This window comes from Akebia trifoliata, chromosome 3, assembly GCF_017979445.1.
Source record: "Akebia trifoliata isolate Shusen 1 chromosome 3, ASM1797944v1, whole genome shotgun sequence".
NCBI classification, from domain to species: domain Eukaryota; kingdom Viridiplantae; phylum Streptophyta; class Magnoliopsida; order Ranunculales; family Lardizabalaceae; genus Akebia; species Akebia trifoliata.
Window position 1 is genome coordinate 51,095,450 of NC_141377.1, and position 124,348 is coordinate 51,219,797.

Below are 124,348 nucleotides of genomic sequence, written 5' to 3' on the forward strand. Positions count from 1 at the left end.
TCTGTAATTGTGGTGTTGGATCAATGTTGTATTTTAAAAGCCTAATATATAAAGTGCCAGACAAAGCTAGTTAATTTCCAATAATCAAATAAAAAATTCTTAAATGTAAAACAACTACAAATGGTTTTTTTTTTTATTGTATCATAGACTGAATAGTTAATTTCTTTTGAATTCCTCATAATAGATAAAGACCTTGAATAAGATGTTTAGAGATATGGTGCTTCCAAATTTGGGGCACCTAGTGGTCCTGTGACGGCAATAGGCATTTTCATCAATCCTGGTTTCAGATGAGAGTACTAATTAGTGGGCCTAGAAGGTTGATCACTAGGTGTACAAAATTGGAACGGATCCGAGTCTCTTCAATTTTGCTAGAAGACATGACATTATTTATCATTATTATTATTATAAGCATATTGATCTAATTCCAAACAAGAACCAACAATACCAGAGTGGGGTAACTCACATCTGTCAGGATTTTAGAGTACGTTTTGGCATCATTACTGGGAGAATGTAATCGATCTCCGTAATTTCAGCTTTAAGAAATGGTCACTGAAAAGGAAGGTAAAAGGGAGGCAGGGTTACTTTGGAGTATGGATTTTCATTCCTTCCATTGATCAAATCGTGAACAAGTCTGGGATAGGACCAACCAAATTATACCAATTTTCTGAATTTGGCAAATCAAATAGTGAAGATAGAACGTAATTTCTTGAAGAATAGTGTTAAAGTGACCTTACGACTATTTTTTTTTTGCTAAGCTACCTCAAGACTATCTCATATCACACATCATGATGTGAAAGTGTGTAGGAATCATATATGCTTTTCACCCAAATAAGAGTCAAAAAGCATCTATGGTTGTTAAACACTTTTTAGGATGTGCAATATGAGATACAATCTTGAGGTCACTCCAACATGACTGGATATTGAATTATATACAACAATAAATAAAGTGAGTTTTTTGTTTTTTGTTTTTCAAACATGGTATCCTAGTTGGTAGAGGATCAGGAGCGGTCCATCAGGCAGTTCATAGAACAGGGCCAACCTAGATTTTTTAACTATACCTCACAGGACTAATCCATGATCACATGCACCAACCAACACATGTCATGTGGCATTTTAATCAAGAAATTGTCCTCAATTTCAAACTCACAACCTAGAAGAGTTTGCAAACTCTAGTTGTCGGTCTTACCACTAAGGCACACCCCTGGTGGGTTAAATATACTGAGTTATTTCACCTTAGCCCCCGCCCAAACACAATCCTGAATTCAAAGTGGATTAATAGAAATATCAAGTAACATATATACATTCAAAGTGCTCTCATAGATTTATTTGGTGAGTCAAAACGGATTAAGATTGGTCCAGCTGAGTTTTTCCTTAAATCGATCAACTCTAATTATTAAGAGCCAATTCTTTTGCTTCCCCTTTTTTCAGTTGTGAAAGAGTAAGCTTCCAGCCTTGATTAATATGGTAAACTTAAAAGAGTTTTTCTTTTTGAAAAAAAATCAATCAATGTTTGAAACTTCGAAGTTGATCAGTTTCAATGTCATAGAGACATTAAGGATTTTTAAGTGTCTATGATGGATATAAAATAAGATTTTGTGATTGTAGCATTAATTCAGGATTGTAACAAAAATAATTGTGGTGGAAATACATACAATTCGTTTTTTAGTTGATGTCACAATTGGTTTGCACATTTTTGGAAACTTTTGAATCGTCCAAGTTGCACGTTGCATTGAATTAGTAGGTGCCGTTCTGCTCTAGAACTTTTCTTTATTTCCCTCCTCTAAAAACATCGACTTACATGTATTGATTATTTTTTAATTTTGTTAACATGTGCCCCAAGGGCACACCTTAATGTGCAATATGGAAGTGGAGGGTATTTTAGTAAAAGGTAAATCTTGTAAGGGTATTTTCGGTACAAAATTAAATTTTCAATGTGTATTTATTGCACTTTAAATAGTGCCCTTAGGGTACACGTTATTAACATCAATTATGGGTTTTGTTAACCTGTCCCCCAAGGGAATACGTTTAAGTGCATTAAATACATTTTGAAAATTAAAATTCCTATACAAAATACCCTCAAAAGAAATGTTTATATCAGAAATACCCTCAACTACTTATTTTCAAGGTATATTTAATGAACTTAAACCTGTACATTAATCTTACTAGAAGACTTGAATTTGGACAAAATAGAATAGAATTTAGTTATTTGACCCTAAATCTTTGTGATAAACTTTTTCTTGTAGTTATTTTGATTTTGATCACAGAGCACTCTAAAACCAACTCTCCACTTTAATTGTGCAATTATAGTTCTCTGTGTAATATCTTCCTTAATCATCGCATATTTATGGATAATAAAACTAAGATAATGAAAATATGGTCATTTCAAGATATTTTCTATCCATTGAGTTTTACTAGAGATTCATATCTATTAGTGTCAATATATTCTGTCTTGTTTCTTATTGTCCTAACTTCTTGATCTCAAATTTGATCTCCAAAATTCTAGTTCTTGTATTGAGTCCCTCCTAAATTGTTCAACTAATACTACTCAAATCTACTTTACAAAAAAAATAAAATAATACTAAATGACCCCGTTCTTGAATATAAAATATAAACAGTTAAATCATCTATAACTAAATCAAACAAATACAGATTCATATCTATTCATTCGAACTCTCTGCGTGACAAGGAACAAATTTGTATATTTGAGATGAAGTTTTGTTGGTGTTTTGCATGAAAATCCTATAATGGTGTGTACTTTGTGTGATTATTTTAGCCTTTTGATGATGAGACAATGTTCCATAGCAATTAGAAAGCATACTAATTAAGAAAAATAATCAAAATTCAAATTCTTGACCCTTCCTCTATGACACTTGCCCCAATTGATCACACTAAAAAGTTGGTTAGGATTTTGTTCCCCAATCCCAATCAATTACTTTGAATCTTGTGTGTTGGAGAGTGCTTATGGAGCATATCTCATACCAATGATTAACAGTGATTCAAGCAGTTAATTTTGGGTGAGATATGGTGCTCTTAGTGGCTAGTTGTCTTGTCCTCCTAGTTGAACTATGGTCCCGACACCCCCATAACTTTTTTTATCTTTTATTTTGGAAAATTCAGAAAATTTTAGGGAATCATATAAATTCCCTAATAATCTTTTTATAAGGATTTACAAAACATAATTCTTGATTATCGAAGTGCTTGTGATTCAAAGTTCCAAACTATTCTGGTTCTATTAATTTTTTTTTTTGTTCTTTGTTTTTGTGGAGTATTTTTGTTCTTCAGATGGTTTCTCATTGCAAAAAATCAAGATGACAACCAATCAACCTGGCTTATAAATTTCTAATCCTGATTGTCTCAGTAATTCTTCCTGTGCTCTTTTAAAAATAGTAAAAATAAATACAGATAATTGTTATTTTGAATTTTATTGATAATAAAACTTCTCAATGTTTCCTAAATAGATAGTTCTGCATTTTTTAATGGAAAAAAAAATATCTTGGAAGGTATTCAAGATTTCAATATCCAAAATACTTCAAATTGTCGAATATAAGATTGAGAGAGATGTGAAAAAGAAAGCAGATAAAATGGTAAAGAGTGGTAAAAATGTGGGAAAATCTCAATAGACGATGTTCGTAAGAGAAAATCAATTTAGATGACTTGGTCACGTGCAAAGAAGACTTGTTACAACCCCGTCGGAAAGAACATCTAAGTCAAAGATTCTAAAAGAGCGAAAGGAATATTCAAAAGAAAGAGAACTAAGATCCAAATACAGGCATGGAATCCAAAAATTACAACAATAGTCTTCCATTTTTTTATTTTTTATTGCCTAGGAAACAACAGCTATACTGCTAGAATTAAAACACATTAAGCCTTCAAGGGAGCACTGTGAACACTTGTTCCTTCTCCATACTAGGGCTTCTCACAGTATATTGAAATTTCCATCCATGGCAAGCACCTGCGTGCACACCATTTTTATCAACTGCGAAAATGGCTCCAACAAAATCGGATATTTTCTTGCAATTCGAGAAATTGCATCCTTAGCTGCAATCTTGGGTTTCATTCCCAACCGCATGCTCTCAACGACTTGATAACTGAAACCCAAGAAACACTTAATAGAATAAAACTCTTAGAACTAGTTTGTGAAAGGGGACCAAAGAATAAAAGATTGGCTGCTGAAGTCAATTACGTTACCATGGAAGAAAGCGCATCATGATATCCCCATCGCCGGTTGCACCACAAGCACCAACTTCAGTATCAGCATATGCTGAAGATCCTACTATTGGTCCATCACCGACCCTGAAATTTGGTACAAGAAGTCGTTCAAAGAACTATGAAATATAAAATGATGTTTAGATACTATATAAAAATGTTTACATTGCCAATGCCTATACATAGATACCAATATGATTATTCGTGCAGAAAATGCGTATCCGATCATACATTTTGAGACAATGTTCTCAGTTTAGTGTTTATTAAGCTGAGTATAATTTCTTAGGTACACGTCGTATTGAAAGTAATTGAACTTTAATATGACATTTTATTAACTGTAAGATTAGTTATTACTATTCTTACATTTACTAATAAAATTGACAGAAACATTGTTATAAGTAAACAAGAACCAATGGTAAAATTAAGGAAAGAGAAAATTGTTTTAGTAGAGGTATCTGGTGCCTTTTTTGATGCCCTATTGTGTAAACATGGGTAAACTTCACATGTTGAAGTATTCGGGTTATTGGTGAAAAGTCTTTAAAGACTTAAGATTTTTTGAAGACTTCGTATGGGTAATTGGGATTTGGGAGGGTTTGTTGTATGCAATTTGGTTAGTCTCTTTGTAAGGGTATCATAGTCTCAGTATGAGTTAAATTTTTGTGCCACATATTTCAGTAGGCCTTCTGTGAGTTTTCAGAGTCAAATTCTTATCTCCCTATTCTATATTACCATTCCAAATATCATAACAATCTTTGAAGAAGGGATAATTCTCCATGACCTTGAATATTTAAAAGGGGCAGTGTGAAACTATTAGAAACCAAAAGCATATTCCTCAAAATCACGAGTAAGGGAAGGAGATCGAAGGGCTGCATCCAGATCCTTCAACCATTGGCTCGCCACTTGGGCGGGTTGTAGCTAAAGAACCACAGGAAAAGCTTTCCTTTTACAGATTTGATAAGCCAATAAGTTTGATCGGCCAAGAAAGAAAAAAAAAAAAAAATAAACACAATCACATTAAAAATTTAGGATCGTCTGGTTGGTGTGTGTGCGAACACACACACACACACACAAACTCAAAACAAGACAAACTAACTCTGTTGTCTCCCAAACCCAAGATTACATACCCCCAAAAAAAGGTTAAGATTAATTTGGGTGATTTTTTTAATGAAAGTGAGATAAATTTGGGTGCTCAATATATTTCGGTTATTAATGGTATCACCATTGAATAAGAGGCACACAAACCATTTACCTGCCAGGAATTTTAAAAGTGGCTCCATTAGTTGACGTACCCACTGCAATGTGTCCCATCTACACAAAACACAAACAGTTAATTATGAAAACGAGAATATACCCATAAACCACTGTAGTAATAATCGACTTACTTTATCAATTACAGCCATGGAGATCGTGTCATGATTCTGGTGACTTATATGTGATGAACTAGATGTAAGAGCGCTGAACATATTGCCTCTGGAACATGTCCCTTCCAGTAAGTCCACAACAGATGGAAGGTTTGTTGGAAGATAAGGTCCACAAGTATTTACAGGTAGAACATTCTTCCAAAAATTAGGTTGGCAGCAATTTTCTTTCCATTTAGTCCATTTCTCTGTAGACTCCGGTGAGCTAAGGTCTGTGGGTCCTGGAAGACCCATCGAAATAGCAAAGGATGAGGCCTTCTCTCCGACAAGCAAAGTGTGTTTAGTGTGTCGCATCACTAGTTTTGCAGCTCTGATGCCATCTTTCACGAATCTCATGGCAGCAACAGCTCCAACCTCCATTGTTGTCTACTCATGTCCTTAGTGAATTATAAGATTGACTTTCATTTACAATGGATGTGGAGTAACAAATATCATTGAAAATCATGGGACAAAAAAACAGCAAAAAGTACAAAATGTGAGAATGGGAATGGGAATGGTGGTTACCCCATCCATGACTAGAGCATCAATTGTGGTTTCTCCATTCTCATCTGGACTTCCACCAGGACCAACTGTTCATATGAAACCATATTAATATAATATAGATTAGTAAAAAGAAATTTATGAACATGGCTGATGTGGCCCATGAAACTAAATTATCAATTTTATTTATTTATTTATAATGATGGGTGTCTAGACCCATAGAGCTGACTAGCAGGGGCGAGGCAATTGGCCTCTTAGAGCACTGTATCATGCCCAAATCCCCCAGGTACATGCAATACTCCAACAAACCACACATACTAGGTAAGCCTGGGTAAATCCCTATGGGTGGCCAAATGAGGAGGCTTGAACTCAAGATCTCTCCCTTTCTGGAGGGAGACCTTGGCCGCTACGCCCAACACTCGTTGGTTACTAAATTATCAATGTAATATTGAAAAGTAGACTAAATCTTTGAACAAGAAGTCCAGAACTCTAATAAGTGATGGTGTTTGAACAATTTTTCAACTCCAAAGATACAATCAGGGCATCGACTAGTCACTACTCCTACATCGGAAAGTTGGATTAAAGTACAGCCCAAAGTCACCATTAACCTAAAATAGTGATGTCTATCAGAAACTGAATCGCTACAAGAATTGATATCATACAAAGAATAGTTTAGTTTGAAACGCTATATTTTCTGAGAGGTATTTTTTTCTTGAAGGAACATAACCCAAAGTTGAAACAAATACATTTACATCAAATAATTGTTGTCATCATCATTACAATACCTTATCCCAATTCCCAACTAACTAGTGTCAATGATGATGGAAGGTGATCTCATCAAAACCTTATCCAAACTATTAGACTGGCTTATTCAAGAAAAAAAAAGGTGGGTATCATAAATCCTATTTCTCCACTTAATCCTATCAACTATATCTAACACCATAGCACGAGTTAGAAACAACGATCTAGGATTCATGTCAAGGGTTATGGTAAACTTTTTTGATGGATGCCAACTCAAGTGAACCTCTTCCTTCAACCTATAACTAGACAGTAGCTGCATTGCATTAGAAACCAAAGAAATACACAACAAACAATCTTTCACTAATTAAAACAATAAAAGAAGCACTACCCGAGACTAAAACACAACTTAACACAACAGAATATCAATAAATAGAAATTGTATGATTTCAATTATGTATATTATTTTCTTTTTTTCAATCTTACAACATTTGGGTTTCAGATTCTCACCTGTACCATCACACCTTAGCTCCTCACAAGCAGAGCAACCCTCCACCACGGCATCAACGGCGGACACCCCTCCATCGACAGCCCTCCAAGCAGATCTAACCGCCTCTAAGAAGGGCCAAGTACTCACAACCAAAGGGTATTGCCCTGTGCTATGAGCTACATCTCCTATCACCTTAAAATGAAAAGATGCAGAGAGATCATTATTGAGATGAACCCAAATGAAATTGATGAGACTAAGAAATTCAAAAAGCAAAAAAACTGAGAATATTTGATAATAAAAAAAAAGATGAAAACTCAGAGTATACCTATATGAGAAATCAAGCATAACTTATAATGAAACCCACAAACTCAAAAATAAATAAATAAATAAATAAATAAATAAATAAATAAATAAATAAATAAAAATAAAAAACAGAAAGCCCAAAATCATAAATGATAATGAAACCCACAAACTTATATGAACTAATCCAATAGAAGTGATGATGAAATTGGTGAAACACAGAGAACCCAGATGAATAAATAGAACAAAAATGAAATATGGATTCTTTTGTTGTTCTTCTTACCATATAAAGTGAAGAAAATAGTAGAGTTGCAATGAAGAGAATTCTGAGAGCCATGGTGAGAGGAACAAGCGGGTTGCTCTTCTTCTGTTATTCTGAGGAAGCTATGCCTATGTTCCTCTTTCTTCAATATTCAATGATTTTGTTTTTCTCTAGTTTTATTAAATGAAAATGATATTACCACACCATTATATCATGAATACACACCACAAGTGAATTGATGCTACATTTAGGAAACTTCATTTTATATGGTGTGGTAACACCACAGCCCTTTATAAACAAGTGAAACCATTGCTCACATGGATTACCACATCAGAAATCCAACACCACAGCCCTGTTTCATTGAAAAACTCATATAAAAACAAATAAAAAAATTCATAAACCATTTTCTTTTGAGTTAGATCCACGATTTTGAAAATGGACGGTCATAGAACTTTCACATAACTCTCAAACTTAAAAATGAAATTTAACTATGAAAAATAGTCATATTTTTGAAATTTCTTTTTTAAAATTCATAAAATTTTGTCCTCTACAATCTTGAAGTGTCGGATCATCTTTTCAGATGCCAAGAGGTGACTAAAGGTGAAATAATTAGTTAGTAAGGTTAAGGGGACTCAATAAATAATTACTCGAACCATGATATGTTATAGAAGAGAGGATTCTTGTGGTTGTACTATGGCCAAGGATGTTACACACATATCATATTATTTGGGTCAATATAAATCGAAAGATATATTCCCACACCAACCCTTTTTGTTTTTTTTTAGGGACAATTATCAAAAAAATACAAAAAAAAAAAAATTATTTATCAAAATAAATCCAATTTTTAAAATTTTATAAAAAAGATACAAAACCGGTCTTTGAAAGACCGGTTTTTCTCTCTCTTCATTTATTTCTCTCATCCTTTCTCTCTCCTCTATCATTTAAAAAAGGGACAATTAACAAAAAAAAAATACAAAAAAAAAATTATTTATCAAAATAAATCCAATTTTTAAAATTTTATAAAAAAGATACAAAACCGGTCTTTGAAAGACCGGTTTTTTCTCTCTCTTCATTTATTTCTCTCATCCTTTCTCTCTCCTCTATCATTTAAAAAAAAACGAATTTTTTTAAAAAAAGATTTTCTCTCTCTTCATTCATTTCTCTCTTTCCTTTCTCTCTCCTATTATTTTATAAAAAAAATGAATTTTTTTTAAAAAGATTTTTCTCTCTCTTCATTCATTTCTCTCGCCCCTTTCTCTCTCCTATTATTTAAAAAAGAATTTCATTTTTAAATATATTTTTCTCTTTCTCTCATTCATTTATCTTGAGATAAAATAATAAAAACAAATTTTTGATTTACCTTAGTTGAAGAAGAAGATGAAGAAGAAGAAGATGATGAAAAAGTAAAAAAAAAAAAGTAATTCTTTTGGAGAGAAGAGAAGAGAAGGGTAAAAGAGATAAGTGAAGAGAGAGAAAAATATATTTAAAAAAATTTTCGTTTTTTTTTTAAATAATAGGAGAGAGAAAGGGGTGAGAGAAATGAATGAAGAGAGAGAAAAAAATTTTAAAAAAAATTCGTTTTTTTTTTTTTAATAAAAGGAGAGGGGAAAGGGGTGAGAGAAATGAATGAAGAGAGAGACAAAACCTTTTTTAAAAAAATTCGTTTTTTTTTAAATGATAGAGGAGAGAGAAAGGATGAGAGAAATAAATGAAGAGAGAGAAAAACCGGTCTTTCAAAGACCGGTTTTTAAAAAAACAATTTAATATTAAAGAGAGAGAAAGTCTTGAGGAAAATCGAGGAGAGAGAGAAAAAACCAGTCTTTAAAAGACCGGTTTTGTATCTTTTTTGAAAAATTTAAAAATTAGATTTATTTTGATAATAATTTTTTTTTGGTATTTTTTTGATAATTGTCCCTTTTTTTTATAATAGAGTAGTTAATGAAATTTAATATAATAACAGCAGGACCAATTAGTTGTGCTGGCTGCACACAAATCTTTTTTTTTTTAATTATTATTGTTTTGGGAGCGTGATTTTTGTAGAGGTGGATAGAGTGATCCCTACCCATCTCGAACGCATTCAAAATTGTAAATACCCGACCCTATAAGGACAGGGCTGGGCAAAATTGCCATTCCTATTAAGAGTCAAGGGACCTCTTTAACAAAATCCATATAAAAAAAAATTGGGAAAATGAAGAAAAAAATGACTAAAGAGTTTGATGGTAGTTTAGATTACATATGAGATAAAGGTCCATAAAAATAATGTACAATGTGCTTTGGATTCCATTAGCACTTTATCTTGTTTATGGATTTTGTTAACTACACTTTGAAAATTGGATTTTGTAGTGAAATTGCTCCTAATTTAAAAAAAAAAAAAAAAAAAAAAAAAAAAAAAAAAAAACCAAAATACCCTCATTCTAATTTCCAAAGTGTATGTATTGCACCTTTACGTGTGCCACCTTAACGTGTGCCCTTGTTTATTACTTTTTTTATTATTTTCAAAGTGTGCGGCCTACCTCGGCCTTTTGTTTTGGGATCGGCTAGTTCAACAACCACCTTAAAAAATCCTTTTATTTATTTTTTTTTTTTGTATTTTTATAACCTTTATTTTGGTTTACTGCTTGCACTCCAATACCTAACCTTTTAGGGTTTAAGTTTTACTTGTAGTTTTGCATTCTTTGCTCGTGCTTTACTTCCATCGTGTTTTGTGATTTATTTTTATTTCTATACTGTTTGGCTCCAACTTAATTAAGGCACTAATTTTCTAATATTTGTTTAGAATTTAAACCGAACTGTGTATTTCAAGAGGACATAACTTTGAAGACATTATTTCGAAATGAAAAAATATTTTTTTGAAAAAATTACTGAATTAACAATAATTTCTTTGGACATATTTGAGGAAGAACATAAGAAGAAAAAAAAAATAACCAAAAAGGAGGGCAACATTTTTTTAATTAATTTTGGAGTATAATCATCTAAAGGGAGTGTAAAGGGGAATTTTTAAGTGATGGAGCGCAATTGGTAATGAGCGGTGTGCAACTAGTTGGTTTGCTTGTTTTTCTTTCATTAAAGAGTTGCCTAAGTGGTAAAGGCGAGCATGTGAAGTGTGGGTTAGGCGCACGTCACGAGTTCGATTCCCCTCTTGGATTTTTCTCATGATTTGACTGAGAGACCATGGTAGTGGGTTGTTGTGGTAGTCCTCCCCGAGATTAGTCGTGGTGCGCGCAAGCTGACCCGGACACTCGGTTAGTAAAAAAAAAAAAAAAAAAGAGTTGGATGGTACTACGTTGGTCATTTCTATTCAGTGAATTAAACTGGCATGGCCGAATGCCTTGTTCTTATGAAATTTCAATTTTTTTGCTCATATCATATCCTTGAAGCATAATTTTTAAACACGATATATATTTTCTTTTGTCTCATCCGACGCTAATATCAACTAGTTTCATCCACGTGATCTCGGATCAAATGAGATAAATTGTTTGACTTGATCTATGTATATATATATTCAAATTATTAGAAACTTTTACATAAAATATGATAATATTTTATGACTTGATTTATTGATGAGAAGATAATATTCCTATTTATATAATCAATATTTAAAATTTTAAAATTAATTTTTTTAATAAAAAAATAATAAAACCCAATTAACTCGCCTGCGTTTAATTGATTCAACTAATTTTTTCAATACAACTCCAAGTCATATCAAATCTCTAAATAGTCAATGTGAATGACAACTCTAGAGGAAAATTCTACTCATTCATGAATAATATTGTGCCTAGGGTTGGCAATGAATCCAAAATATATCCGATGTCCGAACTGGTCTAAACCGATATGATCCAAAGAAAACATGAAAAATTAGATTTTCAAATCAAACTCTGATCTACCCTGATCTGTTCCGAAAAAATAATCAGATCCGAACATATATATATATATATATATATATATATATATATATATATATAACATTTTAGTCCTTTTGGTTTCCCTCTATATTTGTAGTTGGAAAGTAGATTTAAAAAAAAAAATTACATGATTTGATATTCTTTTAACATTGACCATTTGAAAATAAGACTTGTGTTCGGATCGGATCGATTTCGGATTAAGGATGAAATGAAATGGATCAAATTTAGTTCACATATTCATTAATCCATTTGAATTGGTACATAATTAAAAAATTTGAATCAATACTAAAGTGGTATTGATTTGGTACCGATCCGATCCATTGCCAGCCCTTACTATGATGACATGAATGATTCATGTCAATCTCGGACAATTTTTAAAATCATGTTGCAAAGGCACATAATAAATCTTCTCAAGAAAGAAAAAGAAATGCTAAGATGATCCACACGCTTTTGACGTGGTTCCCACATTTGTTGACTGATTATTAATATGAGGAAATCACTCTTTCGAGAGTGCAATGTATCACTATTATTGGTGGCATAACTTCAATGTATCAATTCAAAAGGGTTCATTTGTAATTAAAAATATTTATTAAACGGTCTTTAAAAATTACATAATAAAAATTATACTTTTGTATTTTGAAAAATTAAATGACTTCATTATATGGTGGTAGGCTGTAATAGTGTAATTAAAAATTTTCTTGATTTTTTTTATCAAAAAGATCATAATTATATTAAATTTAAATATAAAAATGAGGTCATATTTGATCACTCAAATTTTGGTGCCGAACCACTTCTTCTCGTCCTTCTCCCATTATAATAATAAAGATTATTATAAGTAAACAATTTTTTTGTCATCTCATGTTGCTCATTCCAAAGGGGTCTTAAAATTGGGTGTGCTAAAAAGTTCTTGACAAGTCTGACAAATTATTGTAACGCCATTGTTACTGTCATGAATTGAAGAGATCGAGATGCAATCAAGACACTCTAGAAGCAACTGTAACATAAAGCTTTTAAAAATATCTTCAAAATGGCATTTACTTCAAAATAAAGGCTTCAAGTCGCTTTTCTAAACCAATGTGTGTTCCACCCTTAAATCACTTTTCATTATTTTAAAATACTATTCAAAGACATTTAAAAAATAAAAAATAAAAATGAAGTGTTGCTATGGGCACTCCAATTTCTTACTTATTATATTCCAATTAAGAGGAAAAAGAGAATTGCTATTGACACCCCAACTTTAACTTATTGCACTCCCAATTTATTAAATTATTTATCACATCCCCAATAAAATTTAACTATTTCTCGTGCAACCAATTTAAATTTTCATTTTGATTGGTGAGAAACTTTTTAACTTTGATTGTAGACCATATTTGATATGTCAAGACCTGTATTTTTACTATTAATAAAAATATCGTATTTATGTCTTGACCTTATTATACTTGATTGCCCTTGTAGAATGAATTTCAAGAAAATAGAATTTCACTAAAAATATTTCATCTTTTCTTCCCCAATTCTTTATTTTTTCTTACGAGGTGATAATGCAATCTGGATTCTTAAATATTTTTTTTTTAAGAAATCGACAACCCAAGTTTTAGGCTTGTAAAATTGGAGAGGCTTGACATTAAGAATGTGCAAAATTAATGATAATTTGAATTCAGAAAGCAATTCTCAATGCTAAAAACACTTTTCAAATGCAAAATCCAAATGAGTACTTAGTCATTTGAATTATTTGAAATGACTAATCTACCCTTAAACTCTTTAACAAATGATAAGAAAAGGACAAGAGGGGGTACACTACATACCCTAAATAAAAAGGAAACCACAAAAAAAAAAAAAAAAAAAAAAAATTGCAAGTGGTATTAAAAAACTTATTTTATAATGTCTTATAAAATATGACAACTTTAGCTGGGGAATAGTTGACTTTAAAGACGACCTCATCTCATCTAGTACAAAACTTGCTTCTCTAAAACGTTTCTCACTGTGTCTGTGTAAATGTGTTTGTGTATCGATTCCATTTCTGTGCTGGTATCTTTGCTTAAGCAAGCTCTTATCATTTCCACAATAGAATTCATGACTCTATCTATACACATAGTAAGTTTTTTTTAGTTTCTTTGCTTTGATTATATCGCTTGTTATACAATAATTTTTTTTTTTTTTTGGGTAACAATAATTAAATAACCTAATTGGATCTTTGCAGGAGGATATCAAAAAAGAGGGAAAGTAATCTAAGGCATAAGCAACTATAAGCCCTTGTAAGTCATTTTGTTTTTCCTTTTTAGTTTCCCAAGCTTTAATCTGTCATGTATTTATTTCCTTGTTATTACTTATTACTTTAATGGTGTATTCCTGGAATAAGCTCAATTTGTTATTACCATAACAAGACCCATTTAAAAATTGGAATTCTATTCAGATCTAGACCCAACCCAACACTTATTTGAAGGATCCCAAATCCATTATGGATGTTGGTTCTCAGTCTCTTCCAACTCTCCAATACTAAAATAAGTACCCTCTATAACACATTGATAAATAACAAAAAAAAAATATTGATTTTGTGTGCATATTTGTTTTATAGGAAAATATATAAAATTAACTAATTATGATCATATCTAGGGCTGGCAATGATCCAAAATATACCCAATGACCGAACGGGTCAGAACCAATCCGATCTGAAAAACATGAAAAATCAGATTTTTCGTATTAGATTCGGATTGAAAAGTTGGTATCAGAGCCAACATGGATTTATTCTTGTTCGAAACCTTGATTAAATCTAAGTCAAATCCCCATCGATCTTGATTAAATCTAAGTTAAATAGATTTGTTTTTTAAATAAATTGATTTTAAAATTAATGAAAAATTATTTATTTCATGTTTTGAACAAATTACAATCCATTATTTATATAAAATTTGTATATGTAAAAAGGCCACAAAATAATCTTAATAATAAAAATAATAAATATAATAATAATAATTTCAACATGAAATCTTAGATTCGATACAATTTCGGATCGCTTTTGAATGTACCCCAATCTGCTCCGAAAAAAAAATCCGATTCGAACATATTTTAATACTCTTAATTTCAAAATGTTTTAGTCTTTTTGGTTTTCCTCTATATTTATAGTTGAGAAGTGGATTTTGTAAAATTTTATATGATTTATATTTTTAAAATTTTTTGAACTTTGATAATTTGAAAATAAGGCATTTGCTTGGATCGGATTGGATCGATTTCAGATTAAATATGAAATGAAACGAACGGATCAAGCTCAAAAAACAATATTTTATTTTTCACCGTTGAATTTTATTTTTAAATTTGAATGCTCTCTTGCCTTCCATTTTCAACACCTTGGATCAAACTCGAAAAATAATATTTTTTTAATATATATATTTTTTTGAATATGAGTATTTTCATGAAATCTGAAAGGCTGTGTTGTTAGATTATAAATGTTATAATTAATGTGGGCCTAACAACCCTTTCTAATATTTGAAATCTAAAAAAATAAATATGTGGGCAGTGGACAAAAGAGAGAATCCCTCTATTGCTGATGTCATTCACACCACATTTCATACGTTTGTTGGGCTATGAGCAAACATGTCAAGGGTGTGCACCAAAACCACGACATATTATCAGCACTCTTTATTTATATGTCTATGCTTTTTTAATCTTCGAAGAACCAAAGGACCACCTATCCATATCGACTGAAAAAACCCAAAAACATGATCGGCTACCAAATGGATATAGAGCACAAATTTTTATGAACTCCTAAAATAATAATTGAGAAAGTACAAATTTTCATCTTTGGATTTAAATTTTAAATTTTAGAGTTTAGTGGCTGTACATCTTTAAAGTCAAGATCTAGTTCAATTTTATTTTCGAATCCAATCTAAACCACTAAATCTAGGGGGTTGAGGTGGCAAAATCATGGCTCTACCCCTGTGTGCAAATTCTCTCTCTTTAGAATTGATTTTCCTCGAAGACAAACATACAATGATGGGTTAATCTTTTTATTTTTTTTATTTTAATGGTATAGATTTGAACTTCTATTTTAAAAGTCAATATTAATAAACTGGACTGAATGCCCCTATTTTAAAATTTTAAAAATATGTTATATGCGCAGGAAAAATGCTGGACGCAGTCATCAATGTTCTCATTGAAAAATTGGTCGAAAGTCTAAAAAATGAAGCTTCTCATGTGCTTGAGTTCCATAAGCAGTTTAAGGCCGTGAATCAAGAGCTTCAGTTGATGCAAAGCTACATCAAACGTGTGGAGAAAATGAGAAGGAAGGACCACAAGGAACCTCTTAAGACAGTTGTGGGACAATTTAGAGAGTTACTATATGATGCAGAGGACATTATATCAGATTGTGAGTTATTTTTCAATTCAGAAAGAAGAAAACGAGCTTCAAAATTCAAGCACTATTGCTCTCCTTCGTTCTGGAAATTCCGTTATCGAATGGGAAGGAAGCTGGGTGATATAAATCAAGAAATTCGAAATCATAGAGAGAGGATGGGTTTTTACCTTCCTACAAATTCAGTCCTTCTGAACGAGGAACATTTAGCGAATAATCTACCATTGAGATACCCAGACTTGGTGAATGATGCTGAAATAGTGGGTTTGGACTATGATGCCAATAAAATTAAGCATTGGGTCTTAAAAACACACGTGTCCTTGAACATCATTGGAATTGTTGGAATGGGTGGTATCGGCAAAACCACCCTTGCTCAAAAGATACACAATGATGGTGATGTAAAGAATTTCTTCGATCATGTCTTGCTAGTGACTGTTTCACAAATATTCAAATTTGAAGAGTCGATCAAGAATATGTTGAAAAAAATTATTGGGCATGGAGACTTGGCAAATATGGATCTATATGATCTATTGAAGGAACTACAACAGTTGCTAGAGGGAAAGAAATGTTTGGTTATCCTAGATGATGTATGGAGGCCAGATGAAGGCTCGTGGTGGAATAGTTTGAAGTCTATTTTGCCTCAAAGGACTAGTTGTGTCATTGTTACAACTAGGAATGAGGATGTAGCTCTTTCAATGGGAGCCACTCAGACACGCATACATCATCCTCAGCTTCTCTCTGATGTGGACAGTTGGTTATTATTCTCAAAAATAGCGTTTGAAAGGGAAGGAGGTTGGTGTCCGGATCCAAAGCTTGAGCACATTGGTCGAGAGATTGTGGATAGATGTGGAGGGCTCCCATTGGCTATCAAAGTTGTGGGAGGAATGATGATCAGTAAAGGAAGTTCGACCAGTGAGTGGGGGAAAATATCTAAGGATTTGAACGTAGAGTTGGATAAGAAAGGTGAACCCATCATTTCTGTGCTAGAATTAAGTTACGATGAGCTTCCATCACATTTGAAGCCATGTATGTTGTGTTTGGCCGTATTTCCAGAAGATCGTGAAATACATTCATTCCAAATTATTGCATGGTGGATTGGTGAGGGCTTTGTTCGAGGAAGGGAAAACTCAAGGTCTGCATATGAAGTTGGAAAAGAATATCTTGATGAATTAATTAGTCGTTGTTTATTACTGCATGGACAGGTGGAAAATCTTGGCTCAAATTTTTTTGAGTTTAAAGTACATGACTTGGTACGTGAAATGATCAGAAGGATCGCAATGGAAGAAATTTTTTTTTGCATCGGTGATGGGGGGGGAGGTCAGTCATCTAGTAGCCAAGCACGTCGAGTAGGCATGGTGTCGAATATGGATATGAATTTCTTTAGTGAAGAAATGAATTTCAAATCATTGCGGACAGTGACAGGGATTGATGTAAAAGAGAGTGAGGAGTTTGTTCAAAATATGGGATCAAAACTATGCCAATTAAAACGGTTGAGGGTTTTGAATATTTATTTCCAAGAGTCATCTGAAACCCCTGCAGTAGATTGGTTGAGTGGGATAGGTTGCATGGTGGATTGGTGAGGGCTTTGTTCGAGGAAGGGAAAACTCAAGGTCTGCATATGAAGTTGGAAAAGAATATCTTGATGAATTAATTAGTCGTTGTTTATTACTGCATGGACAGGTGGAAAATCTTGGCTCAAATTTTTTGAGTTTAAAGTACATGACTTGGTACGTGAACAGGTGGAAAATCTTGGCTCAAATTTTTTGAGTTTAAAGTACATGACTTGGTACGTGAAATGATCAGAAGGATCGCAATGGAAGAAATTTTTTTTGCATCGGTGATGGGGGGGGGAGGTCAGTCATCTAGTAGCCAAGCACGTCGAGTAGGCATGGTGTCGAATATGGATATGAATTTCTTTAGTGAAGAAATGAATTTCAAATCATTGCGGACAGTGACAGGGATTGATGTAAAAGAGAGTGAGGAGTTTGTTCAAAATATGGGATCAAAACTATGCCAATTAAAACGGTTGAGGGTTTTGAATATTTATTTCCAAGAGTCATCTGAAACCCCTGCAGTAGATTGGTTGAGTGGGATAGGATCATTGCAGCATCTTGTTAGTCTTGTTATAGAAAACTCCGGATTGGAGAGACTTCCAGATTCTATTGGAAACCTTCAAGGCCTCCAAATTTTATGTCTATCTAATTGTCCTAATTTAAAGAGATTGCCAAAAAATCTAGGATCTCTGGATAAACTCAGCATCTTGATGTTATTTGGTTGTCAGTCTATAGAATGCCTCCCAAGGGAGATCGAAAACCTTCAACAACTGTCTATGTACAGTTTTTCTTCGAATTCGATAGTCAGGGATGGGTTTCATTTTTCTAGTTTAAAGAAATTGATTCAACTCCGACAACTTATTCTGGACATTAATACAACAGATAAAATAGAAGAAGGGGAGCTAAAGGTGTTGTCAGAGCTCACACAATTGGTGTCTTTAGTAATTTTTTTTCATTCTCTTGCAGTGATGATCAGCTACTCTCAAAGATAGTGGATTATGAACTTCCGCCGCTTCACCAGCTTTCAGATCTTTATCTGTATCACTATCCAGGAAAAAGGGCACCCGTTTGGCTCAATCCGACTTCTCTCCCCAATTTACGTCATCTTCTTATTTTTGAAGGTAATATTGCTCACTTGAATCCAGACTTCTTTGGAAGGAATGAAGAAGAGGTATGGAAATTGGAGCTCTTAATTTTACAGGAGTTGTATAAACTGGAAGAGGAGTGGCCGAGAATGCAAAGAGCAATACCCTACTTAAAATTCCTAAGAGTTGTGGAGTGTCCAAAGTTGACATTGCTCCCTTACAAGGTGGACCAAGATGGTACTTGCACTTGGAGGAAGAAAGAAGAATAATATGTGATGTATTTCTTTCCTTGTTTGTTTTAATTTATATTAAGCTTCCAATTCTTCTATAAATTAAGTCTCCATTGTATTATTCTCTCTTTTTAGCTTTTTATTTGAGCCATGACAGAGACAGTTCGCTTCCCATTGAGTTTAATTTGATGATGCTGAATCCCTCTCACCTCATCCATTGTATTATTCTCTCTTTCTAGGTCAAGTGTGTAAGGAATTCAACCTTAAATTCCCAACCTTTTAGAAACAAAAAATAGAGAAAAAACACACGTCAAAAAAAGAAAGCAATCACACACGCAAGACAGTATTTGAGTGATTCCGCAATTTGCCTACGTCCACGCAAACATTATTCGGGTCGGGTCGAGTCGTCAACCGGATCAAACATAACTAGACTCCACAAAGCCCAACAAAATGCATGTCTAGCCTTTGATCAGTATGTTGAAGATTAAGATCATGCAGTGCAAAGCTATTGCGGTGTGTGTATTGAAAGCTTTATCATTGGTATGCATGTTCTTGCTTTCTGTCACCGTAGAACAGACTCTATACTCTTTTGTGCATTTTTTTGAGCTTCTTTGCTTGTTTCTTCCATGTTATAAAATGAGAGAATTTCTTCCATGTTATAAAATGAGAGAGGTTCTATTGAACAACAAATACTAGATCAGTATTGATTTTTTATTGCGGGGCTAAGACAGCTTTTTTTGTTCGTGGTGGGCTCTGCAAATCAAAGTTCTATTTCCAAATGAATCTTTAAGGTGAAATATTTGGATTTTTGGGTAGTGGAAGAGAGAAAATGCTGGAATAGTAACTGCATTTACTCTTGTGACTTCAGAATGGGGTCTTTGAGTAAATAAAAATTTGTTTATCCAATTAGTCATATTTATTGTCGTTGCAAAGTAACTCTCCTTTTATTTTCATAATTCAGTATGCTTCAAAATCTGCTGGAATGCTAACATCCAATACCTCGTGGGGAAGTTAGTATTTTCCACCATATTCACATTTTAATAATACTCCTATCCATTTTGTCTTTTAGTGAAAAAGTCAAGGGTATATTGGTCTTTTACACAATAAATGTTTACCGATTTCTTTGTGTATGTGTGTGTGCGCTTTTGGATTTAAATGTCGTGTTTGCAGTAAAGGCTTTGGATATATTTCGATTACCAATTTAAATACATATGAGTGTGGAAAAGGGTGTGAGAAAATACTAAGTGATGCAAGCATAAAATGCTTCCAAACCTTGAGAAATGATGAAAGAAAATGTTGAAGTCATCCCTGTTACAATTCAACACCAGCCCAAATTGGGAAAAGCCCACATTTATAGCCCAATCCCAATAGCTATTTAGAGTCCAATTTCTAGAATCTTCTTAGAGAAAACTCTAGATGTTTTTAGATAAGAGAAAAATAGAAGATTCTAGAATTGAAGATATTTTGGTAGAAAACTCTAGACTAATAGATATTTTTAGAAAGTTCTAGATGACAAAATTGTAACCACTAGATTAAAAATGTGTTGGCACAATCCTAGCCATTAGTTAAGGAGGTGCCACAAGTATAAATAGGGGTGAGTCCTCTCATTATGTAATCAAGTAGTAAGAAACAAGTTGTGAGAAATAACTTGTGAGTAAGAGGTCTTGAGAGGTTGTAAAAAGTGTGAGTGTTTGTAAAAGTGTATTCTTCTTAATAGAGTGTTATTTTCTTCTTCAACTTGTGAGTGATATTTTTTATTGAGGGTATAGTACAAGTAAATCGTTTACTTGTTTATATCCAACATTTGAGTATTTAGAGTCGAGTACTCTAGATTTTTCCTCAACAATCCCATTAAAAGCAATTCCTAAACTTAGAAGATGATCATGAAAAATTTAAGTACAAGAAATTTGGTCTGTAGCGGTAGATTAGCGACGAGAACGACCTCCGCTTCTGTTTTGGCTGTATGTATATGCTAGCGACGATTTTTTCCCCTGCCATAATACATCTAAATTTCCACTGCTAAAAACTGTGTTTTCTTCTGTTTTGATCTTCTTCTTCTTGTTGTTTTTCAAGTCTTTTGTTCAAATTTTGGAGGCTTTTGGCTAGAGTTTCATTCTTAAAGAGCTGTGAAAATAAGGTTTTGAGCAAAATAAAAAAATCAATAAAGCTTGAGCATTGGGACCCTTCATTCAGGGACATTTTCCAGTGTTTTTATTTATTAAGTTCTTACTAAATTTAATTCTAGCTCGTTCATGGCTGAGATGAGACGTCAAAACGAGTTTTAAAACCAGATGGCACGAAAAGGAAATCCAACTTCAAAATAAATAATCATTTTTTTTTATATGATTATTTCAGAGGGAAAGCAGGGGGACCTTATTGCCATTTGTAATTTTAAAGTGTTTAAAGGGTATATTGAAGGTCATTTTAAATTAAAATTTTGAAATAATTGACATAACTGGCTGTACTTAAAATGGCGTCTTTAGGATTCCTTGGATACTTAAAAGCATCCTCCCATTTCAGCCATCATTTGCATCTCCCATTGATTCCTTGAATGTTCAAAGCTCACAAATATCAACTTGATTAGTAATTTCTAACCATTGAGCTTGAACTAAAGGATTTTTATTTTATTTTATATAAATGGATGATAACTGATTGTTCCTGTAACATTGGATAATGGATATGGCCCATCTTCAATTTAATCAAAAATGAAATCTCGATGAAGAAGTGCAGTAGCAAGCTAACACTTGCTGCTAATATTCCTGAACAAACACAAGTGGTTTGATCTCAATTTTCAATTTACTTGATAAAAAAGCCAGCTTTTTTTTTTTTTTTTTTATCTAGATCATTGGTGTGGTTGATCATAAATAAATGGGTTGATCTCAATACTTGATTTGATGTACAGAGTCCAAATTTGATTAGAGGAACATGTCTCTATCCAATCCTTATTCATCAACTATTAAACTCCAAGATATGATATAAGGAATTTTTGGGGATGAAAGTAAGCCATTCTGTGTATGATAAAATTACTTCGTTTCAACATATAATATTTTGATCAAAAGTAGGTTATGAAATTAATGTAGTACATGATAATCAAAATTCTTATTCGTTCATTTTATTTATCTACCTATTCCAAGTCTTCTTCTTGCTTTGTGAAAGAGGAAGGGAACAATTCTCATAATTAGCTACAAGCACCTGTCCCAAATCCTATCTTTCCCCCGGCCACATCGTAGACCACCTCCAATGCCCGCTGCTGTGTATTTCCAAGGATAGTCAGGTCATCGGCATTGGTGTTTCCAGCGAAAACCAAGCAAATCTATGATGCACTTAATGCATACAATGCCCCAGACTTGTCTAGGTCTACATCAACACCACCATCAAAATACAACGTTATCTTTGGTGTTGTGAACGTGTTGAACCCAGAAAGGTCATAACATGTGTCCAAAAGTGAATCTGGTGGAGCAGATGGATACTTCGACATCGAATTTTGGAATGCTGACTTAAGTGCCGAATAAGCTGTTTGTGGCAAACGAGTGATTACGGTGCCAGAGTCTATGATGGTCCCCGAAGAGGTAAATGCTGATGGTGGGATTGCTAATTTTTGATCTGCCACACTTATACCTAATAGGTTGAGGAAATAGAAGGATGGTTCTCTCGCGTCTGTTATTAAAGATGTGTTGTTGAGACCTGTCTTGGTGGTGGCTCCAAATGCTAGGTAACCGGTGGAGCTTGCTGTTGGTGGGATACAATAAGAAAATATTTTTCCAAACTCTTGACTAGTCTGAGATACAAGTGATATTTTGTCGCGTCCAAGGCCGAGCAACCCTGCTGTTTTCCCAAATAATCCATGGTTGTTTTTACCGCAACCAAACTGGAAATTGGGGAATACATTGGAAGATGTAATAGTTAATGTTTCGCGTGCAAAGTATCCAACGGAATATGACTTGTCGCCATATCGAATTTGATAGACACAAGTGGTGGAGGAGCATCCAGGCTCACCACTACTGCCCGACCTAAGCTGGGAGCACTCCATAGAACTGCAAGAGATATTGGAATATGATGATGACTTGGAGGGGGTCAAATGTTGGCTCTTGTTGAGGATAGCAACTGACACATGGTTGGCATTGAATCCAAGTCAAGTCACTGCCAGTGTCAAATACCAATGAAAGGTCTAGCTTAGGCGTACCAAATCCGATGGTAACTATGAAGTTGCCAGTGTCAAAGGAGTTGGCTGGACTGACTGGGATTACTTGCTCTTCAGTGTTTTTTTCTTGTGTGGAGATCCTAAAACTTTGAAATAATCAATAAAATTTAACTATTTCTCGTGCAACCAATTTAAATTTTCATTTTGATTGGTGAGAAACTTTTTAACTTTGATTGTAGACCATATTTGATATGTCAAGACCTGTATTTTTTACTATTAATAAAAATATCGTATTTATGTCGTGACCTTATTATACTTGATTGCCCTTGTAGAATGAATTTCAAGAAAATAGAATTTCACTAAAAATATTTCATCTTTTCTTTCCCAATTCTTTATTTTTTCTTACGAGGTGATAATGCAATCTGGATTCTTAAATATTTTTTTTTTAAGAAATCGACAACCCAAGTTTTAGGCTTGTAAAATTGGAGAGGCTTGACATTAAGAATGTGCAAAATTAATGATAATTTGAATTCAGAAAGCAATTCTCAATGCTAAAAACACTTTTCAAATGCAAAATCCAAATGAGTACTTAGTCATTTGAATTATTTGAAATGACTAATCTACCCTTAAACTCTTTAACAAATGATAAGAAAAGGACAAGAGGGGGTACACTACATACCCTAAATAAAAAGGAAACAACCAAAAAAAAATTGCAAGTGGTATTAAAAACTTATTTTATAATGTCTTAAAAAATATGACAACTTTAGCTGGGGAGAATAGTTGACTTTAAAGACGACCTCATCTCATCTAATACAAAACTTGCTTCTCTAAAACTTTTCTGTCTGTGTAAATGTGTTTGTGTATCGATTGCATTTCTGTGTTGGTATCTTTGCATTTGAAAGCTCTTATCATTTCCACAATAGAATTCATGACTCTATCTATACACATAGTAAGTTTTTTTAAGTTTCTTTGCTTTGATTATATCGCTTATCATACAATAAATTTTTTTTCTTTTTTTGGGTAACAATAATTAAATAACCTAATTGGATCTTTGCAGGAGGATATCAAAAAGGAGGGAAAGTAATCTAAGGCATAAGCAACTATAAGCCCTTGTAAGTCATTTTGTTTTTCCTTTTTAGTTTCCCAAGCTTTAATCTGTCATGTATTTATTTGCTTGTTAATACTTATTACTTTAATGGTGTATTCCTGGAATAAGCTCAATTTGAGTTGATTTAGGCACTACCAGAACAAGACCCATTTAAAAATTGGAATTCTATTCAGATCTACACCCAACCCAACCCAACACTTATTTGAAGGATTCCAAACCCATTCTGGATGTTGGTTCTCAGTCTCTTCAACTCTCCAATACTAAAATAACTACCCTCTATAACACATTGATAAATAACAAAAAATTATTGATTTTGTCTACATATTTGTTTTATAGGAAAAATTAACTAATTATGATCATATCTAGGGCTGGCAATGATCTGAATATACCCAATGTCCGAATGGGTCAGAACCAATCCGATCCGAAAAAACATGAAAAATCAGATTTTCGTATCGGATTCGATTGAAATCTTAGATCCGATACAATTTCGGATGTACCCTAATTTGCTAAAAAAAAAAAATAAAATCGGATTGGAACATATTTTAATATTCTTAATTTCAAAATGTTTTAGTTTTTTTTGGTTTTCCTCTATATTTATAGTTGAGAAGTGGATTTTTTAGAATTTTATATGATTTATATTTTTAATTTTTTTTGAACATTGATAATTTGAAAATAAGGCATGTGTTTGGATCGGATTGATTTCAGATTAAGTATGAAATGAAACGGACGGATTCGATTCACATATTCATTAATCCGATCGGACTGGGTACACGTTTAAAAATTTTCGGGTCGGTATTGATCTGGTAGCAAACCGATCTATTGCCAACCCTACTCATATCCAATAGGAAGAAAATGGGCATTCACATCTTTAGTATTATTTTATCAAACAAATATGGTAGATGCTATACTTTCATTTATTTATGAATTTTGATAATATGACTAGGTTTTTGGCTAACGTCGTTTTCTCTCTCCTGTCCATAGTGAAAAAAGAAAACTTTCTAATCTAATCACCTTGTGACATTCAAAAATATGATCCGATGCAATGGAGTTGTAGAAGACAAAATTATGTGAACTCTAAAAATAAAAAAAATTTAATTGGTTATTTTTCTCTGTTGAATTTTATTTTTAAATTTGGTTGCTCTCTTGCCATCCATTTTCAACACCTTGGATCATGCTCAAAAAACAACATTTTTTAAATAATTTTTTTTGAATATGAATATTTTCATGAAATCTAAAAGGCTGTGTTGTTGGATTATAAATGTGATAGTCAATGTGGGCCCAACAACCCTTTCTAAGATTTGAAATCTAAAAAAATAATTATGTGGGCAGCGGGCAAGAGAGAGAATCCCTCTATTGCTGATGTCATTCACGCCACATGTCATACGTTTGTTGGGCTGTGAGCGAACGCGTTAAGGGCATGCACCAATACCGTGTCATATTATCAGCACTCTTTATTTTAATTTTATATGCTTTTTTAATCTTCGAAGAACCAAAGGACCACCTATCCATATCGACTGAATGTCCATGTAGCACCCAAAAACATGATTCGCTACCAAATGGATATAGAGCATACAATATAATGATGGATTAATCTTTTTTTTATTTTTTATGGTATAGATTTGAACTTCAATTTTAAAAGTCAATATTAGTAAACTGGACTAAATGCCCCTATTTTAACATTTTCAAAATATGTTATATGTGCAGGAAAAATGTTGGATGTGGTCATCAATGTTCTCATAGAAAACTTGGTCGAAAGTCTCGAAAATGAAGGTTCTTATGTGCTTGAGTTCCGTAAGCAGTTTAAGGCCGTGAATCAAGAGCTTCAGTTGATGCAAAGCTACATCAAACGTGTGGAGAAAATGAGAAGGAAGGACTACAAGGAACCTCTTAAGATAGTTGTGGGACAATTTAGAGAGTTACTATATGATGCAGAGGACATCATATCAGATTGTGAGTTATTTTTCAATTCAGAAAGAAGAAAACGAGCTTCAAAATTCAAGCACTATTGCTCTCCTTCATTCTGGAAATTCCGTTATCGAATGGGAAAGAAGCTGGGTGAGATAAATCAAGAAATTCGAAATCGTAGAGAGAGGATGGGTTTTTACCTTTCTACAAATTCTGTCCTTCTGAACGAGGAACATTTAGCGAATAATCGACCATTGAGATACCCAGAGTTGGTGAATGATGCCGAAATAGTGGGTTTGGACTATGATGCGAAGAAAATTAAGCATTGGGTCTTAAAAACACATGTGTCCTTAAACATCATTGGAATTGTTGGAATGGGTGGTATCGGCAAAACCACCCTTGCTCAAAAGATACACAATGATGGTGATGTAAAGAATTTCTTCGATCATGTCGTAATGGTGACTGTTTCACAAACATTCAAATTTGAAGAGTCGATCAAGAATATGTTGAAAAAAATTAGTGGGCCTAGAGACTTGGCAAATATGGATCTATATGATCTATTGAAGGAACTACAACAGTTGCTGGAGGGAAAGAAATGTTTGGTTATCCTGGATGATGTATGGAGGCCAGATGAAGGCTCATGGTGGAATAGTTTGAAGTCTATTTTGCCTCAAAGGACTAGTTGTGTCATTGTTACAACTAGGAATGAGGATGTAGTTCTTTCAATGGGAGCCACTAAGACATGCATACATCATTCTCAGCTTCTCTCTGATGTGGACAGTTGGTTATTATTCTCAAAAATAGCATTTGTAAGGGAGGGAGGGAGGTGTCCGGATCCAAAGCTTGAGCACATCGGTCGAGAGATTGTTAATAGATGTGGAGGGCTCCCATTGGCGATCAAAGTTGTGGGAGGAATGATGATCAGTAAAGGAAGTTCGACCAGTGAGTGGGGGGAAATATCTAAGAATTTAAAAGAAGAGTTGGATAAGAAGGGTGAACCCATCATTTCTGTGCTAGAATTAAGCTACGATGATCTTCCATCGCATTTGAAACCATGTATGTTGTGTTTGGCTGTATTTCCAGAAGATCGTTTAATGCTTTCATTCAATATTATTTCATGGTGGATTGGTGAGGGCTTTGTTCGAGAAAGGGAAAACTCAAGGTCTGCATATGAAGTTGGAAAAGGATATCTTGATGAATTAATTAGTCGTTGTTTATTACTTAATGAACATATTGAAAATCTTGCCAGAAATTATTGTGCGTTTAAAGTACATGACTTGGTACGTGAAATGATCAGAAGGATCGCAATGGAAGAAAAATTTATTTGCATCTGTGATGGGGGCGGAGGTCAGTCATATAGTATCCAAGAACGTCGAGTAGGCATGGCGTTGAATATGGATATGAATTTCTTTAGTGAAGAAATGAATTTCAAATCATTGCGGACAGTGACAGGGATTGATGTAAAAGAAAGTGAGGAATTTGTTCAAAATATGGGATCAAAACTATGCCAATTAAAACGGTTGAGGGTTTTGAATATTTATTTCCAAGAGTCATCTGAACCCCCTGCAGTGGATTGGTTGAGTGGGATAGGATCATTGCAGCATCTTGTTAGTCTTGTGATAAAAAACTCCGGATTGGAGAGACTTCCAGATTCTATTGGAAACCTTCAAAGCCTCCAAATTTTATGGCTATGTTTTTGTCCTAATTTAAAGAGATTGCCAAAAAATCTAGGATCTCTGGATAAACTGAGAACCTTGGAGTTATCTGATTGTTGTATAGAATGCCTCCCAAGGGAGATCGAAAACCTTCAACAACTGTCTGTGTTCGGTTTTCGTTTGAATTCAATAGTCAGGGATGGGTTTCATTTTTCTAGTTTAAAGAAATTGACTAAACTTGGACAACTTTTTCTGGACTTCGATACAACAGATAAAATAGAAGAAGGGGAGCTAAAGGTGTTGTCAGAGCTCACACAATTGGTGTGTTTAGTAATAACTTTTTCAATCTCTTGCAGTGATGATCAGCTACTCTCAAAGATAGTGGATTATGAACTTCCGCCGCTTCACCAGCTTTCAGATCTTTGTCTGTATAATTATCCAGGAAAAAGGGCACCTGTTTGGCTCAATCCGAATTCTCTCCCCAATTTAGGTCATCTTGTTATTTTTGAAGGTAATATTGCTCACTTGAATCCAGACTTCTTTGGAAGGAATGAAGAAGAGGTATGGAAATTGGAGTTCTTAATTTTAAAGGAGTTGTATGAACTGGAAGAGGAGTGGCCGAGAATGCAAAGAGCAATGCCCTACTTGAAATTCCTAAGAGTTGAGGAGTGTCCAAAGTTGACGTTGCTCCCTTACGAGGTGGACCAAGATGGTACTTGCACTTGGAGGAAGAAAGAAGAATAATATGTATGTGTTTGATTGTTGTGTGATGTATTTCTTTCCTTCTTTGTTTTAATTTATATTAAGTCTTCCAATTCTTCTGTATATTAATTTTCCATTGTATTATTTTCTCTCTTTTTAGCATTTTATTTGAGCCATGACAGAGACATTTTACTTCCCATTGAGTTTAATTTGTTGATGCTGAATCCCTCTCACCTCACCCATTCTACTTGGACTTCTCCATTTGATCAAGCATCAATATGATCAAACGATTTATTTTTAGATCAAGTGCATGTCTAGCCTTTGATCAGTGTGTATCGAAGGCTTTATCACTGGTATGCATGTTCTTGCTTTCTTTCACCGTAGAATAGACTTGGTAATCTTCTGGGCGTTTTTTGAGCTTCCATGCTTGTTTCTTCCTTGTTATAAAATGAGAGAGTTGCTACTGGCACCCAACTTTTACTTATTACATCCGAATTTCTTAAATTATTTATTAAGGTCCCATTTGGATACACTTTCCATCAAGCACTTCCTTGTTTGATTCTTCAAGGTTCCAACATAAAAGAAGTAATTCTACTTTGAAGGAAAAATTACTTTGGATGCCAACTTAGGGACAAATCAAGTACAATGTATAGTCATGTCCAGCATGAACAACAAATACTAGATCAGTATTGATTTTTTATTGTGGGGATAAGACAGTTTTTTTCCTTTGTGGTGAGCTCTGCAAATCAAAGTTCTAGTTCCAAATGAATCTTTAAGGTGAACTATTTGGATTTTTTTTTAGTGGAAGAGAGAAAATGCTGGAATAGTAACTGCATTTACTCGTGACTTCAGAATGGGGACTTTGAGTAAATAAAAATTTGATTATCCAATTAGTCATATTTATTGTGGTTGCAAAGTAACTCTCCTTTTATTTTCGTAATTCAGTATGTTTCAAAATCTGTTGGAATGCTAACATCCAATACTTCATGGGGACGTTAGCATTGTCAATCAATAAAGCTTGAGCATTGGGACCCTTCAGTCAGGGACATTTTCTAGTGTTTTTATTTATTAACTTCTTACTAAATTTAATTCTATCTCCTTCAGGGCCAAGACGAGACGTCTAAACGAGTTTTAAAACCATATGGCACGAAAAGGAAATCCAAATTCCAAATAAATAATCATTTATTATTATTATTATTCATGGACGAGATGAGACATCAAAACGAGTTTTAAAACCATATGGCATGAAGAGTAAATCCAAATTCCAAATAAATAATCATTTTTTTATATATGATTATTTCACAAGGAAAGCAGGGGACCTTGTTTCCATTTGTAATTTTAAAGTGTTTAAAGGGTATATTGAAGGTCATTGTTTGGAATTTGAATGTTAACGCTCACAAATATCAGCTTGATTAGTAATTTCTAATCATTGAACTTGAACTAAAGGATTTGTATTTTATTTTATATAAATGGATGATAACCGGTTGTTCCTGCAACATTGGATAATGGATATGGCCCCATCTTCAATTTAATCAAAAATGAAATCTCGATGAAGAAGTACGGTAGCGAGCTAACACTTGCTGCTAATATTCCTGAACAAACACAAGTGGTTTGATCTCAATATTCAACTTACTTGATCAAAAAGCCATATATATATATTTTTTTAATCTAGATCATTGGTGTGGTTGATCATAAATAAATGGGTTGATCTCAATACTTGATTTGATGTACAGAGTCCAAAATTGATTAGGGGAACATGTCTCTATCCAATCCCTATTCATCAACTATTAAACTCCAAGATATGATATAAGGCATTTTTGGGGATGAGAGTAAGTTATTCTATGTACGATAACATTACTTCATTTCGACATATAATATTTTGATCAAAATTGGTGGAAAAAACAGAGAACATCAAAAGTAGGATATGAAATTATTCTAGTCCATGATAATCCATTAATAATTATATGTGTGTTTGGATACATTATAATATGAATGCAAGAATAAGATTTACTAGTTCTCATTCCAAATACCAGTTTCTAGCCCAAATTCTTATTCATTCATTTTATTTATCTACCTATTCTAAGTCTTCTTCTTGCTTTGTGAAAGTCGAAGGGAACAATTCTCATAATTAGCTACAAGCACAAATAGGACCTTGAATTAACTTACGAAAGAGTACTAAAGATGTGGATGCCAATTTTCTTCCTATTGGATATAATCATAATTATTTTATGTTTAATTTTTATATATTTTCTCATACAACAAATATATATGTACAGGAAATCAATAGAAAAAAAAAATGGTATTTATCAATTTAAAGTAGTAGTTTTAGTATTGGAGAGTTGAAATAGGTCTTCAAATAATTGGGTCTTCAAATAGGTCTTGTTATGTAAGTGTGCATAAATTAACTTGGACTGAGCTTATTCCTTACAGGAATACATCACTTAAGTAATAATAAGGAAATAAATACATGACAAATTAAAACTTAGGAAACTAAAGGAAAAAAAAAATGACTTATAAGAGCTTGTTGTTGCTTACATTGATCTCATCTTCTTCTTTTATTTTATTTTATTTTACTTTTTATTTTATATATATGTGTGTATATATATATTCTCCTGCAAAAATATACTTAGGTTAGAGAGTGAATTCTATTGCGGAAAATATAAGAGCTTGCCTAATCAAAAAATACCAAAGCAGAAACGCAATAGGTATGCAAACACAGTAAGGAAAGTTTTAGGAGTAACAATTTTCTGACTCCCCCACGAGGCATACTCAAAATACTCTCCTGATGTGGCATATGTTAGAATCATAGATCTTTTGTGCAGTTGTGTATCCTGAGGCAAAAAGATCTATGGTTCTAGCACACGACACGTGGGGGAGTTAGGTTATCACGATTCAAGTTTTAGAGACGCAATTTGTTTTGTATGGGATGAGATGAAGGTCTTTAAAGTCTAACAAATTCCTTAGCTAAAGCTATCTGACAATATAAATTATAAATGAGTAGTGATAACCTCACTCCCCCCACTGAAAATTAATTGAATTGACCAAGTACTCATTTGGATTTGCTTCCGAGAAGTGTTTTACATGATTTTAGTGTTGAGAAGCGCTTTTCAAATTGTCTAGTTGTAATAAAAACTAGGGACTTGTTAAGTGTCACTTTAACGTGTGCCAAGAATGGGGAAGAAAAGAAGAAACGCTTTTTATTGAAATCTATTCGTTCAGTTTTATAAACAACCTTCCTGGGTATTCATTCTATAGGGACATTCGTTTAAATCATACCTGCACAATACTACTAAGATATTCAAATAATGATAAAATATTCAAAATTCTAATATAATTAACAATATGTTCCAAGAATTGATTTCCCAAGAAACACCACTCATAAAATGATAATTGCAGCCTTGGTAACATTTAGGGGTGCAACTTAATTTGGTTCAAATTGAGAACCGAACCAAACCTAGACCTTTGGGCTGATTTGATTCAGTTTGTACTGAGTAACGATTCAATTTCAGGTTAAAAAGAGGTAAAACCGATTGATTTGATTCGGTTCTTGGTTCAAATAGTATAAAGAACTGAGCAACTCGAGAATCGAATATATTATTATAAAATAAAACGATTTATTAGATTTGGGGAATTTCCCCCAAGACTCTCTCTCGCTTTCTCTCTTAAAATCCTTTTTCAAGGTGTTTAATTATGCGATTTCAATCTACAAAGAAGTTAGATTCAGACCAACTTCTCACAGATCCTCTCCGTTCATATTAATCAAGTTCATTCAAGAACAAAATTATTTTTTATTTATTGATTTTTTTTTTAATTAAAAAAAAAAAAAATCCTTCACGCAGGTTTATGGAAACCGCCCCGAACCCATTCAAAATTGTAAAAGCTCAATCCTATAGGAAGGGGGTGGGGTAAAATTGTCATTCCAATTAGGAGTCAAGGGATCCCTTTATATAAAAAAAATTGGAAAAATGAAGAGAATAATGACTAAAGAGTTTGATGGTAGTTTAGATTACATATGAGATAAAGGTTCATAAAAATAATATATAATGTGCTTTGGATTCTATTAGCAGTTTTATCTTGTTTATGGATTTTGTAAATTAGGGCACACGATAAAGTGCAATAACTACACTTTGGAAATTGGATTTTGTAGTGAAATTTGCCTTTAAAAAATTATTCTTTTACCAAAATATCCTCATTCTAATTTTCAAAGTGTATTTATTGCACTTTGACGTGTGCCCTTATTTATTATTATTATTTTTTATTATTTTCAAAGTGTTCGGCCTACCTCGGCCTTTTGTTTTGGGACCGACTAGTTGTACACCAACCTTAAAAAATCTTTTATTTTTATTGTTTTTTGTATTTTTATAACCTTTATTTTAGCCTACCGCCTGCACTCCAATACCTAACCTTTTAGGGTTTAAGCTTTATTTTAACTTGTAGTTTTGTATTTTTTGCTCGTGCTCTACTTTCATCGAGTTTTGTGATTTATTTTGTTTTTATACTTTTTGGTTCTAACTTAATTAAGGCACTGATTTTCTAATAGTTGTTTAGAATTTAAATTGACCCATATATTTCAAGAGGACATAACTTTGTAAATATGGTTTCGAAACGAAAAAATATATTTCTTTTTGAATTTTTTTTTGAATTAACAATAATTTCTTTGAGCATATTTGAGGAAGAACAGAAGAAGGAGAAAATAAAAAGGAGTGCAACATATTTTAATTATTTTTAGAGTGTAATCATCCAAAGGGGGGTGCAAAGGGGAATTTAAGTGATGGAGTGCAATCGGTAATGGGTAGTCGATCCTTTGAGTTTGTTTCGTTAAAGAGTTGGACGGTACTACTGTGGTCATTTCAATTCAGTGAATTAAACTGGCATGGCTGAATGCCCTCTTCTTATGAAATTTTGATTTTTTTGCTAAATTCATTGGCCTCAAAGCAAAATTTTAAAACTTAGTATATATTCTCTTTCGTCTCATCCGATGATAGTTTCATCCACGTGATCTCGGATCAAATGAGATAAATTGTTTGACTTGATTTATAATTTTTATATATATATATATATATATATATATATATATATTTATTCACATTATTAGAAATTTTTACATAAATATGATTGATGAGAAGATAATATTCCTATTTAGATAATCAATACTTAAAATTTTAAAATTAATTTTTTTATCAAAAATAATAAAACCCAGTTAACTCGCCCACGTTTAATTGATTTAACTGATTTTTTCAATAGAATTCCAAATCATATCAGATCTTGGAAGAGTCAATGTGAATGACGACTCTCGAGGAAAATTCTACTCATTCATGAACGATATTGTGCTTAGGACTGGCAATGATCCAAAATATATCCGATGTCCAAACTGGTCCAAACCGATATGATTCGAAAAAACATGAAAAATTGGATTTTCGAATCGAATTGGATCTAACCCGATCCATTCCAAAAAAATCCGAGTTGAATTATTCTTAATTTCATATATATATATATATATAGATAAAACGTTTTAGTCTTTTTGGTATCCCTCTATATTTGTAGTTGGAAAGTAGATTTAAAAAAAATATTATATAATTTGATATGTTTTAAACATTAATCATTTGAAAATGAGACATGTGTTCGGATCGGATTCAGTTCACATATTCATTAATTTGTTCGTATTGATACATAATTAAAAAATTTTGAATCGATACTAGAGTGGTACTGACCCAGTACCGAGCCAATCCGTTGTCAGCCCTAACTATGATGACATGGACAAGTCATGTTGATCTGAGACAAATTTTAAAATCATGTTTGAAAGGGCTCCTAATGGATCTTTTCAAGAAAGAACAAGAATTTGCCAAGAAGTTCCACACGCTTTTGGCCTGGTTCCCACATTTATTCTCAATTTGTTGACTATTAATGTGCAGAAACCAATGTTGTGAGAGTGGAATGAATCACTATTATTATTATTACCTTATAGAAGGTGGCATAACTTACATGTATCAATTCAAAAGGGCTTATTTGTAATTAAAAATATTGATTAAACGGTTTTTAAAGATTACTTAATAAAAATTATATTTTTGTAATTTGAAAAATTAAATGACGTGGTTATATGGTGGTAGGCTGCAATAGTGTAATTGAATTTTTATTTTAATACCAAAAAGACCTTAATTATATTAAATTTAAATATAAAAGTGAGGACATTTTTGACCACTCAAATTTTGATGCCGAACCACTTCTTCTCCTCCTTCTCCCATTATAATATTAAAGATTATTATAAATAAACAAAAATTTCCCAACAACTCTGACAATTTATTGTAATACCATTAAAAATATCTTCAAATTAGTATTTACTTCAAAATAAAGGCTCTAAGTCACTTTTCTAATCCGAATTTAAAAATTAAAAAAAAAAAAAAAAAAAAAAAAAAAGTGTTGCCATGGGCACTCTAACTATTACTTAATATATTCCAATTAAGAGAAAAAAGAGAATTGCTATTGACACCCCAACTTTAACTTATTACACCCCAATTTATTAGATTATTTATCACATCCCCATTAAAAATTAACTATTTCCATCTTGATTGGTGAGAAACTTTTTAACTTTGATTGTAGACCATATTTGATATGTCAAGATCCATATTTTTACTATTAATAAAAATATCATATTTATGTCGTGACCTTTGTTATACTTGATTGCCCTTGTAGAATGAATTCTAGAAAAATAGAGTTTCACTAAAAATATTTCGTCCTTTCTTCCCGAATTCTTTATTTTTTCCTACAAGGTGATAATGCGATATATATATATATATATATATATATATATTTTTTTTTTTTTGTAAGAAAAGACAACCCAAGTTTTTGGCTTGTAAAATTGGAGAGGCTTGACATTAAGAATGTGCAAAATGATATTTTGAATTCAGAAAGCAATTCTCAAAAAACACATTTCAAATGCAAAATCCAAATGAGTACTTAGTGATTTGAATTAATTTGAAATGACTAATCTACCCTTCAACTCTTTAACAAATGATAAGAAAAGGACAAGAGGGGGTACACTACACGCTTTGAAAATAATTTAAATGAAAAAAAAATTGCAAGTGGTATTAAAAACTTATTTTATAATGTCCTATAAAATATTACAACTTTAGCTGGGGAATAGTTGACTTTAAAGACGACCTTCATCTCATCTCATACAAAACTTGCTTCTCTAAACTTTTCTCACTGTGTAAATGTGTTTGTATCTTTGCTTAAGAAAGCTCTTATCATTTCCACAATAGAGTTGATGACTCTATACACATAGTAAGTTTTTTTAGTTTCTTTGCTTGATTATATCGCTTGTTATACAATGGTTGTTTAGTTTTTTTTTTTAATTGAATCTTTGCAGGAGAATATCAAAAAAGAGGGAAAGTGATCCAAGGCATAAGCAACTATAAGCCCTTGTAAGTCATTTTTTTATTTTTTATTTCCTTTTAGTTTCCCAAGCTTTAATCTGTCATGTATTTATTTCCTTGTTATTACTTATTACTTTAATGGTGTAATCCTGGAATAAGCTCAATTTGTTATTACCAGAACAAGACCCATTTAAAAGTTGGAATTCTATTCAGATCTAGACCCAACCCAACACTTATTTGAAGGATCCCAAACCCATTATGGATGTTGGTTCTGAGTCTTTTCAACTCTCCAATACTAAAATAAGTACCCTCTATAACACATTGATAAATAACAAAAAATTATTGATTTTGTGTACATATTTGTTTTATAGGAAAATATATAATAATTAACTAATTATGATCATATCTAGGGCTGGCAATGATCCGAAATATACCCAATGACCGAACGGGTCAGAACCAATCTGATCCGAAAAACATGAAAAATCAGATTTTCATATCGGATTCGGATTGAAATCTTAGATTTGATACAATTTCGGATGTCCCCCAATCTGCTCCAAAAAAAGTCTGATTCAAACATATTTAATATTCTTAATTTCAAAATGTTTTAGTCTTTTTATTTTCCTCTATATTTATAGTTGAGAAGTGGATTTTTTAAAATTTTATATGATTTATATTTTTAAAATTGTTTGAACATTGATAATTTGAAAATAAGGCATGTGCTTGGATCGGATTAGATCAATTTCAGATTAAGTATGAAATGAAACGAACAGATCAAGCTCAAAGAACAATATTTAATTTTTCACTGTTGAATATTATTTTTAAATTTGGGTACTTCTCTTGCCTTCCATTTTCAACACCTTGGATCAAGTTCGAAAAACAATATTTGTTTTTTGAATATGAATATTTTCATGAAATCTAAAAGGCTGTATTGTTAGATTATAAATGTGATAATCAATGTAGGCCCAACAATCCTTTTTAAAATTTGAAATTTAAAAAATGAAATATGCGGGCAGTGGGCAAAAGAGAGAATCCCTCTATTGCTGATGTCATTCGCGCCACATGTCATACATTTCTTGGGCTGTGAGCATATGCATCAAGGGCTTGTACCAAAACCGTGACATATTATTAGCACTCTTTATTTATATATCTATGCTTTTTTAATCTTCGAAGAATCAAAGGACCACCTATCCATATCGACTGAAAAAACCCAAAAACATGATCGACATAAAATTTATGAACTCCTAAAAAAATAATTGAGAAAATACAATTTTTCATCTTTGTATTTAAATTTTGGAGTTTAGTGGCTGTACATCTTTAAAGTCAAGATCTGGTTCAATTTTATTTTTCAAATCCAATCTAAACCACTAAATCTAGGGGGTTTGAGGTGGCAAAATCATGGCTCTACCCGTGTGCAAATTCACTCTCTCTTTAGAATTGATTTTCCTAGAAGACAAACATACAATGATGGATTAATCTTTTTTATTTTTATTTTTTTATGGTATAGATTTGAACTTCTATTTAAAAAGTCAATATTAATAAACTGGACTGAATGCCCCTATTTAAATTTTTTAAAAATATGTTATATGCGCAGGAAAAATGTTGGACGCAGTCATCAATGTTCTCATAGAAAAATTGGTCGAAAGTCTAAAAAATGAAGCTTCTCATATGCTTGAGTTCCATAAGCAGTTTAAGGCCGTGAATCAAGAGCTTCAGTTTATGCAAAGCTACATCAAACGTGTGGAGAAAATGAGAAGGAAGGACCACAAGGAACCTCTTAAGACAGTTGTGGGACAATTTAGAGAGTTACTATATGATGCAGAGGACATTATATCAGACTGTGAGTTATTTTTCAATTCAAAAAGAAGAAAACAAGCTTCAAAATTCAAGCACTATTGTTCTCCTTCATTCTGGAAATTCCGTTATCGAATGGGAAAGAAGCTGGGTGAGATAAATCAAGAAATTCGAAATCATAGAGAGAGGATGGGTTTTTACCTTCCTACAAATTCTGTCCTGAACGAGGAACATTTAGCAAATAATCAACCATTGAGATACCCAGAGTTGGTGAATGATACTGAAATTGTGGGTTTGGACTATGATGCGAAGAAAATTAAGCATTGGGTCTTAAAAACACATGCGTCCTTGAACATCATTGGAATTGTTGGAATGGGTGGTATCGGCAAAACCACTCTGGCTCAAAAGATACACAATGATGGTGATGTGAAGAATTACTTCGATCATGTCTTAATGGTGACTGTTTCACAAACATTCAAATTTGAAGATTCAATCCAGAATATGTTGAAAAGCATCAGTGAGCCTAGAGACTTGGCTAACATAGACCTATATGATAAATTGAAGGGACTACAACAGTTGCTGGATGGAAAGAAATGTTTGGTTATCCTGGATGATGTATGGAGGCCAGATGAAGGCTCATGGTGGAATAGTTTGAAGTCTATTTTGCCTCAAAGGACTAGTTGTGTCATTGTTACAACTAGGAATGAGGATGTAGTTCTTTCAATGGGAGCCACTAAGACATGCATACATCATTCTCAGCTTCTCTCTGATGTGGACAGTTGGTTATTATTCTCAAAAATAGCATTTGCAAGGGAGGGAGGGAGGTGTCCGGATCCAAAGCTTGAGCACATCGGTCGAGAGATTGTGGATAGGTGTGGAGGGCTCCCATTGGCGATCAAAGTTGTGGGAGGAATGATGATCAGTAAAGGAAGTTCGACCAGTGAGTGGGGGAAAATATCTAAGAACTTGAAAGAAGAGTTGGATAAGAAAGGTGAACCTATCATTTCTGTGCTAGAATTAAGTTACGATGAGCTTCCATTGCATTTGAAACCATGTATGTTGTGTTTAGCCGTATTTCCAGAAGATCATGAAATACTTTCATTCGAGATTATTGCATGGTGGATTGGTGAGGGCTTTATTCGAGGAAGGGAAAACTCAAGGTCTGCATATGAAGTTGGAAAAGAATATCTTGATGAATTAATTAGTCGTTGTTTATTACTGCATGAACATATGGAAGATCTTGGCTCCAATTTGTATGCGTTTAAAGTACATGACTTGGTACGTGAAATGATCAGAAGGATTGCAATGGAAGAAAATTTTATTTGCATCGGTGATGGGGGTGGAGGTCAGTCATATAGTATCCAAGCACGTCGAGTAGGCATGGTGTCGAATATGGATATGAATTTCTTTAGTGAAGAAATGAATTTCAAATCATTGCGGACAGTGACAGGGATTGATGTAAAAGAAAGTGAGGAATTTGTTCAAAATATGGGATCAAAACTATGCCAATTAAAACGGTTGAGGGTTTTGAATCTTTATTTCCAAGAGTCATCTGAACTCCCTGCAGTAGATTGGTTGAGTGGGATAGGATCATTGCAGCATCTTGTTAGTCTTGTGATAGAAGACTCCGGGTTGGAGAGACTTCCAGATTCTATTGGAAACCTTCAAAGCCTCCAAGTTTTATGGCTATCTGATTGTCCTAATTTAAAGAGATTACCAAAAAATCTAGGATCTCTGGATAAACTGAGCATCTTGATGTTATCTGGTTGTTGGTCTATAGAATGCCTCCCAAGGGAGATTGAAAACCTTCAACAACTGTGTATGTTCAGTTTTTCTTTGAATTCGATAGTCAGGGATGGGTTTCATTTTTCTAGTTTAAAGAAATTGACTCAACTCCGACAACTTTTTCTGGACTTCGATGCAACAGATAAAATAGAAGAAGGGGAGCTAAAGGTGTTGTCAGAGCTCACACAATTGGTGTGTTTAGCAATAGGTTTTTCATTCTCTTGCAGTGATGATCAGCTACTCTCAAAGATAGTGGATTATGAACTTCCGTCGCTTCAACAGCTTTCAGATCTTTATCTGTGTGGCTATCCAGGAGTAAGGGCACCTGTTTGGCTCAATCCGACTTCTCTCCCTAATTTACGTCATCTTGGCATTTCCGATGGTGGTATCACCCACATGAATCCAGACTTCTTTGGAAGGAATGAAGAAGAGGTATGGAAATTGGAGCTCTTAATTTTAAATGGGTTGTATGAACTGGAAGAGGAGTGGCCGAGAATGCAAAGAGCAATACCCTACTTAAAACTCCTAAGAGTTGAGGAGTGTCCGAAGTTGACGTTGCTCCCTTGCGAGGTGGACCAAGATGGTACTTGCACTTGGAAGAAGAAAGAAGAATAATATGTGATGTATTTCTTGCCTTCTTTATTTTAATTTACATTAAGTCTTCCAATTCTTCTGTAAATTAAGGCTCCATTGTATTATTCTCTCTTTTTAGCTTTTTATTTGAGCCATGACAGAGACTGTTTGCTTCCCATTGAGTTTAATTTGATGATGCTGAATCCCTCTCACCTCATCCATTGTATTATTCTCTCTTTCTAGGTCAAGTGCATGTCTAGCCTTTGATCAGTATGTTGAAGATAAAGATCATGCGGTGTGTGTATTGAAAGCTTTATCGTTGGTATGCATGTTCTTGCTTTCTTTAACCATAGAACAGACTCTGTACTCTTCTGTGCATTTTTTTTGAGCATCTTTGCTTGTTTTATTCCATGTTATAAAATGAGAGAGTTGCTATTGAACAACAAATACTAGATCAGTATTGATTTTTTATTGCGGGGCTAAGACAGCTTTTTTCCTTCGTGGTGGGCTCTGCAAATCAAAGTTCTATTTCCAAATGAATCTTTAAGGAAAAATATTTGGATTTTTAGGTAGTGGAAGAGAGAAAATGCTGGAATAGTAACTGCATTTACTCTTGTGACTACTTCAGAATGGGGTCTTTGAGTAAATAAAAATTTGTTTATCCAATTAGTCATATTTATTGTGGTTGCAAAGTAACTCTCCTTCTATTTTTATAATTCAGTATACTTCAAAATCTGCTGGAATGCTAACGTCTAATACCTCGCGAGGACGTTAGCATTCTCCACCATATTCACATTTTAATAATACTCCTAATCATTTTGTCTTTTAGTGAAAAAATCAAGGGTGTATTTTGACTTTTACACAATAAATGTTTACCAATTTCTTTTTGTATTTGTCTTGTTTGCAGTAAAGACTTTGGATATATTTCGATTTACCAATTTAAATACATATGAGTGTGCAGAAGGGTGAGAAAATACTAAGTGATGCAAGCATAAAATGCTTCCAAACCTTGGGAAATGATGAAAGAAAATGTTGGAGTCATCCCATTAAGAAGACCCCCTTTCGATTCCCCTATTATTTTGTTGCCTTCTAACATGAATGTGCTAAATGGTTTAAAAGCAATTCCTAAACTTAGAAGATGATCATGAAAATTTTAACTACAAGAAATTTGGTCTGTAGCGGCGGATTAGCGACGAGAATGACCTCCGCTTCTGTTTCGGCTGTAAGTATATGCTAGTGACGATTTTTTCCCCCCGCCATAATACATCTATATTTCCACCGCTAAAAACTGTGTTTTCTTCTCTTTTGATATTCTTGTTGTTGTTGTTTTTCAAGTTTTTTGTTCAAATTTTGGAGGCTTTTGGCTAGAGTTTCATGCTTAAAGAGCTGTGAAAATAAGATTTTGAACAAAATAAAAAAAAATCAATAAATCTTGAGCATTGGGACCCTTCATTCAGGGACATTTTCTAGTGTTTTTATTTATTAACTTCTTACTAAATTTAATTCTATCTCGTTCATGGCCGAGACGAGATGTCAAAATGAGACATTTTCTAGTGTTTTTATTTAAAATGGCGTCTTTAGGATTCCTTGGATACTTAAAGCATCCTCCCATTTCAGCCATCATTTGCATCTCCCATTGATTCCTTGAATGTTCAAAGCTCACAAACATCAACTTGATTAGTAATTTCTAACCATTGAGATTGAACTAAAGGATTTTTATTTTATTTTATATAAATCGATGATAACTGATTGTTCCTGTAACAGTGGATAATGGATATGGCCCATTTTTAATTTAATCAAAAATGAAATCTCGATGAAGAAGTGCGGTAGCAAGCTAACACTTGCTGCTAATATTCCTGAACAAACACAAGTGGTTTGATCTCAATTTTCAATTTACTTGATAAAAAAGCCAGCTTTTTTTTTTTTTTTCTTCTAGATCATTGGTGTGGTTGATCATAAATAAATGGGTTGATCTCAATACTTGATTTGATGTACAGAGTCCAAATTTGATTAGAGGAACATGTCTCTATCCAATCCTTATTCATCAACTATTAAACTCCAAGATATGATATAAGGAATTTTTGGGGATGAAAGTAAGCCATTCTATGTACGATAAACTTACTTCGTTTCAACATATAATATTTTAATCAAAAGTAGGTTATGAAATTATTCTAGTACATGATGATAATCAAAATTCTTATTCATTCATTTTATTTATCGTAGACCACCTACAATGACCACTGCTGTGTATTTCCAAGGATAGTCAAGTCATTGGCATTGGTGTTTCCAGTGAAAGCCAAGCAAATCTGTGATGCACTTAATGCATACAATGCCCCAGACTTGTTTAGGTCTACATCAACACCACCATCAAAATGCAACGTTATCTTTGGTGCTGTGAATGTGTTGAACCCAGAAAGGTCATAACATGTGTTAATTAATGCCGCCTTTGAGAGGCAAAATAGTCTGACATGATCTGAAAAATCGCCCAAGATCGAGATAACTTGGAAGCCAATGTGAATTGCTCATCAACATGATTCATCTGAGATCCATGACTCAGCCAATAGTTTGAAAATCTCAAACGAGTCAACAGATTTTGATATCTTTTATGTAAAAGTTTTAATATTTTAAATATTGACCATCTATTATCCTTCTTAAATGTTAAAATTATGGAAATTTCCTAAATAATTACCGGGATTATCTTATCCATAGTATTACATGTGTTGATAGGACTATCACATATATGAAAGTTCTGTCAACACTTAAAAGAATAATCTGTCAACACTTGTTACACTTTCGGCATTTATGATAAAACAATAATTATTCGGAAAAAATTAAAAAAAAAAAAAAAAAAATCAAAACGATTTTAAAGTAACAACTTGTATGGAAAAGGACAACTCGGACAAGTCAACTCAGTCTTGATGGTTGTTGAGACGAGATGAAAAACCGGCTTGGATGATTGAAGAATAACAAGGGCTGATCCATGGATCAAGTGGTCCATAAGGACGAGGCGGTTTACCATGTGTCGAGTGTGAAAAAGCCCATGGGCATAACTCATCCTCACAAAACTGGCGTGTAAGGTGAGGATTGCCCCAGGTTTATATATAGCCCAAGGTTATGATACCTAGATGATGTGGGACTATCGCTCACAGAATGTAGCTCATTTTTATAAAACATGAAATAGATTTGCATATATTGGCTTAAAAAAAGAAGGCTTAATGAGAATATATATAAATCTAAATGATGTATCAAGTTAGTATGGTGTATACCCAAAGTTGAAAAGTTTCTCAACAATCAAAATGGAAATTTAAATTGGTGGCATGAGAAATAGCTTTGCATCGCATGATCTTAATCTTCAACAAACTCATTTGATCAAAGTGATGATACTTCGACCGAATGTACGTACAAGTCCCACTTTAATGTGTGAGGTGAGACTTGAGAGGGATTCAACATCAAAATAAACTGAATGGGAAGCAAAATGTCTCTCTATCCAATCCCTAATTATCAGCCACTTGAATGTATGTCTATGAAATTAAGCAAATTATGACTCAAATAAAATGCTAAAAAGAGATAGATAGATAGCATATTTGCTCCTCTTTGTGGCTTGGAGGGAATATTAATCCAAAACTAAAGTTTCTTATCAATAATAACAATGGAGACTTTATTAAAGTGTTTGGAAGACTTTATCAAGTTCAAGTGCTATTGTTTTCCCTCATTTTGGAAATTCCGTTATAAAAGGCGAAAGAAGTAGGGTGAAATAAATCAGGAAATACAAATTCATAGCCCACTGAAATACCCGAAACTAATGTTTTATAATGAAATAGTAGGTGTGCATAATGATGTTTTCATAGAAAATCAAGAATTGGGTCTTAAAAATACATGGGCCCTTGAGCATCATTGGAATAGTTGGAATGGGTGGTATTGGAAAAACCACACCCTTGCCCAAAAGATACACAATTATGGTGAGGTGAAGAATTATTTTGATCCTGTCTTCATGGTAACTGTTTACAAACTTTCGAATTTGAAGAGTCAAGCAAGAATATGTTGAAAAATTGGAAAATAGTATCTTGATGAATTAATATTATTTCTTCACTATGAGCACTTTTGTGGAACAAAAATCTTTGTGTTTAAAAGTACATGATACAAATATGAAATATGATGAGAAGGATTGCAAAAGAAGAAAATTTTGTTTGGAAATTTTAACTGGTTCTGGGTCTAGAGTGCCTTCCCATGGAGTTTGGAAACCTTGGACAACTCTGTTTCTTCCCTTTTCTTGAGAATTGGATATAGTCAACAATGGGTTGAAGAAATTGACTCAACTCAGACTATAAGGGGAGTTGAAGGTGTTGTAAGATCTCAAACAATTGTAGTTCTCAATAATAAGATGTTCATTTTCTTCCAATTATGATCAACTACTCTCAAGGAAAGAAAAATCTATGCAAGCACAATATATGATGTTGTGAACTTTTGAAATTAAAATCTATGCAAGCACAATATATGATGTTGTGAACTTTTGAAATTAATCTGCATTTGGATATATTTTTCTGTTGTTTGCTTGTTAATTTGTTGTAATTTAAGATTTGCAATTCAATAAATTGTCTAAACAAACTTCCATTTGGGTTTCAGGCCATGGATGCACCATTTCAGTTGTATATTAGATGACTTTGACAATGATCACAACTAGTGACAGGACCCTTAAAAAATAGTACCACAACAATTGATCAAATATAAATTCTAGAACAAGATGTCGCAATAACAACTGATCAAATATAAATTCTGGAACAAACAGACTATAAAACCAGCTCTCTAATATAGTTGTTCAAGGTTTTTCATTTCTAGTTCTTATTACAAACACCAGTTTTCAAGCCCAAATTCTTGTTCATTCATTTTATTATCTACCTATCCTATATAGATAATCTTGTTTTGTGAAAAAGGAAGGGAACAATCTTCATGACTAACTACAACCTCCTGATCCAAATCCTATCCTTCCCGCAGCCACATCATAGACCACCTCCAATGCCCGCTGTTGTGCAACTCCAAGGATAGTCGTCGGGTCATTTGGATTGTTTCCAGCAAAACCCAAGCACATTTGTGATGCACTTATTACAAATAATGTTCCCGACCTGTCTAAGTCCACATCAACACGACCTTCAAAATGCAAGGTTATCTTTGGTATTGTGACCGTGTCGAACCCAGAAAGGTCATAACATGTGTCCAAAAATGAATATGGTTGAGCTGGTGGGTACTTTGACATCAAATTTCGAAATGCTGACCTGAGTTCTGAATAAGCTGTTTGTGGCAAATGAGTGATTACAACAACAGTGTCTAAGATGGTACCCGAAGAGGTAAATACCGATGGTGAGATTGCTAATTTTTTATCTGCCACACTTATCCCTAATAGGTTTAGGACATACAATGATGGACGGCGCAGGTTTGTCAATAGAGGCATGTATTTGAGACCAGTCTTGGTGGGGGCTCCAAAAGCTAGGTATCCAGTAGAGCTTGCTATTAGTGGGATACAATAAGAAAATATTTTTCCAAACATTTGACTAGTCTGAGATACAAGTGATATATTGTTGCGTCCGAGGCCGAGTAACCCCTCTATTTTTCCAGTTGGTCTGTGATTGTTTTGACCACAACCAAATATGAAATTGGGGAATACATTTGAAGATGTTAGCGTTATTGTTTCACGTGCAAAGAATCCAATTGAATAGAACTCGACGCTGTATTGGATGCCATAGATGCAGGTGGAGGTGGCGGAGCAACTCCCTTTTATTTGGGAGCACTCCTTAGAACTGCAAGAGATATTAGAATATGATGATGACTTGGAGGGGTCGAATATTGGGTCTTGTTGCGGATAGCAACTGACAACACATGGTTAGCATTGAATCCAAGTAAAGTCACTGCCAGTGTCAAATGCCAGCGAAAGATCTAGCTTGGGTGTACCAAATCCAATAGTAACTACGTAATTGTTAGTGTCCAAACGGACTGGAGCTTTGGAGCGGAGGAAGCGTACCCGAGTTTTGTCTTGGAGGAGGATTTGGATGGGATTGAGAGTTGTGTTGTTTCTGTGGCTCATTGGTGCACAAGGCCCGTCTATGTGAGCCATTCGTAGTGTTGCGAGTGATCGTCTTGGACCTGAAATGTCAAATAAAAGATTGTGTTAAATATGAATGAAGGTGGTGGCACAATGGGGCAAAGTTTGGTCATACCATAGTGTGAGCCACTGAAGGATCAAGCAAGTTCAGGCAGGACAGATAGCCTAGGGCCAAACCAAGGTCTTTTTCTAGACTCAAACTAGAAAAGATAATCCAAAATTATGTACAACTATTTGTTATTTAATATTCCAAAAATAAAATATCACATGGAACATTTTTCATTTTAAATATTTTTGAACATTACCTGTGGTGGAGTCTACCATTGAACAACACCCTTCCTTCATTATTTCGAAAACAATGGGAATAATCTTGGGGTGTGTTTGGTCTTTCTACCTTAGTAAGATTTCAAATCTACTAAGGGTCATAATTCATAATGCTTCAATTTCCCCCTCCTATATTCGCACTCACACCAGTTCCACGCTCGGCTAAATATTTTTGGAATATGCACTGGCTATCCATGTAAATAAGATGATTTCATCTCTAGTTTTGGTAATAATTCACACTTTCATTTATCCTTTTAATAAATTTTCTATTATTCAATTTAAGAAAAAAATCCTATTATTGAAAAAAGGTACATTAATCTATAAATCTAAAAATAAATAAAAAATAAAGAGACAATGTCTTGAGCATCAAGTGCATCATGGTTTTATATTACCTTTGGTGAAGGAATCAGAGCATACATTTGCTGATAATAAGGATTTGACTTCAATAACATGATGGTTCTTTGTTGTCCCTTTCCCTCGCACTCGTCCACTACCGTAGGCATAGGCATTGTTCAAACAGCAAGAGTGACACAAAAGGAGTGAAAAGAAGAGGAAATGGAGACAATGGAAGGAGGAGGAACCCATAATGGCCATATGGTTCTGCTCTGTCAAGTCACTCTAGTCCCCTTGGGCTTAAGTCCTGGAGAATTTACATAGTTACACTTACATAGAAAGAATTAATGGGGGGGAAGGTTGGACCAAGACTGAAAGCAACAATCTAAGAAGACTTGAGAAAGACTCAAGGCAACAACATCCAATTCGTCGTAGAAGATTTGGAACCAACTTGAAGCTAATCTAAGAGGACTTGAGAAAGACTCAGGGAAGCAACATCCAATTGTAGAAGATTTGGAACCAACTCATATGCTCATGAAGCTAATCTAAGAGGACTTGAGAAAGACTCAGGGAAACAACATCCAATTGTAGAAGATTTGAACCAACTCATATGCTCATGAAGCTTAAGATCTTAAACGTTCTTTGGGTTGGGATCTCATGTTCAAAAATAACACGTTAAGTGATTCATGGTTTGTTCCAATTCGATAAATAGAATTAGTTTTTTGAGTCTTTGTGGAGTCTGGGGCACTTTAACACCACATGATGAGGGCTCCACCCTATACTATATTAACACTGGTTGAGTTGGACTGATAAAGGCTTCGATAACAAATTCCAAACAGACGATCTCAAAAGAATATTTTCGTAAATGTTGAGATTTGAGACCCACCAAATGATTGAGAATACGAGGTGTTGTGCATGGTTTCAACCCTAGAGGCCTAGATAGGAATTCAATTGGGCCGAGCTAGCCTAGGCCAGGCCATGTTGGGCTTGCACAGCAACAGATTGGGTCTTAGGTTAGGTCAATTGACAAAAGCAAATCCCAACCCGGTTGTCCGCCCTATCAGCAGACTTTACATTGGGGTAATTTGTAGGCTTGTGGACCGAGTTATCTTACCTTAAAAAAAAAAAAATGTAAAAAAATATATGACATCACATTTATATTTAAATTTCAAATTAACTTGAATGCATCCATTTATGATTGCATTAATGGAGTAATAAGAAGTGTTTGAAACAAGGGAGGGATAGAGTTTCCCATTACACTTAATAAGATAGTTGATTTGTTTTATTAATTGTATTTGCAATATTCCATTCCATCGTGTCTAGCCTTGATTTTGCCGTTCCACTGATTTCCTAAGTAATTTACATGTAATACAACTACTTGATTAAACTAGTGATTAAGAACTCCTTGCAAAATTCTAGGTAAAAATTTCCTTTGTTAAAATTGGCAAACATGAATGGATACTTATTGACGATGGAATACCTATGAGTTGATTAGCTGGTGTTTCTAATTCATTTTGCACGGATAGCGTGGTACCTATTACCTTGTTAAAGATAAGGTGTATGCATTATGATAATATCCATGAGATACATTATATCAATGCTATTGGTATTTAGAAAAAAAAAAAAAAAGCTTTAGACAACACCCTGGTTTTTTATGCAGACATCATTTTTTTTTTCTTTTGTAAAAAGTGATCTAATTTTATTGGTAATGGTGTGTAATAAGTAAAAATTAGGAGGTCAGTAGTGCTAAAGTAATATATATAAGAAAACTGCATCTGTCGATGGTCGATACTAAGTATGTTTAATTGCATGGAAAGTGACTTTCCATGGAATTTGAAATCCATGGAAAAATTGTGATGGAAAATAGGTAGGGTTGGAAAATCAAATTCTATTGTTTGATTTTACTTGGATAAAATCATGGGAAAATTAAATGAGAAAAAAAAAAAAAAAGAGAGGAGGAGGAGAAAGAAAGTTGAGAGAAGGGGGAGAGGAAGAAGATAAGTGGCGGTGGCGATGGTGGCAGAGGTGATAGTGGTGGTGGCGATAGTGGCGGTGGCGACGGTGGTGGTGGCGATGGCGGTGGTGACGATAGTGGCGGTGGCGACGGTGATGGTGGTGGTGGCAATGACGACGGAGGTAAGTGAGGAAGAAGATAAGGAGAGAACATGGTGGTGGTGATGGTGGTGGCGGAGGTGAGGGATGGAGAAGAAGAAAGAGAGAGAGAGAGAGAGAGAGAGAGAGAGAGAGAGAGAGAGGAAAGCTGATCGAAGATGGTGATGACGACGACGACGGTGGTGGTGACGATGACGATGTTAGTGTAATGGTGGTGGTGGTGGTGGTGAAGAAGAAGAAGATATGAGTGAAAAAATTAGAGATGAAAAATATGAGTGGATTTTTTTTATTAAGATGAAAAATGAATTTTCATTTTCATGTGCAATGAAACATTTGAAAAATATCATTTTTCATGGAAATTGATTTTCCACCTTATTTTCCATATGCAATCAAACGTACCCTTAAAAGGTTTTTTACAAAGTCCTCCCTAACCTCTCCGTCACTTTTTCTCCTGGTCTATCCTTTCCTCCCCTTCTCTCTCAGACGAAGAAACCTAACTCTTCACCTCTCTTCTTTCTCACTTTCTCTCTCAATTTCGCAGACGAAGATGAAGAAGCTTTCCACTGAACGAAGCTCTACTCTCGAACGAAACACATTTCGATCGGAATACTCGAACGAAACCCTAACTCAAACATTAAAGTGATCCCTCTTCCTCTATCTGAAATATCGATCCCTCAAGCTTCCCCTCTCACGGTCTTCGATTTCTGATTTGTTTTAGGTATGAACTCTACAATCTCTCTCGCTATCTTTTTCTTAATCTGATAGGACTAAGATATTTCGATTTTCAGATACGTTCTCCATTGATTCATTGGTTTGTTTGGAAATTTACTGTAAATGTTTCGTTGATTGTGATATACCTGAAACAATTATTAGAACTTAGTACAATTTTTTGTTGATGATTAGGGTTCTATCTTTGATGATTTAGTTCTTTCCTCTCTGCATACTAGATGTTCGCGCATTTCACTGTACAATTTTTTTTGTTGCATTTGTGACATCTAACTGGGAATGTTTTTTATTTGCCTGAGGGGTGAACCCAAGCTTTTGACAGAAGATTGGGAGCGAGCTGTTGAAGATCTGAAGGCGGCTGCTCAAAAATCAACTCAGGTTTGTCAAAAATCAATGCTAAAGATGTACGAGCTCAGATGCTGACTCTCATAAGTCTCTCAGTTATTTTTTGTAGCATTTTTTTCTTCTAATGTTCTGATCTTTGTATTGGATTTTAAGGGTAATGGATATGTTTAGTTAGTTTACTAGAGAGGATCAGTAGATTTTATTGAGTGTGCTAGTAGTAAATTGTTTTCTTTGAAGTTTCCAATTGATGTCAAACTGGAACACCTTTACTAAGTGCATATTATACATATTTACCACGAGGGCTCAATAAGTATGTTATTGGTATGTATTTTCATAAGAATGCATGAAGATGATGTTGTGGAGAAGGTAATGGAAATGTTATAGTGATATCTTCCTTGGACAGGCTGGATGAAAAATAAGATAAGAGATAAAGTTTTATCAAGTTGCGAAATGATTTCATAGCCTTTATTCAATCTAAAAACAAGGATTTTTGACACCTAATTGCCCTTTCAGTTTTTTTTTTAATTGAAATCCCAATTTATGGGAAGTTCCATGAAGTTTGGCATTCTACCTTTCTTCTAGAACATTATATAGATTACTCAGAACTGACTCATGGTCTTGATTTTGTTGAAGAAGATCTGTGAATAAAAGGCTTGGTGGTTTTGAGCAGCTGCATCTTAAGAGATACAGAGAACTTAGCACGCAAGACAAAGTGACTTTGTGTGTGTGGACAGACTGATTATTTCAAGTCCTCAAATGTTTGGTTAACCCTATAACCTTAACTTAGGGTCTCCTAAGGGCAAAAGAAATAACTTCCTGATATTGCTATTGCAACATAAATCATAATAATATCTTTAAATCCCAATATAAACTAAATTACACAATTCCTTGCCTTCCCTTTCCCCTCAAATGATACTTACATTTAACTTTACAGCAAAATGCTAATTTTTTTTTAATCCTCACAGTTCTAGCATGTCTTCTTATTGGGCACTAGCTTTTAGATCACAATAAAAAAGAGAGAAAACCCAGCCCATTGCCCAGAGGGTGCAGATAATCATTCTATTATTTTAATGAGCGCATTAATTAGACATTAATATCATTCAACCCAATATTTTGTGTCATTTGTAGGTCTGAAATCTTAGTAAATTCTTTGGTTTGTGTCTTCAAACAGATAAACACTTGTAACGGGTTCTACTGCACTACTTTCAATCCAAACAATCCAAACAGTCCCAAGATGTGGACTGAGAACTGGACTGGCTGGTGGGTTTTCTTCTCTTTAATTAACATTAATCATTATTAGAACTGCTGAAGATGTAGCATTCACCGTTGCACGGTTCTTCCAATTGGGTGGTGTTTTACAGAAGTACTACAAGGTCAGTATTAGCGTAGTTATCACCTCAACTGCCATGATCAATATTATTAGGTACATTTGATCTTCATCAACAGTTATGATCTGATAACAGTACTTCTATAAGGAGCCATAGGCCCTCATACACACAACAATCATATTATACTAATCATTAATACACTCACATGAGATATCTGCATGAATAAAATCTTTTATGTTAATTTTATTTTGGTTGCATGGTTTCATCATTATCATGGAGGAACCAACTTCAGCCGCACCGCAGAAGGACCATATATCACAATGTCTTACGATTATGATGCACCACTTGATGAATATGGTGATCACATATAAAATCAACTAATTCTATAGTAAATTAAAACTGATCGAGAAATATAACGAAAAGAAAGAGCAAAGCATTAATTAAACATAAATTATGATGCAGTCAGGTACACTTTGAATCAAAGCCCAAATGGGGACATCTAAAGCAACTTCATGCCTCCATCAACTCAGTAGAGTCGATTCTCACCCAGAAGTCATTGACCGACAAGGAACTCGGAAATAGTGTTACAGTAACTCAGTTTGACGACCAAGTTGGTGGCGGCTCAGTATGTTTCTTGAGCAATACAAACACCTCGAGTGATGCCACCGTCGACTTGCAATCCAACGAAAAGTTCTTAGTCCCTGCTTGGTCTTTTAGCATTCTTCAAAATTGCAGCAAAGAAATCTTCAATTCAGCTAAGGTACATCAAAAAATATTGTTTCATAAATGTAGCAATCATTTTATTAATAAATCACCAATTATTAAATTTGGATTGAAACACCAATTTTTTCTTTTGAAATACTGACAATTTTTTTTTTTCTGAATTATTCTTTTATAGGTCAACTCTCAAACTTCTGTGAAGGTAAAAAAACCAAAACAGTGGTGAAAAACTTAATTGGGTATGGAGGACTGAGCCTATAAAAGACACCCTTAAGGGGGAAAGGGTACCTTCAACTCAACCCAACTTCTGGAACAAAAGGCAACTACTCCCAATGGATGAAGATCTCAAGATTGTGCAAAGATGCGTGAATGTCCCCAGCTCTAAGGTACTGATGATAGTTTTAATGTTATTAATACTTATAAAGGTAGCTAGCTTACTACTAAGATGGAAATAAATACATGCCATTTTTAAGAACATAAATTGGGCTCATATTCTTATAGTGGATTTTGTGATATTTCAATATGGAATTTTGGCATAAGGGTTCATGTTATTTTGACATAGGATGTCAACCTCAGAGTTCTCAAGTCCTTTCGTGACTATTGAGTGTCCAGTGCACTCATCTCAAAGTGCCATGTATCTTTGGCCTAGCATGGGTGCGAAAAAATGATAAGCTTTGTTTGTTTGATAAACAAATTTATGGGTCTTGCATTATTTTCAAGATTTTCAAAACTTCTTGGAATTCTTTTATCCTTTTTAATTTAATAAGGGAAGGTTTTCTGAACTGACAGTCTATACACTGTCCTGCTTATAAAATATCAAAAGTTATTTGAATTCTTTTACCCCTATGTTGGGAGAATGTTTTTAGAAGGAGATTCTTTAATCAATTTCTGTTCTAAAAAGGTTGCTTCAGACTCCTTTTTACCTAACAACTTCGGTACCGTATCTTTGGATGTATCAAATTGAAGGAGCCTGACTGGTAAAGTGGGGGATTTTCTGAGAATTGGGAGTTGCCACCTAGTTTAGGTCTAGGAATAAAAAATAACTCCAAAATGAATCCGGATCGGTCTACGGATAAGAGAAATGGGTAAGGGGTCAGATTACGGGTTTCGGAAGGTGTTAGGCACCGTACCCGTCCAATGGAGATGATCAGTCTCTACTGTGATCCAAAACTATCTTATGGTCAACGGGCAAAGACTAGAGTCAAGCTAAGGTCCAATCATCATCAATTTATGCCGAATTTGCTAAATGCATTTTACAGCCAAAATTCCTTCAAACATTACATGATTCCTTGAATTTTGCACAAAAGGGAATAAATGTGAAAAAGCCCTAATTTTATCCCATGTTCTAAAGTTCATGTGGCTATAAATTATGAATTAAAATTACCAAGCTTACCGTGTCCAACTTGCAGCCCTTCTCAATATCATCCTCACTCAAACATTCATTTTCCTAAATGAATTCAGCTTTGGTAGGGAATAACCAGGCCACTGATATTGCACCATGAAGCACCGAGTCATTTTCCTTTGAAAGGATATCACAAAATTCTTCAAAGAATTTAAATTTCCTTTTAAGGTACACTCCTTGATTGGATTAGAACTGTGTCACCGGATTCATTCCTACTCGGTGGAAGCAAAACTAGTGCGCAGTATTGTTTGTACTGGATTCATGGAACACAACAAATCCATACTAACTAATTTGTGAACCCAGCCTATTGAATGGATCTGAGCCTTAAGAATATCTCTGTCCCTTGGGCATAAATTTCCCAAATAAAATTTTAGAAATTATGAAGGATGTGAATCTTTTCAAGTTTACCCTCACTGTCAATCTTACTCTCCCATGATCTTGTTTGTATGTTGGTTGCCTCCACCATTAGTTTTATCCAACAACAACAATGATATTGTTATATTGGGACTATTTTTTTTTATTTCTTTTCCCTTTGTTGGACTCATTCTGCTTTGCTGAATTTTTTCATTGGGTTCAGTGAGCCAAATATTGAAAGATACAACGTATATAAGAGAAGTAAATTTTCTGTTTAACTCTTAGATATGCATAAGAATAAGCAAACTAAACTAACAAACCAAAGTGAACCAAGAAACGAATTATCTCCGCCTAGCCCTACAAACTAATGAACCAGGTAAAATAGGATTAGGATGATATTCCAAGGTCCCTTTAGGAGCCTTCCCCAATAAGGAAATCGGATGAGAGTGAGTTTGTAACAATGGTTCCAAGCTCTCTGAATTCTCCTCGATTGTTTGTAATGGAATAGGTGATTCATTCCTTAGGATTCTGTGTTGGACTTCAAAATTTTAGGGAATCCCATCTCTGCCATCTCGTGTAATTGCTCCTTATGGGAAGGTTTCATTGTTGAACCAGCCTCCCATTAATGTTCCCTTTTTTAGAAGTTTCAGTGTCTTCAAAGCCAATTGACTAGTTATTAATCTAGAAGAATCCTATAGTCACTAAACGGTGGATCTATCATCTATATGCTAAATATTTTAAAAATGCATATGAAATGGTAATTTTGGCTTCTCGCTCGTCCTATTTGGTAAAACATGCTGATATCCATTAACACTCCCACCTGCATTATATTATTTACATGCTAAATATGCTCATACTATATTCACTTATACATATGTCTCACACCAAAAAAATAAAAACCTAGAGATGAAAAGGATATCCTTGCACACAATAATGTACACTTTAATGCCATGTAACATCTCGAATTTATAAGAAATTATTAACTTTGGTTTAGTAGTAACTTGTCAGCAACAACTTTTTTATTTTTCTTATATATGACTTTGAATGATGAAAAACAGTTCATATAATCTCATTTGTTTCTTTTTGAAAGCAAATGATTGGTCTAGAAAATTTTCTCAAAGGAGGAGTTCAATGTAAGAGAATTCACCTCCATTTTTCCTGGCACATGACAATTTTTTTTAACCCACCATATAAAATATAAGAAAATATATACCTATGACTTTGGAAAAATGGGGTCCAAGTCCAACTAAAAATTAATTTCTCGACAAAATACTGAAACAGTGTGCAAATTCATTTTCTCTTTAGAATTGATCTTCCTGATGGATTTTCCTAGAAGACAAACATACCATGATGGATTAATCTTTATTTTTATATTTTTTATGTTATAGTTTTGAACTTCAATTTTAAAAGTCAATATTAATACACTGGTCTAAATGCCCTGCACAATAAATACTTAGTGCTTTTTTTTTCCTGTATTGTTAGTTAGAATAGCTCAAGGCAATAACACAATGTTAGGATTTTTAGTTGTTAATCCTCCCTCTCCCTTATTTTAATCTTTTAAAAAATTGCTATATGTGCAGGAAAAATGGTGGACGCAGTCATCAATGTTCTCATAGAAAAATTGGTCGAAAGTCTCAAAAATGAAGGTTCTCATGTGCTTGAGTTCCATAAGCAGTTTCATCAAACATGTGGCGAAAGTGAGAAGGAAGGACTACAAGGAACCTCTTAAGACGGTTGTGGGACAATTTAGAGAATTACTATATGATACAGAGGACATTATATCAGATTGTGAGTTATTTTTCAATTCAGAAAGAAGAAAACAAACTTCAAAGTTCAAGCGCTATTGCTCTCCTTCATTCTGGAAATTCTTTTATTGAATGGGAAAGAAGCTGGGTGTGATATATCAAGAAATTCGAAATCTTAGAGAGAGGATGGGTTTTTACCTTCCTACAAATTCAGTCTTTCTGAACGAGGAACATTTAGCGAATAATCGACCATTGAGATACCCAGTCTTGGTGAATGATGCTGAAATAGTGGGATTGGACTATGATGCGAAGAAAATTAAGCACTGGGTCTTAAAAACACATGTGTCCTTAAACATCATTGGAATTGTTGGTATGGGTGGTATCGGCAAAACCACCCTTGCTCAAAAGATACACAATGATGGTGATGTCAAGAATTACTTCGATCATGTCTTTATGGTGACTTATTCCGAAACATTCAAATTTGAAGAGTTGATCAAGAATATGTTTAAAAAAAGTAGTTCGCCTAGAGACTTGGCAAACATAGATCTATATGATCAATTGAAGGAACTACAAGAGCTGCTGGAGGAGAAGAAATATTTGGTTATCCTGGGTGATGCATGGAGACAAGATGAAGCTTCATGTTTGAATGGTTTGAGAGAGCTACATCCCCATTCCTAGGATCTCTTGAAAAATATTATCTGGTTGTTGGTCTATAGAATGCTGCCCCAGGGAGATCGAAAACCTTCAACAACTTTCTATGTTCAGTTTTGATATGAAATCGATAGTCAAGGATGGGTTTCGTATTTTTGGATTGAAGAAATTGATTCAATTGAAACAACTTCTGCTGGACATAGATTTAGAAGATAAAATAGAAGAAGGGGAGCTGAAGGTGTTGTTCGAGCTCCCACAATTAGTGTGTTTAGGAATAAATTTTTCATTCTCTTGCAATATGATGATCAGCTACTCTTAAAGATAGTAGGCTATGAAACCTCTTCAACAGCTTTCAGATCTTTATCTGTGTAACTATCCAGGAGAAAGGGCACTTGTTTGGCTCAATCCGACTTCTCTTCCTAATTTATGTCATCTTGGCATTTACGAAGGTGATATCACCCACTTGAATCCAGACTTGTTTGGAATGAATGAAGAAGAGGTATGAAAATCGGAGGTCTTAAGTTTAAAGGAGTTGTATTATCTGTTAGAGGAGTGACCAAGAACGCAAAGAGCAATACCCTACTTAAAACTCCTAAGAGTTGTGGAGTGTCCAAAGTTGAAGTCGATCCCTTACGAGTAGGGGTGCACATTGGATTGGGTAAATCCAAGAATCGAACCAATCCAAAGTCTTTTGGAATTGGATTGGTTTGGATTGAGAATGGTTTGGTTCGGGTGCGGATTGTAAAAAAAAAAATCAGATTGATTTGGTTCGATTTCGAATTAGGGGTATAATAGAATCGAATCAAACCGAAGTATTTATTATAATATATATATTTATTTAAAAATAAAATCCTTTCTTAGTTTTGTTCATCTATTCTCTATTTATCTCTTCTTCAAGTTTGAAGAAAACCTAGTCATCGTTCATCTTCTCACCTTACCACCTCGTCGGAAAATGAAGAGGTAATCCATCTCTCTCTCTCTCTCTCAATTGTGTTAGTATGTTACAAAGAGGTAACTTATTAAAGTCTTCAACTTCGTCTTCTCTATTTTTTTCTAACAAAAACTCATAAAAAATGTACATAAATCTCTCTCTCAACTTTCAAATAGATCTACTCATTTATGGAATTTTTTTTTTCCAAAGAGTTTGATTCCTTATTTTTTTTCGAGATCCTTTATGTCCTGTTTGTTAAATGAAATATACTCTACGAACCTAGATTTGGATTCGTTAATTTACCATTTATGGATTAGTTTCCTCACTAATCCATTCAAAATACCAATTTTAAAATTGTAATTTTTTTAGTCTCATTGAACTTCCTCTAATTTTCAATTTATACAGATTTCAGTCAAAATTTAATCATAAAATCATTTTCCTTTTAAAAATGGGCATTATTTATGATCTGATTTAAATGGTTCCTCTTTTGAAAGAAAAAATATTAGTATTTCTATCTTGAAAGTATAAGAACTGATCCGAACCAATCATATTTGGTTTGATTCCAATTTTGTCAAAATTCGAATCATGTGCACCCTTATTTGCGAGGTGAAGTGGACCAAGATTGTATTTGCTTTTGGAGGAAGAAAGAAGAATTTGTGTTTGTGTGATGTATTTCTTTCCTTCTCTATTTTAGTTTATATAAGTCTTCCAATTCTTCTGTAAATTATTCTCGAACACTTTAATTAACTCTCCATTGTATTTGTATTCTCTCATTTTAACATTTTATTTGAGCCATGATTTGCTTTTTTGCTATGGATTCAAATGGCTGATAATTAGGGATTTGATAGAGAAACATTTTACTTCCCATTGAGTTTAATTTGACGCTGAATCCCTCTCACATTACTCATTATACTTTGACTTGTCCATTCGATCACGTGTCAATATGATCAAACGATTTAATTCTAGATCAAGTGCATGTCTAGCCTTTGATCATTATGTTGAAGATTAAGATCATGCGGCACAAAGCTATTTCTCATGCAACCAATTTAAATTTCCATTTTGATTGTAGACCATTCTTGATATGTCATGACCCGTATTTTTTTGCTATTAATAAAAAATATTGTATTTATGTCGTGACCTTATTATACTTATTGCCCTTGCAGAATGAATTCTAGGAAAATAGAATTTCAATAAAAATATTTCGTCTTTTCTTCCCCATTTCTCTAATTTGTTTTCTTACAAGCATCTGGATTCTTAAGCTTTTTTTAAAAGAAAACGACTACCCAAGTTTTTGGCTTGTAAAATTGGAGAGGCTTGACATTAAGAATGTGCTTGGTGATAATTTGAATTCTCAATGCTAAAAACACTTTTAAAATGCAAATCCTAATGAGTACTTGTACAGGGCTCTAGAGAAATTGAGCAGAATATTTGGGTCAAATGGACAGGGTCATGGATCTGGGCAATGGGTCATTCAATAGTTTAGGTTAATTAAATAAAAATCTCATGCCTGATTATATCTTTCAGATAATGAAGAATTCTTTTAATTGCTTGAAGGTGATCAATAGTAGATACATGATTTTCGTGATAAACTAAATTCATTCTAAATGAAAGATTAGAAGAGGTTCGAAAACCTCTAATAAAAATTGATCCAAGTTCTTTAATGGAGAATCATGACCAACCGATTTAAGAAGATAAAGAATACTGTGAAATAATAAGAATTTTTTGTTCTACGATAAAATACTTTTATGGAAATCCAAAGAGGATTTATATGGGAAATAGAGAAAATCCTAACTAATTGAATAATTAGAATTATATATAATTTTTATCTTTAAATATTTGATCTAATCTTCAGAATAAGATTTGGTGCATCACAATGCACGTTATTTTTGTTTAACAAATTATAAGAAAAGGACAAGAGCGGGTACACCACACGCTTTGAAAATAATTTAAATGTAAAGGAAAAAAAAGTGCTAAGTGGTATTAAAAACTTATTTTATAATGTCTAATAAAATACTACAACTTCAGCTGGGGAATGGTTGACTTTAAAGACTTCATCTCATCTCATCTAATACAAAACTTGCTTCTCTAAAACTTTTCTGACTGTGTAAATGTGTTTGTGAATCGATTGCATTTCTGTGTTGGTATCTTTGCTTAAGAAAGCTCTTATCATTTTCACAATAGAATTCATGACTCTATCTATACAATAGTAAGTTTTTTTTTTTTTTTTTAAAGTTTCTTTGCTTGATTATATCGCTTATTGTACAATAGTTTTTTTTTTTTTTCTTTTTTTGGGTAACAATAATTAAATAACCTAATTGGATCTTTGCAGGAGAATATCAAAAAAGAAGGAAAGTAATATAAGGCATAAGCAACTATAAGCCCTTGTAAGTCATGCTCTTTTTCCTTTTAGTTTCTCAAGCTTTAATCTGCCATGTATTTATTTCCTTGTTATTACTTATTACTTTAATGGTGTATTCCTGGAATAAGCTCAATTTGTTATTACCAGAACAAGACCCATTTATGGATGTTGGTCCTGAGTCTCTTCAACTCTCCAATACTAAAATAAGTTCCCTCTATAACACATTGATAAATAACAAAAAATTATTGATTTTGTCTACATATTTGTTTTATAGGAAAAATTAACTAATTATGATCATATCTAGGGCTGGCAGTGATCTGAAATATACCCAATTTCCGAAAGGGACAGAACCAATCTGATCCGAAAAAACATGAAAAATCAGATTTTCGTATCGGATTCGGATTGAAATCTTAGATCTGATACAATTTCAGATGTACCCTAATCTGCTCCAAAAAAAAAAAAAAAGATCAGATCGGAACATATTTTAATATTCTTAATTTCAAAATGTTTTAGTTTTTTTTTGGTTTTCCTCTATATTTGTAGTTGAGAAGTGGATTTTTTAAAATTTTATATGATTTATATTTTTAAACTTTTTTGAACATTGATTATTTGAAAATAAGGCATGTGTTTGGATCAGATCGATTTCAGATTAAGTATGAAATGAAACAGACAGATTCGATTCGCATATTCACTAATCCGATCGGATTGGGTACATGTTTAAAAAATTTCGGGTCGATATTGGATTGGTATTGATCTGGTAGCGAACTGATCTGTTGCCAGCCCTACTCATATCCAATAGGAAGAAAATGGGCATTCACATCTTTAGTATTATTTTATCAAACAAATATGGTAGATGCTATACTTTCATTTATTTATGAATTTTGATAATATGACTCAGTTTTTGGCTAACGTCGTTTTCTCTAATCACCTTGTGACATTCAAAAACATGATTTGATGAAATGGAGTTGTAGAAGACAAAATTATATGAACTCTAAAAATAAAAAAATTTAATTAGTTATTTTTCACCGTTGAATTTTATTTTTAGATTTGGTTGCTCTCTTGCTGTCCATTTTCAACACCTTGGATCATGCTAAAAAAATAACATTTTTTAAATAATTTTTTTTTAATATGAATATTTTCATGAAATCTAAAAGGCTGTGTTGTTGGTTTATAAATGTGATAATCAATGTGGGCCCAACAACCCTTTCTAAGATTTGAAATCTAAGAAAATAATTATGTGGCCAGCGGGCAAGAGAGAGAATCCCTCTATTTCTGATGTCATTCACGCCACATGTCATACATTTGTTAGGCTGTGAGCAAACGTGTTAAGGGCATGCACCAATACCGCGTCATATTATCAGCACTCTTTATTTATATTTATATGCTTTTTTAATCTTCGAAGAATCAAAGGACCACCTATCCATATCGACTGAATGTCCATGTAGCACCCAAAAACATGATCGGCTACCAAATGGATATAGAGCATACAATATAATGATGGATTAATCTTTTTTTTATTTTTTTATTTTTTTTATTTTTTTATGGTATAGATTTGAACTTGAATTTTAAAAGTCAATATTAATAAACTGGATTAAATGCCCCTATTTTAACATTTTAAAAATATGTTATATGTGCAGGAAAAATGTTGGATGCAGTCATCAATGTTCTCATAGAAAACTTGGTCGAAAGTCTCAAAAATGAAGGTTCTCACGTGCTTGAGTTCCATAAGCAGTTTAAGGCCGTGAATCAAGAGCTTCAGTTGATGCAAAGCTACATCAAACGTGTGGAGAAAATGAGAAGGAAGGACCACAAGGAACCTCTTAAGACAGTTGTGGGACAATTTAGAGAGTTACTATATGATGCAGAGGACATGATATCAGATTGTGAGTTATTTTTCAATTCAAAAAGAAGAAAACGAGCTTCAAAATTCAAGCACTATTGCTCTCCTTCATTTTGGAAATTCCGTTATCGAATGGGAAAGAAGCTGGGTGAGATAAATCAAGAAATTCGAAATCATAGAGAGAGGATGGGTTTTTACCTTCCTACAAATTCAGTCTTTCTGAACGACGAACATTTAGCGAATAATCGACCATTGAGATACCCAGACTTGGTGAATGATGCTGAAATAGTGGGTTTGGACTATGATGCGAAGAAAATTAAGCATTGGATCTTAAAAACACATGTGTCCTTAAACATCATTGGAATTGTTGGAATGGGTGGTATCGGCAAAACCACCCTTGCTCAAAAGATACACAATGATGGTGATGTAAAGAATTACTTCGATCATGTCTTAATGGTGACTGTTTTACAAACATTCAAATTTGAAGATTCAATCAAGAATATGTTGAAAAGCATTAGTGAGCCTAGAGACTTGGCTAACATAGATCTATATGATCAATTGAAGGAACTACAACAGTTGCTGGAGGGAAAGAAATGTTTGGTTATCCTGGATGATGTATGGAGGCCAGATGAAGGCTCATGGTGGAATAGTTTGAAGTCTATTTTGCCTCAAAGGACTGGTTGTGTCATTGTTACGACTAGGAATGAGGATGTAGCTCTTTCAATGGGAGCCACTAAGACATGCATACATCATTCTCAGCTTCTCTCTGATGTGGACAGTTGGTTATTATTCTCAAAAATAGCATTTGCAAGGGCGGGAGGTCAGTGTCCGGATCCAAAGCTTGAGCACATCGGTCGAGAGATTGTGGATAGATGTGGAGGGCTCCCATTGGCGATCAAAGTAGTGGGAGGAATGATGATCAATAAAGGAAGTTCGACCAGTGAGTGGGGGGGAATATCTAAAAATTTGAAAGAAGAGTTGGATAAGAAAGGTGAACCCATCATTTCTGTGCTAGAATTAAGTTACGATGAGCTTCCATCGCATTTGAAACCATGTATGTTGTGTTTGGCCGTATTTCCAGAAGATAGTGAAATACTTTCATTCCAGATTATTGCATGGTGGATTGGTGAGGGCTTTGTTCGAGGAAGGGAAAACTCAAGGTCTGCATATGAAGTTGGAAAAGAATATCTTGATGAATTAATTAGTCGTTGTTTATTACTGCATGAAAATGTTGGCTCAAATTTTTATGTGTTTAAAGTACATGACTTGGTACGTGAAATGATCAGAAGGATTGCAATGGAAGAAAATTTTATTTGCATCAGTGATGGGGGCGGAGGTCAGTCATATAGTATCCAATCACGTCGGGTAGGCATGATGTCGAATATGGATAAGAATTTCTTTAGTGAAGAAATGAATTTCAAATCATTGCGGACAGTGACAGGGATTGATGTAAAAGAAAGTGAGGAGTTTGTTCAAAATATGGGATCAAAACTATGCCAATTAAAACGGTTGAGGGTTTTGAATATTCATTTCCAAAAGTCATCTGAACCCCCTGCAGTAGATTGGTTGAGTGGGATAGGATCATTGCAGCATCTTGTTAGTCTTGAGATACAAGACTCCGGATTGGAAAGACTTCCAGCTTCTATTGGAAACCTTCAAAGCCTCCAAATTTTATTTCTACTTGATTGTCCTAATTTAAAGAGATTGCCAAAAAATCTAGGATCTCTGGATAAACTGAGCATCTTGATGTTATTTGGTTGTTGGTCTATGGAATGCCTCCCATGGGAGATCGAAAACCTTCAACAATTGTCTATGTTCGGTTTTTCTTTGAATTCGATAGTCAAGGATGGGTTTCATTTATCTAGTTTAAAGAAATTGACTCAACTCCGGCAACTTTTTCTGGACATCGATAAAACAGATAAAATAGACGAAGGGGAGCTAAAGGTGTTGTCAGAGCTCACACAATTGATGTGTTTAGTAATAAATTTTTCACGCTCTTGCAGTGACGATCAGCTTCTACTATCAAAGATAGTGGATTATGAACTTCTGCCGCTTCACCAGCTTTCAGAACTTTATCTGTGGCGCTATCCAGGAAAAAGGGCACCCGTTTGGCTCAATCCGACTTCTCTCCCCAATTTACGTTATCTTGTTATTTGTGATGGTAATATTGCTCACTTGAATCCAGACTTCTTTGGAAGGAATGAAGAAGAGTTATGGAAATTGGAGTTCATAATTTTGCAGGAGTTGTATGAACTGGAAGAGGAGTGGCCGAGAATGCAAAGAGCAATACCCTACTTAAAACTCCTAAGAGTTGTGGAGTGTCCAAAGTTGACGTTTCTCCCTTACGAGGTGGACCAAGATGGTACTTGCACTTGGAGGAAGAAAGAAGAATAATATGTGTATGTTTGATTGTTGTGTGATGTATTTCTTGCCTTGTTTGTTTTAATTTATATTAAGTCTTACAATTCTTCTGTAAATTAAGTCTCCAAGTATTATTTCCTCTCTTTTTAGCATTTTATTTGAGCCGTGACAGAGGCATCTTGCTTCCCAATGAGTTTAATTTGATGATGTTGAATCCCTCTCACCTCACCCGTTATACTTGGACTTGTCCATTTGATCAAGCATCAATATGATCAAACGATTTATTTCTAGATCAAGTGCATGTCTAGCCTTTGATCCGTATGTTGAAGATTAAGATCAAGTGGTGCAAAGCTATTGTATTGACGTTAATCGCACCTAATGTTACAATGTGTGTATCGAAAGCTTTATCGCTGGTATGCATGTTCTTGCTTTCTTTCACCATAGAACAGACCAAATACTCTTCTTCTTTGCTTGTTTCTTCCATGTTATAAAATGAGAAACCTGCTATTGGCAGCCAACTTTTACTTATTACACCCAAATTTCTTAAATGATTTTTAAGGTCCCATTTGGATACACTTTAATATCTAATACTATAGCATGGAAATTTGCCTCCTTTTACATCAAGCACTTCCTTGTTTGATCCTTCAAGGTTCCAACACAAAAGAAGTCATTCTACTTTGAAGGAAAAATTACTTTGGATGGCAACTTAGGAACAAATCAAGTACAATGTATATTCATGTCCAACATGAACAACAAATACTAGATCAGTATTGATTTTTTATTGCGGGGCTAAGACAGCTTTTTTCCTTTGTGGTGGGCTCTGCAAATCAAAGTTCTATTTCCAAATGAATTTTTAAGGTGAAACATTTGGATTTTTTGGTAGTGGAAGAGAGAAAATGCTGGAATACTGCATTTACTCTTGTGACTCCAGAATGGGGTCTTTGAGTAAATAAAAATTTGTTTATCCAATTAGTCATATTTATTGTGGTTGCAAAGTAACTCTCCTTTTATTTTCGTAATTCAGTATGCTTCAAAATCTGTTGCAATGCTAACGTCCAATAGCTCTTGGGGATATTAACATTTTCCACCATATTCACTTTTTAATAATACTCCTACCCATTTTGTCTTTTAGTGAAAAAGAAAAATGTATGTTGGTCTTTTACACAATAAATGCTTACCTATTTCTTTGCATGTGTGTGTGTGCGCATCTTTGAATTTAAATGTAGTGTTTGAAGTAAAGGCTTTGGATATATTTCAATTTACCAATTTAAATACATATGAGTGTGCGAAAGGGTGAGAAAATGGTGAGAAAATACTAAGTGATGCAAGCATAAAAAGCTTCCAAACCTTGGGAAATGATGAAAGAAAATATTGAAGTCATCCCATTAAGGAGACCCCTTTCAATTCCCCTATTATTTTGTTGCTTTCTAACAAGAATGTGCTAAATGGTTTAAAAGTAATTCCTAAACTTTAAAGATGAATAATGATCATGAAAATTTTAACTACAAGAAATTTGGTCTATAGTGGCGGATTATATAATTGTCGAGGTCATGTCATTGAGACAAATTTTTTAGGCTTTTGGCTAGAGTTTCATTCTTAAAGAGCTGTGAAAATAAGATTTTGAACAAAATAAAAAAAATCAATAAAGCTTGAGCATTGGGACCCTTCATTCAGGGACATTTTCTAGTGTTTTTATTTATTAACTTCTTACTAAATTTAATTCTATCTCTTTTATGGCCGAGATGAGACTTCAAAACGAGTTTTAAAATCATATAGCACAAAAAGGAAACCTAAATTCCAAATAAATAATCAATTTTTTATATGATTATTCATGGACCAGATGAGATGTCAAAATGAGTTTTAAAACCATATGGCACGAAAAGGAAATCCAAATTCCAAATAAATAATCATTTTTTAATGATTATTTCAGAAGGAAATCAGGGGACCTTGTTGCCATTTGTAATTTTAAAGTGTTTAAAGGGTATATTGAAGGTCATTTTAAATTAAAATTTTGAAATAATTGACATAACTGGCTGTACTTAAAATGGTGTCTTTAGGATTCCTTGGATACTTAAAAGCATCCTCCCATTTCAACCATCATTTGCATCACCCATTGTTTGGAATTTTTAATGTTCAAAGCTCATCTTCGATTTTATCAAAAATGAAATCTCGATGAAGAAGTGTGGTACCGAGCTAACACTTGCTACTAATATTCCTGAACAAACACAAGTGGTTTGATCTCAACACTTGATTTGATGTACAGAGTCCAAATTTGATTAGAGGAACATGTCTCTATCCAATCCCTATTCATCAACTATTAAACTCCAACATATGATATAAGGCATTTTTGGGGATGAAAGTAAGCCATTCTATGCACGATAAAATTACTTCGTTTCAACATATAATATTTTGATCAAAATTGGTGGATAGGATATGAAATTATTCTAGTACATGATAATCCATTAATAATTATATATGTGTGTGGATACATTATAATATAAATGCAAGAATAAGATTTAGTGTTTGCCCTTTAGAAAATGGTTACCTTTCTTCATGCATAAGAGCTTACAGGGATAGTTACCTTTATATTAATTTACTAGACTTAGGAGAAAACATTCTCCCAAATCCTCTAACTAAGATCGTCCAAGCAAGTTTTGGGCCCAATTTTGTTGATTTTTAATTCCTAATTGTTAGGAATGAAGGGGACTATCCAGCCCTATTAGGTTTCCAATTGGGAATTTAGAAACCTTCATATAATAGGAATTTTAATTAGTTTTACAAATCTGCTAAATTTTAAGTAAAGTTGAGTTTCATTAGAAGACTTTAACAATAATCATGACTAATGACAGGGCCCTTCATATAATATTTGATCAAATATAAATTCTAGAACAAATTGGCACAACAACAACTGATCAAATATAAATTCTACACTACAAACTGACAATGAAACAAGCTTTGTAATATAGTTGTTGAAGGTTTTCCATTACTAGTTCTCATTCCAAATACCCGTTTCTAGCCCAAATTCTTATTCATTCATTTTATTTATCTACCTATTCTTAGACTTCTTCTTGCTTTGTGAAAGAGGAAGGGAACAATTCTCATAATTAGCTACAAGCACCTGTCCCAAATCCTATCTTTCCCCCGGCCACATCGTAGACCACCTCCAATGCTCGCTGCTGTGTATTTCCAAGGATAGTCAGGTCATCGGCATTGGTGTTTCCAGCGAAAGCCAAGCAAATCTGTGATGCACTTAATGTATACAATGCCCCAGACTTGTCTAGGTCTACATCAACACCACCATCAAAATGCAACGTTATCTTTGGTGTTATGAACGTGTTGAACCCAGAAAGGTCATAACATGTGTCCAAAAGTGAATCTGGTTGAGCAGATGGATACTTCGACATCGAATTTTGGAATGCTGACTTAAGTGCCGAATAAGCTGTTTGTGGCAAACGAGTGATTACGGTGCCAGAGTCTATGATGGTCCCCGAAGAGGTAAATGCTGATGGTGGGATTGCTAATTTTTGATCTGCCACACTTATACCTAATAGGTTGAGGAAATAGAAGGACGGTTCTCTTGCGTCTGTTAATAAAGATGTGTATTTGAGACCTGTCTTGGTGGTGGCTCCAAATGCTAGGTAACCAGTGGAGCTTGCTGTTGGTGGGATACAATAAGAAAATATTTTTCCAAACTCTTGACTAGTCTGAGATACAAGTGATATCTTGTCACGTCCAAGGCCAAGCAACCCTGCTATTTTCCCAAATAATCCATGGTTGTTTTTACCGCAACCAAACTGGAAATTGGGGAATACATTGGAAGATGTTAGCGTTAATGCTTCGCGTGCAAAGTATCCAATGGAATATGATTGATCACCATATTGGATTTGATAGACACAAGTGGTGGAGGAGCATCTAGGGTCACTACTAGTGCCCGACTTAAGCTGGGAACACTCCATAGAACTGCAAGAGATATTGGAATATGATGATGACTTGGAGGGGTCAAATGTGGGGTCTCGTTGAGGATAGCAACTGACACATGGTTGGCATTGAATCCAAGTCAAGTCACTGCCAGTGTCAAATGCCAATGAAAGGTCTAGCTTGGGCGTACCAAATCCGATGGTAACTATGAAATTGCCAGTGTCAAAGGAGTTGCCTGGACTGACTGGGATTACTTGCTCTTCAGTGTTTTTTACTTGTGTGGAGATCCTGGAGTGGAGGTAGCGTACACGGATTTGATCTTGGAGGAGGATTTGGAGGGGATTGAGAGTTTTTGTGTTGGCCCTGTGGTTCAGTGGTGCACAAGGCCCATCTACGTGAGCCATTCTTAGTGTTGCGGGTGATCGTCTTGGACCTGAAATGTCAATTAAAAGATTATGTTAAATGTGAATGGAGTGGTGGGCAGAATGGAGCAAAGTTTGGTCTTACCATAGTGTGACCACTGATGAATCAAGGTCATCTTTTTCTGGCCTCAAACTAGAAAAAGATATTCCATACAACTATCATTTAGTTAATATTTCAAAATTAATCACTTTGAACATGTTTTTGATGATAATGGCAATAATCTTCGCATGAGGCTAGTGTGACTACGTCGGTAAGATTTCAAATCTACTACAGGTTATAAATCATAACACTCCCTTGTCACCCGTCCCATCCTCACGCACTCACACTAGTTCCACTCTCTTGTACTTTGTACATCAGACTTTAAAAAAAATAGAAAATAAAAAGCAAAAGAATAACTTTTTTTCCATTTCATCCAATACTAAAAAAATGGACGGCCAGCTTGCGAATTTAAAATTAAAATCCAACGTTGAAAAATATATATTTTTTAATTTCTTCCTAGGATTCTTAAAATTTTGTCAACAATGTCTTCGTGGCATAGAATCATGGCTTTGAATGTCACATGGATGGGCCGTCGGGAAACTTTCCTTAGGAAGGAAAAACGGGTGCCAGCTAGCTTAGTTGTCAACAGAGTAACATTTAAAACTTGGACTTTTTTATCCTTTCTAGGCTCAACTCACAGTTGAGGCTCTCCATCGACATGACCTTTAGGATTTGAGTAAAAAGTGTTAGAAAAGTGGTAGATGCACTAACAAAAAATAAAACAAAAAGTGAACAAGAAGATTGAGGCATGATAAGTCATTGTCCTTAAGAGTATATCATACCCCACAGACAATATCTCGATGTAGTTGCTTGCAGCAGAATACCCTTCAGGGTGTTAGAGAATAAGATGCACTGTATTAAGATACATGAGATACATTGTATTATTGTTAGTGTCTCTCATAAAAAATGGAAGGTTGTGATGAAGGATATTCTAGAATATATATTGATATTTAGAATATATCAATTGGGATATTCTAGAATATTTATATTAGGTAGTTTTCATATATCTTGGTTGATGTAATGTCTTTAAATACCCTACTAGGGTTTTTGTAAGAATCATCCAAGAATTATCAATAAATTCATATTTTCTACACAGGATACAACAATCAAATCCCAAACCAAGCATACACTCATAATGGTTGAGAGAAAGTGAACAGCTTAGATCGCTCCTTATTGCAAATAAGGAGAGAAAATATTAGGGCAAATTCGTGTTTAGACATGACCAATCCCACACACACACACACACACGAGGCTAGAAAGGGAGGATTTGCACGGGGGTGCGCAAATCCCCCTGTGCATGATGATTGCATGTGTCACACCTGGGTTTTGGTTGGGCCTTGTATGAGCATGGGGCTCTAGTTACTTTACTACACAAGTAAAGTATAATGTTATATAAAGACAAAGTAAGTATTTCTCATAGTCCACGCGGGACTAAAAGTTATAATGAACAAAACAAACACCAATCACTTATATTTTGAAAATATCCGAATTAGTTAAAAAGTACAATAAAAACATATATTAATTTCTTAGAAACTAGTTCCAGACCTCTAGGGATTAACACATATTTTCCTAAGCATGCATTTTTCTTGGAAATCCCTAGCATCCCAACCATGGTTTTAAATCTAGTCCGAGACCGAGACGACTCGTCCGATTTGTCTTGGTATCGCCCACCAATAATATGGATAGACAAGTCCTCCTAAACCTGATGTGTTTTTCAAGGGTCATTTCATCGTCTCATTGTTGAAGGAGACGACTTGAATAAATTAGACGACTTATTTGAGAGTCGAGACGACTCAGTCTCGTTCATGGATGAGACACCAAAACGAGTTTTATAACCATGATCCCAACAAGTGATGGAGAGCTCCACCCATGTGTTTGGAATGTGTACTAACTATCCCCGTGATGATTTCATCGCATGTTTATCATTTAAACATATTAATCTATAAGGGAAAAAATGTCTTGGGCATCACTTGCACCATTAGTTTATGTGTTTAGTTACCTTTGGTGAAGGAATCAGAGCAAACAGTTGATGTTAGTAGGGATTTGATTTCAATAACATGATGGTTCTTCATTGTCCCTCGCCCACCGTAGGCGTACGCTTTGTTCAAACAGCAGGAATGAATAGAAGAGGAAATGTAAACAATGGAAGAAGGAGGAACCCATAATGGCCGTATGAGTCTGCTCTATCAAGCCACTTCAGTCCCCTTGATCTTGATTCCTGTAAATTATACATATTTACATTTATACATAGGGGAAGTGAGGGCATGGAGAGGAAGGGGTCATAGTTGCATTTATTTCAGCTTTGCATTTATTTTCCGCGTTGGGCCAAGATAGAAAGAAACAATATTCAATTATAGAAGACTTATGTGCTCATGAAGACTAAGATCATAAATATGTTATAATGGTTGGGATCTCATGTTCACATATAAAAATGATATTCATGATTTGTCCCAATTATAGGTTGACTTTGGAGGTATTAAAACTGGAATTAGCCTAGTCTTTGTGGAGTCTTCTTGGGCACACTTGACACCACATCCACATATATGAGGGCTCCGCTCTAGACTATATTTAACACCAGTTGCATTGGCCTGATAGAGGATTTGATACAATATTCCGAAGGGATAATCTAAAAGGAATCTTTTATTAAATAAATAGCCTGCAACTAGTAATCGAGTTTACACCGTGTGAGACCCGCCAAATGTATATAAAGTGCCGTGCAATTAGTGTCGTTTGGGTAGTTTTGATTGGTTGTTTGTGTCGTCAACCCCACATTATTGGCTCAACATTCACATCATCTCGCGAGAGATCTCAGATTATATTTTGAAAATCTCGCCCCGAGTTAGTAAAACTTGGTTGAATCAACTGGGATTTTTGTAGATTTTGATTAAAATAATTAATTTTTTAGATTTTAGATTTTTATTATATAAATAAATACATTATTTTATGACTAAACATTTATTAATCTATGTCATTTTATTACAAAATTATAATTATTTTAATTTAAATATATGTAAATTAATCAATGTAAACCAAGTTTAATGGGTTGTCTTGTCCAAGACAACTCAGTCTCATCCATGGACGAGAAGAGACGTCAAACCGAGTTTTGAAACCATGCTTCACAGTAATGATTTGGGTCTAGGTCATGGTAAAGTGGAAGAAATCAAATCCTGGATGGCTGACCCAATCAATGGGCATCGGGCTAGTTTGGCTTGGGCTGGCTTGTAAGCTTATGGTCCCAGTTTGGATGTTTTAAATGACCTTTAAAAAATGAAAAACATAATCTATAAAAACAATTAAATTATGGATAATGTCACATTTTTATTTAAATTTCAAATTCTGTTATTTACATCTTGAGTACATCAAATAAATTGTGTAATAATAAATATATTGAGTAAATGAATTTTTTTTGTCAAGTGTTAGGAACTAAATCACATGCACTAAGTTAATTACTTCCCAACTGGGAATGTTTTGGTTTCTTTCTAAAATAAGACATGTTTGCTCATTAGGATGTATACAAGCAAAACGGTAAAGAAATCCCAAGGAAAAAACTACACAAAAATACATGGCTGATCACTCTAAGGTAGAATTGATTTATATCCAAGAAATAGAACGACCTAGATAATGTTTGAAATGACATTCTTCATGAAGAGCAAGTTTTCAAACAAATGTTAAGATTTTAAAAGTTTGTATAATTAATACAAAGTCGGGTTTTACAATAAATAATTATTTTTAAACACATACACATATTTATTTATTTATGTTAAAACCTTTTGAACGAATTTGGGATGATTTTAATTGCACTAGTCGAATCTACTCGACCAAGTCAAAACAAATGGAAATACATATTTGGTCCATTATGATTGAATCGGATCGATATCTCCAACCGTTTAACATTTTTTTCTTTACTTTTTTGTTAATTAGTATATTATTCTATTTTATAAGAATTTACGTTGTGTTAAAGTAGAAGAAAAATATATTTTGAAAACATATATTAAATGGTTGAGATTTATACTTAGGATAAGCATGTCTTAGATTTGTGTTATCAAGATGCACATAAATCAGGGATCCCAACATGGTTTTTAAACTTGTTCGAGACCGAGATGTATTGTCTGAGTTAACTCAATATCAGAGCTGAACAAGACCAACTCACAAAGTCATTTTTTTGACTGAGTTTTACGTCTCACGCATAATTTTTTGAGTTATCTCACGAGATGTCTCAAACGTATCAGAAAACTCGTCCGAGACAACTCGGTATCAAAGCTGAACGAGATGAGATGCGATACCGAGTTTAAAAACCATGGATCCCAATCCTTTTGAAAAAAATTTAAAGTAATATATCATTCAGATCTAGGTGGACATCTGTATTGGATTTGATTCTGATTCGGATCAAGCAAATCATATTCAATTCATTTTTCGGTTTAGATCTACTCGAGTTGTCCAAACCCATTAAATTCGGATATCAGATCACCCGACCCATGCGCTGGATCTGTTTCTGTTAGAAATTATGAGGGCATTTTCGTCCAACTAACACTTCCAGTAGTCATCTCTACAGTACTCAGTACTGCTACTGTATAAACCATGGAAACACAAGAAAAAGAAAGGAAAATTAAAAATGGCGGAACTTCCTCTCATCGACTTGTGCTCTTCTGATCGCGTCTCGACCGCTAAATCGATTCGTCAGGTTTCTTCTTGAAACCCTAGATTTCTGGATTTACACACATCTTCTGTTAAATTCTTGTTCGTCTCTACCTCTTTAGGGCAAAAAAGGCATGTTTTTTGAGTTTTTTTTTTTTGGGACAAAATATACTTCTCAGAAAATTTTAATGATCCATAAAGACATTATTTACCTTGAAAGTATTTTTTTTGTTTGTTTTAACTTTTAATTTGACTAACTAAATTCTTCTGTGTTGAAGCTTTTAATTAAAACGTTCAAATTGGTGATTTTGTTTCTATTTTAAAAGTTCTTAAAGATACATTGTTTCTGCACAAATTGGTGATCAGAAAGCCCCCCCAATTTTATTTTATTTTTAATTTAAAATTAGTTTGTGCTCTTCGATTAGTTGAATTTTGAAGTAAGTTTTCTTGAAGAGGCGGTTAGATTGTGTTTAAATGATTTAATGTGTAAATGTATATTTCAGGCATGTGTGGACTATGGTTTCTTTTACCTTGTGAATCATGGGATTGAGGAGGAGTTGCAAAAGAAAGTTTTTTGATGAGAGTAAGAAGTTTTTCTTGCTTCCACTGCAAGAGAAGATGAAATTGATGTGTAAAGATCATAGAGGTTACACGCCCTTGTATGCTGAGAACCTCAATTTTTTGGTGAAATCTAGAGGTTTGTTTTTGTAATCTATACTACACTTAAGTCTCTCATTTGTCATTTATGGCTTCTGTTTTTTTTCCTCTTTTTAAATTTTATTTTTTTATTTTTAATTGTAGGTTTAAGTTTGAAGGCGGTGTTTTGATCCCAATTTTCTACTTATGGCTCCTGAAAAGGATTTATATGTCTTTGCCTTTTTATATACAAGCCATTGTTCTCTATTTTCTATTTTCATTGGATGGGTAAGATGGATTAGAACCCATGAACTCAAAGTTGCTTTGCAATGTGTCAAACCAACTGAGCTATCGTTCTTGGCCCATTTTCTTGTCTTGTAGCGTACAAGTGTATCAATCATGACCGTCCAATTGATGGCTCTAATCTAGATGAGATCAACGCAATGCAAATCACATTTATGCACTTTAGTCCCCCCTCCCACCAATTCTGATGACCGAGATGAGACCCATCAATTGGATACTTTGGATTGACCGAAATGTGTGTCATGTAGTAATTTAAAAAGCCATTTCTATTGTAGTTTCAAGAAAATTCATGTAACTTTATGTAGCATTCGTATTTCAGAATCATGTGTTTGTTTCTTTTAAGCTAAAGTTTAGTTCTTTGTTCTTTATTTCTTTTATGTTTTTATTATATACAAATTGGTAGTTATGCATTGATTTATTGATCACTAACCTCTTGAAGGTTAAGCATGCTATATCCCTTGTGTTGCATCTGTATTTGGTCACTTTCTTTTTTCTTCATGAGAGTACTTCACTTGTGTTTTTTCCATAGTTGAAGTCTATATTACTTAACTGCCTGAAATGAATTCTTTCTTCTTTACTCTATCACTTTGCCTAACTGGGTCTAGCTGATCGATATGAAGATGGAAGAAATTGCCTCACCTCTACTTTTGGTATTTTCGAGAGCTTTATCCTATCAGCCTCTTTTATCAATTAGGGAATCACAACTTTCAAAACTTAGTTTGGAGATGAAGGATTTCATTCAAGGACAAGGCTTTTTGATTCAGAAGTTTGTCACTCCCACCATTGATGCAGAAGAGATTCCTGAGAGAAAACTGAAATAAAGGTAGTAAAATCTTGGGATAAATGATTTCGGTTGCACTCCCTTGGCATGATAGTTCCACCAATCGGTAAGAAGTTCATGGAGAAGGCAGTGGAGGGTTGGTGACCAAGTAATCGGGCTGTATGGGGAGTAATATTGGACATTCATTCAACATCTATAGTAGGGATTCAGATATGTTGTTTTCTCGGCTCTTGAGAAAGTAGTTTATTAATATATTGAAAAGGATAGGAAAACTCCTCCCTAGCCTCTCCTCTTTTGCCATTCCATTCAACTACTTATCTAGAATGATATCTAATAAAGAACAAACATAAGGAAATTGATCACTCTTAGTACAAGGGGAGCGGTTGATAGATGGGATTCTTGGCATTGTTTTGTTTTGTGAGATGAAACAAATATGTATTGCATTACTATGTAAGGAAAGTTACAAAAATAGGGAAAAAATTCCCCAAAGTATTAGGAAATTGCACATTCAACATTATGCTCCAATACGATTACTTACATTGTCTCCTCAACACTTCATTACTTCTTTTAGCAAATAGTCATTCACCATTAGCTAAAGATGAGAACTAGCATTGCAAACTTGCCAACACCACACCAGGCATCCTCCCAAAAGCATTTTATTTATTTATTTATTATTATTTTTATTTATCAGTAAACTTGTTTTTAACGAATTCAGTAATTCAGTGTTGGCAGAATTTCAACCAAGGTCTTTGGTATCATCACCCGAAGACTTTACCACCTAAAATTTCCATTGCTTCTTACCTTAAAATTTGGTACCCACAATTAATTCATCATGAATCTTGAAATAAGTACCTCTTAGCTAAGTGTTAAGACGTGTGGAGAGTTGTTCCCACGTCCCTGGTTCGAACCCACTTGAACCCATACTTCTTATGCTAACCACTAACCATTAACCAAGCATTTACCTATCAAAAAAATTCATCATGAATCTCCATAACCCTTTTCCAGACTTTCACACCATACATCGTTGTGACCTCTTGCCTATTCAAAATTTTGATTGGGAACATCAAACTTATGTTCAATGTTGCACATTCTTTTCTTCAACAAATATTTACCAATAGGAGCATTGTTAATAATCAATCTTTTCAACCCATATGCCATATCCATAAAAATTTATGTCTTTGCTGAGCTTCAAATCTCAAAATATGATTTCTTCACTAACTACCATTCCATAGAATTCTTTTTCAAGCATTTAAATATGCACAATAATTTTACATGCAACTTTGGGAGGATGACCATTTCTTTTATATATATTATAGATCCTTTTTTTTTTCTTTTGCATTATTAGAATCCATCAAATAATTTCTGTCTCTCTCTCTCTCTCTCTCTCTCACACACACACACACACACACACACACACACACACACACACACATACACACACACACACATGCATGGGCACACACACAGTATTTCATTAACTATTTTTTGGTCCATTTTTAGTAAGTCCAACGAAAATGGAGTGAGTAGTCAAACTTAATTTTCCTCTCTTGTGATTGTAAAATAGGTGATTTAAAGGAGGGTTTCTACATTGGTCCAATTGAAGGTGCAAAACAGAGTAATCTGAATCAATGGCCTTCTGAAGGTATTATTTGTACTTATCCTCATTACCTTACATGGTTGTCGAGATATATAAAAACTCCTTTGCATCGAGAACCGTACTCTCAATTTGTAAACCGTTATATCTTTTCACACCCTCAAGAATTTTCTGTAGTGAAGAAAATATTCAATAATATGGCTTGTATGCTTGATTAATCTTTTTAAACTATATTCCTGACCACTTTTATACATTTAGAATGCTAATATTATATTAACTGTATTTTATGTGAACCAGTGTTTTTTCTTATGAAACTTTTATGTTCTTCGTCGATTTACTTGTTGCGTTGCTTGATATTCAATTGAGAATGTTTTTTTAATTTGCAATACATATTTATGGATTCAATACATAATTTTCCCGAGCACAATGTTTGATGTTGTCTTGGTTATGAAATTTCTAGAAGCTTTACCGTCTTGGAGATCAATAATGGAATCTTATTATGAGAAAGTATTGTAAGTTGGATGTTCCATTAGTTTTTCCTATTTCTTTTATGTTGTATGTTTTGCAAGTGTAGATGAAAATTAACCAACATTCTTCTATTGACTTTGGAGTATTTCATTCTTGGTGGTATCCGTTCAAACTTTAATAAACTTATGCAACATGGTTCGAAGGTATAGTTGCTAAATCTTCATAACTCGCTCTTCATGTAAGGTCACCTGATGGCTTAGAGAGGTCTGCTCCTACTTTGGTTCTTATACATGTTGCTACTATGGTAGCAGAGGGGATTTTTTTTATAGCTCGGCTCTTCCTTTTTTCATAATCGTACCTTACATGATGAATTTAATTTATTTGATTGGTATAATAACAATACCATTAAGAGCTACTTTGGCTCTTTTCACGGAGACATTAAGAAAGTTTAGCCTATTATACAGTGTCTCAATTGTACTTACGTTAGATTTTGGTATGGGGTTGTATAAAGTAGCTTTGTTTCATTTGATCATTCATGCCTATTTGAAAGGATCCGGATCCATTATTCATTCAATGGAAACCATTCTTGGATATTCTCAAGATAAATGGTTTAACAAAGTGTCAATTACACTCTGGAGGGTAAGTGAAATGAGACATTCGGGGTTTGTTTCAATATGTCTGTATTTTCATTGCCATTGTCTCGGTTTTCCTCATACCATTTTGGTCAATATATCTCATTTTTTTCAACTAGCGGAGACTTACCTCGAGACTGGACCATTAATTTCTTCATTTGAGAGTTCTTTGGGATTTGCTTATTTTTTTTCATTGTTGACTTTATTGGCCATCTTTTTTTATTTTTTTGATTCATTTACTCCTATCTTTGAGCATAGGAAATTATTTTGGTTGAACTTATTTTTAGGTAATATGGTCGAAAGACTCATATTGTATCTATTACCTACATATTTGGATAGTGCATCTAAATAGTTTATCTAGGTTAAGTTGTGAGTAATATTTAAGCCCTAGACCACTTATATCACTTTCTAGATATCATCAGACTGAGACAAAAAGACTGTTTATGCAAATGGTTCCTTCATTTGAGGAGATGAAACTTTTGTGTGTTAACAAGGTTATGGAAATAACAACTATTGGGTCTTTCTTCCTCAGATCTATTGGGAAAAGGCTAATCTCTTTGATTGCTTTGGCTTTGAGCTTGGACGAAAGCTTCTTTGAGAAATTAGGGGCATTTCATGAAGCAATGGGATTTGTCCGTCTATTACGCTATCCAGGTTAGAGAGCATTATGTTGCCTCATTTCTGTTTGTTTGTCTATTACAATTTCTTTCCATACAACCATTTTGTATGAGTACAAAACAGTTTCTTGAACTTGTGTAAGACGTTATTTTGTGGAAAGGTAGTTTATTTTTTACACCCTTCTTTGTCACTTATATTAAGTCCATCTTATTAGCCTCATACTAGATGATAAGTTATTAGCCTTGTACTAGAAGTATGGGCCATCTAACTTATCGTTTGCTGTCGTATATTTTTGTTCTGCTGCTTTTAATATTTGATTCTTTTTCTGATTAAAAAACTACTATACTTTTTATCTTATAGCCTAGATTTTCTTCCTAAAAAGTAACGTTGAAAAATTTAAGTATCGCCTTTTATACTGGTTTCTTCTCCACTTCTAAACTAGCATTAAATTCCTAAACCCTGAAGCAATAATTATTTCAGTGCCCAAAGACAGTAAACCATCGAGGTGTCAGCTTGCCCATAAATACACATGAAAGTAGGTGTTTCCTTTTGCATAAGTCACTTTGGAGCCACATGGCTAACATTTTTACACATTGATCCCATGTAAGTTTTTCCCTTGTTTTGTTCAACCCACCCACACACCAGATATCAAATTGTAGCCTTCGATTTGAGTGTTTTTTTTATATAAATAACCTTTGATTTGAGTGTTATCTCCCCATGAGCCTGGGTCCGATGCTTTTCATCTGTTTGTTGATCGCAAAGCTCATGAGGAAAAAAGATCAAATCTAACAATCAGCCCACTTTATAGGGATGTTATATTGCCATATGGCGGATTAAATACTTACAGGATCGGTGGGACCAAATGAATCAAGTTTCTATGACATTTTTTTAAAATTTTTTTGTTGATGACCAAAAAAAATTCCATAGAAGGACAGCAGCTCTCGACCCACAACTGAGCTGTGAACTCCACGAAAACTGGTAGAAACTTGTGTGTGGTGCTTGACTCGTCAACTTAGCTCATTAACACAATCTTTAATAGGGAACCCAGCCCTTATAACACTATCTTAAAGTTGACAGGTATTTCTTTTTCAAAAAAATGTTCCTAATTTTTGTTGACTTGTGACCTGACAAATTGAAGTTTAGGACTAAGATTGTGGTAAATTGTACCGATCAGATTCAAAACTTTATAGCATATTAAATATTTTCGCACATTTTTACTCCCATTTTCTTCAATGTTTTCTTGCTTTGGGAGGATTTAGGTTGCAAAACAAAAATTCTCTGTAGGGGTTTGAGTAAAAAAATTGTAATGGTTAAAAACAATTTAAAAAAAACCATTATCATTTTGTGTACTTTGAAGTTGCATTTTGGTAAAACCTCTTTCTCTTTAATCTGATATTCCTTTTGTACATATAGGTTTTTAACTACTGTAAATGCATCTTATATACAGTTTTATAATGCTTTTACACAAGATTTATTTGTTGTTATTATTAACTTTTTTTTTTTTTTTTGCCTTTTAGTGTGAAAATCACAGAATTTTTTAATACCCCAATTTCCATACTTTTCACCCTAAGCACATTTAGGATCATAGGTTAATTTGGCTATGACAAGTCAGCGCTTTATTTGATTTTTATTACTTAAATGACACAAGGCTTATTTAGCTTAACTTTGATGAATGTAAAAGTGACATGAACAGGTAGAGTCTCCATCAGTCATATTGCAAATAGAGGTGTTAAAAACTAGTGTAAGGATGCCTACTCTGTTTCAATCCATATGACGAACCAAGGTGTTGAGTTTCCTATTGAGGAAAATTTCTATGTAATTGAGGATGATGAAAACATCCCTCACAAGCTTCCGAGTATTTTATTTGATGACATTACATTTAATTATTCTTGTTAGCTTATTTTAATAAAAAGGGAGGGACCCTTTAAACCCCAGCTTACCGATAAAGGAAAAAAAAAAAGGTGTTGAGTTTCCTAGACTTATATTTGGGTTTCAATTCCTCCCACCCCCCAAACATCAATCTCTTACTTAAGAAGCCATGTTAACTAGCACCATTGGAGAGGTTTTAATTAGTAGATGCCAGTTCAAGGAAGTTGTAATCTGTTGATGGCAGGTTTGCATCTTAATTTTCATTTCAGGTGAACTAGCTTCTTTGAATGAGGAAACATTTGGTGCTTCTGCTCATCCAGATTATGGAATGATCACTCTTCTGGCAACTGCTGGGTTCGGTGGACTTCAGGCATGTCTGGCTTCATAACAATGTGATCATTTATCCCTTTAAATGTTTATGGTTGAGTCCATCTTTCATCTTTTTTTTGACAGATTTGCAAGGAAAAGGATAAGCAACCGCATATCTGGGAGGATGTGCATCATGTCAATGGGTGAGTCCCTAACTACAAGATTTTTATGTAGATCAGTTAATGAAAATATTACTGATGTTTGGATTTCAACAAGGATTAAAACGAGGTTTCACTCTTATTTACCATGATCATGGACTCTAAATGTTGTAAACCTTTTAACACTAAAGGCCTGATCCAATGGGGAATCCTCCCATTTTCTCTATGTGTGTGCAGGGAGATTAATAGTCATGTTGTTTTGGCTTTTTAAGTTCTTGTATCTTATCCTGTTGGAGGTAATCTCATTCTAGTGTAGGACTTTCTTCTTTTCAAAATGAAGAAACTATTTCCCTATGTTGGGGACTTAAGTCATACTTTTCAATAAATTATTAGAAAGCCAAAGAAATCTTAGGATGAAGAATCGAAATTTTCGGTAATATGATTTTAAAAACTAAACAATGAGATAGAAAAACTCTTTCTTATAGCATAATAGACTGCAAGGAGCGGAAAACTCATCTGGATGGGTACCTCCTCCGCTATGACATTGATTATGCGAAAAATTTGATCTAATCAGACGCTTCTCACATCTTTGACTTCCCATTTATAATTTTTCAAGATCAAGGATGAACTTTGAGTCCTTGTTTGTTTGCTTAGTAATAATGAAATAATTGATCATGTTCAAGAGCATTAACTTTGGTGTCTATTGTTTTCAAATGATGTAGTATTAGTTGAGGATACTAGAGACGGAATCAACACAAAACTAATATTGTGGAGAGATGTTGGACCCAAAGGCTTTAGAATAAGTAGTACCAAGATTGAGTATATGGAGTATAAATTTAGTAATGACTCCCAATAGTGGGAATAGTCAACAAAACTTGATGGTCTAGAAATACCCCGGAGTGACCAGTTTCATTATCTCGAGTCTATTATGCATAAAGATGGACAGATTGAGGAAAATGTTGCTTATAAAATCAGAGTTGGATGGTTAATTTGGAGGTATGATGTGTGATAGATACATACCAATCAAATTAAAGAATTTTTTTACCATATAGTTGTAAGACCAACAATGTTTAAATGTTGGACGGTTAAGAACCATCATGTTAATAAATTGAACATAGCAAAGATGAGGATGTCAAGATGAATTAGTGGAAAGATTAGGAAATAAAGATAAAATTAGAAACAAATGCATCCGGAAAAATATCAGAGTAGCTTCAATAGGTGATGAGCTAATAGAAAGTCAACTAAGATGGTTAAGGAATGTTTAATGAAAGCCGATCACATGCTTAGTTAGAACTAAAAGAATATATGAAGAATGTTGATGGAGATAGTGAAAGTATATATGAACTGACTTTTAATAACATAAAACTTGGCTTTGGACAGAGTAAAATGAAGGAACATGATTCGTTTAGCCGAATTCAAATCTTGGGGATAAGGCTTTTTGTTATTGTATTTTTATAACCTCTATTTTAGCCTATTGCTTGCACTCTAATACCTAATCTTTTAGGGTTTAAGCTTTATTTGTAGTTTTGTATTCTTTGCTCGTGCTCAACTTTCATTGTGTTTTGTGATTTATTTTGTTTCTATACTCTTTGGCTCCAATTTAATTAAGGCACTGATTTTCTAATATTTGTTTAGAATTTAAATTAAACCCGTGTATTTCAAGAGGACCTAACATTGTAGACATGGTTTTGAAACAAAAAAATATTTTTTTGGAAAAATTATCAAATTAACAATAATTTCTTTTTGGCATATTTGAGGAAGAACAGAAGAAAAAAAAAAAAAAAGGGAGGGCAACATTTTTTAATTATTTTTGCAGCGTAATCATCCAAAGTGAGTGCAAAGGGGAATTTTTAAGTGATGGAGTGCAATTGGTAATGGGTGGTGTGCAACTAGTCGGTCCCTTTGTTTTTCTTTCATTAAAGAGTTGGATGGTACTACTTTGGTCATTTCAATTCAGTGAATTGAACTAGCATGGCTGAATACCCTCTTATGAAATTTTGATATTTTGCTCAAATCATTGGACGCTGATTTCAACTAATTTCATCCACATGATCTCAGATCAAATTAGAAAAATTGTTTGACTTGATATATATATATATATATATATATATATATATAGTCAAATTATTAGAAATTTTTACATAAAATATGATTGATGAGAAGATAATATTCCTTTTTATATAATCAATACATATTTTGAAAATTAATTTTTTTTTATCAAAAATAATAAAACCCAGGTAACTTGCCCACGTTTAATTGAATCAACTAATTTTTTCAATACAACTCCAAGTCATCAAATCTTGAAACAGTCAATGTGAATGATTATTCTCGAGGAAAATTCTACTATTCATTAATGATATTGAGCTTAGGGCTGTCAATGATCCAAAATATATCCGATGTTTGAATTGGTCTAAACCGATATGATAAAAAATATAAAAAAAAAAAAAAAAATGAAAAATTAAATTTTCGAATCGAACTCGGATCTCTCTCTCTCTCTCTCTCTCTCTCTATATATATATATATATATATATATATATATATATATATATATATATATATATATATATATATGGGGCGGTTCAAGGGCCATTTGTATAAACATATGAAAAAACAATGGTTTTTCAAAATATGGGTTAGAGGTTTTGGATTGAGCTGATTTTTAGTAGGGATGGTCACTATGACGAGAAGATCACCCTCACAAAAAATCAGCTCAATTAGAAACTTCTGAATCCATCAAAAGTGATTTACAAATTATTGACAAAAATTGGCAAAAAATCGATAGTCCACATTCCAAATCACTTTTAATGGGGTTAGAAGTTTCAGATTTGACTGATTTTTTTTCCGGATGATCTTCCCATCATAGAGATCATCCTTACAAAAAATCAGCTCAATCCGAAATTTCTAACCCATATTTTGAAAAAATTTAAATATTACATTGTTTTTACATATGCTTTCTCATATGTCCCTTGAACCTAACCCTATATATATATATATATATAGATAAAACATTTTAGTCCTTTTGGGTTTGCTCTATATTTGTAGTTGGAAAGTAGATTTAAAAAAAAAAAACAAACATGATTTGATATGTTTTGAACATTGATCATTTGCAAAAAAGACATGTCTTCGGATCGGATTGATTTCGGATTAAGAATGAAATGAAATTGATCAAATTCAGTTCACATATTCATTAATCCATTCGAATTGATACATAATTAAAAAAATTTGAATCATAACTAAAGAGGTATTGATCTGGTACCAAATTGATCCATTGCCAGCCCTCAAACTGGGACAATTTTAAAATCATGTTTCAAAGGCACCTAATGAATCTTCTCAAGAAAGAAAAAGAAATACTAAGATGGTCCACACGCTTTTGACACAGTTCACTCTTTTAGAGAGTGCAATGTATAACTATTATTGGTAGCATAAATTCCATGTATCAATTCAAAAGGGTTTATTTGTAATTAAAAATATTGATTAAACGGTTTTTAAAAATTAGATAATAAAAATTATACTTTTGTATTTTGAAAAATTAAATGACTTGATTATATGGTGGTAGGCTGCAATAGTGTAATTGAAATTTTCTTGATTTTTTTTTATCAAAAATATCATAATTATATTAAAATTAAATATAAAAGTGAGGGCATTTTTGACCACTCAAGTCACTTTTCTAATCCAATGCGTATTCCACTCTTAAATCACTATTCATCATTTTAAAATACTATTCAAATACATTTAAAAATTAAAATTGAAGTGTTGCTATGGGCACTCCAATTTCTTATTTATTATATTTCAATTAAAAGAAAAAAGAGAATTGCTATTGACACCCCAACTTTAACTTATTGCACCCCCAATTTATTAAATTATTTATCTCATCCCCATTAAAAATTAACTATTTCTCGTGCAACCAATTTAAATTTTCATTTTGATTGGTGAGAAACTTTTTAACTTTGATTGTAGACCATACTTGATATGATAAGACCCGTATTTTTACTATTAATAAAAATATCGTATTAATGTGCTAAGATGGTCCATACGCTTTTGGCCTGGTTCCCACATTTATACTCAATTTGTTGACTATTAATGTGCGGAAACCACTGTTGTGAGAGTCTAGAAGGTGGCATAACTTACATGTATCAATTCAAAAGGGCTTATTTGTAATTAAAAATATTGATTAAACGGTTTTTAAAGATTACTTAATAAAAATTATATTTTTGTAATTTGAAAAATTAAATAACGTGGTTATATGGCGGTAGGCTGCAATAGCGTAATTGACTTTTTTTTTTAATACCAAAAAGACCCTAATTATATTAAGTTTAAATATAAAAGTAAAGGCATTTTTGACCACTAAAATTTTGATGCCGAACCACTTCTTCTCCTCTTCTCCTAATTATATTAAATTTAAATATAAAAGTGAGGGCATTTTTAGCCACTAAAATTTTGATGCCGAACCACTTCTTCTCCTCTTCTCCCATTATAATAGTAAAGATTATTATAAATAAATAAAAATTTCTCGACAAGTTTGACAATTTATTATAATACCATTATTACTGTCATGAATTGAAGAGATTTAAATACAATCAAGACAATCGAAGAGCAACTCTAACAGAGAGCTTTTAAAAATATCTTCAAATGAGTATCTAGTCATTTGAATTAATTTGAAATGACCCATCTACCCTAAATGAAAAGGAAACCACAAAAAAAAAAAAAAAAAAATTATAATGTCTTGTAAAATATCACAATTGTAGCTGGGGAATAATTGACTTTAAAGACGACCTTCACCTCATCTGATACAAAACTTGCTTCTCTAAAACTTTTCTCACTGTGTAAATGTGTTTGTGTATCGATTGCATTTGAAAGCTCTTATCATTTCCACAATAGAATTCATGACTCTATCTATACACATAGTAAGTTTTTTTTAGTTTCTTTGCTTTGATTATATCGCTTGTTATACAATAAATTTTTTTCTTTTTTTTTGGGTAACAATAATTAAATAACCTAATTGGATCTTTGCAGGAGGATATCAAAAAAGAGGGAAAGTAATCTAAGGCATAAGCAACTATAAGCCCTTGTAAGTCATTTGGTTTTACCTTTTTAGTTTCCCAAGCTTTAATCTGTCATGTATTTATTTCCTTGTTATTACTTATTACTTTAATGGTGTATTCCTGGAATAAGCTCAATTTGTTATTACCAGAACAAGACCCATTTAAAAATTGGAATTCTATTCAGAGCTACTCCCAACCCAACACTTATTTGAAGGATCCCAAACCCATTATGGATGTTGGAGTCTCTTCAACTCTCCAAAACTTAAATAAGTACCCTCTATAACACATTGATAAATAACAAAAAATTATTGATTTTGTCTACATATTTGTTTTATACGAAAATATATAAAAATTAACTAATTATGATCATATCTAGGGCTGGCAATGATCTGAAATATACCCAATGTCCAAACGAGTTAGAACCAATCCGATCCAAAAAAGCATGAAAAATCAGATTTTCGTATCGGATTCGGATTGAAATCTTAGATCCGATACTATTTCGGATTGCTTTCGGATGTACCCCAATCTGCTTTGAAAAAAATCCGATCCGAACATATTTTAATATTCTTAATTTCAAAATGTTTTAGTCTTTTTGGTTTTCCTCTATATTTGTAGTTGAGAAGTAGATTTTTAAAAATTTTATATGATTTATATTTTTAAATTTTTTTGAACACTGATAATTTGAAAGTAAGGCATGTGTTTGGATCGGATCGGATCGATTTGAGAATAAGTATTAATCCGATTGGATCGGGTACACGTTTAAAAAATTTCGGGTTGGTATTGGATTGGTATTGATTCGGTACCAAATCGATCCATTGCCAACCCTAATCATATCCAATAGGAAGAAAATTTGCATTCACATCTTTAGTATTATTTTATCAAACATTTATGGTAGATGTCATACTTTCATTTATTTATGAATTTTGATAATATGACTCGGTTTTTGGCTAATGCCTTGACGTTAATTTCTCTCTCCTGTCCATAGTGAAAAAAGAAACTTTTTGATCTAATCACTTTGTGACATTCAAAAATATGATCCGATGCAATGGAGTTGTAGTGGACAAAATTATATGAACTCTTAAAAAAAAAATTAATAATTATTTTTCACTGTTAAATTTTATTTTTAAATTTGGGTGCTATCTTGTCGTCCATTTTCAACACCTTGGATCAAGCTTGAAAAATAATATTTTTTTAATATATATATTTTTGAATATGAATATTTTGATGAAATCTAAAAGGCTGTGTTGTGGGATTATAAATGTGATAATCAATGTGGGCCCAACAACCCTTTTTAAGATTTGAAATCTAAAAAAATAAATATGTGGACAGCGGGCAATAGAGAGAATCCTTCAATTCCTGATGTCATTCGCGCCACATGTCCTACGTTTGTTGGGATGTGAGCAAATGCGTCAAGGGCGTGCACCAAGACCGTGTCATATTATCATCACTTTTTATTTATATTTATATGCCTTTTTAATCTTCGAAGAACCAAAGGACCCAAAAACATGATCGGCTACCAAATGGATATGGAGCATACAATTTTATGAACTCCTAAAAAAATAATTGCGAAAATACAATTTTTCATCTTTCGATTTAAATTTTAAATTTTGGAGTTCAGTGGCTGTACATCTTCACAGTCAAGATCTGGTTCAATTTTATTTTTCAAATCCAATGTAAACCACTAAATCTAGGGGGTTGAGGTGGCAAAATCATGGCTCCATCCCTGTGTGCAAATTCACTTTCTCTTTAGAATTGATTTTCCTAGAAGACAAACATACCATGATGGATTATTCTTTTTATTTTTTATGGTATAGATTTGAACTTCAATTTTAAATCTGTTATATGTGCAGGAAAGATGTTGGATGCAGTCATCAATGTTCTCATAGAAAAATTGGTCAAAAGTCTAAAAAATGAAGCTTCTCATGTGCTTGAGTTCCATAAGCAGTTTAAGGCCGTGAATCAAGAGCTTCAGTTGATACAAAGCTACATCAAACGTGTGGAGAAAATGAGAAGGAAGGACCACAAGGAACCTCTTAAGACAGTTGTGGGACAATTTAGAGAGTTACTATATGATGTAGAGGACATTATATCAGATTGTGAGTTATTTTTCAATTCAAAAACAAGAAAACGAGCTTCAAAATTCAAGCACTATTGCTCTCCTTCATTCTGGAAATTCCGTTATCAAATGGGAAAGAAGCTGGGTGAGATAAATCAAGAAATTCGAAATCATAGAGAAAGGATGGGTTTTTACCTTCCTACAAATTCTGTCCTTCTGAACGAGGAACATTTAGCGAATAATCGACCATTGAGATACCCAGAGTTGGTGAATGATGCTGAAATAGTGGGTTTGGACTATGATGCGAAGAAAATTAAGTATTGGGTCTTCAAAACACATGTGTTCCTGAACATCATTGGAATTGTTGGAATGGGTGGTATCGGCAAAACCACCCTTGCTCAAAAGATACACAATGATGGTGATGTAAAGAATTACTTCGATCATGTCTTGCTAGTGACTGTTTCACAAATATTCAAATTTGAAGAGTTGATCAAGAATATGTTGAAAAAAATTATTGGGCCTGGAGACTTGGCAAATATGGATCTATATGATCTATTGAAGGAACTACAACAGTTGCTGGAGGGAAAGAAATGTTTGGTTATCCTTGATGATGTATGGAGGCCAGATGAAGGCTCATGGTGGAATAGTTTGAAGTCTATTTTGCCTCAAAGGACTAGTTGTGTCATTGTTACAACTAGGAATGAGGATGTAGCTCTTTCAATGGGAGCCACTCAGACACGCATACATCATCCTCAGCTTCTCTCTGATGTGGACAGTTGGTTATTATTCTCAAAAATAGCATTTGAAAGGGAAGGAGGTCGGTGTCCGGATCCAAAGCTTGAGCACATGGGTCGAGAGATTGTGGATAGATGTGGAGGGCTCCCATTGGCAATCAAAGTTGTGGGAGGAATGATGATCAGTAAAGGAAGTTCGACCAGTGAGTGGGGGAAAATATCTAAGGATTTGAACGTAGAGTTGGATAAGAAAGGTGAACCCATCATTTCTGTGCTAGAATTAAGTTACGATGAGCTTCCATCACATTTGAAACAATGTTTGCTGTGTTTGGCCGTATTTCCAGAAGATCGTGAAATATATTCATTCCAAATTATTGAATGGTGGATTGGTGAGGGCTTTGTTCGAGGAAGGGAACACTCAAGGTCTGCATATGAAGTTGGAAAAGAATATCTTGATGAATTAATTAGTCGTTGTTTATTACAGCATGGACAGGTGGAACATCTTGGCTCAAATTTTTATGTGTTTAAAGTACATGACTTGGTACGTGAAATGATCAGAAGGATCGCAATGGAAGAAAATTTTATTTGCATCGGTGATGGGGGGGGAGGACAGTCATCTACACTACGTGAAAATACACAAAATTCGACGGCTCAAAACCGTCGAATTATGTAACTATTCGTCGGCCTCGACCGTCGAATTGATCTGTCGAATTTGGCCTTGTCGAAAAAAAATTCGACGGTTAAGAACCATAGAAAATTTTATAAATTCGACGGCTCAAAACCGTCGAATTTTATAAATTAGACGGCCAAAAACCGTCGAATTTAGGTCCAAAACTGTCGAATTTGAATTTTTTTTAACAGAATTTCGACGGCTTTAGGCCGTCGAATACTATATTTACGACTTAATTTAAAAACTAATGAAAACTCTTTTTTATGCATTTGTCTTCAACCCATACCGGCGAAAACAATCACACATTCATATCCATATCGACATTCACATCCCATCCACACCAATTTGTATTCAAGCATTCAATTCATAGTATCAAAGAATAATAAGATTTAAAAAAAAAAATATTACTTATATAAGTCAAAATTTTAATCTCACATATTGTAAGAATTCCTGAGATCATGTTCACATACATCAATGTTGTTTGACTACATGAAGATGATCCCATAGAACTTGGCATTGCTGTTTTCATTTTCCCAAATGAAAACGGATCAAGTTCCTTGGAAAGCATCCGTGCTGAACTTGACTTCATCAAAGTACATGTCTTGAAGTTGCTTCTCATCATCCCATCTAGTGCTCTGCTCTAATTGCTTGGAGAATGAACCTGAGATTGTTCATCCACTCCTTTATCTGATTCAACTTTAACTCTCTGATAGAACAACACATAAGCTCTTGATGTCTTGATTTCACCTCCACTAATAGGAGAAACGTGACTGTCATCAAAATGGTACCACCTGTCCCCTTCAAGTAGCTGCACATTCGATAAAACAAATTACAAATTCTCAATCATACACCAACAAATCCCAAATAGAAGCAGATTCTGGTTTACGTCTCTTACCTTTGCATTTGCAGAGTAGTGACCACCACCTAGGCTACCATAATGATTGCTGTTTGCATAGATAAAATTCACCCATCTAAACAGTCCAAAATCTGAAAAAATAGATAAAATAAACAAGATTAGAGATGATAGGATTCTCTTCTTGAGCAACTTTTCATTCAAATGTCAACATTGGAATAATGCTAGACTCGAAGATGGAAATACCATGACATTTGGAATAAAGAAAGAAAACGTGACCACACCTCTTGAGAAAAAGAACAATGGGTGAGGATGTCGTTGGCCGATTCATCGCTGGAAGATGGTACACAGGAAAGTGCCTCAATATCAGCAGCAGCATAGGAAATCCCATATCCAAATCTTGGAATATCATAGGAAATTCCAGCATTGTCACTTATAGGGCCATAGGCATCAATTGCAAGCCTGCCCCATAGGGGCATGGGTCCCAACAATGGTAGATGATCTTCTTAGCCAATTGACAAGCGACATCGGGGATAACAAAAGTAACTCTGAAGAGAATGACCACCTGTAAGCATTGCTGGTGTAATACTCAGTAGTGTATCCGATAACAAGACCGGCCCACAATCCAATTGAAACACACAAAAAGAGGTACCTGAGTTTACAACAAAGGAGATAAAATTTTAGTGTTACACAACATAAATGTCCTATACTGTCTAAATGACTGAAACCCAAGAAGATTACCAGTTTTTAACTTCCTTCTCAGTTCCAAAGTTGAAGAGAGTAAATTGTGATGGCAAAAAGTGTGGTAATTAGACAAACCAGAATTCCCACTGAGCTTATAATTAGAGGATAACACATTGCAACGTAGTCATGGTTGATGCCAATGGATGATATAAATGCCATAAACAGTGCGGCGCAAGATGATTATATAACGACTAATTCATTAGTTTCAAAAGCAATGTATTAACCACCAACAAAGCAACTAATTCCCCACTTTTAAAAGTGGTGAATTCTCCATTGAATTGAAAGTCACACTCAAATGGAAGAACCAAATTTTTGGGATGAGCTTTAATGATAATGATAAGAACAGGAGTTCTGTTTCAGCTATATTGCTAGAGAGGCATAACGCCTCTCCCTCCTTTGGTGTATGAGGTTGATGTGACCCAAGACCTTAGCCTCCATAAATTGGTAAGAATCTAGTTCACTTTTAATCTCCTCTTTCATGTGTACCCTAACCCTGCTTGCAACATCAAAAGCTCCTAAAGCTGAGATCTGATACATCCATCACCCTCTCATATCCTCTTCAAGCAGTCTCATATAGACAGCCACCTAGTTTCCTTATTTATTATCCCTTCAAAACAGCCCATCTCATCACACATTCATCCATTCAGAGTATTGTGACCTGACCCCAACCAAAACCTATTCATACACAATTTCTACCATACTAAACAATACCTTTAATGATAAACAGAACCTCTAGGAAATCCTATCACATTCAGCAACTCTAACCGAACCTCAGATTTTATTTTAAGGAATTGTGTATGTCAAATATGTTTTCCTTTCAACTATATATATGATTATGTTAGTATAACTCCTTCACATGATATGTGTATCCACATATATGAATGAATTGCAACCCTTTTAAAACACATAATATCATGCAAAAACAACATGATAAAAACATTCAATATGAGGCCAAAGACTGAAGTGCCCATCAATTTTTAAAATGTGAGAGAAACACTTAATTCCTGTTAGCAAATGAGATTATGATGCATTTTACTAAGGTGTACATTGATACACCATGAATTTTCAATCTCATCAACATCCAATCCAATGGTCTGAACCTTGGGATGACTGTCTCACAGTGCCTAACTGCAACACTACTACTGCCCAGCCCTGTATATGTATGAAAAAACTTTTTTTTTTTTTGGTTTTTTAATTTTTAATTTGTAATTGTAAGGAATGTCTTAAAACTATTTTGAGAAAGAAACATATGGTAAAAATAAGAAAACCCCAAAATGAAACTAATAGAGAAAATATAATTTTTCTTTAAATAAGGACAAATGGTCAAAGTGAAGAGACAGACTGTATATTCTAAAGATGTATATGATGAAGCAGTAGAGTGTATTATTTGTTGCATTTGAATATGTATGTAGTAGGTGACTTATTATTATCAACATAAAAGTAGGGAATCTAAAGGATTATAAAATGTTAAAAACAAGCCAGCTAGGTGAAGTTCTCATGTCAATTGACAAGAATATTAATCAAAACCAATTTGGTTAAATTTTTTCACTCCTTGTGACAGCTTCTAGCTTCTCCTCCAAGCCTTTCATCACTCCTTATAAATACTACATTATCATGCAAACCTAAACCATAACCACAACCACTACAACCTTCTCTTCCTTTCTACTCTTTTGGGAGAGAAAATTAGGTCAGACACATTGGCTAGTATCCAAATTTTTCGGTGGTGAGATCATCGTCCATGAAAAGTCCTTGTGGCGATCCTATGAGGGGTCGTCTTTGGCCTCATATTCTAGTGGCATTGGTGGTAATCCTCATTTCTAACAATGTTGGGGGAAAATATCTAATATGATAATATGAAAAGCAATATGATATATTCAGTGACTTTTCTTGTGTGAATCAGAAGAAAAAAAAAAAGTAAAAAATATTGGAGATTGATAGACAAATTAAGTTTTGACATGGAATGTTATCAAACCTCATTCGAAAAATTTGCCACTCAATCAGTCGAAAACATAAAGACATTCTTGGATAAACATCAACAGCCAGATCTACGTAAATAATTCAAAATCCCAAAGAAGACCCGTTAATTTCAGTATTTGAATAACCAATTCTCATATTTTAGATCTACAAATTCACAGTTTCTTAAACAGATCAAAATTAAATCTCAAAGAACCAAATGAATAAAAGAATACTTACTGGAAGAGAAGATCAAGGATTTGAGCTCAGTTCTTCGATTTGAGCTTCAGTTCTTGGAAGACGCAGATGACGACGAGATCCAAAGGATTTGAGCTTCAGTTCTTCGATTTGAACTTAAATCGAAGAAGACGATCAGTAATTTTCTGTATCAATCAATCGAATAGGTGAGAGAGAGATCCAATACAGAGAGATGAGAGATCGAGAGACATACAGATCGAGAGATCGAGAGAGTTATAGAGAGAGGAGAGATCAGAGATCAGAGATCGAGAGATCGAGACAGAGAGAGGGAGACGAGAGACTTACAGAGATCGAGACAGAGAGAGGGAGACGAGAGATTTACAGAGATCGGGAGATCAAGATAGAGAGAGGGAGACGAGAGAAACTCGAATGAGAGAGGGAGACGATGAGAGACTTACAGAGTTCGTTAATTAAGAGATAGAGAGAGGGAGACGATGAGAGACTTATAGAGTTCGTTAATTCAGACGTTAAAACGAGGGAAAAGAATTCGATGGGCTAAGCCTGTCGAATTATTTAATGGGCTAAACGTGGGCTGTGGATCGACGAAATATAAACGACGGATTTGGGCCGCCGAATTTAGCGCTACAGTAATGCCGAAATTTTACTGTTTTGACGCAGTGCTAGTAGCCAAGCACGTCGAGTAGGAATGTTGTCGAATGTGGATATGAATTTCTTTAGTGAAGAAATGAATTTCAAATCATTGCGGACAGTGACAGGGATTGATGTAAAAGAGAGTGAGGAGTTTATTCAAAATTTGGGATCAAAACTGTGCCAATTGAAACGGTTGAGGGTTTTGAATATTTATTTCCAAGAGTCATCTGAACCCCCTCCAGTAGATTGGTTGAGTGGGATAGGATCATTGCAGCATCTTGTTAGTCTTGTGATAGAACACTCTGGATTGGAGAGACTTCCAGATTCTATTGGAAACCTTCAAAGCCTCCAAATTTTATGTCTAGCTAATTGTCCTAATTTAAAGAGATTGCCAAAAAATCTAGGATCTCTGGATAAACTGTGCATCTTGATCTTATCTAATTGTTGGTCTATAGAATGCCTCCCAAGGGAGATCGAAAACCTTCAACAACTATCTATCTTCTGTTTTCCTTTGAATTCAATAGTCAGGGATGGGTTTCATTTTTCTAGTTTAAAGAAATTGACTGAACTCCGACAACTTTTTCTGGACTTCGATACAACAGATAAAATAGAAGAAGGGGAGCTAAAGGTGTTGTCAGAGCTCACACAATTGGTGTGTTTAGCACTACGTTTTTCATTCTCTTGCAGTGATGATCAGCTACTCTCAAAGATAGTGGATTATGAAATTCCGCCGCTTCACCAGCTTTCAGATCTTTATCTGTGTTCCTATCCAGGAAAAAGGGCACCCGTTTGGCTCAATCCGACTTTTCTCCCCAATTTACGTCATCTTGCTATTTTTAAAGGTAATATTGCTCACTTGAATCCAGACTTCTTTGGAAGGAATGAAGAAGAGGTATGGAAATTGGAGTTCTTAATTTTAAAGGAGTTGGATGAACTGGAAGAGGAGTGGCCGAGAATGCAAAGAGCAATACCCTACTTAAAACTCCTAAGAGTTGTGGAGTGTCCAAAGTTGACATTGCTCCCTTGCAAGGTGGACCAAGATGGTACTTGCACTTGGAGGAAGAAAGAAGAATAATATGTGATGTATTTCTTGCCTTCTTTATTTTAATTTACATTAAGTCTTCCAATTCTTCTGTAAATTAAGGCTCCATTGTATTATTCTCTCTTTTTAGGTCAAGTGCATGTCTAGCCTTTGATCAGTATGTTGAAGATTAAGATCATGCGGTGTGTGTATTGAAAGCTTTATCGTTGGTATGCATGTTCTTGCTTTCTTTCACCATAGAACAGACTCTGTACTCTTCTGTGCATTTTTTTTAGCATCTTTGCTTGTTTCTTCCATGTTATAAAGTGAGAGAGTTGCTATTGAACAACAAATACTATATCAGTATTGATTTTTTATTGCGGGGCTAAGACAGCTTTTTTCCTTCGTGGTGGGCTCTGCAAATCAAAGTTCTATTTCCAAATGAATCTTTAAGGTGAAATATTTGGATTTTTGGGTGGTGGAAGGGAGAAAATGCTGGAATAGTAACTGCAATTACTTTTGTGACTACTTCAGAATGGGGTCTTTGAGTAAATAAAAATTTGTTTATCCAATTAGTCATATTTATTGTGGTTGCAAAGTAACTCTCCTTCTATTTTCATAATTCAGTATGCTTCAAAATCTGCTGGAATGCTAACATCTAATACCTCGTGGGGACGTTAGCATTTTCCACCACATTCACATTTTAATAATAATCCTACTCATTTTATCTTTTAGTGAAAAAAATCAAGGGTGTATTGGTCTTTTACACAATAAATGTTTACCAATTTCTTTCTGTATTTGTGTGTGTGCCTTTGGATTTAAATGTCTTGTTTGCAGTAAAGACTTTGGATATATTTCGATTTACCAATTTAAATACATATGAGTGTGCAAAAGGGTGAGAAAATACGAAGTGATGCAAGCATAAAATGCTTCCAAACCTTGGGAAATGATGAACGAAAATGTTGAAGTCATCCCATTAAGAAGACCCCCTTTCGATTCCCTTATTATTTTGTTGCCTTCTTACATGAATGTGCTAAATGGTTTAAAAGCAATTCCTAAACTTAGAAGATGATCATGAAAATTTTAACTACAAGAAATTTGGTCTGTAGCGGCGGATTAGCGATGAGAATGACCTCCGCTTCTGTTTCGGCTGTAAGTATATGCTAGTGACGATTTTTTCCCCCTCCATAATACATCTATATTTCCACTGCTCAAAACTGTGTTTTATTCTCTTTTGATATTCTTCTTCTTGTTGTTTTTCAAGTTTTTTGTTCAAATTTTGGAGGCTTTTGGCTAGAGTTTCATGCTTAAAGAGCTGTGAAAATAAGATTTTGAACAAAATAAAAAAAATCAATAAAACTTGAGCACCCTTCGTTCAGGACATTTTCTAGTGTTTTTATTTATTAACTTCTTACTAAATTTAATTCTATCTTGTTCATGGCCGAGACGAGATGTCAAAATGAGTTTTAAAACCATATGGCACAAAAAGGAATTCCAAATAAATAATCTTTTTATTTTTTTTATTTATTTTTTATGATTCTTTCGGAAGGAAAGTAGGGGACCTTGTTGCCATTTGTAATTTTAAAGTGTTTAAAGGGTATGGTGAAGGTCATTTTAAATTAAAATTTTGAAATAATTGACATAACTGGCAGTGCTTAAAATGGCGTCTTTAGGATTCCTTGGACACTTAAAAGCATCCTCCCATTTCAGCCATCATTTGCATCTCCCCTTGATTCCTTGAATGTTCAAAGCTCACAAATATCAACTTGATTAGTAATTTCTAACCATTGAACTTGAACTAAAGGATTTTTATTTTATTTTATATAAATGGATGATAACTGATTGTTCCTGTAGCATTTGATAATGGATATGGCCCATCTTCAATTTAATCAAAAATGAAATCTCGATGAAGAAGTGTGGTTGCGAGCTAACACTTGCTGCTAATATTCCTGAGCAAACACAAGTGGTTCGATCTCAATTTTCAATTTACTTGATCACAAAGCCAGATTTTTTTTTCTTATCTAGATCATTGGTGTGGTTGATCATAAATAAATGGGTTGATCTCAATACTTGATTTGATGTACAGAGTCCAAATTTGATTAGAGTAACATGTCTCTATCCAATCCCTATTCATCAACTATTAAACTCCAACATATGATATAAGGCATTTTTGGGGATGAAAGTAAGCCATTCTATGTACGATAAAATTACTTCGTTTCAACATATAATATTTTGATCAAAAGTAGGTTATGAAAGAGGAAGGGAACAATTCTCATAATTAGCTACAAGCACCTGTCCCAAATCCTATCTTTCCCCTGGCCACATCGTAGACCACCTCCAATACCCGCTGCTGTGTTTCCAGTGAAAGCCAAGCAAATCTGTGATGCACTTAATGCATACAAGCCAACCAAAAATACTCTGACGTGATCTGAAAAATCGCCCAAGATCGAGATAACTTGGAAGCCAATGTGAATTGCTCATCAACATGATTCATCTGAGATCCATGACTCAGTCAATAGTTTGAAAATCTCAAACGAGTCAACTGATTTTGATATTTTTTATGTAAAAGTTTTAATATTTTAAATATTGACCATCTATTATCCTTCTTAAATGTTCAAATTATGGAAATTTCCTAAATAATTACCGGGATTATCTTATCCATAGTATTACATGTGTTGATAGGACTATCACATATATGAAAGTTCTGTCAACACTTAAAAGAATAATCTGTCCTTGTTACACTTTCGGCATTTATGATAAAACAATAATTATTCAGAAAAAAATTTCAAAAAAAAAAAAAATCAAAACGATTTTAAAGTAACAACTTGTCTGGAAAAGGACAACTCGGACAAGTCAACTCAGTCTTGATGGTTGTTGAGACGAGATGAAAAACCGGCTTGGATGATTGAAGAATAACAAGGGCTGATCCATGGATCAAGTGGTCCATAATGACGAAGCGGTTTACCATGTGTCGAGTGTGTAAAAGCCCATGGGCATAACTCATCCTCACAAAACCAGCGTGTAAGGTGAGGATTTCCCCAGGTTTATATATAGCCCAAGGTTATGATACCTAGACGATGTGGGACTATCGCTCACAGAATGTAGCTCATTTTTATAAAACATGAAATAGATTTGCATATATTGGCTTAAAAAAAGAAGGCTTAATGAGAATATATATAAATCTAAATGGAAATTCAAATTGGTGGCATGAGAAATAGCCTTTAATTAAGATTTGTAGGTGCAAAAACTTGCATTATCTCGTGATTTCCTTTAATTAAGATTTCTCGCCTTTCTATGCTCATGGGTTGACCTACAACAACACCACTCTGACGCCCAAGTTAAGATTTAGTATAAGAAATAGAATAAAATCCTCTTTTTAGAGAGAAATCTCATATCTTTTAGTGCCTTGCACACATATTTTTTTAGGGTTTCCTCCCTTAGATCTTTCTAGATCTTCTCCTTGATTTTCATTTGAGTGGTTCCACTTGTTTGGGGATTTGTTTTGATTTTCGCGGATACAGTTATGCTCCTTATTTTGTGAGATTCGTAACTCCCTTGGAATTCGGTTATAGGCAAGTTCGGCCTTTTTTATCCCTCTGTTATTTCCGACGTTTGGCCAGTTCGATTAATTCAGGCATTTGACTATGTTTCCTCGAGATTGCCACATGTAATTTTTTCGAAAATATCCTCCACAGGGTTTTAAAACTAATTTGTCTGAAGAGGAGAGGTGAGATGCTAGAAAGCCAGCAGTTTGAGTGCACTCTCTAAAGTAGAAACTGAAATCTATCTTTTGAAAGTGGTTAGCTCTATCTTTGATGGCCTTGATTAGTCTCTCCTCGCTCTATAGGGCATTGCACTCTCCCTTGGTGCATTGTATGGCTAATTTAGAGTCAGCCCTCACCTTCAAGTCTTGAATGTTTAACTCGGAAGCCAAAGTTAAAAAGTTTCTCAACAATCAAAATGGAAATTCAAATTGGTGGCATGAGAAATAGCTTTGCGTTGCACGATCTTAATCTTCAACAAACTCATTTGATCATAGTGATGATATTTTGACCGAATGTACGTACAAGTCCCACTTTAATGTGTGAGGTGAGACTTGAGAGGGATTCAACATCAAAATAAACTGAATGGGAAGCAAAATGTCTCTCTATCCAATCCCTAATTATCAGCCACTTGAATGTATGTCTATGAAATTAAGCAAATTATGACTCAAATAAAATGCTAAAAAGAGAGGGAGAGATAGCATATTTGCTCCTCTTTGTGGCTTGGAGGGAATATTAATCCAAAACTAAAGTTTCTTATCAATAATAACAATGGAGACTTTATTAAAGTGTTTGGAAGACTTTATCAAGTTCAAGTGCTATTGTTTTCCCTCATTTTGGAAATTCGGTTATAAAAGGTGAAAGAAGTAGGGTGAAATAAATCAGGAAATACAAATTCATAGCCCACTGAAATACCCAAAACTAATGTTTTATAATGAAATAGTAGGTTTGCATAATGATGTTTTCATAGAAAATCAAGAATTGGGTCTTAAAAATACATGGGCCCTTGAGCATCATTGGAATAGTTGGAATGGGTGGTATTGGAAAAACCACACCCTTGCCCAAAAGATACACAATTATGGTGAGGTGAAGAATTATTTTGATCCTGTCTTCGTGGTAACTGTTTACAAACTTTGGAATTTGAAGAGTCAGTCAAGAATATGTTGAAAAATTGGAAAAGAGTATCTTGATGAATTAATATTATTTATTCACTATGACCACTTTTGTGGAACAAAAATCTTTGTGTTTTAAAGTACATGATACAAATATGAAATATGATTAGAAGGATTGCAAAAGAAGAAAATTTTATTTGGAAATTTTAACTGGTTGTGGGTCTTGAGTGCCTTCCCATGGAGTTTGGAAAGCTTGGACAACTCTGTTTCTTCCGTTTCCTTGAGAATTGGACATAGTCAACAATGGGTTGAAGAAATTGACTCAACTCAGACTATAAGGGGAGTTGAAGGTGTTGTAAGATCTCACACAATTGTAGTTCTCAATAATAAGATGATCATTTTCTTCCAATTATGATCAACTACTCTCAAGGAAAGAAAAGGCTATGCAAGCACAATATATGATGTTGTGAACTTTTAAAATTAATCCGCATTTGGATATATTTTTCTTTTGTTTGCTTGTTAATTTGTTGTAATTTAAGATTTGCAATTCTATAAATTGTCTTAAAAAACTTCCATTTGGGTTTCAGGCCATGGATGCACCATTTCAGTTGTATATTAGATGACTTTGACAATGAGCACAACTAGTGACAGGACCCTTAAAAAATAGTACCACAACAATTGATCAAATATAAATTCTAGATCGAACAAGATGTCACAATAACAACTGATCAAATAGAAATTCTGGAACAAACAGACTATAAAACCAGCTCTCTAATATAGTTGTTCAAGGTTTTTCATTTCTAGTTCTTATTACAAACACCAGTTTTCAAGCCCAAATTCTTGTTCATTCATTTTATTATCTACCTATTATAGAAAATATGAATTTTATTGAGATTCTTGGATGATTCTTACAAAAGTCCTAGTAAGGTATTTATAGACAGTACATCAACCAAGATATATGAAAACTACCTAATATAAATATTCTAGAATATCCCAATTGATATATTCTAAATATCAATATATATTCTAGAATATTCTTCATCACAATCTTCCATTTGTGATGAGATACATTAATAATGATACAGTGTATCTCATGTATCTTAATACAGTGCATCTTATTCTCTAACACCTATCCTATATAGATAATCTTGTTTTGTGAAAAAGGAAGGGAACATTCTTCATGACTAACAACAACCTCCTGATCCAAATCCTATCCTTCCTGCAGCCACATCATAGACCACCTCCAATGCCCGCTGTTGTGCAACTCCAAGGATAGTCGTTGGGTCATTTGGATTTTTTCCACCAAAACCCAAGCACATTTGTGATGCACTTATTACAAATAATGTCCCCAACCTGTCTAAGTCCACATCAACACGACCTTCAAAATGCGAGGTTATCTTTGGTATTGTGACCGTGTCGAACCCAGAAAGGTCATAACATGTGTCCAAAAATGAATATGGTTGAGCTGGTGGGTACTTCGACATCAAATTTTGAAACGTTGACCTAAGTTCTGAATATGCTCTTTGTGGCAAATGAGTGATTACAATGACAGAGTCTAAGATGGTACCCGAAGAGGTAAATACGGATGGTGAGATTGCTAATTTTTTATCTGCCACACTTATCCCTAATAGGTTTAGGACATACAATGATGGATGGCGCGGGTTTGTTAATAGAGGCATTTATTTGAGATCTGTCTTGGTGGGGGTTCCAAAAGCTAGGTATCTGAAAGTGCCCTCGATCCGCGGGGTGCGCGGATCTACTTTTGACCTTTGAGGTTTGGGTGTCGCCACCTAGTTATTGCGGTCTAGGAACCGATCATTGACTCTAAAAAAAAGACAACTAATCTATGAAAGAAAATACTAAGTCCGGGGATCACATTACGGGGTTGGAAAGTGTTAAGCACCAATCCCGCCCGATAAACGCCGGTCTCTACTAATTTCCAAATAAACTATATTGCTAAAAAGACTTAAATAAAAATAAATAAATTACCTTCACGAACGCAACGGTTTTGTTCCCTCAGATATGGTAGAATAGCTCCTTGTACAACATTCCTCACTTCGTTCTATCACCAGATTCATTTCGGATCTCCAAAATGAGGTACTTTCTTCTTAGATCTGAATTTTTCAGATTTTTTCCTGGATTTCTAGGTGTTTTTGAAGAGCTTCCAGGTGTTTTTTGAGCTAAAGTTGGGGTATGGATGTTAGGTAAGGAGTTGGGACTTCAAAATTAGGGTTTATGGGGGGGCTAGGGAAACTTTTTGACCTACTTTTTTTAGGGTTTCTTTTTTTATCCAAAAATAGGGTGTAGAGGCTCCTATTTATAAAGTTTTTTTTGGAAGAATTAGGGTTTGCTTAGGGTTTCTTTTAGGGTTTTAATTAGGATTTTGACTTTAGTTTTATGAGATTGACTTTGTCTTTAGGATTTTGACTTTAGTCTTATGAGATTGACTTAATTATTTTAGATTAGGATTTTGACTTTATTCTTATGAGATTGACTTGATTAGATTAGGGTTTTAATTAGGGTTTTGACTTAAGTCCTATGAGATTGACTTGGTCTTAGGGTTTGACTTAAGTCTTACTTGATTGACTTGATTTTAAGATTTGATTTAAGTCTTACTTGATTGACTTTAATTTTAATTAGGATTTCACTTTACATTAATTAATATTTTAATTATTAATTTTAAAAATTTTAATTATTAAAATTGTAAAATTATCGTTTTGCCATCGGAGAGGATTTTTCACGTTTTAAGTCGTTTTTCAATGTTCTAGGATGTTTTGGAATCGATTTTTCGTAAGGAATTCAATGAAAATGTTGGTTTGTGTTACTTATGAATTTTTGTGCGAAATGGTCGCGAACTTTATGAGGGGTAGGGGCATTTTCATAATTTTGTTGAATTTTGTGAAAATTGACGAAATGGTTTATTTGATTTCACTGTGTTATTTTATGTGTTCAAAAGAGTTTTCTTACGCATGATGTGGGCTCTAGGGTTGTTTTGATGTTAGGGGTATTTTGGTAATTTGATCATTTTCAGTGATTTTTATCGTAAAACTTTTTTTTGTCTGCAAGATGATGATTTCTATATTTTTTGGGTTATATTTTTCTAGCGTAGCGTGGTTTCTGCAATTTTGTTAGTTTGAGATACCTCGTCCGAATTTCTGAAACACATCTAACAACAAAATATAGCATTAGAATGAACATCCATCATTGGGAACCGTTGCAATCGGATTGACGAGTTGATTAATCAGGCGAATGCAAAAATGGGGTGTCTACAGTATCCAATAGAGCTTGCTATTGGTGGGATACAATAAGAAAATATTTTTCCAAACATTTGACTAGTCTGAGATACAAGTGATATATTATCGCGTCCGAGGCCGAGTAACCCCTTTATTTTTCCAGATGGTCTGTGGTTGTTTTGACCACAATCAAACATGAAATTGGAGAATACATTGGAAGATGTTAGCGTTATTATTTCGTGTGCAAAGAATCCAATTGAATAGAACTCGACGCTGTACTAGATGCCATAGATGCAGGTGGAGCTAGAGGAGCAATTCCCCTTTATTTGGGGGCACTCCTTAGAACTGCAAGAGATATTAGAATATGATGATGACTTGGAGGGGTCGAATATTGGGTAACAACTGACGACACATGGTTGGCATTGAATCCAAGTAAAGTCACTGCCAGTGTCAAATGCCAGTGAAAGATCTAGCTTGAGAGTACCAAATCCAATGGTAACTACGTAATTGTTAGTGTCCAAATGGACTGGAGCTTTGGAGCAGAGGTGATGTACCCAGGTTTTGTCTTGGAGGAGGATTTGGATGGGATTGAGAGTTTGTGTTGTTTCTGTGGCTCAGTGGTGCACAAGGCCCATCTATGTGAGCCATTCGTAGTGTTGCAAGTGATCGTCTTGGACCTGAAATGTCAAATATAAGATTATGTTAAATATGAATGAAGGTGGTGGCACAATGGGGCAAAGTTTGGAAATACCATAGTGTGAGCCACTGAAGAATCAAGCAAGTTCAGGCAGGGCAGATAGCCTAGGGCCAAACCAAGGTCTTTTTCTAGACTCAAACTAGAAAAGATATTCCAAAATTATGTACAACTATCTGTTATTTAATATTCCAAAATTAAAAGATCAGTTTGAACATTTTTCATTTTAAGTATTTTTGAACATTACCTGTGGTGGAGTCTACCATTGAACAACATCCTTCCTTCATTATTTTGAAAACAATGGGAATAATCTTGGGGTGAGGTTAGTCTGACTACCTTAGTAAGATTTCAAATCTACTAAGGATCATAATTCATAATGCTTCGGTTTCCCCCTCCTATCTTCGCACTCACACCAGTTCCACGCTCGGCTAAATATTTTGGAATGTGCACCAGCTATCCATGTAAATAAGATTATTTCATCGACCTTTCATTTATCCTTTTAATAAATTTTCTATTATTTAATTTAAGAAAAAAAAACCTATTATTGAAAAATAAAAAATAAAGAGGCAATGTCTTGAGCATGTGGTCCATCATGGTTTTATGGTACCTTTGGTGAAGGAATCAGAGCATACATTTGCTGATAATAGGGATTTGACTTCAATAACATGATGGTTCTTTGTTGTCCCTTGCCCTCGCACTCGTCCACCACTGTAGGTGTAGGCTTTGTTCAAACAGTAAGAGTGACATAAAAAGAGTGAAAAGAAGAGGAAATGGAGACAATGGAAGAAGGAGGAACCCATAATGGCCATATGGTTCTCCTCTGTCAAGTCACTCTAGTCCCCTTAGGCTTAAGTCCTGAAGAATCTACATAGTTACGCTTACATAGATAGAATTAATGGGGAGGAAGGTTGGGCCAAGACTGAAAGCAACAATCTAAGAAGACTTGAGAAAGACTCAAGGCAACAATATCCAATTCGTTGTAGATGATTTGGAACCAACTCATATGCTCATGAAGCTAATCTAACAAGACTTGAGAAAGAATCGGGGAAACACTATCCAATTGTAGAAGATTTGGAACCAACTCATGTGTTCATGAAGCTTAAGATCATAAACGTTCTTTTGGTTGTGATCTCATGTTCACATATAACACGTTAAGTGATTCATGGTTTTTTCCAACTGGATAAATAGAATTAATTTTTTGAGTCTTTGTGGAGTCTTGGGCACACTTTGTCACCACATGATGAGGGCTCCACCCGAGTTGGACTGATAAAGGCTTCGATAACAAATTTCAAACAGATGATCTCAAAGGAATATTTTCATAAATTATTGAGATTTGAGACCCACCAAATGATTGAGAATATGAGGTGTCATGCATGGTCTCAACCCTAGAGGCTTTGATAGGAATTCGATTGGACTGAGCTAGCTTAGGGAGGCCCACGTTGCGCTTGCACAGTAATAGATTAGGTCTTCGGTTAGGTCAATTGACAAAACCAAATCCCAACCCATTGTCCGCCCTGTCGGCAGACTTTACATTGGGGCAATTTGTAGGCTCATGGACCAAGTTATCTTAAAAAAAAAAAAATTAAAAAAATCTAAAAAAAATTATATATGACATCACATTTATATTTGAATGTCAAATTAACTAGAATGCATCCATTTATGATTACATTAATAGAGTAATAAAATTAAATTGAGTATACCAATTTTTTTATTGAGTCCCTGTTTGGATACACTTTAATATCTAATACTATAGCATGGAAGATTGCTTCCTTTCCGTCAAGCACTTCCTTGTTTGATCCTTCAAATGTTCCAACACAAAAGGACTTATTCTACTTAGAATCCAACCTTTAGAGGAAAAATTACTTATAGAACTAGGGAACAAATCAAGTACAAGTATAAGAAAATACCAAGAGCTTTTAAAGCTAACGTGTGGAATCATTGGGTCCCCCATGAAATTATGAAATTAGATATTTGGGCATTTTTGCAAACCTTAAAAATAAAACTGCTGATACAGTAATTTTTCAAAATTCTCGACCGTTTTTGTAAAACATCATATTAATATTGTACTCATATTTATACCTTGATAGATACGGTGTTAGCCTGCAATATATTTCTATACCAAAATATTTGCAATCCTAACCATCATACGTATCCTCCGCATATGTATTTAATCTTGACCAGTTAATTTCTTTTATAAATCGAATTCATGTGACCATATGCATTTAGAAGAGAAGAATTGTGGTTTGGATAATTAAATTCAGACATGAGATAATCGAATCGAATTCATGTGACCATATGCATTTAGAAGAGAAGAATTGTGGTTTGGATAATTAAATTCAGACATGAGATAATCGAATTCATGTGACCATATGCATTTATAAGGGGTGTTTGAAACAAGGGAAGGATAGAGTTTCCCATTACAGTTCTTAATAAGGTAGTTGATTTGTATTATTAATTGTATTTGCAATATCCCATTCCATCGTGTCTAGCCTTGATTTTGTTCCTTTCCACTGATTTTTTTCTCTCTCACTTTCTCTCTCGATTTCGCAGACGCAGACGAAGACGAAGAAGCTTTCCACTGAACGAAGCTCTCCTCTCGAACGAAACACATTTCGATCGGAACACTCGAACGAAGCCCTAACTCAAACATTCGAGCGATCCCTCTTCCCCTCTCTGAAATATCGATCCCTCAAGCTCCCCCTCTCACGGTCTTCGATTTCTGATTTGTTTTAGGTATGAACACTACAATCTCTCTCGCTATCTTTTTCTTAATCTGAGAGGACTAAGATATTTCGATTTTCAGATACGTTCTCCATTGATTCATTGGTTTGTTTGAAAATTTACTGTAAATGTTTCGTTGATTGTGATATACCTGAAACAATTATTACAACTTAGTATAATTTTTTGTTTATGATTAGGGTTCTATCTTGATGATTTAGTTCTTTGGTTAGGGTTCTCTCTTGATGATTTAGTTCTTTCCTCTCTCTATACTAGATGTTCCCGCACTTCAATGTACAATTTTTTTGTTGCATTTGTGATATCTAACTGGGAATGTTTTTTATTTGCCAGGGGGGTGAAGCCAAGCTTTTGACAGAAGATTGGGAGGGAGCTGTTGAAGATATGAAGGCGGTTGCTCAAAAATCACCTCAGGTTTGTCAAATATCAATGCTAAAGATGTACGAGCTTAGATGTAGACTCCCATAAGTCTCTCAGTTATTTTTGATTAGTCAGTTATTTTTTGTAGCATTTTTTTCTTCTAATGTTCTGATCTTTGTATTGGATTTTAAGGGTAATGGATAGGTTTAGTTAGGTTACCAGAGAGGATGAGGCTAGGGTTTATAGGGTAGGTAGCAATTGGGGCTGTTGAGAGGGTGTGGCAACAGTTTGGGTGGTTGGAATGAGATGCAACAACAATATTGAGGACTAGCATAAATGTAGGAAGGGTTATGGAGGGATGTTATTGAGTTGGACAGCAGTAGGGATAGGTTTGGTTGGTCTGTATTGCAGGGGCAGGAGGTATGAAGGTAGATGAAGGGGCTGAGGTGAGGTTTTTTGGTGCTGCATCAGCTTCAGCATGGTTTGTATGGGTAATGGAATGGTTTAGATGGGTGTTAGACCATCACAAAGTTGTTGTTGGAGCTGATTACCAATTTCGATCTATGAACAATCTTTGGTGTAAGACACAATGATCAAGAAGTTGTTGTTCTTGCAGCCACAAATACTCCCCATGGTTTGGATCTTTGAACAATCTTTGTTGCAGCTGTTGGTGGATAAAAAGAGCTTCAACTGCTGATAATGTTCCTGCTCGTGTTCTCAATAAGGAAGGTATTTATACTAATTCAATGAGGAGTTTTTTCTAGTTGAAGATTTATCAATGAATTTACTTCTTTCATGGGTAATAGTTACACTATTATAAGATCTCTATATGTTTTTATATTCTTATCTAATCGTTCTTCCTTTCGTTACTTCAAATTTTCTGTAATGGTCTGTACTAAGCACAATGTTATATTCATTTACCAGCCATCAGTAGGTTTTATTGAGTGTGCTAGTAGTAAATTGTTTTCTTTGAAGTTTTCAATTGTTGTCAAACTGAAACACCTTTCCTAAGTGCATATTATACATATTTACCACGAGGGCTCAATAAGTATGTTATTGGTATGTATTTCATAAGAATGCATGAAGATGATGTTGTGGAGAAGATAATGGAAATGTTATAGTGATATTTCTTTTGACAGGCTGGATGAGAAATAAGATAGGAGATAAAGTTTTATCAAGTTGCAAAATAATTTCATAGCCTTTATTCAATCTTAAAAAAAAAAAAAAGGATTTTTGACACCTAAAGCCCTTTCAGTTTTTTTTTTTATTTAATTGAAATCCCAATTTATGGGAAGTTCCATGAAGTTTGGCATTCTACCTTTCTTCTAGAACATTATATAGATTACTCAGAACTGACTCATGGTCTCGATTTTGTTGAAGAAAATCTGTGAATAAAAGGCTTGGTGGTTTTGAGCAGCTGCATCTTAAGAGATACAGAGAACTTAGCATGCAAAACAAAGTGACTTTGTGTGTGTGGACAGACTGATTATTTCAAGTCCTCTAATGTTTGGTTAACCCTATAACCTTAACTTAGGGTCTCCTAAGGGCAAAAGAAATAACTTCCTGATATTGCTATTGCAACATATCATAATAATATCTTTAAATCTCAATATAAACTAAATTTACACAATTCCTTGCCTTCCTTTTCCCCTCAAATGATACTTACATTTACCTTTACAACAAAATGCTAATTTTTTTAATCCCCACAGTTCTAGCATGTTTTCTTATTGGGCACTAGCTTTTAGATCACAATAAAAAAGAGAGAAAACCCGATAGCCCATTGCCCAGAGGGTGCAGATAATCATTCTATTATTTTAATGAGCGCATTAATTTGACATTAATATCATTCAACCCAAAATTTTATGCCATTTGTAGGTCTGAAATCTTAGTAAATTCTTTGGTTTGTGTCTTCAAACAGATGAACACTTGTAATGGGTTCTACTGTGCTACTTTCAATCCAAACAATCCAAACAAACCAAACAGTTCCAAGATGTGGACTGAGAACTGGACTGGCTGGTGGGTCATCTTCTCTTTAATTAACATTCATCATTATTCATCTTTCCTTGCCATTACATTTCCCCCTTATTTTGTTATTGAAGTTTTGGGGTTTTAAACTGATCTTTCAGGTTCAAGAGCTGGGGTAACCCGGATCCACACAGGACTGCTGAAGATGTAGCATTCGTCCTTGCATGGTTCTTCCAAGTGGTTGGTGTTTTACAGAATTACTACAGGGTCAGTATTAGCATAGTTATCACCTCTAGTGCCATGATAAAATATTATTAGGTACATTTGATCTTTATCAAGGGTTATAATCATCATCCACAGTACTTCTATAAGGAGCCATTCACCCTCATACACACAACAATCATATTATACTAATCATTAATACACTCACATGAATAAAATCTTTTATGTTAATTTTATTTTGGTTGCATGCTTTCATCAATATCATGGAGGAACCAACTTCGGCTGCACCGCAAAAGTACCATATATTACAATGTCTTACGATTACGATGCACCACTTGATGAATATGGTGATCATATATAAAATCAACTAATTCTATGGTAAATTAAAACTGATCGAGAAATATAACGAAAAGAAGGAGCAAAGCATTAATTAAAAATAAATTATGATGCATTCAGGTACTTTGAATCAAGCCCAAATGGGGACATCTAAAGCAGCTTAATGCCTCCATCAACTCGGTGGAGTCAATTCTCACCCAGAAGTCATCGACCGACAAGGAACTCGGAAATAGTGTTACAGTAACTCAGTATGACGACAAAGTTGGTGCAGCTCAGTATGTTTCTTGAGCAATACAAACACCTCGATTGATGTCACCGTCGACTTGCAATCCAACGAAAAGTTCTTAGTCCCTGCATGGTCTGTTGGCATTCTTCAAAATTGCAGCAAAGAAATCTTCAATTCAGCTAAGGTACATAAAAAAAATATTTTTTCATAAATGTAGCAATCATTTTATTAATAAATCACCAATTATTAAATTTGGATTGAAAAACCAATTTTTTCTTTTGAAATACTGACAATTTTTTTTTTTCTGAATTATTCTTTTATAGGTCAACTCTCAAGCACTATTGCTCTCTTTCATTCTGGAAATTCTGTTATCGAATGGGAAAGAAGCTGGGTGTGATATGTTAAAGAAATTCGAAATCTTAGAGAGGATTGGTTTTCACCCTCTCTACAAATTCAGTCCTGAACCAGGATCATTTGGTGAATAATTGAACATTGAGATACCCAGACCTGGTGAATGATGTTGAAATAGTGGGTTTGGACTATGATGCGACGAAAATTAAGCATTGGGTCTTAAAAACACATGGGAACTTGAACATCATTGGAATAGTTGGAATGGGTGGTATTGGAAAAACCACTCTGGCTCAAAAGATACCCAATGACGGTGATGTGAAGAATTACTTTGATCATGTCTTTTTGGTGACTTTTTCCTGAACATTCAAATTTGAAGGGTCGATCTAGAATATGTTGAAAAAAATTAGTGAGCGTAGAGACTTGGCAAACATAGATCTATATGATCTATTGAAGGAACTACAAGAGCTGCTGGAGGGGAAGAAATATTTGGTTATATGGTCAATTGAAGCTTCATGGTTGAATAGTTTGAAGTCTATTTTGCCTCAAAGGAGTAGTATCACTGTTACAACTAGGAATGAGGATGTAGCTCTCTCAATGGGAGCCACTAAGGCACATACATCATCCTTAGCTTCTCTCTGATGAGGACAGTTGATCATTATTATCAAAAATTGCATTTACAAGGGAAGGTCGGTGGCCGGATCTGAAGTTTGAGCACATCAGTCGAGAGATTGTGGATAGATGTGTAGGGCTCCCATTGGCGATCAAAGTCATGGGGAGGAATGATGATGAGTAAAGGAAGTTCGACCAATGAGTGGGGGAGAATATCTAAGAAGTTGAAAGAAGAGTTGGGTAAGAAAGGAGAACCCATCTTTTTTGTGTTAGAATGTAGTTATGATGAGCTTCCCTCATATTAGAAACCTTGTATGTTGTGTTTGGCCATATTTCCAGAAGATCGGGAAATACTTTCAATCGAGATTATTGCATGGTGGATCGGTGAGGGCTTTGTTCGAGGAAGGGAAAACTCAAGGTCTGCGTATGAAATTGGAAAAGAATATCTTTATGAATTAATTAGCCATTGTTTATTACTGCATGAACATATGGAAAATCTTGGATCAAATTTTTACGTGTTTAAAGTACATGATTGGTACGTGAAATAATTAGAAGGATCACGATGGATGAAAAATTTATCTGCATCAGTGATGGGGGCAGAAGTCAGTCTTATTGTATCCAATCACGTCAAGTAGGCATGGTGTCGAATATGGATATGAATTTTTCAGTGGAGAAACCAATTTCAAATCATTGCGAACAATGACAGAGATTGATGTAAAAGAGAGGGAGGAGTTTGTTCAAAATATGGGATTGAAACTATGCAATATTTGTTTCCAAGTGTCATCTGACCTGCAGTAATTTGTCATGTGATACAAAACTCCAGATTGGAGTGACTTTCAGATTCTATTGGAAACCTTCAAAGCCTCCAAATTTTATGTCTATCTGATTGCCTTAATTTAAAAAGACTACCAAAAAATCTAGGATCTCTGGAAAAATATTATCTGGTTGGCCTATAGAATGCCTCCCCAGGGAGATTGAAAACCCTCAACAACCATCTATGTTCAGTTTTGATATGAAATCAATATTCAAGGATGGGTTTCGTATTTCTGGATTGATGAAATTGATTCAATTGAAACAACTTTTGCTGGACATCGATTTAGAAGATAAAATAGGGGGGGAGCTGAAGGTGTTGTCAGAACTCCCACAACTAGTGTGTTTAGGAATACACTTTTCATTCTCTTGCAATGATATGATCAGCTACGCGTAAAGATAGTTGTTCATGAACTTCCACCTCTTCAACAGCTTTAAAGATAGTTGTTCATGAACTTCCACCTCTTCAACAGCTTTAAAGATAGTTGTTCATGAACTTCCACCTCTTCAACAGCTTTCAGATCTTTAAAACTCGTTAGAGTTGTGGAGTGTCCAAAGTTGAAGTTGATCCCTTGTGAGGTGAGGTGGACCAAGATCGTATTTGCTTTTGGAGGAAGAAAGAAGAATTTGTGCTTGTGTGGTGTATTTCTTTCCTTCTCTGTTTTAGTTTATATAAGTCTTCCAATTCTTCTGTAAATTATTCTCGAACACTTTAATTAACTCTCCATTGTATTTGTATTCTCTCATTTTAACATTTTATTTGAGCCATGATTTTCTTTCCTGCTATGGATTCAAAATGGCTGATAATTAGGGATTTGATAGAGAAACATTTTACTTCCCATTGAGTTTAATTTGACGCTGAATCCCTCTCACATTACTCATTATACTTTGACTTGTCCATTCGATCAAGTATCAATATGATCAAACGATTTAATTGTAGATCAAATGCATGTCTAGCCTTTGATCATTATGTTGAAGATTAAGATCATGCGGCACAAAGCTATTTCTTGTGCAACCAATTTAAATTTCCATTTTGATTGGTGAGAAACATTTTAACTTTGATTGTAGACCATTCTTGATATGTCAAGACCCGTATTTTTTGCTATTAATAAAAAATATTGTATTTATGTCGTGACCTTATTATACTTATTGCCCTTGTAGAATGAATTCTAGGAAAATAGAATTTCAATAAAAATATTTCGTCTTTTCTTCCCCATTTCTCTAATTTTTTTTCTTACAAGCATCTGGATTCTTAAGCTTTTTTTAAAAGAAAACGACTACCCAAGTTTTTGGCTTGTAAAATTGGAGAGGCTTGACATTAAGAATGTGCTTAGTGATAATTTGAATTCTCAATGCTAAAAACACTTTTAAAATGCAAATCCAAATGAGTACTTGTAGAGGGCTCTAGAGAAATTGAGCAGAATATTTGGGTCAAATGGACAGGATCATGGATCTGGGCAATGGGTCATTCAATAGTGTAGGGTACACTACACGCTTTGAAAAAAATTTAAATGTAAAGGAAAAAAAAAATTGCAATTGGTACTAAGAACTTATTTTATAATGTCTTGTAAAATATCACAATTTTAGCTGGGGAATGGTTGACTTTAAAGAACTTCATCTCATCTCATCTAATACAAAACTTGCTTCTCTAAAACTTTTCTCACTGTGTAAATGTGTTTGTGTATCGATTGCATTTCTGTGTTGATATCTTTGCTTAAGAAAGCTATTATCATTTCCACAATAGAATTCATGACTCTATCTATACACATAGTAAGTTTTTTTTTTTTTTTAAGTTTCTTTGCTTGATTATATCACTTGTTATACAATAATTTTTTTTTTTTTTTGGGTAACAATAATTAAATAACCTAATTGGATCTTTGCAGGAGGATATCAAAAAAGAGGGAAAGTAATCTAAGGCCCTTGTAAGTCTTTTTTAATCTGTCATGTATTTATTTGCTTGTTAATACTTATTACTTTAAAGGTGTATTCCTGGAATAAGCTCAATTTGAGTTGATTTAGGCACTACCAGGACAAGACCCATTTAAAAATTGGAATTCTATTCAGATCTACACCCAACCCAACACTTATTTGAAGGATTCCAAACCCATTCTGGATGTTGGTTATTACTTTAATGGAATAGACCATTAATCAGATCTAGACCCAACCCAACAGTTAGTTTCCCAAGCTTTAATCTGTCATGTATTTATTTCCTTGTTATTACTTATTACTTTAATGGTTTATTATGGAATAGACTCAATTTAGGCACTACCAGAACAACACCCATTTAAAAATTAGAATTCTATTCAGATCTACACCCAACCCAACGGTTATTTGAAGGATCTTGGTTCTGACTCTCTTCAACTCTGCGATACTAAAATAAGTACCCTCTGTAACACATTGATAAATAACAAAAAATTATTGATTTTGTCTACATATTTGTTTTATAGGAAAATATATAAAGATTAACTAATTATGATCATATCTAGGGCTGGCAATGATTCGAAATATACCCAATGTCCGAACGGGTCAGAACCAATTCGATCTGAAAAAATATGAAAAATAAGATTTTTGTATCGGATTCGGATTGAAATCTTAGATCCGATACAATTTCGGATGTACCCTAATCTGCTCCAAAAAGAAATCCGATTTGAACATATTTTAATATTCTTAATTTCAAAATGTTTTAGTCTTTTTTATTTTCCTCTATATTTGTAGTTGAGAAGTGGAATTTTTTAAAATTTTATATGATTTATATTTTTAAATTTTTTTTAACATTGATAATTTGAAAATAAGGCATGTGTTTGGATCGGATCGGATCATATCAGATCGATTCCAGATTAAGTATGAAATGAAACGGACGGATTCGATTCGCATATTCATTAATCCGATCGGATCTGGTTCACATTTAAAAAAATTTGGGTTGGTATTGATCCGATACCGAACTGGTCTATTGCTAGCCCTAATCATATCCAACAGGAAGAAAATTGGTATTCACATCTTTAGTATTATCTTATCGAACATATATGGTAGATGTTATACTTTCATTTATTTATGAATTTTGATAATATGACTCGATTTTTGGCTGATGCCCGGACGCCGTTTTCTCTCTCCTGTCCATAGTGAAAAAAGACAACTTTATGATCTGATCACCTTGTGACATTCAAAAACATGATCAGATGCAATGGAGTTGTAGATGAAAAAATTATATGACCTCTAAAAGAAAAATAATAATAAAAAAAGTTATTTTTCACTGTTGAATTTTATTTTTAAATTTGGATGCTCTCTTGTCGCCCATTTTCAACACCTTAGATCAAGCTTGAAAAATAATATTTTTTTTTGAATATGAATATTTCATGAAATCTAAAAGGTTGTGTTGTTGGATTATAAATGTGATAATCAATGTGGGACCAACAACCTTTTTTAAGATTTGAAATCTAAAAGAATAAATATGTGGGAGCGAGCAAGAGAGAGAATCCCTCTATTGCTGATGTCATTTGCGCCACATGACATACATTTATTGGGCTGTAAGCAAATGCATCAAATGCATGCACCAAAACCACGTCATATTATCAGCACTCTTTATTTATAATTTATATGCTTTTTTAATCTTTGAAGAACCAAAGGACCACCTATCCATATCGATTGAAATTTAAATTTTAAATTTTAAATTTTGGAGTTTAGTGGCTGTACATCTTTAAAGTCAAGATCTAGTTCAATTTTATTTTTCAAATCCAATCTAAACCACTAAATCTAGGGGGTTGAGGTGGCAAAATCATGGCTTCACCCCTGTGTGCAAATTCACTTTCTCTTTAGAATTGATTTTCCTAGAAGACAAACATACAATGATGGATTAATCTTTTTTTTTAATTTTTTATGGTATAGATTTGAACTTCAATTTTAAAAGTCAATATTAATAAACTGGACTAAATGCCCCTATTTTAACATTTTAAAAATATGTTATATGTTCAGGAAAAATGTTGGATGCAGTCATCAATGTTCTTATAAAAAACTTGGTCGAAAGTCTCAAAAATGAAGCTTCTCATGTGCTTGAGTTCCATAAGCAGTTTAAGGCTGTGAATCAAGAGCTTCAGTTGATGCAAAGCTACATCAAATGTGTGGAGAAAATGAGAAGGAAGGACCACAAGGAACCTCTTAAGACAATTGTGGGACAATTTAGAGAGTTACTATATGATGCAGAGGACATTATATCAGATTGTGAGTTATTTTTCAATTCAGAAAGAAGAAAACGAGCTTCAAAATTCAAGCACTATTGCTCTCCTTCGTTCTGGAAATTTCGTTATCGAATGGGAAAGAAACTGGGTGAGATAAATCAAGAAATTCGAAATCATAGAAAGAGGATGGGTTTTTACCTTACTACAAATTCAGTCATTCTGAACGAGGAACATTTAGCGAATAATCGACCATTGAGATACCCAGAGTTGGTGAATGATGCTGAAATAGTGGGTTTGGACTATGATGCGAAGAAAATTAAGCATTGGGTCTTAAAAACACATGGGAACTTGAACATCATTGGAATAGTTGGAATGGGTGGTATTGGAAAAACCACTCTGGCTCAAAAGATACACAATGATGGTGATGTGAAGAATTACTTTGATCATGTCTTAATGGTGACTGTTTCACAAACATTCAAATTTGAAGATTCAATCAAGAATATGTTGAAAAGCATTAGTGAGCCTAGAGACTTGGCCAACATAGATCTATATGATCAGTTGAAGGAACTACAACAGTTGCTGGAGGGAAAGAAATGTTTGGTTATCCTGGATGATGTATGGAAGCCAGATGAAGGCTTATGGTGGAATAGTTTGAAGTCTATTTTGCCTCAAAGGACTAGTTGTGTCATTGTTACAACTAGGAATGAGGATGTAGCTCTTTCAATGGGAGCCACTGAGACATGCATACACCATTCTCAGCTTCTTTCTGATGTGGACAGTTGGTTATTATTCTCAAAAATAGCATTTGCAAGGGAGGGAGGGAGGTGTCCGGATCCAAAGCTTGAGCACATTGGTCAAGAGATTGTGGATAGATGTGGAGGGCTCCCATTGGCGATCAAAGTTGTGGGAGGAATGATGATCAGTAAAGGAAGTTCGACCAGTGAGTGGGGGAAAATATCTAAGAATTTGAAAGAAGAGTTGGATAAGAAAGGTGAACCCATCATTTCTGTGCTAGAATTAAGTTACGATGAGCTTCCATCGCATTTGAAACCATGTATGTTGTGTTTGGCCGTATTTCCAGAAGATCATGAAATACATTCATTCGATATTATTGCATGGTGGATTGGTGAGGGCTTTGTTCGAGGAAGGGAAAACTCAAGGTCTGCATATGAAGTTGGAAAAGAATATCTTGAAGAATTAATTAGTCGTTGTTTATTGCTGCATGAACATATGGAAAATCTTGGATCAAATTTTTATGTGTTTAAAGTACATGACTTGGTACGTGAAATGATCAGAAGGATCGCAATGGAAGAAAATTTTATTTGCATCAGTGATGAGGGCGGAGGTCAGTCATATAGTATCCAAGCACGTCGGGTAGGCATGATGTCGAATATGGATAAGAATTTCTTTAGTGAAGAAATGAATTTCAAATCATTGCGGACAGTGACAGGGATTGATGTAAAAGAAAGTGAGGAGTTTGTTCAAAATATGGGATCAAAACTATGCCAATTAAAACGGTTGAGGGTTTTGAATATTCATTTCCAAAAGTCATCTGAACCCCCTGCAGTGGATTGGTTGAGTGGGATAGGATCATTGCAGCATCTTGTTAGTCTTGTGATACATGACTCTGGATTGGAGAGACTTCCAGATTCTTTTGGAAACCTTCGAAATCTCCAAATTTTATGTCTATTTGATTGCCCTAATTTAAAGAGATTGCCAAAAAATCTAGGATCTCTGGATAAACTGAGCATCTTGGTGCTATTTGGTTGTTGGTCTATAGAATGCCTCCCAAGGGAGATCGAAAACCTTCAACAACTGTCTATGTTCGGTTTTTCTTTGAATTCAATAGTCAGGGATGGGTTTCATTTTTCTAGTTTAAAGAAATTGACTCAACTCCGACAACTTTGTCTGAACATCGATACAACAGATAAAATAGAAGAAGGGGAGCTGAAGGTGTTGTCAGAGCTCACACAATTGGTGTGTTTAGTACTACGTTTTTCATTCTCTTGCAGTGATGATCAGCTACTCTCAAAGATAGGGGATTATGAACTTGTGCCGCTTCACCAGCTTTCAGATCTTTATCTGTTTGATTATCCAGGAAAAAGGGCACCCGTTTGGCTCAATCCTATTTCTCTACCCAATTTACGTCATCTTCTTATTTTTAAAGGTAATATTGCTCACTTGAATCCAGACTTCTTTGGAAGGAATGAAGAAGAGGTATGGAAATTGGAGTTCTTAATGTTAAAGGATTTGTATGCACTGGAAGAGAAGTGGCCGAGAATGCAAAGAGCAATACCCTCCTTAAAACTCCTAATAGTTGTGGAGTGTCCAAAGTTGACGTTGCTCCCTTACGAGGTGGACCAAGCTGGTACTTGCACTTGGAGGAAGAAAGAAGAATATTATGTGTATGTTTGATTGTTGTGTGATGTATTTCTTTGCTTCTTTGTTTTAATTTATATTAAGTCTTCCAATTCTTCTGTAAATTAAGTCTGCATTGTACTATTTTCTCTCTTTTTAGCATTTTATTTGAGCCATGACAGAGACATTTTGCTTCCCATTGAGTTTAATTTGATGATGCTGAATCCCTCTCACCTCACCCATTGTACTTGGACTTGTCCATTTGATCAAGCATCAATATGATCAAATGATTTATTTCTAGATCAAGTGCATGTCTATCCTTTGATCAGTATGTTGAAGATTAGGATCAAGTGGTGCAAAGCCATTATATTGACGTTAATCGCACCTAATATTGCAATGTGTGTATCGAAAGCTTTATCGTTGGTATGCATGTTCTTGCTTTCTTTCTCCGTTGAACAGACTTTGTACTCTTCTGAGCGGTTTTTGAGCTTCTTTGCTTGTTTCTTCCATGTTATAAAATGAGAGAGTTTCTATTGGCACTCAACTCTTACTTATTACATCCAAATTTCTTAAATTATTTATTAAGGTCCCATTTGGATACACTTTAATATCTAATACTATAGCATGGAAATTTGCCTCCTTTTCCATCAAGCACTTCCTTGTTTGATCCTTCATAGGTTCCAACACCAAAGAAGTCATTCTACTTTGAATCCAACCTTTGAAGGAAAAATTACTTTGGATGCCAACTTAGGAACAAATCAAGTACAATGTATATTCATGTCCAACTTGAACAACAAATACTAGATCAGTATTGATTTTTTAATGTGGGGCTAAGACAGCTTTTTTCCTTTGTGGTGGGCTCTGCAAATCAAAGTTTTATTTCCAAATGAATCTTTAAGGTGAAATATTTGGATTTTTGGGTAGTGGAAGAGAGAAAATGCTGGAATAGTAACTGCATGTACTCTTGTGACTTTAGAATAGGGTCTTTGAGTAAATAAAAATTTATTTATCCAATTAGTCATATTTATTGTGGTTGCAAAGGTAACTCTCCTTTTATTTTTGTAATTCAATATGCTTTAAAATCTATTGGAATACTAATGTCCAATACCTTGTGGGGACGTAAGCATTTTCCATTATATTCACTTTTTAATAATATCCCACTCATTTTGTCTTTTAATAAAAAAGATAAGGGTATGTTGGTCTTTTACACAATAAATGCTAATCGATTTTTTTGTGTGTGTGTGCGCGCCTTTGCATTTAAATGTCATGTTTGCAGTAAAGGCTTCAAATATATTTCAATTTACCAAAAAAATTTACCTATAACGGCGGATTATATAATTGTCGAGGTCATCTCATTGAGACAAAGACACCCATTGTGTTTCTTGCCATTAAAATGACGCATGGCTTGAAAAGCTAAGATTATAATTCCTATAATTGCCTCCCACCCTATTCCTCCAGGTTTTCGTTTAAAAACATAGCCCAATGAGAATTACACGAACAATAAGGTGGGCGTACAAAATGTCTTGGAACAAAATTAAATTAAGAGAGTGAGTGGGACAAAAGAGGGAGGGAAAAATCCAATAATAAAATTAAATCTTAGCTATTCTTACTTGTTTTCTTCTCTTTTGATCTTCTTCTTGTTGTTGTTTTTCAAGTCTTTTTGTTCAAATTTTGGAGGCTTTTGGCTAGAGTTTTATTCAGAGCTGTGAAAATAAGATTTTGAACAAAATAAAAAAATCAATAAAGCTTGAGCATTGGGACACATTCAGGGACATTTTCTGGTGTTTTTATTTATTAACTTCTTACTAAATTTAATTCTATTTTGTTTATGGCTGAGACGAGATGTCAAAACAAGTTTTAAAATCGTATGGCACGAAAAGAAATCTAAATTCCAAATAAATAATCATTTTTTTTTATGATTATTTCACAAGGAAAGCAGGGGACCTTGTTTCCATTTGTAATTTTAAAGTGTTTAAAGGGTATATTGAAGGTCATTGTTTGGAATTTTGAATTTTCAAAGCTCACAAATATCAGCTCGATTAGTAATTTCTAACCATTGAACTTGAACTAAAGGGTTTTTATTTTATTTTAGATAAACGGATGATAACTGATTGTTCCTGCAACATTGAATAATGGATATGGCCCCATCTTCAATTTAATCAAAAATGCGATAAAGAAGTGCAGTAGGGAGCTAACACTTGCTGCTAATATTCCTGAACAAACACAAGTGGTTTGATCTCAATTTTCAACTTACTTGATCAAAAACCCAGATTTTTTTTAATCTAGATCATTGGTGTGGTTGGTCATAAATAAATGGGTTGATCTCAATACTTGATTTGATGTACAGAGTCCAAATTTGATTAGAGGAACATGTCTCTATCCAATCCCTATTCATCAACTATTAAACTCCAACATATGATGTAAGGCATTTTTGGGGATGACAGTAAGCTACTTCATTTCAACATATAATATTTTGATCAAAATTGGTGGAAAAAACAGAGAACATCAGAAGTAGGATATGAAATTATTCGAGTCCATGGTAATCCATTAATAATTATATATGTGTGTGGATACATTATAATATAAATGCAAGAATAATATTTACTAGTTCTCATTCCAAATACCAGTTTCTAGCCCAAATTCTTATTCATTCATTTTATTTATCAACCTAGTCTAAGTCTTCTTCTTGCTTTGTGAGGAAGGGAACAATTCTCATAATTAGCTACAAGCACAAATAGGACCTTGAATTAACTTACAAAAGAGTACTAAAGGTGTGGATGCCAATTTTCTTCCTAGTAGTTTTAGTATTGGAGAGTTGAAGAGACTTAGAACCAACATATGCACAACTGGTTTGGAGTCCTTCAAATACTTGTTGGGTTGGGTCTTGATCATATCAAAAGAGCATTCCATGTTTTTTAAATAGGTCTTGTTATGTTAGTGTCCATAAATTAGCTCAGACTGAGCTTATTCCTTATAGGAATACATCACTTAAGTAATAATAATGAAATAAATACATGATAAATTAAAACTTAGGAAACTAAAGGAAAAAAAAGAAGACTTATAAGAGCTTGTTGTTGCTTATATTAATCTCCTCTTCTTCTTTATATATATATATATATATATATAGGTTGGCATTCAGAGGCCTTAAATAGAGTCAAACATGCCAAACGTTTTTCAATGTATAGGTTAGAGGTTTCAGAATGGGCTGATTTTTTTGTAAGGATGATCTCTATGACGAGGAGATCATCCTCACCAAAAATCAGCCCATTTTGAAACTTCTAATCTCATCAAAAGTGGTTTATAAAAATCGGACGGTCCACGATTCTTCAACTTGTAAATTAGGGTTAGAAGTTTCGAAATGAGCTGATTTTTGGTGAGGATTATCTCTTCACTATAGAGATCATTCTCACAAAAACTCAACCCATTCTAAAACTTCTAACTCTTATTTTAAAAAATGTTTAGTACAATGTTTGACTCTCTTTAAGGCCTCTGAACGCTTCCCATATATATATTCTCCTGCAAAAATATACTTAGGTTAAAGAGTGAATTCTATTGCGGAAAATATAAGAGCTTGCCTAATCAAAAATATCAAAGTAGAAACGCAATAAGTATACAAACACAGTAAGGAAAGATTTAGAAGTAACGATTTTCTGACTCCCCCATGAGGCATATTCAAAATACTCTCTTGATGTGGCATATGCTAGAACCAAAGAGTTTTTGTGCAATTGTGTATCCTGAGGCAAAAAGATCTATGGTTCTAGCACACGACATTTGGGGGAGTTAGATTATCACGACTCAATTTTTAGAGATGCAATTTGTTTTGTATGGGATGAGATGAAGGTCTTTTAAGTCTAACAAATTCCTTAGCTAAAGCTATCCGACAATATAAATTATAAATGAGTTGTGATAACCTCACTCCCCCCTCTGAAAATTAATTGAAATGACCAAGTACTCATTTGGATTTGCTTTCGAGAAGTGTTTTACATGATTTCAGTGTTAAGAAGCGCTTTTCAAATTGTCTAGTTGTTATAAAAATTAGGGACTTGTTAAGTGTCACTTTAACGTGTGCCAAGAATGGGGAAGATAAGAAGAAATACTTTTTATTGGAATCTATTCATTCATTTTTATAGATAACCTTCCTAAGTATTCATTCTATAGGAACATTCATTTAAATCATACCCTAACAATACTACTAAGATATTAAAATAATGATAAAATATTCAAAATTCTAATATAATTAACAATATGTTCCAAGAATTGCTTTCCCAACAAACACCACTCATAAAATGATAATTGCAGCCTTAGTATCATTTAGGGGTGCAACTTAATTTGGTTCAAATTGAGAACCGAACCTAACCTAGGCCCTTGGGCTGATTTGGTTCAGTTTGCACTGAGTATCGATTCAATTTCATTTAAAAAAATGGTAAAATAGATTGATTTGGTTCAGTTCTTGGTTCAAATAGTGTAAAGAACTGAACAACCCGAGAATCAAATACATTATTATTATTATAAAATAAAACGATTTATTTGATTTGGGGAATTTCCCCCAAGACTCTCTCTCTCTCTTAAAATCCTTTTTCAAAGTGTTTATTTATGCGATTTCAGTCTACAAAGAAGTTAGATTCAGACCAACTTCTCACAGATCCTCTCCTTTCACATTAATCAAGTTCATTCAAGACAAAAATTATTTTTTATTTAATGATTTTTTTAATTAAAAAAAAAAAAAAATTACTTCACGAGGGTTGATGGAAACCGCCTCAAACCCATTCAAAATTGTAAAAACTCGATCCTATAGGAACGGAGTGGGGTAAAATTGTCATTCCCATTAGGAGTCAAGGGATCCCTTTGGATTCCATTAGCACTTTTATCTTGTTCATGGATTTTGTAAATTAGGGCACACGTTAAAGTCCAATAACTACACTTTGGAAATTGGATTTTATAGTGAAATTGGCCTTTAAAAAAATTATTATTTTTTTATTATCAAAATACCCTCTTTCTAATTTTCAAAGTGTCTTTATTGCACTTTAACATGTGCCCTTGTTTATTAATTTTTTTATTATTATCAAAGTGTGCGGCCTACCTCGACCTTTTGTTTTGGGACTGATTAGTTGCACACCAACCTTAAAAAATTCTTTATTTATTTTATATTTTAATAACTTCTATTTTAGTCTACTGTTTGCACTCCAATACCTAATCTTTTAAGGTTTAAATTTTATTTTAACTTGTAGTTTTGTATTCTTTGTTCATGCTCTACTTTCATCAAGTTTTGTGATTTATTTTATTTTTATACTTTTTGATTCCAACTTAATTAAGGCACTGATTTTCTAATATTTGTTTAGAATTTAAATTGACCCCATGTATTTCAGGAGGACATAACTTCGTAGACATGGATTCGAAATGAAAAAAATATTTTTTTTGGAAAAATTATCGAATTAGCAATAATTTCTTTGGGCATATTTGAGGAAGAATAGAAGAAGGAAAAAAAAAAAAAAAAAGAGTAACATTTTTTAATTATTTTTAGAGTGTAATCATCCAAAAGGGGTGCAACGGGGAATTTAACTGATGGAGTGCAATTAGTAATGGGTGGTGTGCTACTAGTCAGTCCCTTTGAGTTTGTTTCGTGAAAGAATTGGATGGTACTACTTTGGTCATTTCAATTCAATGAATTAAACTCGCATGGCTGAATGCCCTCTTCTCTTGAAATTTCAAATTTTCGCTCAATTCATTGGCCTCAAAGCATAATTTTAAAACTTAGTATATATTCTCTTTCGTCTCATCCAATGAAAGTTTCATCCACGTGATCTCGGATCAAATGAGATAAATTGTTTGACTTGATTTATAATTATTTATAAATATATATTTATATTTATATTCAAATTATTAGAATTTTTTACATAAAATAGATTGATGAGAAGATAATATTCCTATTTAGATAATCAATAATTAAAATTTTTAAATTAATTTTTTTTATCAAAAATAATAAAACCAGTTAACTCGTCCACATTTAATTAATTCAACTGATTTTTTCAATATAACTCCAAATCATATTAGATCTTGGAACAGTCCATGTGAATGACGACTCTCGAGGGGAATTTTACTCATTCATGAACAATATTGTGCTTAGGACTGGCAATGATCCAAAATATATCCGAAGTCCAAACTGGTCCAAACCGATATGATTCGAAAAAACATGAAAAATTAGATTTTCAAATCGAATTTGGATATAACCAGATCCGTTCCAAAAAATCCGAGATGAACATATTTTAATACTCTTTTTTGTTAGTCTTAATTTTATATATATAGATAAAACGTTTTAGTCTTTTTGGTATCCCTCTATATTTGTAGTTGGAAAGTAGATTTTAAAAAAAATTATATGATTTGATATTTTTTGAACATTGATCATTTGAAAATAAGACATGTGTTTAGATCGAATCGGTTTCGAATTAAGAATGAAATGAAATGGATCGGATTCAGTTCACATATTCATTAATCTGTTCGTATTGGTACATAATTAAAAAAATTTGAATCAATACTAGAGTGATACAGATCCAATACGGAACTGATTTGTTGTCAGCCCTAACTATGAGGACATAGGCGGGTCATGTTGATCTCGGACAATTTTTAAAATCATGTTTCAAAAGGCTCCTAATGAATCTTTTCAAGAAAGATAAAAGAAATGCTAAGATGGTCCACACGCTTTTGTCATGGTTCCCACATTTATTCTCAATTTGTTGACTATTAATCTGCGGAAATCACGAGTGGAATGAAACACTATTATTATTATTACCTTCTAGAAGGTGGCATAACTTACATGTATCAATTCAAAAGGGCTTATTTGTAATTAAAAATATTGATTAAACGGTTTTTAAATATTACTTAATAAAAATTATATTTTTGTAATTTGAAAAATTAAATGACGTGGTTATATGGTGGTAGGCTGCAATAGCGTAATTGAATTTTTTTTTTAATACAAAAAAGACCCTAATTATATTAAATTTAAATATAAAAGTGAGAGCATTTTTGGCCACTCAAATTTTGATGCTGAACCACTTCTTCTCTTCTTCTCCCATTATAATAGTAAAGATTATTATAATAAACAAAAATTTCTCGACAAGTTTGACAATTTATTGTAATACCATTATTACTGTCATGAATTGAAGAGATTGAAATACGATCAAGACAATCGAAGAGCAACTCAAACAGAGAGCTTTTAAAAATATCTTCAAATTAGTATTTACTTCAAAATGAAGGCTCCAAGTCACTTTTCTAATCCGAATTTAAAAATTAAAAAAAAAAAAAAAAGTGTTGCCATGGGCATTCTAATTTTTACTTAATATATTCCAATTAAGAGAAAAAAGAGAATTGCTATTGACGCCTCAACTTGAGCTTATTGCACTCACAATTTATTAGATTATTTATCACATCCCCATTAAAAATTAACTATTTCCATCTTAATTGGTGAGAAACTTTTTAACTTTGATTGTAGACCATATTTGATATGTCAAGACCTGTATTTTATACTTGATTGCCCTTGTAGAATGAATTCCAGGAAAATAGGGTTTCAATAAAAATATTTCGTCTTTTCTTCCCCAATTCTTTATTTTTTCTTATGAGGTGATAATGCGATCTGGATTCTTGAATTCAGAAAGCAAT

At 33.9% G+C, this 124,348-nt stretch overlaps 10 protein-coding genes and 3 pseudogenes across 25 annotated transcripts; 8 read left to right on the plus strand and 5 right to left on the minus strand.

Annotated features, from left to right (window-relative positions):
- Nucleotides 1-3,658: 3,658 nt before the first annotated feature.
- On the minus strand, nucleotides 3,659-8,054 carry LOC147407781 (N-terminal nucleophile aminohydrolases (Ntn hydrolases) superfamily protein). The gene is given in 8 exon segments (XM_086436533.1): nucleotides 3,659-4,000; nucleotides 4,003-4,088; nucleotides 4,189-4,293; nucleotides 5,456-5,514; nucleotides 5,589-5,990; nucleotides 6,129-6,193; nucleotides 7,353-7,524; nucleotides 7,916-8,054. Coding segments are annotated over 8 exon segments (1,074 nt in total). The 5' UTR covers nucleotides 7,970-8,054; the 3' UTR covers nucleotides 3,659-3,869.
- A 5,633-nt stretch (nucleotides 8,055-13,687) lies between these two features.
- On the plus strand, nucleotides 13,688-28,817 carry LOC147407782 (uncharacterized). Its single transcript, XM_086432632.1, has 6 exons — nucleotides 13,688-13,887; nucleotides 13,994-14,048; nucleotides 15,908-17,698; nucleotides 17,878-18,682; nucleotides 19,536-19,546; nucleotides 25,960-28,817. Exons 3-6 carry the CDS (start codon nucleotides 15,913-15,915, stop codon nucleotides 28,557-28,559), a joined length of 5,202 nt encoding a protein of 1,733 aa, XP_086288758.1. The 5' UTR covers nucleotides 13,688-13,887; nucleotides 13,994-14,048; nucleotides 15,908-15,912; the 3' UTR covers nucleotides 28,560-28,817.
- On the minus strand, nucleotides 22,286-23,282 carry LOC147407783 (aspartyl protease family protein At5g10770 pseudogene; annotated as a pseudogene).
- Nucleotides 23,909-63,888, plus strand: LOC147407784 (disease resistance RPP13-like protein 4). 2 transcript variants are annotated; one of them, XM_086436542.1, is made up of 3 exons: nucleotides 23,909-24,096; nucleotides 24,205-24,259; nucleotides 61,101-63,888. In XM_086436542.1, exon 3 carries the CDS (start codon nucleotides 61,106-61,108, stop codon nucleotides 63,695-63,697), a length of 2,592 nt encoding a protein of 863 aa, XP_086292668.1. In that variant the 5' UTR covers nucleotides 23,909-24,096; nucleotides 24,205-24,259; nucleotides 61,101-61,105; the 3' UTR covers nucleotides 63,698-63,888. The 2 variants fall into 2 exon arrangements, with proteins under 2 accessions (XP_086292668.1, XP_086292669.1); XM_086436543.1 differs by lacking the exon at nucleotides 24,205-24,259 and adding an exon at nucleotides 59,434-59,488.
- On the plus strand, nucleotides 35,643-40,251 carry LOC147407785 (disease resistance RPP13-like protein 4). The gene is made up of 3 exons (XM_086436541.1): nucleotides 35,643-35,798; nucleotides 35,884-35,938; nucleotides 37,482-40,251. Exon 3 carries the CDS (start codon nucleotides 37,487-37,489, stop codon nucleotides 40,079-40,081), a length of 2,595 nt encoding a protein of 864 aa, XP_086292667.1. The 5' UTR covers nucleotides 35,643-35,798; nucleotides 35,884-35,938; nucleotides 37,482-37,486; the 3' UTR covers nucleotides 40,082-40,251.
- LOC147407786 (aspartyl protease family protein At5g10770 pseudogene) lies at nucleotides 44,960-46,372 on the minus strand (annotated as a pseudogene).
- On the plus strand, nucleotides 49,108-116,995 carry LOC147407787 (disease resistance RPP13-like protein 4). Of its 11 annotated transcripts, none has more exons than XR_015176886.1 (6): nucleotides 49,202-49,620; nucleotides 49,928-50,006; nucleotides 50,610-51,658; nucleotides 51,764-52,061; nucleotides 52,200-52,407; nucleotides 55,358-57,917. XR_015176886.1 is itself a non-coding variant. In XM_086436539.1 (5 exons), the coding sequence occupies exon 5, from the start codon at nucleotides 114,140-114,142 to the stop codon at nucleotides 116,750-116,752; it is 2,613 nt and encodes an 870-aa protein (XP_086292665.1). In that variant the 5' UTR covers nucleotides 49,108-49,620; nucleotides 49,928-50,006; nucleotides 50,939-51,233; nucleotides 85,061-85,115; nucleotides 114,135-114,139; the 3' UTR covers nucleotides 116,753-116,995. The 11 variants fall into 11 exon arrangements, 4 of the variants coding, with proteins under 4 accessions (XP_086292665.1, XP_086292664.1, XP_086292663.1 ...); XR_015176887.1 differs by having other exon boundaries at nucleotides 49,205-49,620; nucleotides 50,610-51,346; XR_015176889.1 differs by having other exon boundaries at nucleotides 49,205-49,620; nucleotides 50,610-51,233.
- Nucleotides 66,501-70,168, minus strand: LOC147407788 (aspartyl protease family protein At5g10770-like). Its single transcript, XM_086436534.1, has 2 exons — nucleotides 70,044-70,168; nucleotides 66,501-68,015 (listed from the first exon to the last, which is right to left on the minus strand). Exons 1-2 carry the CDS (start codon nucleotides 70,114-70,116, stop codon nucleotides 66,769-66,771), a joined length of 1,320 nt encoding a protein of 439 aa, XP_086292660.1. The 5' UTR covers nucleotides 70,117-70,168; the 3' UTR covers nucleotides 66,501-66,768.
- On the plus strand, nucleotides 72,642-82,120 carry LOC147407789 (azadirone synthase LFS-like; annotated as a pseudogene). The gene is made up of 8 exons (XR_015176891.1): nucleotides 72,642-72,725; nucleotides 73,183-73,376; nucleotides 75,964-76,041; nucleotides 76,454-76,505; nucleotides 77,626-77,747; nucleotides 79,850-79,950; nucleotides 80,034-80,092; nucleotides 80,285-82,120. The product of XR_015176891.1 is annotated as an azadirone synthase LFS-like (transcript).
- LOC147407790 (disease resistance RPP13-like protein 4) lies at nucleotides 86,945-88,552 on the plus strand. The gene has a single exon (XM_086432633.1). The coding sequence runs from the start codon at nucleotides 86,945-86,947 to the stop codon at nucleotides 88,550-88,552; it is 1,608 nt and encodes a 535-aa protein (XP_086288759.1).
- On the plus strand, nucleotides 93,004-94,023 carry LOC147407791 (disease resistance RPP13-like protein 4). Its single transcript, XM_086432634.1, has one exon. It carries the CDS (start codon nucleotides 93,004-93,006, stop codon nucleotides 94,021-94,023), a length of 1,020 nt encoding a protein of 339 aa, XP_086288760.1.
- LOC147407792 (aspartyl protease family protein At5g10770-like) lies at nucleotides 96,252-102,816 on the minus strand. The gene is made up of 5 exons (XM_086432635.1): nucleotides 102,798-102,816; nucleotides 102,180-102,463; nucleotides 101,894-102,134; nucleotides 99,819-100,232; nucleotides 96,252-96,397 (listed from the first exon to the last, which is right to left on the minus strand). The coding sequence occupies exons 1-5, from the start codon at nucleotides 102,814-102,816 to the stop codon at nucleotides 96,252-96,254; spliced, it is 1,104 nt and encodes a 367-aa protein (XP_086288761.1).
- Nucleotides 104,788-112,084, plus strand: LOC147407793 (beta-galactosidase 15-like). Of its 4 annotated transcripts, none has more exons than XR_015176883.1 (8): nucleotides 104,788-104,984; nucleotides 105,101-105,283; nucleotides 105,620-106,375; nucleotides 107,565-107,662; nucleotides 107,773-107,878; nucleotides 108,290-108,579; nucleotides 108,719-111,935; nucleotides 112,049-112,084. XR_015176883.1 is itself a non-coding variant. In XM_086436536.1 (8 exons), the coding sequence occupies exons 4-7, from the start codon at nucleotides 106,346-106,348 to the stop codon at nucleotides 108,296-108,298; spliced, it is 243 nt and encodes an 80-aa protein (XP_086292662.1). In that variant the 5' UTR covers nucleotides 104,814-104,984; nucleotides 105,107-105,283; nucleotides 105,620-106,137; nucleotides 106,263-106,345; the 3' UTR covers nucleotides 108,299-108,579; nucleotides 108,719-110,951. The 4 variants fall into 4 exon arrangements, 2 of the variants coding, with proteins under 2 accessions (XP_086292662.1, XP_086292661.1); XM_086436536.1 differs by lacking the exon at nucleotides 112,049-112,084 and having other exon boundaries at nucleotides 104,814-104,984; nucleotides 105,107-105,283; nucleotides 105,620-106,137; nucleotides 106,263-106,375; nucleotides 108,719-110,951; XM_086436535.1 differs by lacking the exon at nucleotides 112,049-112,084 and having other exon boundaries at nucleotides 104,815-104,984; nucleotides 105,107-105,283; nucleotides 105,620-105,700; nucleotides 106,263-106,375; nucleotides 108,719-110,951.
- Nucleotides 116,996-124,348: the final 7,353 nt, after the last annotated feature.

Bases quoted from the DNA above. Each gene is read 5' to 3' on its own strand.
- LOC147407788 (XM_086436534.1), bottom strand. From the start codon at position 70,116: ATGAAGAACCATCATGTTATTGAAATCAAATCCCTACTAACATCAACT. The intron at 68,016-70,043 runs GTAACTAAACAC...TTGACATTTCAG, and splicing joins CTCTGATTCCTTCACCAAAG to GTCCAAGACGATCACCCGCA.
- LOC147407784 (XM_086436542.1), top strand. From the start codon at position 61,106: ATGTTGGATGCAGTCATCAATGTTCTCATAGAAAACTTGGTCGAAAGT.
- LOC147407790 (XM_086432633.1), top strand. From the start codon at position 86,945: ATGTTGGATGCAGTCATCAATGTTCTCATAGAAAAATTGGTCAAAAGT.
- LOC147407793 (XM_086436536.1), top strand. From the start codon at position 106,346: ATGTTCCTGCTCGTGTTCTCAATAAGGAAG. The intron at 106,376-107,564 runs GTATTTATACTA...GTCTTCAAACAG, and splicing joins TCGTGTTCTCAATAAGGAAG to ATGAACACTTGTAATGGGTT. The intron at 107,663-107,772 runs GTGGGTCATCTT...CTGATCTTTCAG, and splicing joins ACTGAGAACTGGACTGGCTG to GTTCAAGAGCTGGGGTAACC.
- LOC147407787 (XM_086436539.1), top strand. From the start codon at position 114,140: ATGTTGGATGCAGTCATCAATGTTCTTATAAAAAACTTGGTCGAAAGT.
- LOC147407792 (XM_086432635.1), bottom strand. The intron at 100,233-101,893 runs GTAGACACCCCA...TAAGTGTGGCAG, and splicing joins AGCAAGCTCTATTGGATACT to ATAAAAAATTAGCAATCTCA. The intron at 96,398-99,818 runs GTTGTTGTTAGT...GCGATTTTTCAG, and splicing joins GATAGGATTTGGATCAGGAG to ATCACGTCAGAGTATTTTTG.
- LOC147407791 (XM_086432634.1), top strand. From the start codon at position 93,004: ATGTTGTCGAATGTGGATATGAATTTCTTTAGTGAAGAAATGAATTTC.
- LOC147407782 (XM_086432632.1), top strand. From the start codon at position 15,913: ATGCTGGACGCAGTCATCAATGTTCTCATTGAAAAATTGGTCGAAAGT. The intron at 17,699-17,877 runs GTTGCATGGTGG...GTACGTGAACAG, and splicing joins AGATTGGTTGAGTGGGATAG to GTGGAAAATCTTGGCTCAAA.
- LOC147407785 (XM_086436541.1), top strand. From the start codon at position 37,487: ATGTTGGACGCAGTCATCAATGTTCTCATAGAAAAATTGGTCGAAAGT.